This window comes from Nesoenas mayeri (genome assembly GCF_963082525.1).
Source record: "Nesoenas mayeri genome assembly, chromosome: 16".
Lineage (NCBI taxonomy): Eukaryota > Metazoa > Chordata > Aves > Columbiformes > Columbidae > Nesoenas > Nesoenas mayeri.
In genome coordinates this window covers 12,046,363-12,183,001 of record NC_137562.1, presented here as the reverse complement: position 1 = coordinate 12,183,001, position 136,639 = coordinate 12,046,363, and the positions used below count along the sequence as shown (strand labels likewise).

At 53.2% G+C, this 136,639-nt stretch overlaps 9 protein-coding genes across 14 annotated transcripts; 4 read left to right on the top strand and 5 right to left on the bottom strand.

Annotated features, from left to right (window-relative positions):
- Positions 1 to 1,145: 1,145 nt before the first annotated feature.
- On the bottom strand, positions 1,146 to 4,266 carry GHRH (growth hormone releasing hormone; the record flags this gene model as incomplete). Its single annotated transcript, XM_080354794.1, has 5 exons — positions 1,146 to 1,209; positions 1,548 to 1,685; positions 2,277 to 2,381; positions 3,264 to 3,392; positions 4,187 to 4,266. The coding sequence occupies 5 exons, from the start codon at positions 4,264 to 4,266 to the stop codon at positions 1,146 to 1,148; spliced, it is 516 nt and encodes a 171-aa protein (XP_080210920.1).
- Positions 4,267 to 12,662: 8,396 nt separating this feature from the next.
- MANBAL (mannosidase beta like) lies at positions 12,663 to 20,409 on the top strand. 3 transcript variants are annotated; one of them, XM_080354791.1, is made up of 5 exons: positions 12,663 to 12,712; positions 13,161 to 13,401; positions 16,744 to 16,822; positions 17,159 to 17,355; positions 19,882 to 20,409. In XM_080354791.1, exons 4-5 carry the CDS (start codon positions 17,206 to 17,208, stop codon positions 19,987 to 19,989), a joined length of 258 nt encoding a protein of 85 aa, XP_080210917.1. In that variant the 5' UTR covers positions 12,663 to 12,712; positions 13,161 to 13,401; positions 16,744 to 16,822; positions 17,159 to 17,205; the 3' UTR covers positions 19,990 to 20,409. The 3 variants fall into 3 exon arrangements, with proteins under 3 accessions (XP_080210917.1, XP_080210916.1, XP_080210918.1); XM_080354790.1 differs by lacking the exon at positions 12,663 to 12,712 and adding an exon at positions 12,764 to 12,865; XM_080354792.1 differs by lacking the exons at positions 12,663 to 12,712; positions 13,161 to 13,401 and adding an exon at positions 13,699 to 13,748.
- Positions 20,410 to 47,862: 27,453 nt separating this feature from the next.
- SRC (SRC proto-oncogene, non-receptor tyrosine kinase) lies at positions 47,863 to 56,561 on the top strand (the record flags this gene model as incomplete). The annotated part of the gene is made up of 11 exons (XM_080354564.1): positions 47,863 to 48,103; positions 48,293 to 48,392; positions 52,027 to 52,125; positions 52,776 to 52,879; positions 54,071 to 54,220; positions 54,457 to 54,612; positions 54,741 to 54,920; positions 54,998 to 55,074; positions 55,422 to 55,575; positions 55,790 to 55,921; positions 56,353 to 56,561. 11 exons carry the CDS (start codon positions 47,863 to 47,865, stop codon positions 56,559 to 56,561), a joined length of 1,602 nt encoding a protein of 533 aa, XP_080210690.1.
- A 7,174-nt stretch (positions 56,562 to 63,735) lies between these two features.
- BLCAP (BLCAP apoptosis inducing factor) lies at positions 63,736 to 71,859 on the bottom strand. Of its 3 annotated transcripts, none has more exons than XM_080354395.1 (2): positions 71,592 to 71,859; positions 63,736 to 65,411 (listed from the first exon to the last, which is right to left on the bottom strand). In XM_080354395.1, the coding sequence occupies exon 2, from the start codon at positions 65,301 to 65,303 to the stop codon at positions 65,040 to 65,042; it is 264 nt and encodes an 87-aa protein (XP_080210521.1). In that variant the 5' UTR covers positions 65,304 to 65,411; positions 71,592 to 71,859; the 3' UTR covers positions 63,736 to 65,039. The 3 variants fall into 3 exon arrangements, with proteins under 3 accessions (XP_080210521.1, XP_080210520.1, XP_080210519.1); XM_080354394.1 differs by having other exon boundaries at positions 63,736 to 65,383; positions 71,592 to 71,733; XM_080354393.1 differs by having other exon boundaries at positions 63,736 to 65,386; positions 71,592 to 71,731.
- A 2,732-nt stretch (positions 71,860 to 74,591) lies between these two features.
- PIGT (phosphatidylinositol glycan anchor biosynthesis class T) lies at positions 74,592 to 80,559 on the bottom strand. 2 transcript variants are annotated; one of them, XM_080354875.1, is made up of 12 exons: positions 80,383 to 80,559; positions 79,090 to 79,267; positions 78,125 to 78,252; positions 77,553 to 77,653; positions 77,306 to 77,392; positions 76,958 to 77,045; positions 76,772 to 76,869; positions 76,308 to 76,473; positions 76,014 to 76,214; positions 75,346 to 75,511; positions 75,128 to 75,211; positions 74,592 to 75,016 (listed from the first exon to the last, which is right to left on the bottom strand). In XM_080354875.1, exons 1-12 carry the CDS (start codon positions 80,552 to 80,554, stop codon positions 74,764 to 74,766), a joined length of 1,722 nt encoding a protein of 573 aa, XP_080211001.1. In that variant the 5' UTR covers positions 80,555 to 80,559; the 3' UTR covers positions 74,592 to 74,763. The 2 variants fall into 2 exon arrangements, with proteins under 2 accessions (XP_080211001.1, XP_080211002.1); XM_080354876.1 differs by lacking the exon at positions 80,383 to 80,559 and adding an exon at positions 80,051 to 80,175.
- A 1,680-nt stretch (positions 80,560 to 82,239) lies between these two features.
- Positions 82,240 to 88,447, bottom strand: DBNDD2 (dysbindin domain containing 2; the record flags this gene model as incomplete). Its single annotated transcript, XM_080354709.1, has 4 exons — positions 82,240 to 82,448; positions 83,141 to 83,269; positions 83,709 to 83,864; positions 88,405 to 88,447. 4 exons carry the CDS (start codon positions 88,445 to 88,447, stop codon positions 82,240 to 82,242), a joined length of 537 nt encoding a protein of 178 aa, XP_080210835.1.
- A 12,397-nt stretch (positions 88,448 to 100,844) lies between these two features.
- Positions 100,845 to 104,944, top strand: LOC308046662 (neuritin-like; the record flags this gene model as incomplete). Its single annotated transcript, XM_080354659.1, has 3 exons — positions 100,845 to 100,887; positions 101,353 to 101,500; positions 104,719 to 104,944. The coding sequence occupies 3 exons, from the start codon at positions 100,845 to 100,847 to the stop codon at positions 104,942 to 104,944; spliced, it is 417 nt and encodes a 138-aa protein (XP_080210785.1).
- A 3,439-nt stretch (positions 104,945 to 108,383) lies between these two features.
- Positions 108,384 to 111,500, bottom strand: SYS1 (SYS1 golgi trafficking protein). The gene is made up of 3 exons (XM_080354631.1): positions 111,337 to 111,500; positions 110,433 to 110,500; positions 108,384 to 109,870 (listed from the first exon to the last, which is right to left on the bottom strand). Exons 1-3 carry the CDS (start codon positions 111,496 to 111,498, stop codon positions 109,630 to 109,632), a joined length of 471 nt encoding a protein of 156 aa, XP_080210757.1. The 5' UTR covers positions 111,499 to 111,500; the 3' UTR covers positions 108,384 to 109,629.
- A 6,442-nt stretch (positions 111,501 to 117,942) lies between these two features.
- On the top strand, positions 117,943 to 135,587 carry SDC4 (syndecan 4). Its single transcript, XM_080354506.1, has 5 exons — positions 117,943 to 118,086; positions 131,807 to 131,948; positions 132,880 to 132,932; positions 133,172 to 133,355; positions 134,626 to 135,587. The coding sequence occupies exons 1-5, from the start codon at positions 118,009 to 118,011 to the stop codon at positions 134,775 to 134,777; spliced, it is 609 nt and encodes a 202-aa protein (XP_080210632.1). The 5' UTR covers positions 117,943 to 118,008; the 3' UTR covers positions 134,778 to 135,587.
- Positions 135,588 to 136,639: the final 1,052 nt, after the last annotated feature.

Here is a 136,639-nt window from a genome sequence, read left to right as displayed (position 1 = left end):
GTGTACTGGTTGTTTTCGTCTTTGTGTGTAAAGCAGCCTGAGGTTAAACCACTGAGGTATTTTATTTTTCTGATTCAGTGCACAGACCAGTATTTAGAGAGGGGAATTAAATTTTAAAGACTGAAGTAAATTAAGTAGTGCATCAGAACTGCATTCCTTTAAACAGATCTGAGGAGTGTATGCATCAGTTTCCAGCTGCTTTCATCGGGGAATGTCTTCATTGCTTTGAAGGGCTTACTGTACAGTGAGATCCATGAGCTCTGAATGACTCTAGATAGAAGCAGGAGGAAAATATAATTATGAGAAAAATTTGTTAGCACACAGAAGGTTTTTTTTCATTATTTGGAGGCTTTTTCTGACTGACCTTATTTGTGCAAAGGTAACCAAGTCAAGCATGGCAAGAGAGCTGCTGAAATGCTGTGTTCTCCCAGCTGGATCCATGGGCACGCTTTGGGTAAAGCTCTGATCTTCCCCCACCTCCCCAGCCCTGTTTTTGTTTATATGCACACAGGTCTCTTCACACCCCTTTATATTGTGGTGGTGAGGCCTGGACAGGCTGAATTTCTGTGGGACAGAAGACTAAGATGAGGGTGCTCCAAATAGGACAACTGACATTTGTACAAGTGAAGGTGTTCCCAAGGATGAACTGTCTGCTGGCTCTCAGTTCCCCAAGGTTTGCAACATTTAGAGCATATTTAAGTTCCAGGTAACTACTTTCAGGAGTGAGGGGTACAGAAAACAGTAACACTTCTTATCCTATTCAGTGCAGGGAAAAACTATAATGTCCCGGGGATCTAGAGGCAGGTTCTGCTCCTGCAGGAAGATTTTTTGTCTGCCTTAAGCCTAGCTTAACAGTGGGGCATGCAGTCTCCAGGTCACTTTTGGTTCCCAGACATCCACGTGCGGCTTCACAGCCCTCATGGCCTGTTTGTTCAGACTAACAAGATTTTAGGTACCCAAAAACTGATAGGGAGTGTTTGCCCCTTAAATTGCAGCAAGCACCCTTTTCATGGCCAGCAGTGGGAGTTAGCTTTGAAGGAGAGCCTTCAAACTGCTCAAGCAGTGCAGAAGCAATGTGTTATGGACAGAATTGAGCAGGGAATGGTACTCACCAGAGCATGGGGAGATGAAAACGGGGGAAGTATTTACATGAGCTTAGCCAGGGTGCTGGGAAAGCCTTCTAACCGACTGCTGTTGATGTCCTGAGGCCTGTGAAAGAAGAGAATAGGACCATGATGGCATAATGGGTTGAGAGAGAATTTCTTTTGCATTACTATTTTACTGAATTATGGGATTGAGAAGACAACAGAGTGATGTACTAGAGTGTGCGGTGTGGGCTGGCCCAGGACAGGCTGTTCTTTATCTGCACCTGCTTGCCCACGTAAGGGAGGGGCCAGGTTATGGGATCAGTTAAGAGCTTTATTCTTTCTCCAAGTGTACCTGCGAAATGATACTTAATCCAGCAGCTTCACATCTGGAATCCAGACAGCAATAAGGACCTTGTCTTATTCCTGCGGTGAGCAGATAATGAACTGATTCCCACCTACCTCTGATTGTGCAGGATGGCTCCCAGGAAGTCCCGCAGGACCATCTGTTGGTGGTAGCGGCTGTCCATCAGGATGCTGTCAGACTGGCGCCTTGTCAGGAATCCGTGTACCCCTTCTCCTGGGCTGCTCTCACTGCTTCTGTTACGTGATGATGAGAAATATCTTTGTTCCAGAGATGCTTTTTAGTCTCTTGCTCAAAGTTTGGCTGAGGCTGAGCCGCACAGTAAGGGAACCTGCTGGGTCTGAGCCAGGGCTATTCTGCTTAATTTCAGTAAGAAATTGGTCAGCTGTATTTGCTCCTGTGTTAAAAGAGGGATTGGAGCTGGCTTGCATCTGACTAGTTGGTCTTAGGTAGTGGCAGTTACTGATCTATGTAGCCAAAGCTACCAGGGTGGTAGTGTTTTTTGTGTTCAAACCAGGCTGGGGATAACTGTTTCCTACCAGTGAATGATAATTGCAACTATCATTTCCAAATATTATTGCTTGTCGACATTATGGTAGAGCACTCAGCTGATCTCGCACCTATAGCCTTGGAGGAAAGGATTAATTAGGCTGCTTAATGATAGATGTGATTAGGGGGACCCAAGACAAAGGGATGCAGGATGCTCTTTGGGATGTGGAACAGCAGGAGAGGTTGCTCCTGTTGCAGTGGAAGGCAGCTGTTTCTGCTACATGCTTGAAAGAAACTGCCCAGTTTAACAAGCAAAACACGCTGTGGCTGTGGCTTACCCGAGCCTCTTGCCGATGATGGTCTGCAAGAATTTGCGGGCAGAAATCTGGCCCAGGAATTTCCGGTAGTTGTCGGTGAATATGGCATCAGCATGACGCTCCATCCTAGGGGTGAAAGACAAGCACAAGGTGTGGGCTCTGAGCTAGCAGTGAACCTTCTAGGCGAGAAATGGGTGTTTCAGATGTCAAAATGCACCGAGGTGTAGCACTGCTGAGTTCAGGGACAGGTAACCGCAGCAAAAGCCTTTTGGTATTGGAATGTATGTGTTGGAGGGTAAAAGGATTTGAGGGAGCTCAGTCCTGACAAGGCAGCAGGCAAAATTAAATGTCTGTTAATCAGTATCCACACCAAAACAAGCAAGGTGAAGCACCTGCAAACCAAAGGTGAGGTCAGAGAACCAGTGGAAGAAGGAGGAGAACCACAGGCTGGGAGAGGGCAGAGCTGGGACATCCCTGTGCCCTGCAGCAGCACCGTCACCTCCTGGGAGGGCTGTGGCTGGGACAGCGTGGCAGGAGCCTTCAACAAGTCTCTAGCCCGTGGTTAGACCCAGGCTCCCGAAAACCCATGGATCAGCAAAGCACGAGCCACTTGGCTGGTCCAGCTGTTATAAGGATGAGTCCTCTGTGCTTCAGACAGAAATAACTGTCCTCCAGCCTTTGGCAGGGCTGGAAAGGAGAGGCTCTAACAACTGTACAGGTGGATTCCCAGAGCTCGGTGGGAGATTATGTTCCCTGCAGGAGCGCTGGGCCTGTGACCCTGTTAGTGTATCCCTGCTGCAGGGGGACAGCGGGATGTTGCCCTGGACATGGGTGGGAGCTGGCACAGTCCCAGCCTTCTGCTCCAGCTGCAGGGCTCAGCTGGGTTCTCTCCCTGGAGCCTGGACTTTGTGGTGCTGGTGGGACTGACCTGCTGGTCTGTTCCTGGGCTGAGGAAGATCATAACCAGCGTATTCTTGCTGCAGTGGGGCTGAGAGATGAGGTACAAACCTTTTCTCAGCGGGGTCTGTTAACAAACCCTCCTTGTCCTGTTCCTCCGAGGGGTTATGGCTCTGCGATGGGCTGCTGTGCTGGAGCTGGAAGTTCACGGCCTGGCCAGCAACGGGCCCTGGGCTGTACCTGACAGACAAACCCAAGGCCAAGTGTGAGATGTGCTCAGCTGCCAGTCAGGGATCAGTCCTCTTGACCGCTGCTGTGTCCATCCCCCTCTCATCAGGAATACAAGTGGTGTCTGTCACTCTCCCCAGCTAGAAACCACCCTGAAGCTATTTCAGCAAATATGATAGATAGAGCTGTCCCAAACACACTTCCCCCCGCTTCCCTGAGCTCCCAGCATCCTCAAGCAAAATTCCAGCAATACTGGTATCGTTATGCCATGGCTTTGGTACAAAGCTAAAGCATTTTCTATGGAACATTTCAAATCCATGGTTATAGAACCCAACGCTCAGTTTTATGCTTCCATTGATTTGTAGTGGTAGGAAGTAATATTACAGTTTCTAACAGTCAGCAAGGAAATCCTTGAAATATTAATAGGCATTGAGTTTGTGTACTACAGTATCTGCAGTTCTAGTTTCAATACAGGTGGCCTGCAGGCACAAATTTTAATCAGTGATGGAGCTGGAGGTGCTGGCTGCTCTGGAGATTGCCAGATTGCCCTTTATAGGACCCCGCATTCAACTCTAAAACCAACTGTTTAGGCTGAAATACTCCATGTCAGGTGCCTGCCTTGATTGGAAACCACCCTTAGCCTAGCAGTGTACCCCAAAAATTAAGCCAGGGTAAAGAAGAAGGCTTACCAGTGCACATACAGTTCATCTGGCTTTCAGAAGTGCTGGCAACCTTAATTTGGCACGTGTTTATTTTGCACAAGGTCAGAGATGAGGCAGCCTGGAAAAAAACACTGAGCAGCTTACCTGAGAGCTGGGTGGAGAGGAGAGGAGATGGAGCATGCGACTAAATGCAGGAACAGGACCAGGGTGGCCTTATCCAGCATCTTCCACCCTTTGGGGACACCTGGAATGCAGAGGAGTCTGAGTCAGCGGCAGCGAGATGCCCAGGGCCAGGAGGAGAGGCCAACCTTTGTGCTTTTGTTCCCCCTGCTCATTTATCGGCACAAAAGGACTGGAAACATGTCCCTGTGTTTGTGATTGTGGTGTCTTAATGTGAAGTCTTTGCTGGAGCATGTGATTCCTGGATGCGGTGGCTTATGTGACCCCTCAGGGAGCTGGTCCCTCCCTTGGGTCAGGAGGCAGGGCTGGTGGGCAGGGTTTTGCACTGTGGGAGCCCCTTATTGTGACCTGTCCCCGCACTGTGGTTGAAGGAGAGATTTTTAGGCTGGGCTGAGTCCCAGGGACCACTGCAGGGGCTGTAAATACTAGTGTGAGAGTGCTGCGATGCTGGGGAGCAGCAGTTATAATAGGTGAGCAAGAGTTGGGCACTGTGTGTCTGTCGTCTGACAGACAAACAGATGCTGTGGTGCTTCAGGGCTGGCTGAAGGGCCGCGAATGAGTCAGGACAGAGTCGTCTGAGGTTGCGCACCCTCGGAGCTGAACACGATGCTTTTGTCATTGAAAGCAAGGGACGGTGGGAAGGTATTTCAGTGAAGGCTCTTCCAGAGTTTTGATTGAAAGCGATTGATGTTTTGCTCAATAACGGTTCCTTAAGAATGTGGATAGAAATCTTTAAAAAATCAAGTTTCCCTGTCTTATTTTACACAATAAAAGAGCAGAAAGATGTTTGATCTCCATAAGATGAAAAAAAACACTTTAGAATTTTACCTTTTAAAAAAAAAAACAACCCACAAATTTCAAATGTATAACAATACATTCCTGCAAAAAGAGCAGTTTCTGAATGGAAGGATTTTGGTTGGACTACTGATTTCCCAAGGAAACTCCCCGGCAGTGGGTGTCACTGGTGGTGGCGGGGGAGCCTGTTCTGATGGGAACCCGATGGGTTTCTGCTTGGACAGAGCTGCCCGCTCTTCTGCAAGGGGGGAAGGCTCAGTGAGGGCTGGTGCTCCTGCAAACTGGGTCTAATCCTGATACCGTGGAAGTTAATAACAGAATCAATGGCGGTGTCAGAAGGGCATGGCCAGACATGGGCAAAGTGGTGCACTAAGAAATGGGGTTTCTTGCCACAAACTCGTTCTCAGCCCAGTCCCTGTTTCCACTCTGGCCCCTCAGAGAGCCAAGGAATCCTCAGGGGCAGCAAAGTGACTTTGGGAGAGACTTACAGGGCTCCTGGCTTTAGGACAAACTTCCTGCCTTGTGGGTTTGGGGTTTTTTTGTTGGGTTTGTTTTGGTGTGTGTTTGTTTGTTCATTTGAACCTGACAAAGCTTGCCTCTTCTGTGCCTCTCCCCCCTCAATGTCTCCAAGACAAATCCCAAACCAGATCTCTTTCTAGACAGAAGTGATCTAAAGGCTCTGCCAGGGGCTACCAGGAGACTGGCATCTATAGAAAGTGCCAATCATGAGATTTAATCAGTAACAGGAAAGCTGCTCTGTGACCAGAGAAGTGAAATATCAATGTAACTGAAAAGAAAACCTAGTCCAGTGTTGTGTGCTTCCCTTTTTTCCTCCTAGGATACAGCCCTGATCGCCACTTCCTTTCTGTATCTGGTTTCTCTTTGAATGCTGGGTTTTCTTCCAAAATCAATTTTTATCCCTTTGAGATTTTTTTTTCTTCTCTGCTATTAGTTTCTTTGCATTGGTTGGTTTTGGTTTTGTCTTCGTTTGTTGGGGTTTTTGCTTTGTTTTAGTTCCTGGCTTTGTCTGTTTTCCCCTGTCTTGCTCTGTCTTCTCTCCCTTCACTGCAGTCTGATTCTGGACTATTTCTGTCTCGCTTTTTCCCTTGGGAAGGAGCCTGAAATGAAAGCCCTACACCCCTTCCCCAAAGCATCTGATATTACAGAGGGGAAGCCGGGGGACTGAAGTGTCACCCTGCGTACAGGCAGCTTGATAGCTCTTGTCACCCTCAAAATTCTCCTGAGGTGAGGGACACCTTACTTTCCATTCTGGTAGCATGTGAAAAAAATGATTAATAAATAAATTCCCCTTAAGATGAAGAGCTTTTAGCACTGTTCCAGCAGATAAAGCGTAATAGCTTCATTCCATCCTGTGCAACGCTAACAGCAGCATTGTGACAATGACGGGAGAGACAAGGTAACCACCTCTTACTGTTTCTGAAACCTTAACCTGATCAGTCTTCAAAATACCTCTGTGTAGATGAAATGAAGCTTTTACTGTGCCTGTGGTTTTATAAAGTTCAGACTTTTATACTATGAAATGCTACGTTAGAAAAGCAGAAGTCCTTTGAAGTGCCTTACTCTGTAGCTGGCTTCACATTATCTGTAACACGCTGTTGCGTTTCTCCTCACACTTTGGTTTGGCTCGAACAGAGTTTTATTGATGGGCCAGTAAAATAGCATTCATTTTCCAGGGTAAAAGGAACTCTCATCAATACAGCAAAAGAGGAAAACTGTGCTACAGCTACTAAATGTCTAACACATTTTTACAAGGCTCATCTGTAGTAGTATTCTATTGATTTACACTTATCCTATAGCTCAATTATTTTTTCCTTCTATAACTTGTTACCCAAAAAAATCCTGTATGGTACAAACGATATTGTACCTGGCAAAGCTAATTTCTAAATAGATGAAATCGTTAAATGCACATGCGGAGACTCACCGTTCCCTTGGAGAATGAGCTCTTCCTAGATCGGCTCCTGCTCAGGTGTTTCCTTCCTCTGTTGTGAATAAAACTTCTCTAGGGCTGTTCCTGCGAGCCCCGCTGGGTGCGGGAGGACACTTGGCTCTGCCCCTGGCTCTCCTCTGGCTGCCAGGGAGGTGCATCTCCTCCTCCTTTTATACCTGTGCTCCCCTGGGAGTCCTGTGGGCTTCTGCACGTCACAGAATCAATTCTCCTCCTCAATTTCAAAAGCTGTGTTTAGCATCTTCTTTTTTGTGTATGGAAAGGGAGGTTGCAGGGAGAGGGTTATGCCTGTAGTCAAGAGTCGTTTGTGTGCTTTCTCTTTATCACTCAAAGAGTGAAGAGCAAATAATAATGACCATAATCTGGCAGAGCGAATGACAAATTTGCTTTGCAAGTTAAACTTCTCTTTCCCTCTGCGATTGCATTTTTTTCCTTCTACTCTACAATGAGTGAACCATTAATTCTTTCTCACGCTGTCTGCTTGGGAGGGTTTATCATTTTGCCACTTTTTCTTTCATTATCAGCCTTTTCTTCCTTGTCCTTCTGCTCCTTTGTTACTCACACCTGCTCACACTAGCAGGGCAGTTCGTGCTTTAGTCCCTCACAAACATCACAGCTCCACGTCAGGCACACAAAGCAGCTGGAGAGCCCCGCTCTGTTCATGTGCTCTGCATAAAGGCAAAGGGTCTTCCCTGGGGTGCTGTGTGCGCTGGCACCTGTCTGCATCCCTGAAACAAGGTTTCTGAAAGTCCCATTAAAAAGAACACATAGCCTTGGCGCCAAGAAGACCAGGACAGTTCAGAGGAGTTAAAAACGAGGTGCCAGCATGAGCTCCACCTGCCAGATTTTTAGTATTGAATTTACAATGCCCAGAATTGATGGGGACCCAGACATTTCTGTCCAAGGGCTTTGTGTGACTCGGTGCTGGGAAGAAGTTTCAGCAGGCGAGATGACTCATGTCTGCCTGCTACAGAAATACCTTCACCTCGAACCTGAGTGCTCGTCGTGGCTGTCGGTGGCAGCGATGGATTGGAGGGAAGGACACAGCAACTTGTGTGCTCGTGGGTGCCTGCGTGTGCAGGGCGTTGGAAGCGTTCAGCGTGGGTCTGACTCTCTGCTATTGCCCTTTTGCTTCTTGCTGAGATGAGAAGTCAGCACTGTGAGCAAAGCAGTGATGTCCTCCTTTCGAACCGTGGGTTCTTGGTAAGCAGTAACCCAACAGTCAGGAAGGCCTGAGTGAGCTGCGTGCGCCAGGTGTTCTGGTGTTAAATAACCACTGCTGTATATCCAGACAGATGTGCAGCAATGCGTATGGGCTGTCCCTGCTTTCAGTGCTCCGAGGGCTCATGTTCCCTTTGCTATCAAATCGGGACCAGGTGACTTCACAGAGAAATAATGAAAAAGGATTGAACAGACCAAAGCAGGAGCCTGAGCTGACCCTGAACTGAGCAGCTGACCAGGGGCCTTCTGCTGTAATCCAGAAACAGAGCAACAACATGAAGAGAAGCAAGAACTACTGCCTTCCTCCAGCTGTGAAAAGAAACAGTGCAAACCTGTTCATGGGGAGAGGAGCTGCCATGCAAACCAGGCAGGTATATCATGTGTATCATCTACTCCTGAACACCAGAGAAAGGGATTTCAGGGCAGTGCAGTGCAGGTTTTCCAAAACCTCTTTACTGGTGCACACAGCTGCAAACTGGAAAGGGATTTTTCTTTGCATTTTTGCAACAATCTGTTTGTATTCTGTCATGTGTAAGGCTGGTTGCACCAATTTTTCAGCATGACTTATTTTTCTTGCCCTCTCTTGGTGCTACGCTGGCTGAACAGGTGAATCAGACCATGTTGTTAGACCAGTCAGGAGCCAATGCTATTTCCAGGTATTATCCTATAGTGTGTTGAGCTAATTCTTTATCTGTCTGACTGCTGTAAGATACTGGGCAATCTCTCTCAAATCAAGGGGAATCAGTCTATAATTGACTTGTTTATAGCTGCCTGCTGCCCAGTTGGGATTAGGAGGGCTGTGATCCATGTTCATATCTCAAGTGAGCTGCTTTCAAAGCAGTCTGTATAAATCTCTGTCGTCCTGGGGGTTTCCCTGCGCTGCCTGCGTTGTGTTCCTGTCACGCACAGCTGGACCCAGCAAGACTCACACAACAACAAGCTCTCTTTATGACTTCAAATTAATTGCTAGAGGCAGCAGAAATGTCTAAAACCCTCCAGACTCAGCTTAGGAGTTCTGAAATAGCACAGATACAGCAGCTTTTCTGTCCCTGCGATTTCCTGTCCCTTCATATCTCCCCAGGACTTAGAAGGGGTTTTTGTGGAGCTCTTCCACCGGACTCTTGAGCTGTCACTCTGGCTATTGTGGCTGCTTCCCCCGCAACAGAAATGCCACGATCCCCACTGCTGCCTAGTCCCACCATGTCTGCTGACATCTCTGGAGAAAGATGCTGCAGACTGTGACAGGATCCAGTCTTGCTTGGAGCCAGTTTTGCATCCATCCGTGTTGCAGTGTGTATTTGAGCTGGTAACTATGGTCTTCACTCTGGTGGTCATTTTTGTCAGTGAGGTGGTCACGCAGATAGGGCTGGTGCCCCCTGCACAGGGGCTGCGGTTCGGTGGCATTCAAAGTCTGAGGGTACTAGATGCGTGACAGCATTCGTCATGGGAACTTCATTTTAGGGGTAGTATCAATAATAATTTGGCACAACAAATTACAAACTTGTTTTGCAAAATAAACAGTTTTTCTCTTTAGAATCTCTCTTGGTTTGTCCCTAGAACCTTCCCAGTTTCTCCCCTCCTCTCCTCCCTACCCCAGCTAGCGCTGTCAGCATCCTCAGGCTCCCAGAACATGAAGAATGTCACACTCAAATTACCTCCCACAGATTGTCGCTTCAGGTTAGCAGCACGCAGTGGATCACTGTCCATTTGCCCACTAAAGCCAAGCCTAGACCAGCGCAAGCCCTGTGGAGCCTACAGCCAGGTACGAGCTGCCAGAGGTACCTGCTGCAGCTCTAAGTGCCCGTTTCAGAGTGACATCCCCGCAGACCTCACCTCCCCAGCATCCCTGGGTGAAGCACATGCCCGCTCGTTCTCTTTCAGCACCAGTCCTTCGCTGACAAAGGACACAGTGCTAGAATCCTGCAGCAATTGCCCAGGTATTGATTTCCTCTTAGCTTTACCTCCTCCGGTCTCCATGCCATGCCTTAAAAAATTGCCTCTGTCTATTCCAGCTGCACAACATACAGCGTCAGATAAGCTGAGCGGCATGTGAAATGGTCCTGCTCACCTTGCGAGGTTGAAACTAATGACAACATAATGTAACTCATCAAATGGCAAAAAAACCTCATTCTGTGTTCTCAGCTATCAAAAGCTTTTCTGCACTCTTCTTAAATGCAGGTGGTGCATTTAATTCTCCAATCCTCCCTGCTCCTTGGCAGATGTGGTGGTGACAAACTTATGGCAAATGCCGTAATGCTAAATTAAACAAAATTGCCTAAGATTAGAAGTTTGTTTTTTTTTTTTTTGCTTAGGTTTGTCATCTTAGAAGTAGGATGGGACACATTTTGCTTTGAATGTCTTATTCCAAGTAGCAGAACTTAAGGCACGTTATAGGTTATCATCAATCATTTAATTACATTGTCCATTACTGATGCATACATGGTAACTTTCATTCCTGAGTTCTTTGCAAAAATGTGGAAGGCAAGCAAATAAAAATGAGATGAGAAAGACAAGATTTGGCCTGTGTTGCCAGTTTCTTCTAAGGTAGAAGCAGAGGATCCCAAACTTAAACCCAGCAGGTGGGGTGAGACTTGCCATTAGAAAATGATACAAGACTTGGTTTCTCCACCTTGGAAGGATAAAGTGCTGGGATTTGGATCTTCAGATCCTCCAGATTCAATTTTGAACATGAATAGATTTCCTGGCGAGAATTTTCCCTTGAGGAGTTCAGATTGGTAGGAAGCTGAAAACAATCATTTATCAAAATAATCTCAAGGAAGGCATCATTCTGGATGAGAGCAAAGTTTGCACTATGAGGATGAGTCTGAAGCAAGGGATCAGATTAAAATAGACAAAATAAATCAGTAATTCAAAATGTGCAAGAAGTGCTGTCAGAAGGGACTGTCTCATAGAGTTAAAAGCCTGCTTGAAAAGCCAACTTATTCTTCAAACATTAACGTATCACTGAGACTACAAGAGAACAAATGGCAGCAGCCTGCAGAAATGTCTGTCAGGAGGCCCCATGAGCTCCGTGGGCAGATCCGCTGCCAGCGCCCAGACCCATCTGGCTGTTTATCTCCCAGCAGAGCTGCTGGGGCTTTTCAGCGTCACCCAAGTGAACTGCCAAGAGTTTCAGCCAGGTGTCAGCATGGCGCACTCAGCTGGAGGCTTGGGAGTCATCGCTTCTTGAATTTACAGTTCTCTAAATACCACCTTCTTACTTTTCCAACCCAGGCAGACAGAGCTCGGATGCCAGCAGTGAATCTCAGTAATTAACGAGTTCGTCTTTGGTTTTAGCACTCGGCTTGGCTAGAGGTTACGCAGCATGTTACACCCAGAATCAATGATTATTGGAAGCACTGAGAGCTTCCTACTCTGGGAGGGAGAGGGCAGTGTAGGAAAAGGGTCTGCAAATGCCCACCCTCTGCTCAGAGGGCTCAGGTGATGACCCCAATGACACCCCTGTTTTCTGTGACTCCGTTTCCCCTCAGAATCCAAACACTGCTGTTACTGCTCACCTTGGAAAAGTGCTTTGAAAGCTTCTGATTAAAAACAGAGTTTGAATGAAGTATTTGAATGAGGAAGGTCACGTTTTCCATAAGGGCTGAGAAATGAAAGCACTTATTACTAATATTTTCCTGGCTGAATTATAATATACAACCTGAGGATCAGAAGACCTTGGTGCACAAGGGTATGGTACACATACGAAGAATGGTAATAAATAAGTCCCACTGCAAAAGACATGCAGGAAATACTACAATGCAAACCAAAGAAGAAATGTAGCAAGAATTAAAGAGGCTGAGGAGGGTTTGGATTTGGAGACAGACTTCCTGATTGAGCTCTGTCTCTACTTAGAATTGGGTGCTGACAAAACTGCCATTTCCACTTGTTGAACCCATTGTAGGTTTGAAACACACTCACATGTCGTAGGTGTTTGGGTTTGGTTTTTGTGGGTTTTTTTAGAAATAGCTTCCTTTTTTACTGTTTCGCAGGCAGCTGGAAGGGCCGGCGGGATGCTGCGGAAGGCAGCAGCCAGAGCGGGCTGATGGCACCACCTGCTTGCAGTTCATACCCAGGTGTCCCCAGGGCTTCGCTCTGACAGCGTCTGCTGGCCTCTGGGGGAACTGGCCGCCCCCCACCTGCCTATTTTACTGAGAATAAAAAGTAAAGCCATTTCTGTTGGGAGAGATGATGAGGAGGAGGAAGAAACCAGACAGTATTAGTTGCAATCTAAGTGTGTATTTTCTTACCCCTTTGCCTGCAAACTCCAGACTGGGAGGATCAGAGCCTGCGGCAGCAGCAGCACCGAGTTCAGTGCACTGGTAATACTGGGAAGAATTTAATCTGGCCGTTTAATCCACACTGATAGGATCTGTCCTGACATTTGCAAGAATTATTTCTCCCTCCTCAGTGTTTTGGTGTCCTAAATAGTCCATGTTTGGGAGCTGAAAGGGCAGAATTTGCTGCCTTTCCTGGGCTCTGGGTTTATCCAGCTTTCACTGCCCCTGGTGAGTGGCTCTTGTAATTATTTAAGAGTATTTTTTTTCTTAGGGTCTATGCTAAAGGAATTTCTTGATACAAGTGTCTCTGGCCTCTGCAACTCACAGCCATGTGCATTCTCCAGTTGTCCGTGAAGTCTTCTGCGGTAAAAAAGATGAAAGGTTTTTAATAAGTTGCTCAAAGCCTTTGAAATTGTTTTCATTAATACCCATTTAATTCAAATGCTTGGTAGCAGCCTAGAAAATCCTTTTATTACAAATGCCATACCTTACTTCCTTAGTAGATAAGTAGCTGATTACGTTTTCCCCAAAGTATTTAGACGGTCTGATAATAAAGCTCTGCAGCAAAACTAACCTGGTGCTGATATTTTAGTGTTGGGAAAAGGGCAAAACAAATCGGATTCTTTAAATACCACAAAAGAGCAAAACAAACCACAAGCCATTTTCCCCTTTGTAGGTCATCTTATCAAGACATCTCCATTTCAGAGCTGGATACTGAATCGGGACATTAAAAATAATAACAACAACAACAACAAAAATCCCCAGCAAGAGCAAAGCCAGATGTGTGCATCTTAATTGTTGCTGCCAGAGCACTTCAGGGGAGCCGATCAAACCCTCACAGATAAAGAGAAACCTGCCAGGACTGAAAGGCCACGCTATTGATGGCAGGGATTAAAATGCTCATACTGATTTAGGGGGTGAGTACATTAAACTTGAGGTGTAGAGGCCCGGGGGCTTCGCTGCCAGAGGGGCCGACACTGGCCTGGCCGTGGGGACCCACCGGAGGGTCGGCACCCACAGCCGGGCCGGGGCCCGCGGCAGCGTGAAGCCGAGTGGCCTCACGGGCCTTTCGGGAGGAGCCCGGCACCGGAGCTCTCCCGACACCGGAGCTCTCCCGACACCGGGGCTCTCCCGCCCATCTGGGCACACAGGCCCCAGGCCGCCCTTAGCAACGCGGCGCCCCGGGTGGTTGCTAGGGATGGGTGGGTGCATTTCCTGCCCGGCAGGAATCACTTCCGGGGCGGCAAGGCCTGGCTGAGGGGCGGTGAGCGGGCGGTGTGAGGGGGTTCGGGGGTCTGGGGTTTGGGGATGTGCTGGAGAGGGGCTGTCGGGAGCGGTGGCTGCAGCATCGCCCCGGCCCCCCGGGAAGCGGGTGGGAGAGCGGGGGGCGCCGGGGCCTGGCTGGCTCTGTGCCGCGGGCCGGGCCGCCCGGAGAAGGGAGGGGAACGCGGGGTGTCCCTGCTGGGGGTGCGCGGCTGGGACACCCGGGTGCCTTGGCCTCACGGGTGGGTTTGTTCCAGCGGTGCTATGCACCGGCTGGGCCCCCCGAAGCCAACGTGACCCGGCCGTTCTCCATCCCAACACCTACCGAGGCGTCTCAGAAATCCAGTGCCAGCTTTTGTTGCCTCATCCTTTGGTGGGAGTTTTCATGTTCTGCACCGAAGCTGTTGCTCTTTATTTCCACCCCAAGAGGAAGCTATCAAAGATTACTTAAGTTCTCCTATGGCTTAGTCCTACAGTAATTACTTATATAATGCTAGGTTTTGAAATGCCAGCTGGAACAACGAAAAGAAAGGTTTGAGGCTGTCCTGGCTCTATTGAGATGGCCCATTTGTGGCCACAGTTATTTATCCCAGGGCCGCATCCTGCGCCCATGGGAGCAGCTGCATCACCTACCAGTGGTGTCACTGAGCAGAGCGTGAGCCTGCAGCCCTGACAGCCCCTTGTTCTTTGGTACAGTTCTGGCTTTGCGAAGAGACCAAGTCCGTTTGCATGAGGGCAGCTTGTTGTGAAACCCTAATAGAGGCAAGACTGAATATTTTTAAATAGATAGCCAAAATAGACCAAATGAGTCAGCTGGAGTGGTGCGGAAGCTTCCTCTCGGGGTCTGAAATAGGAGTACTGCTCTTTAAATGCCATTTAATAACAACTACTTTTAAGTGTCGCCATCTTAATAGGTGAGGCCGTTTAGGAAAAAGGTTGTTGATACCAGTGGAGAAGAAGAGATATTGGCCAAGGAGGAGGTGGTGAAACTGTTTGCTTCTCAGTAACAGGGAGGAAGACTCCATTAGCACCCAGGGACCTGCTGGATTAGCTACAAGGCAAAGCGTGAGGAGGTTTTACTCTGGGTGAGAAAACTTGCTTTGTAGGTTTTGCATTCTGTGGGGAAGGTGTCAGATCTGACTCTGAGCCTTGGTTCCCCGCTGTTCAGCATTGGCCTCCTCATTTGCGTGAGGTGGGGCCTCGTATGTGCAGTTTTCAGCCTTTTGTTACACACAGGAGTTTTTTAAAACAGGAAGGACTGTTGTTAATATTAATTCATCTCCACTGATAGCCGGAATGGTCCGAGTGTGGGTTGCCTGCTGTGGCTACTGTCCAAGCAAGGACGCCCCACTATGACTAGTTGCAGCCTGATGTCAGGTCTTCTCTGAGTGTATTTCATGGGGTTGTGCTTAAAATTGTAGTGGCAGTGGCTGCCAGCCTGTGTGAGAGCTCTTGATGCTGGTCATGTCACCTGGGATTTGTTAGGACATTACTAATACCCGCAAGGGAGGTGAAATAGAAAGGGGAAAGGAGGGCAGACTTGTGGAAGATGAGGGTGCAAATTTTTTGTTGATATTGTATCAGATCCCTTTCCTGGTTTATTTTTGTGTGTTGTGGTTCAAGTGTGTGAGTCATGAGTATCGTTAGGAGTTTGTCCTGAGAAACCTCTGAGTGAGGAACGGAGCAACATCTGCTCTGCTTGAGGAAGGGGTCGGGCAAGAAGAACCTTTTCAAAAGATATCCCAATAAATAAAGTCGAGATAAAATGCAACTCAGGGGTGAAGTTTCCTACGATTCTGCTTCTTGCTTAGGAACTGCTGCCTTAGACTGGGGGAGAGGGCATTTTAAAGATTAAAAGCAGTTAGGGTTGAGCCATGTTTACACGTGCTTTGTTGACACTGGTTAATGTTCGGTGCGGCCTTTGTGTCTGCGGTGGGACGTGCTGAGCCTGAGTGGCCCAGCCTGTGTTCTGGCTTCAGGTACAGGTCCTTTGCAGCCCTTGCTTATTAAATTTTAATCAGAATTTGAAAAATTTTCTTTCACTGAAGTACAGACCTGGAAAGGACCGTGAGAGGTCATCTATTCTTATCTCCTGATTCAAAGGCAGGATTATACATACTCACACCCCATGCCAGGCAAACGCTTATCTGATGCGTTCCTCTGAATCACCAGGAACAGGGTTCCGCAGTCTCAGTGTTCCAGTCCGTGCAGCAGGGAATCTTTTTCCTGTCTTTTAAAATTCAAACTAAGACTCCATACTTCAGCTGAATTAAAACAAAATAATTGTTTATTGTAATTTATATACCACTCCTTTTAGTTTGTCCCCAAATGACATTTGCCTCTTAAGCAATGGCATTGTTGTGTTGATTCATTCTCAAATGTATCAGCTATAACTTTAGTCAAATTATACTCCAAGTTTACCATCTTTCTGAACTGGGTCACATCTGCAGATAGTAGAAATCTCCTCCTAGCCTGAGAAACACAAACGCTCCTGTGGAAATCATTTCTAGGAGGCAGATTACTACCATTCAGCTGATGCGTGCAGCGCAATCTCACAACCAAGCTTTAGCAATATACAGAATTATAAGTATCGATAAGCAGTGCAGATTCCGTAAGTACACACCAGGATCATATGGGTCAGGAAAACGGAGTAAGACAGAAATCACAGCTGAGTTCTGATGGCATCTCAGACTCATAGAATTTCCCTTCTGGGACTTTCTGTGGCGTACGCCTGCAATTGTGGCGGGAGAGTTCCCCTTGTTGTAGAAAGCCATTAGTCATTCAGAGAATTAATTGACGACTCCATTAGCAACAGATAAAGGAAGGAAGAAGGGATGGTATCGTGGCTGAGAAAGCAGCTTGGGACCTGGGAGATCAATATTTCACTCTGCCACAAACTACATGTGTGACTGCTGCAAGGTATATGAGGCTTCGTGTAACCAGCTGCTAAAACCATGCTTAACTTTAAACACAACTTATTCCTCTGTCTTCCACAGGTTTGCCTTCTGTGTGGTATATTTAAGTAGTAGTTGGTTTTGTGCACCATCTAAAACAACAAGGCTGTAACCACACAATGTAAGTAAAAATTAATAATAGTGATCTTGCATGCATGATTGATTTCAAGGAGAGTATATTCTTGGTTATTAAGATTTTCCCTTATTGTTTCATGAATATTGTTAATATTTTATTTGTATCGCCCTCACCTGCAGATGGACTAATACTAGCACTTGAGGACTATTGTCTTAGGCAGGTCGTAAAAGATAAACATCCAAATAAAATGCAGCTTTCACTTCCATCTTTGTTATTTGGTCTTCAGAAAACCTGCATGAGGGTAATTTGTCATTTTTTTTATATTGGAAAGTGTACCAGAAAGCATGATGCAAATAATTACTCTGTTTTCCCACCTTGCAGTAGCCAGTCTTCTTGAGAACATCAGAGAAAAAGGTTGTGCGCTCACCATGGCGACTGAGCTGGATTTCTCCCCACCTGAAATCCCTGAGCCCACATTCATGGAGAATGTGCTACGTTACGGACTGTTCTTTGGAGCCATTTTCCAGCTCATCTGTGTGCTAGCCATCATCCTGCCGGTTTCCAAGTCCCATAAGGCAGTAAGCAGCGCTCTTTAATATTGATATGGATGGGCAGAGTCAGAGAAAAAGATGGGAGGGAACTCTGAGTAGCTAATGGGGACGCAGTGGCCTGCCCTTGGGATCGATGACAGTTTCATTGTTAATTTTCTTTCCTTCTTCTAGCTTGCCCACCTCCAGCTTTTGTCTTGTGATTTATTCCCAGATTAGAAAGTCAGGAGAAAATACCCAAGCCAGCGTCTCTCTGAGTGTCCGCAAAAAAAGTTACCTGAAGTACTCGCAAAGGGTGCCAAATGGACATGCTTTTCCTGATTCCGTATTGTCATCTGACTGTTGATTTACTTTATTAATTGCCAGGCAGGATGTCCCCTTTGCAGGAACAGCCTTTGGGCTCTAGTTTGTTTGCGATTTTTGGAAACAAGATATAGGTGAAATTTCTAGGATATTCTAACACGAGGGGGGCAGTTTTCAGTACTGACTGTGCTTGCAAGTGGATGGTCCTTTGCTGCAGTTGGTGCAGGAGAAGGTTACAGTGAAAGGTCAAAGGGAGCTACAGGACTCTGATCCCTCTAGACAAGGCCACAGCAGGATGACCCGCATCTGCCTAGCTTTTTGATAAAAGAGCTGCACGCGCTTTGTAATGCCTGCGGTGCTGGGGACAGATGTTTCAGTGTTGGTGATCAGTCTGCAAGCTTGGAATTTTGATGCAGATTTTGTCCAGATGTGTATGGTGTATTTTCAGTAACAACTCGGATGGGAAGTTTTGTTTTCGGGCTGTCTTTATTGCTGTGTTTGCTCCCTCTTGTGCGGAGGAAGCGTGGAAATCTTCAGCCTACCTGGGGACAGGAATGCCTGAGGGTGAGGTACAGCGTGAAGGTTACAGTTCATGACCCAACTCTTTCACCTTTAACCGTTGGTGTGATGTGAAGTTGCGTTGATGTGCTGGATGAATGCTGCTGCCCTGGCTCGGGTGCACGCTCCCTCCTGCCGCATCTGCAGCTCCCAGCAGGGAGGTGAAGCAGGCGGCTGTCGGTCACGATGCGGTGCCATTGCAAGCCTTGCACCGTTACTCTGCAGCCACCAGCACCCGTCTGTCAGAGTCTGTGGCTTCCCCTGATAAATTTTTGAGAAATACTGAGTGGCCTGATTCTTGAAAGCTGTCAAGAGTGAGGCCTTTAGTTTGAAGTGGGAAACTGAAAACCAGGCCCCCAGTTAAAACCACAAAGCTCAGGGACCTGTTACTATTTAGGTTTGCAAGCATGCTTTGATGTTTGCATGCTCTACTTATTATTTTCTCCATATGCATATTGTTCTCTTGATTTACTGTCCATATGACTAAGTTACAAGACTGTAAACACCAGAGGCTGTCCTTCCAGATCTTGGGAATGATGCTTGAGTCTGGGTGGGATATCGAGGAGCTTCTCTGTCTTGGAGGCTTCAGGCTTTGAAGTCTGCCTTGGTTTGAACATTAGAAGGCAGCAGTGTTCACTTTACGGCAGCAGCACGCTACATCCGTGAGCAAGAGCTGCACTTTGCTCCATTTCTCCAGAGCCTGCCAGCTCCCTGTGCGCCGATTACAGCCTTTGGAAAGCCGGCCAAGTCTCCTGCCTTGGAAAGCCACACAGCTGTGAACCGTAATAGCCCAGTAACTTGCGAGACGTTTGAACCAAGCTCCCTGATTAAAAGGATGCTGTCAGATGCTCGCCTCCCCCTCCATTATGTAGAGTGCTGTCTTGGAAGCTTGAAACTCGCATGTCTTGCTCAGCCATTTTTTGTGTGTCCTTTTCCAGTTGGCATGCTCTGACTGATAGAAACCGAGATGCTAAAGCAATATTTATACTCGAATGCATTTAATGAAAGGAGGCAATCTGCATGTGTGCGCTTCCTCAGATGAGACTGGCGCTGTTCCCTTGTGTTTTTACAAGATAACTAGACTTTATTTCCCATGGCTGAAATATTATCTGTCATCTCCCCTGAAGGAAGCAAGCAGGATATCTCAGCATTCCCTGTTAGTCCAGGTGAAGAAAGCTTTGCCTGCAATTCCCTCCCTGGATTTTGGGCTCGGTTTAGAGGCTCCAAACTTTACATTCTTGCTACTGTTTTGGGGAATGTTTTTTGTCTTGCACATGATAATGATTAACACTTGGCAGAAATACTTGCTGAATGTTTCCACATACAGTGGTGATTATATGGTATCTTCTCCTTTTCCTAATTTGAACAGTTCCCATTTAGTGTTGATTTTCTTCTTGCCTTTAGAGTTGGTTTTGTTTTTCTTCTCCAAAGCCTGTTTTAGACACTCGAGCTTTTAACGGCTTCTCTGATAACAAGCTGTTTCTGTGCATAAACTCACACCACAAGGCATATGCGGAAGAAGCAGAGATGGTGCTGTGCAAGTCTCATTAAATGTAGACTCGGTTTGATATAGTTGTGTTCCAACAGAGATACTCAGCACTTGCTTCCCTTGGCTTATACTCAGATTCCCAAAGTGAGCTGTCAGCAAATTGTAAAAAAAAAAGTTACTGACTGTTTCTTAATTGATTCTTGTAGGACTCGGAGAGTTTTGAGCCTAAGAATTCAGAGACAGTGAAGAAGCCAAAGGCAACTGCTCCACAGATAAGCAAGAAACCCAAGAAGGAAACCAAAAAGAAACGATAAAGCCATGATGGATGAGCCTCGAAAGACAAAATAATCAGCCATAATCATGCTTCCTCAGACATGACATCAAAGGCACCTAACTATATTAAATGGTTTTCTGGCATTGCCATGCTTTACCTTTCGGGGACAAGGGAGAAGGAACTTAGAAGAGTGGAAGGGGTGGGGTTCCGCCATAGATTTCTTACAAGCAAAGAGGACTTCACATATTTAGGACTTCATTTGACATGATTAATGCATCAGTCACCATTAAAGTGGCTTTTGTCATTTCTGATGGGCAGAGAGGCCTGTTGTCCTAGCTCCTCCATGCTGCCAAGGATTTGTAGTAAAGCCCCTGTGGAAGGTGGAGCCTGGGTTTGCTACTTTGGATACCGGTTTGTGTTGTATTTTTTGAAGGCAGAAGGAGTAAATGGATCAAGGATACCACGCTACACAGCTTTGTATTCATCTCTGTTGTCATCTAGTCTGAAATACATAGCCGCTTCTTGTGGCTTAATAACAATGTCTTTGTCATATTCTTTAATTCTTTAGGTAATAACTCATCAGGTTCCAGGCTGCTGTAGATGAAAGCTTTCATTTCCCCAGCATCGCTACCTCTTTCTTACTCCCCACCCATGCACTTCTCCTTCCTGTTCCCACCCTTCAAAGCAGGTGCATTTCAGGGAATTGAGACTGCGGTGAGGACTGCAATGATGACAAGGGTTGGGGAACAATTTGCTTCTGGAAGGTGCAGAATTTAATGCCTGTGCTACTGGAGCGTTCTTGGAAAATTGGGAAGACTGCATGTTGTAGAAAAGCTGCTCTGAGGCGGGAGTCTGGGAGCGCTGCGTTGGTCATGTATCACACAGCCCTGCCTCGCTGTGCTGTTGATTAAACCCCCATTCAGCGAGCTGAGCCCAAACCTTGGGCTCCAGTTCAGCACTGCTGGGGTTTGTTGCGTTTGCAAACTCCCTCCCAGCCTCACCTGCTGTACTCTGCTGCATCTCTTGCTGAATTCTGCCCGAAGTTAAGTATGATCTCAGCCTAAGGAGATGTGGTATTTTAAGATCCAAGGGGTGGCAAGCTGGCTGTGCAGCCTGACTATATGGCAGGAGACATATACACTATGTTCCTTCAGGCTCTCCGGGCCTGGGGACAATCTAGTATTAGATTTAAATATGGCTAGACAGGACTGGAAAGAGATATAGGTGGTGATGTAGCCACAGAGTCTTTGTAGGGCAGCTGGAGCTTCCTGATGCCAGCTCACATCTTGGTTTGTTTGATCACGAATGAGTCAATGGGAGGAGAACCTGGTCTTTTAGGCGCACCCAGGGTTCAGAGCGGCTTTGAAGGAAAGGGTTCTCTGGCAGGGCTGCAAGTCTGTGATCCTTTTTGCATATACAGGCTCCCATCCTCAACTCAGAAACGCCTTGTGAGCCCAGATGCGGCAGCAGTCGTGCTGTGTGTTCTCTCACAGGAGCTGAACTGCACGTTTACAGGAACCATCAGTGTTGAGAACGGGCACGTTCTCTGCTCACTGCTGCTTTTGTTGGCGAGACAGGTAGATCCCAGTACTGGTTTGATTCTAAGCTCCCACTACTTCCCTGCTCCAGGCTCTCTGCTCCTCTTCACCAGAATGCAGGTCGTGCTGTGTAAAATCCAGCTTAGAGTTCTGCTTTAAATTCAGCTTTTTTTTTTTTGAGCTACAGAAAGGCAATACGGGGAGGACAGAACAAACCATGGGAGACACAGGCACTCTAAAGTTGCTTTGAGTTCTCAATACAAAGAAACATTACAAACATTTCCCACGCAAATAACAAAGAACAATATTGTGCCGTGAGTTTCCATTATGGACTGTGTTCCTGTCTGTGATCTGCAGGGACAAGAAAAGCATTGGAACTGCCCTGTGTAGGTAGAGCAGATCACTTCTTCCATTTTAATAAATGAGGATGGTGGTTGTTTCACTTAACAACTCTGCCTTTCTGCAGGTCACCTAAAGTGGGGGGTTGATGCTTTAACAGACTTGTAACTGTGGAAAGAGTAGCACACACATTACCTGGAATATAGAAGCGCTTCTACAGCTAAGAACCAGGTAGTGATGAGCACTGTGTGGTTGTTACCTAAACTAGCAGGCTACTACATCAACATCTACACCTAGCTATTTGCAGGCTGGCTTACTCATTGCTAAGTAGAAATCATGGATATTGGGGTTTGTTTTTGCTGGGGAGAAAAGGGATTATGATAGATTTCCCTGTCCTTAACAGCTTTATACCTATTTGAATGCTCTCATTAGCTCAATTTATAGTATGTTTTTAGGGATTACCATATCCCGTGTATTTTAGTTACTCCTGAAATGTGTAATAAAGACAATCAGAATCTCTTTGTTTAGCAAGAAATCTCTTTTTAAAGTCGTGCCACTTCTTTCCATGCATTCATTGTGAAAGCTGTCAGAACTCTCAGACTATAGGAACACAGAGACATAAATAACCTATTCATAAAAATGATCCATTAAGGGAAAGCATTTCAGATCCTTTAATCCGTGGGAAATTGGTTAGTTAATACTGTCAGACATATGGATCTATATTTGACTTGGAAGTAGCAAAGTTTCTCCCAGTACAGCTTCACCTTCCTGGAAGGAAGGAGGAAATGGTGCAATGATGAAATTAATTTACCTCTTATGAGAGATTTGGGCTCTGAGAACCCCATGAATGTAACAGTGATAAAGGCATCATTTGACAATAATACCAGCAGGGGATTAGATATGGATTCAGTAGGCTGATAATGGGGATTTTCAGTAGCCCCTCGGGGTATGGTTGCAGCTCAGGTTTACAGGGCTGGAGCGCAGAACTGTCTGGTGGCTCCTCTTGGCCGCGGTGGGACCAGCGTGGTAGCCAAAGCGTCTGTTGTTCCCTCACCAGAAAACCAAAAGGAGAGATGGGACTAGTGTGGTGACTCCTTTAATTGCCAAGCACTTTTCTCCAGGCTGTTTTGTAATTAACATCCCAAAGGGAGCTGGAGACCTCATTAAGTCGCTTTTATTGAAGGGGAGGTTTTCAAAGGTTTGTCTCCAGATACCAGGTAGGCAGCACCTTGGTGAGCAGCACCTTGCTCAGCCACCCAAGGCCCAGGCACTGGCCTGGGAGCTGGGCTTCCTCTGCTAATACATCTTCAGAAGTTCCTTTCCCTCAACAGGCCAAGCCTCAGCGCTGGAGAAACACAGCTGGCAGCTGAGAATTCCTTGTTTCATTTTCGATCGTGTTCAAGCAGCTCTGCACACTTGGCCACGCTCGTCTCGAGAGCCATCGCTGTCCCCTGAGCTGTCCCACGCTCACAGCGCTCCCTGCGCTCCTCCAGTGCGAGCGGCACAGTCCCTTGAGATGGCCTAATAGGTTGCTTGTGACTGGAGCTCCAGTTCACATAGTTCAATTAAATCCCTGTTAATCTTGTTCAGACCTGATTTACTTCCATTCTCATACACACGCTTTTTCTGCTTCAGAGAGATTCTGGTGAGGTTCCCTCCCAACAGGAACAGGAGAGCCTCAGGCCAGCTTTGAACATGACTGATGTTTGCAGAGCTGCCCCCTTGTCGAGTCAATAAACTGAGGTTATTTTGGAGCCTGTCATGAAGCATGTGAAAATACTCCTTCAGTGCCTGGGTTTCAGGGATGATCGGGGCTGGATGTGATGATGCTGGAGGAGAAAATCAGGAAGCTGTAGGAGGGGAGGACCTGCTCGGTGTCCCTGTTTCCCAGGGCGCTGCTGAACTGTTCCCTTGTGTGTGCGTGTTCATTTTTGGCCAGCCGAGAGCTGGGGTGCTGGACTCCTCTCTTGGGAGCCTCTCTTATACACTGATATTTTTTTCAGGCGGAAGTCATATTATTCACAGCCTGTGGCCTTCAGGGATCGAGATGACTGTATTGATTTCACTGTTTGTTTATTAATCTCATGAGGCATCAGAGACTGACTGCAGTGAGAAAATGGGATGATGAATGGAGTGTGCTGGAGTACAGAGCATGGCTGCTTGTTTGGTGATGAGGTTGATCGCCAGCTTTGGCACTGGGCTGGGATCTCACCCTCCTCCTCTTCCTCATCCAGCCAGAAGGACGTTTCACTTGGGGAGCATTCCCTTTCTCTCTGGCAAGAGACAAGGGCTGTAATCAATATTTGCATTTCTCCTTAAACTGGCAGTTACTGCAGGTCCAAGGTCCTGCTCTTCTCCTCTGGTAGTTTGTGGCTTTTGAGCCGTTGTTTGTGCGGCTGTTTCTGGCATTTGCTACCCAGGCCAGTGTGCAGGAGCTGGTCTAAATGTCTCTTGCTTGGGGCTGGCAATTGCAGGGCAATGAACCCTGCTTCCTGTCTCTGCCTTGAAAATCAGCTGATTTTCCCATTTCACGTTGTTTCTTCCTGATTTGTGGCTTTTCTGTCACTGTAATTCATCCCCATGTCCCTCTTGTTGCATTCACCCTGTAGACTCATGTCCATTGCAATACTTCTGTCCTTGCAGCCAAATTTTACCTGCTGGTGACAGACCGTGGGTATCTGCTGTTACAAGGACTGACACAAAGAAAGAACACATGGAGAAGCATCCAGGACGGAGAAAGGTGTCCCCTTGTCATCAGCCCCATTAGCAAGTTTCTCTTTGCTGAGGATTTTTTCAAGCAGCAGATGTAACTGCTGGGGAAGGACCGCTCTCCACCTTGAGCCCCAGGTATTCCAGGGAAGCTGTGCCACGCACATCAGTCTGCCCTTGAGGAGGTAAAATGATCAAACATTGTGCTTCCGAGCTCTTGCAATCAGCGTGAGCTACGCTGCAGTGCGTGCTTCACACCACCCGTTCGGATCCTGCTCCTGGCCAGCGCACGCAGGTTTGTCTTGCGCAATCCCCAGCCTCTCGCAGTGCTCCCTTCCCTCCTCTCAGCTCCCCTGGTTTCATTTAGTGCCCGCAGGCCCCGGTGTGACTTTGATGCTCCTTGCACTCGACTTTGCTGGAGGCAGGAGCACCAGGAAACCACAGTCCCACTGAGGACCACAGCGATGCAGAGCGGGTAGTTGGAGCAGAGAGGCTGACAGGTTCCTCCGTGGCTCGTGTCCAGCCTTTTTGGCTGGCAGGTACAAGGTAAACCTGCTTTAGATCACATCTGCTTTGATTTTTAAAACCACCTGTTGGCTGGTTGATGTGTCTTGTCGCACTCAAAGAGCTCGGCTCCCAAAGCAGGGTGCTGTGGGTGGAAGGGTTGAAGGGCTTTCACTTCTTCCTTTCTCCAGTGGTAAGCGAGGAACTGTGTCCTTAGTGTCCTGCTCTGCTGGAAGTCCTGTTTACATGCTGAACGCAGCATTCCTTATTTGTGAAACCTGTGCCTCGGGCTGTCCCCTTGTTTCTTGCCAAAGGGCTGCCCGAGCCTCTGAGGTGCCAACTCTGTAAGTGTTGAGTTGAGCCAGTCCCGGTTCATGGACCACACAAGGCATCAGCGCTGGCCCGAGCCGTCTCACAGCCTGTTCCTTCTGCTTTCCCTTTGGCTGCTGCTTCTGCAAAACCCGTCCCAGGCTTGTGAATTCACCTCGCCAAGAGCCAAAGTCCAGAGTACAACAGGGGCAGAGCCGCTCGCTGGGCTCGGGGAACCGGCTCCAGACGCTTCCTGCTGTTATTTGTGCCTCCGCTGCGGCAGCGTGGGCAGGAGCCGTGGGACTCGTGGGGCCGCGTCCCTCCGGCTCCCCATGGGCAGCTCTTGCACGTCGGTGTGTGCGGGGGGGCCCACGCTGCAGTGGAGCGGCTGGACCGTGACTGCTGGGGTCTGCACGGGAGAGGGTCCTGGCGGTTGTGGTCCCCACGGAGCGGCTCCTTGTGATGCTGCGGTGGCTGAAGCAGATGTCCCCAAGTGTCAGGCCTCTGCGGTGGAGGGAATCGTAGGGAAACCACTTTTTGAGAGAAGGGGAGAAACCGCAACCATTTCTGTTCCTTACCTCCCCCCTAATTTAGCTCACTTTAAACTAAGCATGAATCCAAACATCATATGGTTTAAATTTTTCGGATTCAGACTTTGGCCTCCTCAGCCCATCCCTCGCTCAAAGGACCAAGACGATTAAGGGGAAACACCCTTGTGTCGGCTCTGGGTGCCTGAGACTCCTCTGCTGTCGGGAACGCTGCAGCCCCAGGGCAGGGGCACCTGGATGTGGCTACCAGAGCTCTGTGCTAGCCGGCCATCCCTCTGCTGCTCCGTTAGCAAAGCGAGCCGGACCCAGGGCTCTAACCCTCATCTGGGTGAGTTCCCATGGACTTTTTTGAACAGCTCTTTTCTTTTGATACTAAGACTGGCCAAAAAGCAGAGTTTCCACCACTGAGAAATGCTAATGTTTTGTGTGCGGCTTTTCTGCTGAGCTGAGGCAAGAAGCAGAAACTGTCAGATTTTTGCCTGAATGAGCTATTCCAAGATACCTAATTCAGATTGTATCGAGACATTGTATTTTATCAGTCAGAAACCTGACGGGAAATGTTGTGGCTCTGTTGAACATGCAGATATTAATAATTTCCCCCCCCAGCTGTTGAACTCAGTGCCTCCTTATCAAACATTTGCACGTCACCCAGTCAGTGGTTTCCCTCTGTCCTTTCCCCGGGGGAATTTTGCAGTGACGCTTCCTGGCTGGGGCCACCTCGGCGCTGGGGTTAAGGGCCCCTTTGGCACAGCAGGTTGTCACCGCACTGAGGGACACGATGGGCCCTGAGCCCTCCTGGTGATTTCTTCACAGCCGCCCCTTTTTATCCCACAACCTGCGGGACGCTGGCATTTACCGCTCGGCTCCTGCAGCCCGGATGCTTAATGCGGAAGAGAATGTCCAGAATTAGCATTTCTAGCATGAAATATTGCCAAATGGCTTGTACTGCAGGAGTTATTCTGGTCAATCCTCCTTAGTAAATCAGCTCCTGAGCTTCTAACTGCAGCTTCTCTAACACGGTGCCGCTTGTTTGCCATCACACACTCACTATTTGCAAGGCTGTAAAGCTCAATGATCATAAAATCCCAGGGCAAGAGCCGCGGCTGCTTCTGCGTCTGTCCAGCATATCACACACAACCATTATATTATTAATAGTAATGATTCGTGCAAATATATTTGGAATTTGCAGTGAGCAAACTGCAGCTAGCCTCAGGAACAGAAGCCATCAGACAAAACTTATTCATGCTTGCCAAGGGAACGCTTAAAAATAAATCTGGCTGGAGATGAATAGATGTTTTGTTGTAAATCCACAGAGATTGCAGAGATCAGGACGCAGGTCAATGACTGGACCCAGAAGCACCCTCTTACCTGTCAGGGGGATTTCAGGAGCCTCATGGAGCAGTTTGATCTGCACACCTGGAGGGGGAAGGAGTCACGTACTTACTTACTCATGCCTGTAGTAACTCTCATTCTTCTTTTTCCTGATTAAACTTGTGTAAAGGTCAGCAAGAAAGCACAGGAATACCTGGGCACATCTTGATTTCTTGTTAGAATATAATTTCAAGATGTGCCATCATAACCGAGCCACCAGAAATATCCAGTGCTGCTTTTTTTATTATTATTTGAAAGTACCCAGTTTTTAGCTTCTGTTTCCTCTTCCCCTCCCTGGGGTGGGTTTTATCGGTGCTGTTTAAAAGTGGAGAAGAAGAGTCATCTGAAGAAAACAAGTTTCAGGGAAGAGACTGAAATCCCTACTTGGGTAAAGAAAGAATAATTGTGGATTAGACTGTTTAAAGATAAATACTTGGAGTGGGCAGGAGGGAAGGGAAAGCAGGCGGCTGGGGGTGTCTGTCAGGCTCAGGGCTTCCTGGCTGAGTCAGGGACACACTGAGGTTTTGCTGGGTTGCTTCAACTTAAATGGTCTTAAATCGCATTATCACCAGAGCTGCGTGTTTAATGTCAGAGTCCTGTGAGGGCACATTCCTGAATCTGAGCCCAAAAGATAAGAGACTAGTTTTAGAGAGTATCTATTTGCCATTTTAAATTTGCATGTTGGCATCTTCTTCAAATAAGATTATTTCGTGGACGTGGTCCAGCGTGTTAAAAGACACAGTGTCTTTGCTGTTTGCCTCCCAGCAACAGGCCAGCACAGCCGGAGATGAAAACTACGATTGTAGGGCAGCCCGTAGGAAAAGAGTTGATTGCAAAAGAGGAAAACAAAATACAAATATTTATAAGTCATAATTGCATCTTAGATTTGGGGCTGGATGCAGTAGAGGCTGAGTCACCCTCAGCGGCTCACCCGGGGCTGGGGCCGGGTCCTGCACCCCCAGGACGCTGTTCCCTCCGGCAGCGGCTCCTCACGTCTGCTCCGGGATCTCCTGGGATGGAGAGAGAGAGGGGACCGTCCCCATGTCCCTGTGCAGGCACTGGGGGAGAAGGTGTGCGGGACTCCAGGCATTGACATGCGCTACGGTATGACCAAAGTAATAACGTACGAGTGAGCAGAGCAGCCCCCTGGGGCTGCCCCACGCCGGTTAATTCCTTAATCCCACGTCAAACATTAAATGGAGGAATCCCACCCTACATATCCTCATGCCAGCCGGGTCGCGGAGGGGGTGGCTGTGAGTTAACACCCCCAAAAAGCCTCAGTTCTAAACCAGGCTGTGGTTTGATGCTCCGACAAGGAGCAAGTGGGGCTGCTACCCCCACCCCAGCCGCCCCACGGGTGCGCGGGGAGCCCGGCCGCCCTGTCCCAGCGCTGGGAGCCGAGCGGCAGGAGGGAAAGCAGGAGGGAAAGCATCAGCCCTGCCCGGCTGCAGGGACCTTATCAGTGGGTGGCTCCTCCCGGGGAAGGGCCCCTGCGATGTGCTGGCCAGGGCTGATGGATCGGTGCGTGCGTGACTCCTCGTTCCGGGTGACTCATGGATTCGCTGGCCCTCGCCAGTGTCATGGGAAATACTTTTTTAATAACTCAAAAGACCGAGGCGAGGGGGGCGGAGAGCTGGGAAACACAAAGGAAAACTCTCTGCCACATAGTTGTCTGAAACTTGTTAGCTTCCTAAGTTGTTCCTGAAGTGTCGGGTCTTGCTCAGACTAATGGGGTATTCAGAAATCCCTGCTGAGTGGCCGTAAGGGTTGGTTGGAGGGGTGGGCAGGGGATGATAGAGGTGGCTCTGGCTGTGGAAATACAGCCCACGGGTCACCGGAGCCGGCCAGCAGCCGAGCGCGCCTCATAAACCAGCTCAATGGGGTTTTAAGGAGCAGACTGCTTTGCCCCATTTCTTCCTAGAGGACACAGTGACAGGGAACACCTTGGTGGATCGCTGATGGGGAAGGTGGGAGGGCTGCCAGCGCCGCCGAGCTGGTCGGGCAGCCCCAACGGGCTCAGTGCAGGCATCGGGGCGGCTGAGCCCTGAGCCTGTGTGTGCGCCCTGGCACTGCTCTGTGCGGGGGACAGCTGGGCAATCCCCACCTCCCCCAGTGCTGGAAGGGGAAAGTGCTGAGGAGCAACAGGAGGGACGACTGGAACTGTCCCCGTGTGCCCACCTGCCCAAGCGGGACTCAGGGGAACCCTCACTTCAGCCAGCCCTGCGTGGGGTGACACTGCCAGCCAGAGCACCCCCGGAACACACACAGCTCCATTCTGCCCCATTTCGGAGGCTGACAGCAGCTGCAGGGGCAGCTGGGGGTGTATTAACCCAAAGATGGGGCAGATGCCCAATGGGACGTGGCCACCACCGCCTGTCAGTGCTGCCCACAAAGGGCTTCACAGCCACCTGGGGATCCCCAGGATGTGGTTTATCTTTCCCCACTTTTTTTCACTATACTTAAGTTTTGCCTCCTGACTTCAGAGATGGGGGAACAGGTATCGCAGCCCCCTGGGATGGCAAGGTGTCCATCCAGATTCAAGGGGAGAGCCTGACAAAATAGCATTTCGTGCTATTCACCACGTGTTAGAGCTGTTTAATAAAGCAACCCCCAAACCAGCCGGGTTTTAACCTCCTGAAAATCTGGTACCAGCTGCGGCTCCCAGGTAAACACAACAATGCAGCCCGCCGGGGCTCGGAGCGGGGGCGCGGGTGGGAGAACCCCACGGCCCCGGGGGTCGGGAGCCCGCCCAGCCCCTCACCCGCGGGGCCGCGCAGACACAGACGCTCACCGAGGAGCGAGGCCGCCGCTCCCACGCGTGTCCCCGGCGCGACCGGGCGGTTCCCTCCGCCGGGGGCCGGGGTGCGCCGGCAGAGCCCGCGGCGGGGGCGGCCCCTCGCCCGCTGCGCGCCCCGCGGAGCCCGGCGGCCCGGAGCCTTCTCTCTTAAAAAAAAACACACCGAGGGGAGGGGCTGCTCTTTTTCCCCCATCCGCCGTTTCCGGTTTGCTGCCATATTCCTCTTTTTTTTTCCCTCCCCGTGGGTTGCCCCCCCGCCCCGGAGAAGGGGTGAGCGGGGGCGGGCGAGCCAGCAGCGCGCCGGATCCGCGGCGCTGCGCGATGCTGCTGCCGGCGGCGCAGCCCTGAGCGCCCGGCTCGGCACGGCCCGGTGCGGACACCCAGCGCGGCGGCGGCGGCGGCGGCGGGGGGCGGCGGCCGCGCCCCCGGCGCGGAGACAAAGCCGGGGCCGAGCGCTGGAGGCGAGCGGAGGGGCCGGCTCCGCTGCGCGCACAGGCGGGAGGTGAGCGGGCGGCGGCGGGGGGCGGCTGTGGGGCCGGCGGGGCATGGCCGGGGTCCGCCCGTGGGGCCGGCGGGGGATGCGCGGGGTCCGCCCGTGGGGCTCGGTGGGATGCGGACAGCCGGGTGGGCTGGTTGTGGGGCCGGCGGGGGATGCTGGCAGTTTGGCAGGGAGGCTGTGGGTCCGGCCGGGGGTGCCCAGGCTCCGGAGGGGTAGCTGTGGGTCCGGCAGCGGAGGATGCCCGCAGTCCGGTGAGCTTGCTATGGGTCCCGACAGGATAGGATTCTTGCGGTTTGGCTACGGGTTTCCGTGGGGTGGCTATGGGTCCAGCAGCGGATGCACATGGTCTGGCGGGTCAGTTGTGGGTCTGGCTGAGGATGCCACTGCTCTAGCGAGGCAGCTCTGAGCCCAGCCGGGGATGCTGAGCGTCCAGCGGGGCGGCCATGGGGTCTGTCGGGGCGGCACCGCCTGCCTGCAACTCCCCTTTGTTGTGATCAGGGGCTGCGGGGGACCCCCGGGAGCGCAGGGTGGGGAGAGCCGGGCTGTATGTAGGCCAGGACATGAAATATTCATCGCCCCCCTGCTTTTATGTCTCTTGATCCGCTTCGCTTGTCATGTTTGCTCACCGGTAATTCTGGGGCTGGTGTCCAGCCCTGATGGGCCCGGAGAGCTGTGTCCAGCGGGCTCCTCGCTGGGGCTCTCCGGTCTGCTGGGGGGCTGCAGAGCCCCAGGTTGCTCAGTTAAAGGTTTTACCCAGCTGGGAAGTTCCCCTGTTGCAGCCTGGGCGATCCAGTCCCCATGTGTGGCTGTGAGTGGTGACACTGATGTGTCCCCACCATCCCCATCACAGTCCTTGGTACCACAGAAGAGCATTGTGTGTTTTGCCCTGAGCCACACTGGAGCTGGGGTGGGTTTTTATCCCTGCTCACTGCCTGGGGGGCTGTGCTGCATCCCAGTGCCGTTTGGGATGGGCAGGGGGACAGCCTGCAGGGATGGGCCCCACTGCACAGGGCTGTGTGTGCTGGGGATGGGGGCTGGACGGGGGGTGTCTCGCTGTGCTGACCCTGGCGCGCCCCTGTCTGGTGCTGAGCATCGAGCATCGTCTCAAGGAGCTGCGCAGCCTCCTGCAGGACCCGCTGGAAGTGAGTGGGGATCTGCCGCATCTCCACGCGTTTTGCTGGCCCCATGCAGCCCTTCCCTGCCCCAGCCGCTGCTGCTGCGGTGTGTCAGGGCTCAGCCTCCCAGATTTGGGGCCAGGAGGTGGCTGCAGTCCCAGTCCTGTCCTGGTCCCAGTGCTGTTGAGCAGCAGTGGGTCAGTAAAGGTCGTAGGTGACAGGGAGTGCTTCCCTGCCTGTGCTGCTGGCTCATTGTCCTCCTGGCTCCCCAGGAGTGATGCAAAGGAAGGAGCAGGGCAGCCGGGGAGCCCCCCAAGACAGGACCCACCGCCCCATGGCGTTAGGAGCCGGGGGCAGTGGAGGGTGCTGGGGGTTCCTGGGGCAAGCTCCTGCCTGGGGCTGGTGCTGCCCATGCGTGGGGACAGGAACGGGACAGCACGTACCCAGCAGGGCTGTATGCGAACTGAGCTGCGGGAAGGTGGCAACAAAAGACTTGGTTTTTCTTCCTCCAGCTCACCGGCTGGTGCTCCCCAGAGGAGGCGCCGTACGGCAGAGAGGAGCTGGGGGGCTTCGTCGCTCTCCTCTCAGCCGAGACACCCACTGCCAGCACTGACCGGAGTGCGGGTGGGAGAACCGAGTCATGACAAACCCTCCCAAGCTATTAATAGTGAGAAGCCAGGCTTGGAGACCCCACTCAGCACCCAGCAGCTCAACACTTGCCCAGGCCCCTGTGCTGCATGTGTTGGTCAAACAAGGGTGGGGGCTGGCAGGACTCTTGGGGACGGGGACGTGCAGGGGGACATCAGCAATCTTGCACTTTAAAGCAATATCCTTTTTTGTTATTTCCACTGTGGGGCTGCTCCCAACACCTTTGCAGCCAAAGAGGCTGATCTGGGTTGCCCAGTGCTAAGCCAGCTGTTCGGCACCATTCTGTGCCAGCTCAGGATCCGGCTCGTGGCAAAACCTTGTCCATTCGGTGTCTCTGAGATGAGGCTCCTGTGCTGGCTCCCCAGGAGCCCGTCTCTGTAATCATTAGCCAGGTAATGCTCGTTTGTCAGAGAAGGGCACCTTTGCCTGAAAGATCGAGGGTTGGTTCCCAGTTCCAAGCTTTGACCTGGGAGCGCGGGGCAGAGGCTCCTCCAGACACCTTGCCTTGGTGGCCCTGCCTGACGATTTTTTTGGAGACAGGATTATTTATGGGCTGGTGCAGCAGCAGCTAAGGGAAGTCCAATGTCCCCTGTCTCGATCGTTAGTGGCCTTGCAGTGCTCCCTGTGTGATGGAGATGGCCTAATGATAGCTCTGCCCTTTAATGACTTTGTGCCAGAGTGATGGAAAATCATGGAGGTACCGAGGGGAGGCAGAAAGGGACATCTAAACCCCTAGATGGGGAGTGGGGGGACAAGACGAGGAAAAGAGCTGCAGTTTGTGGTGACTGACCTCCTCTGCTGTGGAGGCAAGAGGCTCCTTTGCTGCCTTGGTGTCACGGAGGGGACAGCAGTGGTCCTGAGGCAGAGGTGGCATTTAGCAGCATGTGCAGCCCCCAGGAAGCAGCATCATTTTGCTGGGCTCACCAAGGTGAGGAGGGGATGGACCGTGTGGCTTCCGTGTCTCCAAAATCCCGTCTGCCTCTCCCTGCCGCTGGTGCCAGGATCATCACAGAGCGAAAACTGTTATCTAATGAGACCTGAAGGACGTGGCCTGTATGGTCTTGTTTTAATGACCAGCAGACAGCTTTAACGTTGAAAGAGAAAAGGTAGGAGTGAGCGAACAGTCTGCGCCTCCTCTCAATGTGTCTAAGGCGGGGAGGGGAACCCCAAGCATCACTTGGACACAGCGCTGTGCTCCTGGCATCACTGGGGGAAATTTGAAAGCCTATCTGAAGCGCTATTGTTTCCTGTACTGTCTATTTTGCAGCTCGGTTTCCAACTTGTTCCTTTATCTCTTGGAACAATTTCCCATCTGAGCTCACTTCCACAGCCCATCGCATCTCTCCCCGGAGCCCGCCTGGAGACACGTCCAGCCACATCCCATGAGAGGTCCCTTTAATCTGATGCCCCAAGAGCAGCTCAAACCTCTGGATGGAAATAACCATCCTCACGCGGCTGTTCCTGGGATGGGAGTGTGCGTTGTCGCTGTTTCCAGTCCAATCTCCTTCTCTTTTTGACCGCCCGTAGCTGCGGGTGGTGCGGACTGACTCTCCTGGGGTTCGCCTTTTGCTGAAGTTCCCACCCATCGGCAAAAAAATGTGCAGTGTGTCGCAGGGCTTTTTTAAAGTGGGCCTCAGAAAAATAGTAATGCCTCTGGTCCTTCATATTCTAAATTCACACTGAGCCATGAGATAGTCCAGTATATCATCTGCTTAAGACAGAAAAATATAATTAATTGACTGAGCGTGGCTGCGTTGGCGTGGGCTGCGGTCGGTGCTCGGGTGCACCCAGGGCCCCAACTTGGCCCCATGTTGGCACCGGCGACCTCGGCACGAGGCTGCGGCGGGACCGGTGCTGCTTTGCACATGCCTGCACACATGCATGCTTTGAAAATAAAGCCCTGAAACAGATTTCAGGAACAAATGTGGTTTGAACCTGGGCCAGGAACCAGGACCTGCAAATCTGCGTCTTGCACTGACTTCCCTTCGGGCTACGGATCTCCTGGCTGTGGAGCGGGAGGTGTTTGGGGGGGCTGGGGGCTGGCAGGATGGCCGGGGGGCATGGGCTGATGGGCAAAGGGGGGCTGGTTGCAGATTTTATTTGATTCGTTAAAGAAATCTGCCTGAGCTCCTTGGCTCCCGGTGGTCTCAGTGGAGATGCACCATCTGAAATACCTGGAGGCTGGTGTGCAGGATCGGTGGGCTCATCTGGAGGAATTTGGGGAACAGAACTGTGCGGGTGTTTAAGGCAAAAATATAAGAAATGGGACATATGTGTAGCGAGCCTGCCTTTGCCTCACAGCCGGGGAACCAGTGCAGGTTTGGGTGGCACGTCCAGCCTCACACCTCTGGGTCTCCATGCCAAGAGGGCACCAGGATGGCTTTGGGATCTGCAGCGAAGGGCTAGCAGGCTTTGCAGGGTCAGTGCCTCTGCCCACGCTTGACACAGGGACACCTGCTCTTCCTTCCCCCACACTGCAAGTCTTGGGACCAGCCCCGAGTTTCCCGGCCCTAGGTTTCCCAGCCCTGTCCTGCACTTGACCTGTTGTGGTCTGGCTCCTGTGCCCGTCAGGTTTCGGCTGGCCCCGTGCTTGCTGTGTTGGGGCTGGATGGACGGGGGAGATCCTGACTGCGTGCTGCAAAAATAGCTCCAATGCATCGTGGCTGCTCCCATCCTTCCTGACTGTGTCTGGCAATCTCAGCCACCAAAAAGCCTGGGTGATGAGGGCAAACACTCCCTGATGCATTGTTGCCTCCACCATAGGTGAGGCTGGCAAGTCCAGCCTGTCCCAAGCCACATGCCCCTTTCCCACACAGTGTCTCCCTTCCCACGCCATACCCTTGTTTGGGGGCAGCGTGACAGGGTTAGGTCGGTGCTAAATTGATCTTGGAAGCATCTCACTTTGGGTCACCCTTCAGGAGGAATTTGGGGTTGAAGGTGCAGCCCTGTGTCTGGATTTTACTGCCCCACCTTGCTTCCCTACCTGGTAAGAAGCCTTCTGTGCCTTAGTTTCCCCTGGGAGCACCTGGGAAGCTGCCATCAGAGGTTGGTGAGGCTTTACACCAAGTGTGTGCCTCAGTTTCCCCCTCTCCCACCCTTTCTTCACCAACTGCTCAACACTATGCACACATTGTGGGCAAAGCTCTTCTTTAGGCAGGGCAAATACAATCCGATTTCCATGAACTGCCACCACCTTCCTCACCCACTCACCCACAGCCTCTCAGATGGTGTTTTCAGGGTTTCCCTCCCCAGACCTGACTGGGCACCAACTTCCCTGGTTGAAACCAGCCCTTGTGGCTCGATGGTTTTGCGGTGCCGCTGGGCTGCAGCCGATGTGACAGCAGCAGCGGGGTCGGGCAGTGCCATCCTGGGCTCTGGGTGCTCCCAGAGCGGAAACATGTGCTGGGTCACTTCTGCAAAAAAACCCATGGCACAAAAAGGCTGTCAGAATCGCTCCCAGCATGGCTGGGGAGGGCTGGGGAAGCCTTGGCATGGCTGAGAGGAAGCTGCCGGTGAGCACCCCGCTGTGCCGGGCAGGGAGGGTGTTGTGGGACAAGGAAGGGTGTGTATGGAGCTGCAAAAGTCACCGTGACCAGGATGAGTTTCATGCTCCAGCATCACAGGTGGTTGAGTTTGTAAATATGTGAGGTAAAAAGCTCAGAGTGCTGGGGCTGGGCAAGGAGAGCAGCACATGCGGCTGGGAGCTGCCTGCCCCGCCGGCTGCCTGCACGCATGTGTAGCCCTGTGTGGGTGTGCACGCACGTGTGTGTACGTACACCGGTCTGAGCCCTTCTCCGTGCTTTGGGGATGGGGAGAGCTGTGGGTGGGCTGGGTGGGCTGTGCTGAAGCTGCCATGAGCCACAGGTGATGCAAAGCAGAGGAGATGCCCTTTATCTCTTTGTCCCTTCATCCCAGCCCCAGGGGCTCTGCTGAGGGTGGGGAGGGGGCAGCTCCAGCAGGATGGTTGTTTTGGGTCTGAAGAGCAGCACAGGTGAGGGCTGGAGAGGTGCCACGGGAGGGTGCAAGGTCCACGTGCAGCTCGTCCCACGCCGCTGGTGGATGTCAGTGGCTCAGGACCGGTCCCATCCATCTCGCCCATCTGCAGTAGCGGTGCAGGGCCGGAGGTGTGTGGAGCCTGGCTCTCCCCTCTGGGAGCGGCGGGGATAAAAGACACCAGCTCAGCGTTTTTCTTTGTTTTTCATCTGCTCGGGCCCTTTATAGCGAGTACCGTCTGGGGCTGCACCTCCTGGCCAGCTCCTCTCCTGGCAGCTCCGGTGGAGCCGCTGAGCATCCCCCTTGCCCCAGGAGCGGCTGGGGAATCCAACACAGCTTTTTTGGGTATGGAAATGCTGTCTGGGGCTGGCTGATCTTCTCCGTTTGCCCTTCACGACCCTCCCTGGTTGCTTCCTCTGGCGCATCCTGAGCGCGTTGCTTTGTTTTGGTGGTGCAGATGGGAGTGGCTGTGGGGACCAGCATCTCTGCGGGCTCTGCCGCCGGCGAAGTCCGGGCTCCCCGGACATGTCACAGCGTGGGATCTGACAGTGCTGAGACCAGACCCGCGGTCCCGGGCTGTGCCCAGTGCTGTGGGAGCTGCTCCCGGTCCCATCCGTGCCTGCGGAGGTGAATGCGGCAGTGGAACATGCGTTGCTGGAGGCTGATGCTGATCATCCAGCCCTGACCCACAGCCACTCGCTGCCCCCATAGCGTGGGTGTGTTTGGGCTGGTGACGCCATGGTTCCCTGGAGCACATGGCTTGTGTTGGGCAGATGCCACGAAGTCCCAAAGCAACCCAGGAAAATAAGCCGATAATCAGCATAAATTTGCTGCATGGGGTCCTGCTTATTCGTTTGAAACTGTTCAGGGATCTGCAAAGTGGGAAGTGTTGGAAATTGGTGATGGAAGACCCTTGGTCTCTGCTTGGCTTCTCCTTCATACCCTCCTGTTGCAGTGAACCCCGGCATGTGTCCTGCCAAGTCCTCATGGCCCCCGGCCCTGTGGGGTTTGTGTTGAGGGTGCAAATACCCTCTCTGCCTTTACCCATTTTTACCAGCAAGTGTTTCAGGTCCTGTTCTGCATTAGGAGAGTTGCTGGCAGGTTTCCTGCCATGGGGGTCCTGCGGGACCCCTTTGCAGGGCTGATGGGGCTGCAGCTCCAGCCCTGGAGGGCCAGTGGAGCCCCGGGGAGCTCCTCTCCTGGCTGGACTGGAAGGGCTGGTTTCTCTGAAAGTGGAAATGTTTCAGCAGTGACGCCAGCGTGACCAGGGGTGGCTGTAACTTGCTCAACTCCGGAGCTTTTCTGTCTCCTGTGTATTCCTTGCCCCCTTCATCCCCCTGCACTGGAGGTTTGCCACCTGCCTGCACTGCTGTCCTCGCCCGGGGGTGAAATTGCTGGGGTGCTCTCAGGTGCTGTGGGGTGCAGCAGCCCTCAAGCTGGGGCACGCGTGAGTGGCAGCACCGTTTTGGCTGGATCTGAGCCACCTGTGAGTCACATCAGCCTCTCACCGCCACCTGTCCCATCCCCCGGAGCCGGGCACGGGGCGGGCTGGGTGCTGCGCCACGGCCGTCCCCGGAGAGCACCGGGGCAGATGTCCCTGTCCAGAAAGCAGAAGCAAACTCCATTCCCTGCAGCCCGAGGCTGGCTGTGCTGGGAGAGGTGCTGCAGAAAGGGGAACAGAAACCCTCCCTCCTCCTACAGAGGCCAGCTTGTGTCACTATGTCTCTGTCACCCCCTCCAGTGCAGCCGGTCCCTCATGCTGGTGCTTTGCCTGGAGGAGGATGGGAATAGTGTTGCTGTGATGGGAAACTGGAGAATTAGGTGGCAGGCAGTGGGAGCTCATGGATGCCACGTGTGTGGGGGCTAGTATAAAAAGGCACATTTTGAGGGGCACTGAAGCCTCAGTGCTGAGCTAGAAGCCCGTTTTGGGGAAGCATCACCCCGTGGCTCCAGGCAGTCCTGGTGGCCAGGAGCTCCAGCTCCTAGTGCTGGCCCAGCTCGACATCGCTGCTTCCCTGCCCGACATCAGTGCTTCCCGGCCCTGCGGGCACTCTCACTCTTGGAAACATTTATGTTTTCTTCTCCTTCTGGACTTGGCAGGAGGAGAGCATTGCCCTCATCACCTTTCTGGGAGAAACCAGTTTCAGGTTAACGTAGGCCAAAGGCTTTGTGTGCCTTTGGAAAGCGTCTGCTGGAGCTGGTTGGGCAATTCCTGGCTTTGGCTGGTGTCCTGGTGGGGATGCTGGAAGCACAGGCTGAATCAGACTGGGAGGCATTGGTGGACATCCCTGCTCCCACCCAGAGCAGCGCCGGCGAGTTCAGGCTGCACAGAACCGGCCGGCTTCGAGCATCTCCTGCTGGAGATCCCACCACTTCTCCAGCCCCCGTTCCTGTGCTGGACCACTGTCATGGTGAAAAAGCTTATTTTTCCATCTGTAGTTGCCAGGTGCCCTTGCAGTGCAGAAAGGGAGGGGGGATGCATGCTGGCTGGGAGGTGAGGTGCTCCCCTCTCCCCGTGGCTCCCCTTTCCTCTGTGTGTGCAAGAAGCACACTGGGGCTGGGGTTGCTGGATCCGTGTGCTTGTTCTCTGCCTGTCCCAAAGCGCTCATGCATGGGTAACGGGACAGCAGGGGATCCAGGAGCCTTCCATTGACCTTTGTTTCCTCACTGCCCCCAAACTCTTCCTAGTAGTGCCCTGAACACAGGAAGGTCTCCTTTGGACCAGGGCATGGGGCTGGTGGAGCTGTAGGATCCCTGATTTTTGGGGTGGCTTTGTTACTGCCCAGGAGTGATGAGGCACTGCTGGCAGCCCGTGCTCTGTCGGTGCAGCAGCTGTTCCCCTACAGCCCTTGGCAAGGTGTGTCAGGAGCTCCCAAAGGCGGCTGCCAGCTCCCTCCAGAGCCCTCCGCACTGCTCAGTGATGTGCATTAAAAACCCACTGCAGCTTTGGGTGTGCGAAGCTCCCAGGGAGCTGGTACACAGGGCCGTGGGCGAGCACCGCGGTGGGTCAGTTCCCAGGTCTGCTCTGGTGTGGTGGTGGGGATGTGACACAGTGTGGCCATGGCCACCTTCCCTTCTTACATCCCTCAGGGGAGAAAAAGACTTAAAAGAGTGATTTGCAGCTCGGCACCAGCAAACACAACTTGCCGCACGTACCGCTCGCTCCAGGCAGCTGGTTGCGTTATTTGGGGAGATAAGGCTTGCCAAGTTTTTCTTGCCAGCCTTAAGCGAGATGGTGCTGGAGGGGCACCCAGTGTCGGGCTTCCCCTGCCCTCCCCAGCTTTGGGGTGCTGTGGGGGGCAGTGGGGGAAACACAGCTGTGTGCAGCTGCTGCTGTTGGCAGAGCCACTGCCCATCATCCCAGCGAGCCAAAAACTGCCTGTCGAGGGGCTGGTGTCACAATGGTGGGGAGAGCTTGAACTCCCTGCATGGCTCCCTGAGTGTGTGCTTGGTGCTTCCCAGTTTCTTGGCCAGATAAACATCCAGAAGTTGCTTTTGAGCTTGTCAGGGGTTTGTTTTGGTCTTTTAAACTCCCTGTTTTGACACATCTTTTTGGAGACATTGTGCATCACTCTTGGCTGTGACTCTCTCCCATGCTTAGCGGGGGGGTGAATTTGGATGTTTGATTTAATTATCCTTTCCCTTTTCGTGACCCACTGGCCTCTGCTAGCTTGGGCTGTGGAGCTTTAATTAAGATGGTTTTAAATTTAATGGGAGTTGACAGGGTCGGATGGGAGGGGCTGGGACTTACATATGTGGGGAGTGTGTAGCTGGGCCCCCACACATCATCCGTGCTGCCCTCCCCTCTCCACTAGTGATTCCTTCCATCTGGGAGAGTTTTCCGTCAGCTGGAGGGAGCCAGGGGAGGGCTGGGGTGCCTTAATTCAGGTGCCTTCAACATGCAGTCGCTGAGTGAAGTGGGGGTCCTTGTTGGGCATTTGAGGCACCCACCCATGGAAGTGGCTTCCCTGGTCCCCATGATGGAGCTGAGAGATCAAGTGAGCATCTCCACATCTCTCCGTGTTTTAGGAATCAGTGCAGCAGGGCTGGTCCCAGCCTGGTGGAGACATCCCTCGGTGTTCCCACTCTTGTACTGAGCAGAGCCCAATGGCACGGGACAGGGGACAGGAATCGCTTTTTCTGCGGGGGACGTGTTGAGCTGCGGTATTTGGATGGCAGGAGGGGACAGTGGGCTGAGTGGGGCAGCGAGCCTTTCCCCAGAGCACCAGGGACTGCACTGCCATTTGCTGCCCCCCACCCACGGTGTTTGCAACAGGAAAAAGCAAAACCTCAGTAGCATCTCCTGGGACTAAGGAGGAAGCTGCTGTGCGAGTGTGTCCGGGGCCGTGTTCCCTACCAAAATGCGGAGAGGGAGCAGGGGGTGATGATGCAGGGAGGGGGACGGTGAGATGCCCTTTAGCTCTTGCATGGCTCAAGCCTGGGGTCTCTGTTTTTAGTGACACACCTCGTAGGTGGCTTCTGTTTGTCCTGTTCCACCCTGGCCGTCCCTACTCCCCAGCCCTCGTCATGCTGGCAGGGGGCTGGTTGTGTGCAGAGGATGGAGCAGGTTGGGGTGGGTTTGGGATCCCTGGTGCCTGCTCCTGTGGGCTGCGCGGCTGCTCTGTCTCGCCCGCCGTCCTGCTCGCTTCATTTTTCAGTCTGGCGTGAGACAGGTGCCGTTATTCATCTCGCCGGGGCTTTGCCAGCCGGGGATGCGGTTCGGCTCGCTCCGGCAGCGGGTGGGTGCTGGTGCCCCGGCTCCTCGGCAGCCCCAAGGACGGAGCCTGTTTTGTCGGAGACGTCCCCATCCCCAAGGCTTGATGTCTGGTGTTGGGCCCCAGCCTGTCGCGGCATTTCCCAAGGTTTCTGCCTCTGCCTGGCAGAAGCAGCCGTACCGCTGTGTTTTGTCTGCTCCCAATCAGTGTCTTTTGTTAGTGTCTTTGAAAAGAAGATAAGATCGCTTCCCGCTCGCCGCCAGCCCCGCTATCAGCCTGGTCGTGCCATGGCCATTGTATCCTTGAGCAATCCCAGTGCAGCAGAAAGCAGCCAGAGCGGGTCTTGCTGGAGAGCAGCGATTGCCTTCACTATTGCCTTTGTGAGAGCATCTCTTCCATGGGGAGGTAGGGCAGAGGATGGAGCCTTTTCCTGCATCCCAACTTGCCAGTTAATTTTGGGGTGAGGGGACAATCCCTGGGGTCACGGGTGCCGGAGGAGCGGGATGCTGGGCAGGCCAGGCGGCATTTCCTCCCAGCAGGGGAGGATGGGGCCGCCACTGTCTCGTGTGCCGTGATCTGATGCGAGCTGAGTTGTGCAGCTGAGTGTGCTTCATTTTTAATTGCTTTTGGAGAGGGCAGGCTGGGGGTGGCCTCTGCTGCGCTCTCTCCTCGCTGCGGCCCCTGCCCCGGGCAGGGTGCGTGCCTGGGTGCAGCCCTGGCACCCTCCCCTGTGGCTGCAGCTCAGCCCAGCTGCTGCCTGGGGGCTTTTGGGGGGGCTTGGGGCGGCAGGAAGACCCTGAACGCAGAACCCAGCAGCACATGGGGATGGCAGTGCTGTGGGGAGCAGCCACTTCCAGCCACCAAACACCCAAATCTGGGTACACAAGGACTGAGAGTGCATCCATCCGCCGAGCAGCCGAGCAGGGACCTGTCCCTTCCCCTTTGGAGGACGTTGCACCTCGCCACCCTGGCACATGGCTGACACCAGGCTAAGGGGTATTTGGGTTTCTCTGGTGGCATTTTTAGTCCTGTTTTGTCTAAACATGTCCATGGCTTCGCAGCGTGTGTCCGGGAGCCCTGGTGACACAGTGTGCCTGGGCAGCGAGGACACAAGGGACCACGTGTGTACGCGTCGCAGCCTTATTTGTATGTGCTGCAGCCTGGAGTTGAGACTGCAGCTTCCCCCACCTTCCATTCTGCTGTGCAATTATTGCCAGTGAATATTAGTCAAGTACAAATTACAAACCATTCAGAGTCTTAAAGAGCTGTCAATCAGCTGCTGCTTATTATCCTAATCAAATGCACTCAAAATAGTGGCAGAACTTACTAGCAGGGAGAAAAGGAGGCCACCAAAATAAACCTGTGATGTGCCACGTCCTCTGTGTGCCATCCACCGCCCCAGGCGCCCACCCAGCGAGAGGGACCCGGGTCGGCTACCCGGCATCGTGGTGACCCTGCGGAGGTTTGCTCAGTGATTTCCAACCATCACGCTGCAGCATTTGCAACGTAACCAGCCTGGTGTGTGTGTGCCGTGGGGCTGTGTGCCGTGATCCAGGGAACGCACAGGCTGAACAGGTCGGGTTGGGGCGGCTGGGGTGGGGAGGCTGCAATGGCAGCCAGCGATGCTGGGGGAACAGCAGCTTGTTCTCCTTTGCTGCCGTCTCAGTGGGAGCCGCCTCCTCGCCGTGGCTGAAGGCTCTTGTGTAAAGGCAGGAGGCTGTGGCTGGTCTCATTTTCAGGCTTGCTCCCAGCAGGGTTAGATGGCAGCCCTGCAAAAACCTGCCTGTGGCCGATCCCCGTCCATCTCTTCCCCCTCGGTGAGATGTGAACCCTGGGCTCCAGCTGGGACAGGAGCCCCTTGGGATGCTTCTCAGGGCTGGGATGCTGGGGGTGCTGCGGGGGCTGAATCCCCTCTGTGCCAGGCAAGCCAGAGCTCCCCAGGAGCAGCTAAAACTTCAGCCCAGCACAGGGTGAGCAGGGCTGGCTGGAGAGAGGTTTCTCTTTTGGCATGAGAGGTGGGAGAAGGGGCAGCTCCTGCAAGATGTGGGGGCTGGAATGGGGTGGCAGAGCCAGGCAAGGTGGCTGCCCTGGCTCTGCGGGACCCTGCCCTGCCCTGTGCCACTGCTGCTGACAGGTGTCCCCCCATCACACACACTTGCAGCAGGAAACTGTCTGTTTTCAAAAATTGGGCCAAAATGTGCTTTTCTGGCTGAGTCAGAGCTTGAGCAGCTCCCAGACCTTGTGTGTGGTTCATGCCATAGCATCTGTCTGTGCTGCTGGGGGTGGAGAAGGCGACTCATCTCTGGGAAAAAGGTCCCCAGTCGGTGACCGACCCTCCCTGCCACCAGTCTCAGCTGTCTGGAGACAGCGTGGCGGGACTGGGAACACTGGTGTGTCCAGAGGAACTGGCTTCACTTCTCCCCCAAAAGGTCCCTCAGCGGGCCAGGGGTGCCTGCGCTCCCCTCTCGCCCCGGGACATCGCTTGGGGCAACTCCAGCCGCCTCCTCTCCCATCCTCGGATGGGTTTGATGAAGTGGAGCAGAGAATTGTCCCCTCTTCACACATGAGAGATCAGAGCAGGCGGGTGTGAGCTGCTGGCGGGATGGCGAGGAGGAGGAGGAGGAAGGCAGCAGCAGCCCTGGGCACCAGACCGTGGTGTGGGGGGGAAAGGGTGATGGGGTGCGGGGACTGCTGGGTGCTGACGTCCCCTCTGTCTCGCAGGCTGCGGCAGGAGCTGAGCTGACTTCACCGGTGTCCCCTCCCCACCCCGCGGCGAGGCTGTAGCTGGAAAGCGCTGGTAAGGGATCTCTGATGGCCTGGGGAGGGGGGACCAGGCTACTTGGTGAATGAACCCACTCAGGAGAAGGGAAACTCTCCCGACTCCATGGTGGACTCAGATATGGGGTACTGGGTGCTCTGCAACACTTGGATTTGGTCCTTGAGCATCCATGGGTGGGTAGGGAGCTGGGTGCAAGGGCAAAAGGCAGAGCCCCCGCTTTGTCCTTCCCACCCCCTGTTGCTCCCCATGGGGACAGAGCTGAGGTCTCACAACTCAGCACCACAGTGATTTGCAATTTGCTATCAGCACTGACCCCCCCACCAGAGCGGAAACCAGGGGAGTTCCTGCAGGCTGCGACGTGCCCGGGGTGCTAATCCCCGCTGCAGGAAAGCTGCCTCCATCCGTCCGCCGCCTCGTAGCAGTCAGAGGTGAATGCCGGGAGTGCTGGCCACGCTCCAGCCCACCATGCCAGCCTGGGGAGGGGAAGCCCTGCCGAAAGCTGAGGCACCGGCTGGGACAGGGAGCGATGCTGAGCCACCCCATCCCAGCACAGCAAAAAGCACAGGAGCACGGAAATATCCTGCCGGGCATCGGCTGTGCTGCCCTGGCTGGATTCTGGGGCTCAGAGCGTGGCTGTAGCCTGTTACATGTAGAAACCCTGTGCGTTAGACATAAGTACAGCATAGCTGCTGGCAGCAGGGAAATCTGCCTCACATCTCCCAGTGATGCTGCTGGGATGTGCTGGGGGTGCCCCTCAGTTCCGAGGGGGTTTTGTCACTAGCTCTGCTGCAGGGGGGTCTCTCCTGGTGCGCGGCCCCTCTTCCCTGGGGACCTGAGTGCACAGCACATTCCTGCTGTCATTAATAACTCCTCTGCTGGGCTCTTGCACAACCCCCTGCTCCTCCAGGGAATTTGCACCCTTTCCTCGCTGGCTGCCCAGGGAGAGATGTGGTAATGGTCACGTTGGCTGTTACCTGGGACTTGGAGTGGGGATGGTGCGAGGCTGCCAGTGCCTCTGGGCACGTTTTGGGGTTGCCAACTGAAGTTTTGCACAAGCCAAATTGAAACTGGTACATGCAGGTGTTTAGGTGCAAAGCTGTTTGCAACAGGAGAGCACAGAGCAGGGCTCGCTGCTCTGCAGCTGCTTCCCCAGAGGACCATGGGCTTGTGCCTCCTCCTCCTTCACTCCCATCTTTGGCTGCCGCAGCCAGAGCCCCAAGTGACCCAGGGACCAGTGCAGACCCAAGCAAAGTCCTTGCTGAGGAGGGTTAGTACCCAGGCTTGAGCTTGTGATACATTTTGGAGAGCTCTCCCTTCCCGCAAACATGACACAGGGAGTGATGAACTCGTGGTCCCTGGCTGGGACATACCTGGGGGATGCAAGTCCTATGCCTGTGGGCTAACGGGTGTGAAGGCGAGGACATCCCGCTGCTTTGGGGCCATTGGGGAGGTGCCCGGGGGGATCCCATCTCCCCTTTCTGGCCCTGCTCCTGGCTAATCTCCAGGCATTTTGCCTGTTCTACACTCTGATTTTTCTCAGTGCACTGATAGATCAGTTGCTGACCCAGGCTGGCAGCCCCACAGGGTGTGCTCAGGGGACACTTGTGTCCCCAAAATGCTGCTAAATCAACACCCCCCCCCAGCTGGGTGTTTTCCTGCCTGGGGAAGTGCTGCTTCCAGGGGAAACTCTGAGCGGCCGCCCCTTGCTCACGGCCGCGTGGACAGTCACAAGCTGTGCGGTCACAGCCCCCCCGTGTCCCCGCTTTCCTGCCCCTGCTGCCGCTGCCACCCAGGAGCACCAGTGGTGCCAGAACCCCGGCAGAGGTGAGCAGGGGGCTGGCCGGGGGACAGGGAGGTTTGCTTTCCTTAGCAGAGGGGGCTTTTTCTTGTAATTTCTAAGGTCATGCTTCCTGTTCTTTCCTTCCCACAGTTCTGCTTTAGCATTTTCTGCAGCAGGGTTTTAAAAGCGCATTTATTTACAGGACAGATCCCTTCCCCTCCACCGTGGGCTCTGCCTCTGGGTTGTTGTCAGTGACAGTTTGCAAGTGCACAGATTATATTTGACCTTCCTTTGCTCCGGGGCCCCTGAAGCCCAGCACAGATATGCGTGGGACGAGTCCCATGGCAGATAGAGGCTTTGGTCCCTCCTCGTCACCAGCACATGTAGGAGGCAGGACGGCTCCACTCCCCGCTGGAGTGGTTACCATAGCCATACCCAGCCCCAAAAAATCGGTTTATTCCAATTCCCAAACACTGGCAGGGGCTGATCCTGCTGGCACACTTGCAGCTGAAGCAAACCTGCCAGGAAGTGAGGCAGGGGATGCTGTTCTGCAATTTGAGAGCTGGAAAACGGTAGATGGAAGTTTGGTCTTTTGGGAAATAAGCCATGATCATCAAGCAAAGCCCTTGCTATTGGGAGGGGAGCAGATCTTGTGCTAGGCACCCCTGAATGTCCCTGCGGCAGAAGAAGGGGGCTCTGCCGCTCAGGTGCTGGGGCTGTGCAAGCTGCTGGAGCTGCCCCATGACTCTTGTCCTGCTCGTGGGGGCTGGATTAGGAAAGTGATTTACTGGGTGAAGCTGAACCCTCAGCAAAGCCTCATGGGTGGCTGCATCCAGATCCCCCTCCGGTCCACACCGCACAGGCAGCGACTGCCTCCCCTGCTCCTTCCCTGCTTGATTTTATTAGAGATATTCTCCTCCCCACTTGTCTCCACCGCCCTTTTCCCTCCTGCCACGCGTGATCTAGCCTAAATATTTCCTTCCATAGCTTCAGGACACTGCTGAATATCCTGCCATCTTTGGAGACTGCGAATAATTCCCTCCCTTCATTTATATCATTACCTTGAAGGTATTTATAGAGCATGATCTTGAGTGGAAAGGAAGGCACGACTATATATATAAAGCTGAGATCCCTTGGTCTTTAGCTGCTAACTGCCTGGAACAGCTCTTGATGTAAACTTTTATCCCATTTGTTGCACATTTTGGACTTCACAGGAACATCCTCAGCATTTTAATCCCCATCCTGAGCAAGGAGAGTGATGCAGCTATGGGTTCTCCAAATCTCTGACGCTGAAGTAATCCCAACTCATGGATATTTGTCTGGGTTTTGTCTTCTCCTGTCCATGCCCTGGTAGAAACCCTCATGTAAGAGGAAAAGTGGCTGTATGGGGTGCTGAGCTACATGCGACGGCACGTGCCTGGCCCTGGGTCACCCACCCAGGCACTTCGCATCCTCACTCCCAGGCTGATCCTGCATCCCCCCGCTCCCAAAACATGCCCTAGCAGCTGCGGTCCCGGCGTTCTGCTGGCTGCTGCAGCGAGGTGGGATGCGGCTCGGCGTTAATGAGGGACAATGCTGTCCCAGGGCAAGGGCAGGATGGCCAGACTTTGCAGCAGCTGATGCTTGAACAGACTCCAGAGGTTGTTTTGTTTCCTGGTGGGCAGGCGTCTGTTGCACAAGCCCTGGGCAGCATAATAATAATAGCAATAATAATAAATGAGCACAGAATCATAGAAGCCTTTTGGTTGAAAGAGACCCTCAAGATCATCAAGTCCAACTGTTAACCCAAAACTGGCACTAAACCATGTCCCTAAGAACCTCATCTATGCATCTTTTAAACCCCTCCAGGGATGGTGACTCTACTGCTTCCCTGGGCAGCCTGTTCCAATGCTTGACAGCCTTTTCCATGAAGAAACTTTTCCTAATATCCAATGTAAACCTCCCCTGGTGCAACTTGAGGCTGTTTCCTCTTGTCCTATCACTCGTTCCTTGGGAGAAGAGACCAACCTCCCCCTAGCTCCAACCTTCTTTCAGGCAGTTCAGAGATCAGGAGGTCTCCCCTCAGCTCCTGTTCTCCAGGCTGAACCCCCCAGGTCCCTCAGATGCTCCCATCACACTTGTGCTCCAGACCCTTCACCAGCTCCGTTGACCTTCTCTGAACTCTCTCCAGCACCTCAATGTCTTAATAATGATGATAATAATAATAATGAAAATAATAATAATAAAAGAAGTCCTGTGCACATGTGTCTTTCTCCTCCAGCCTGGGACCATGGGGAGCAGCAAGAGCAAGCCCAAAGACGCCAGCCAGCGCCGGCGCAGCCTGGAGCCCACCGACAACACCCACCACGGGGGGTACCCGGCCTCGCAGACACCCAGCAAGGCGGCCGCTCCCGACACCCACCGCACCCCCAGCCGCTCCTTCGGGACCATGGCTGCTGAGTCCAAGCTCTTTGGAGGCTTCAACACCTCCGACACAGTCACCTCGCCGCAGCGTGCTGGGGCACTAGCTGGTCGGTGTGGGCTGGGGCTCAGTGGGGTGTGGGAGGGTCTTGGTTGGATGTTTGTGGCTTTGGTTCCAGCTTTTTCTGATGATGGTGGGGTCTCCTGCTTTTGAGGGACTCGGTCTTATCAGCCGGTGGGAGAGTGTGGGGAGAGGAGGGTCCCACGGCTCTGCCCATCCTGAGCGGTCTCTGTTGCAGGTGGCGTCACCACCTTCGTGGCCCTCTATGACTACGAGTCCCGGACTGAAACAGACTTGTCCTTCAAGAAAGGAGAGCGCCTACAAATCGTCAACAACACGTGAGTGTCCCCGTCCCTGCAGCCAAGCCCAGGTGGGTGAGCTGCCACCTTTGTCCACCCCTAAATCCAGCCCCAGCAGGACCAGCTCTACCTGGGGATGGGTGCTCATAGAGGAATGTGACAAAACTCGCAGCGACATGTCTGAGGGCATCAGCCCTGGAGGCAATGATTTGCCTGCTTCCACGTCCTGCTGGCCCTGCTGCTGGTCACTGTTGCCTTGCAGCCTTGTCACCAAGCCACCTCCTTGCTGGCCAGTCCATGTCCCCGCTGGTCCCCTGTCCCCATCAGTGCTCAGCTCCCTCTTGTTTGCCTGGACATGTCTCCTCAGTTTCATGGGTGCTCTCTCCTGTGCTTGCACGGTGTCTCTGATCTCACCTTCTCTCTTGACTCTTTTTTCTCTCCTCTGTGCCACGCTGTCGTTTAGGAGAAAAGTGGACGTCAGGTGTGTATCACAGATTGTTAATATTATTATTGTTAATGATCTTAAATGATGAAAGCCCATCTGGTGCCCATATTAGGTTGGGTGAAGCAGGGCTGGGAGAAGCTGGTTGCCCAATGGTTTAGTGGTTGGTTTGGTTTGTCCTGCCTGAGCGATCGGGGCGGAGCAGGGAGCCCCTTCCCATGCTGGGACTGCTCCATCCCGAGCTGTGTCTGCACCCAGGAGCTCTGGACCTGTCCCGCTCTCCTCGTCTGCACCCACACCCCTCTACAGTCCGTTTTCACCTGGCTCTCTGCTCCCTCCTGCCCTTTCTTTTGCATTTATTTTTGCATTTTTAAAGTTTATTTTTTGTGAGTGGCTCAGGGGACTCAAGCACTTCTTTAGGGGTCTGCCTCCCACTTGTTTGCTCTCTACCCCGGCCGTAGCAGCATACCCATCACCAAAGTGACCTGCCACAAGATGTGCTGGGCCCATCACTTGCCACGTGGAGCAGGGCAGCGGCACAAGCTGGAAGATGCTCCTAAATGTGATCCCTTATTGAACCCACGTGTGTTCTGTCCTGGCATGCACGGTCTGCAGCGTCCTTTGGCTGCACTGCTGGTGGCCTGGCGGGCAGGGCTGCTGTCCCCAGCGCTGCCATGGGGTCCCCAGGCTCTGCAGCTCCCACTGGCCCCTCCGCTGCTGCCTTCCAGCCTGGGCACCCCAACAGCTTTGCGAAGTCAAAGGGTGGGAAGATGGGAGAACATCCTGGAGGTGATATTCTGCTGCAATGGTTGAGCAGTGTTGCACAAGCATGTTTTCAATCTGATCCTTGCTCTCCTTGTTCCAACACTGTTTATTAATGGTGATTCATTTAATCCATGAAGTGCAGGATGTGCAGGGCTTCAACGCTGCAGGAAGAGCCTGAATTTGGGGGGCTTGGTGCTTCTTGTTTTCACAGCCTCAGCAGTGTGCTAGCCCCAGGCTTGGGTTCTGGTTTGGGCTGTTATGAAGTGAGCTCTGCCTGCTGGGGGCCAGACTGGGCCCATATTTAAGGTTTTTTCATTATGCCTTATATCACTTCTGGGGTTTCCATACTTTTATATTGGTGCTGTTTGTGAAAGGCTGTGTCAGAGAGAAGGGTCAATCAGGGCATGCCCAGAGATGTTCGGATGGTCCGGGAGCAGCTCGGGCTGCCGCGCTGTGGGGACAGCAGAAGGCAGGCGTGCCATGTCCCATGTCCCCCTCCTCTGGGCTCCCCCAGGGCACAGCACCTGGGGACTGTGGGGAGGGGGCTTGGGCTCAGCCTGGAAAGGGCTGATGGGCCCTGGGCACAACAGCAGCTTTGCAGGGCAGCTGTGGGTTTCAGCTGCTCTGCCAGGGCTGGGGTAACACAGGGCGAGAGGACAAGCCTCTGCATCCCTCAGCTCCTCCTGCATCCCAGCAATGCCCAGGCTGTCTGCGGTGACCCTCGGCCTCCCGGAGGGGCCAAATCCATCCACCCCAGTGCAGAAGGGCTCCCGTGGTACCATTTCCAGTGGGAGGAGGTCTCCTGCCAGCCGGCCAGCAGCCAGCAGGGATGTGGTAGGGTATTTTGGGTAAGATTGTGTAGGGAACTGTTGAAATGCTTTGTTTTGATGATGATTATTATTATTTATTTTTTTCCCCACTGGGGCATTTTTGGAATAGTTTGTTTTTGCTGAATTCCCAGCTTGCAGCCTTGCAGCTTGAGCTGGAACAAAGCCACAAGTCAAAAGCTGGGCATTTCTCAAGCAGACATTTACCCCGATCCCGTGGGAAAGGAGCCCAACCAGCCTCCTGTCCCCTTCGGAGCCACCCCAGTAAAGGTGACTGGGGCAGCGGCTCTGGCTGGGGAGCCCAAGCGACCTGCCACAAGATGTACTGGGGCCAGGAGAAGTTAAACTATGGGCTGGGACTGCTGCAAGGCTGGGGATGGGCTCTGGGCAGCATCAGAACCCAGGTCTTGGGGTGGGGGGAGATGTCTGGAGGGTCCCCACTTTCCCTGGCATTGGTGTGGTGAGCCAGAGGCTGTGTCCGTCTCCTCCCAGCTGCTTCTAGGCATCACTGGGACAAGCAAAAGTCACAAGTTGTTGGTGTGTCAGGAGTGAGGATGGAGGTTTACACATCTGCAGGGGTCAGGGACAGGTCTGGATGTGGTCTGAGGAGTCTTGCAGTGGTGACTGAGGTTATTAAGGTTGTTCTGTAAAGTGCTTGTGGAGGTCATCCTGCCAAGTTCTTGCATCCTTGCGAAGCCATTCCCACGGATCTGCACTTTTCCTGTAGCCTCATCTCCCCCGTGGTCAGGATAAATGAGGTGACTCTGTCTTTGATGGGTGGGAAGATGTGGGTGGTGGGAGGAAGCCCCGCTGTCCGTAGGGAAGGGGAAGCTGCCTCCCGCCGTCCTCTTGTTCTTCGCTGTTTGTTGTCCTTTCCTGCCCTGTCCTGTGCCGGAGCCTGCGGGGAGGAGGACAGAGCAGCGAGAAGGCTCCTGGGGACATGCTTGGGGTCACCATACTCAGGGCAGGAGGGACAGCAGGTCAGCCCTGGGATTGTGGGGGCTCAAGCAAGGCAGAGCTGTGCTGGGGCCATGGGCCAGCACTGTGGGGGTGTGTGGCTTGTTTGGGGGGCTAGGGGGAAGCTCAGGGGTTGTGGCCAGGCAGGGTGCCCATCCCAGGGCTTCCAGGGATGTACCCAGGCTGGATGGAGCTCACCACATCCAGCCTGGCATCGCCGCAGGGCAGGTCTCATCCCACCCTGCCAAAATCTCAGGGCTTTCTGCAGCCTGTTTAACAAATGCCATCTCTTGGGTTTTCCTGGTGCTTTTTTAAATTGCTGCCATCATTCTGTCGCTTTTCCCTGTTTCTCCCCGCTCCCCTGTTGCTCCCCGCTGCCTTGGATCCCAAATGCCACTCAACCTCCAGCCAGACCCTGTTCACATTCATTTGGCTCCAGTGGTACTTTGCCTCACTGGCTGCCGTGCCCAATTTAACTTTAAAGCATCCTGTATGCAGATGGGTGGCCGATACCCTAGGCTGGCCCACAGGGCAGGAGCCCTCCTGGCTGGGGTCTGGCTCGGAGCTGGGGGGCTGCACCCCTTCCCGGTGGGCTCACCCCCCGGCCCCAGCGCTGCGGGCAGGAGAGGGGCTGGCTGGGTGGTCCTGGCTTCACACTGAGTGTGTTTTGGTTCTCTTGCAGGGAAGGTGACTGGTGGCTGGCTCATTCCCTCACTACAGGACAGACGGGCTACATCCCCAGTAACTATGTCGCGCCCTCAGACTCCATCCAGGCTGAAGAGTAATTGCCATCTTTGAGACAGTTTAAAGACAAGCGATAGCAAAAGCACCCTGAGCGCTCCCCACCTCCCCCTGCCCAGCTCCTGGGCAAAACCTGGAAGCATTCTGGGTTTTTCCCCTTTCTTTAAGGCCTGTGAAGCGGGGAGGTGCAGCATGCGCGCGTGGTGGAGGGATGAGTGGTGGTGGAGCCAGGGCCGTGGTGGAACTGAAGCTTTTGGTCTAGTTTTCACTCTTCTGCATGGACACACATCCATGCATGAAGATGCTGCTGGTGACCATCACACAGGGAGAGCAGGAAGGGGCAAAACTGACCAGAAGTCCCAGAGCAGGAGGTGCTAGCCACATCCCCACAGCCTGTCCCCAGCCAGCAGTATGGCATCCCCCCAACAAGAGCTCGAGGGGCTTCAGGGGTCCCCAGAGCCCCTTGTTTGGGGAGGTTTTGGAGTGAAGGCATTTTGTGGTCTGTGGCGCAGGGTTGCTCCTCGGGCGATGCTCAGTTCATGCTGTACAGGGGCACTGCGCACCCCGGGGTGCCCAAGCCTGGAGGTGTAGTCTGTGGTCTCCAAGATCTGCAGCGGGGTGCCAGGGCTCACCGGACAATGGAGGGGGGCGGTGAGTGCAGGGTGCTGAGTGGGCATCTTGCTCTTGCAGGTGGTATTTTGGGAAGATCACTCGCCGGGAGTCTGAGCGGCTGCTGCTCAACCCCGAAAACCCCCGAGGGACCTTCCTGGTCCGGGAGAGTGAGACCACGAAAGGTGAGTGGGGCTGGGGGGAGCCAGCCGGGAGGACCCCCGCCGGGGCTGGGGGAACATCTGTGAGGGGGTCTCTTCACTCTGCACAGTCCTGGTACCCCCAGCTTAGGTGCACAGGGAGAGAGAAGAACAGAATCATACCTTGTAGCCAGGAGCTGATGTTGGGGTCACTGAGCGATGTCCCTCAGCACGGACAGTCCCTTGGGGTCTCCTCTGCCAGTCCCAGGGAGCAGGTGCTGATGCACCCGTTAAATCACCGGTGACATTTCTATCCCGAACATGCTGTGACACCACTGAGCCCACAGGGCTGGGGGGACACGGGCACATCTCTCCCACTGCTGCCTGCCCATCAGTTGCCCTTCAGAGAGATGGTTCAGCTCATGGCAGGGTGGGAGCTTGTGTACCCCCAGCTCCGGCCGGACCACCGGACAGGATGCTCTATTTTCTGATTTTGTTCTTTTGGATGATTTTGGTTTTTCCTAGTCCTTACATAGTGGCAAAATCCTGAACATGTGCTTCCTGGGCAAACAGGCAAAGGCAGTAATGAATTTTTAGGTACTTCTTTCAAGTCTAACAACTCTTTATACTTGTTTTGTGCCTCCCGAAAGTGCAAGTTGTGATCTTCGCGGTTTGGCTGCCTGAGGCTGCTGTTTCTTACCTGGAAACATGGTTTAGTTTGGCTCCAAATACACCTTTGGGAAAAGCTCCTTGATGTTTCTTTCTGTTTTGATGCCTTGAATTTGTCAGTATTTATTTTATTCCGGTAGAAACATTTCACTCAAGCAGCAGCAGCAATCTTCCCTTTCGTTATTTGAGGCCCAGGTGTTGCTCTCGTGTGGGCAGAGCAGAGATGGGCATCCAAAGCGCTGCCCATGGTGGGGTCTGTGGAGGGGGGAGTTGGGCCCCCCAGCCCCTTGGCTCCTCTCCGAGATGCCAAGACACTGGGGTTGTGGGTCAGCAGCTGCCCCCGCCCATCCAGTCCGCTCTGCTCCTTCAGAATCCCCCCTTTGCTGGATTTATGTTTGTCCCTGGGGGCTGAAGGGGATCATGCCCCTCATTAGCACTTTCCCAGTCCCACGGGGATGCTGACGTGGCTCTTGGCTGCCCAGTCCTTCCCCCCCATACCCTTCCCCACCCCATGCGGAGCACCCATCTGTGGTGCATCTCCCCCCAACTCCTCGGTCCTGCCCGCAGGTGCCTACTGCCTCTCCGTCTCCGACTTCGACAACGCCAAAGGGCTCAATGTGAAGCACTACAAGATCCGCAAGCTGGACAACGGCGGCTTCTACATCACCTCCCGCACCCAGTTCAACAGCCTGCAGCAGCTGGTGGCCTATTACTCCAGTGGGTGGCCCTTTGGGGGCTGGGTGACACCCTGGGTGCTGCTGGGAAGCCAGCATGTGGCTGGGAGTCCCCGAACCATTTGGGGGGGACCCTGGTGAAAAGCTGGTTGGGTTGTAGGGAGGAGGGTGAGGGTTTGGGTATGGGTCCCTGAGGTGTTTTGCAGGGAAGATGTGGGGTGAAGCATCACGTGCCTAAATGCCCGCGTGTCACCCTGGTGTTGTCCCCTCCTGTGCTAGAACACGCCGATGGCTTGTGCCACCGTCTCACCAATGTCTGTCCCACGTCCAAGCCCCAGACCCAAGGCCTGGCCAAGGACGCCTGGGAGATCCCCCGGGAATCGCTGCGGCTGGAGGTCAAGCTGGGGCAGGGCTGCTTCGGAGAGGTGTGGATGGGTAAGGATCGCTCCCGCTGTCCCCTCCGTGTCACCACCTGCACCCTCTACCCAGACACATGGGTGGGGGGAGCAGGCGAGGGACACAGCCCCATAGACGTGTCCTGAGCCGGGTATCCTGTGCTGCAGGGACCTGGAATGGCACCACGCGGGTGGCGATCAAGACGCTGAAGCCTGGCACCATGTCCCCGGAGGCCTTCCTGCAGGAGGCCCAGGTCATGAAGAAGCTCCGGCATGAGAAGCTGGTTCAGCTTTACGCTGTGGTTTCAGAGGAGCCCATTTATATCGTTACTGAGTACATGAGCAAGGGTGAGCGCAGGAGGGATGCCAGGGGTGGTCAAGGGGCTCTGCTCCTCCGATTGCCATGACCATGGTCTTCCTCGCAGGGAGCCTCCTGGATTTCCTGAAGGGCGAGATGGGCAAGTACCTGCGGCTGCCCCAGCTCGTGGATATGGCGGCTCAGGTGGGTTTGTGCGTCCCTGGGCCTCCTGCATCCCCATCCGAGTGCGCCGGCTGCCCCAGCACCTCCCTGGGCTGTTGTAGCTGTTGGGTTGCAGGCGCCACCATCCCGCTGTGTGCTCAGCATGGAGCTGGGTTGCAGTCAGGGACCGTAATTTCCCCATTCCTGTTGCTGCTGCTCTCCTTGGCCAGCAAACCTGTGTCTGCCTGGTGTTTCTTGAGCAACCGGCTGCTCCCATACCCCAAGTTGGGTTCCACTGTGGAGCTGTTCCTGTCAGCGGTGCTGGGTGCTCCCCAGGGACCCTCATGTCACCCCACCAGCCTCAGTGCCGCGTGTCCTGGTCCCCACAGATCGCATCTGGTATGGCCTACGTGGAGAGGATGAACTACGTCCACCGGGACCTCCGGGCAGCCAACATCCTTGTGGGGGAGAACCTGGTGTGCAAGGTGGCTGACTTCGGCTTGGCACGCCTCATCGAGGACAACGAGTACACGGCTCGGCAAGGTGTGTCCCCAGGGCTGCTGGCACCGTGCTCAGGCGGGGACAACCACAACAATGGTCCCTCCAAAGTCCCCAGGAGTGTGTGTTGCATCTTGAGGCAGCACATGGCTGCGTGGGGATCCTGGGGACACTCACAGCCCCTGGGGACACGTGCAGCCGCTGTGTTCTCAGGCACCGCGGGGCCAGGAGCAGCCCCTCACCCTGTGTCTCCATCCAGGTGCCAAGTTCCCCATCAAGTGGACAGCCCCCGAAGCTGCTCTGTACGGCAGGTTTACCATCAAGTCGGACGTCTGGTCCTTTGGCATCCTCTTGACCGAGCTGACCACCAAGGGCAGAGTGCCATACCCAGGTGAGGGCCGGTGCCCACCGGCAAAAACCCATTGTGGTGCCCTGGCACCATCTGCCTGTGCCCAGCCCCTGCCCCCGGCACTTCGTGGCCCCCAGAGCCATCTTTGCAGAGGAGCAAACTGCTCCAAGTTTCTCCTGGGACGTGGGCAGGGAGGGCGGGCTTGGGGCAGGGACTCCTGCCCAGGTTGGATCCTGTCCTGCTGGGGTACAGTGCACAGAGCCTGCCCGGGGTGCAGAGTCACAGCCCCTCTGTCCCTGAGCAAGGTGACAGGGACAAGTGCTGTTGGGCTGGGGGGATCCCTCCCTGGATCACCACAGTTGCCTGTAAGGCTCGTCCCAGTGGGATGCCTTTGGTGTCCTGTCTGGGAAGGGTACAGTGCAGGATCTGGCCTGGCTCTCCCTCACTGCCACGTCTCCTCTGGCCGCACACAGGGATGGTGAACCGGGAGGTGCTGGACCAGGTGGAGCGGGGGTACCGCATGCCCTGCCCCCCCGAGTGCCCCGAGTCTCTGCACGACCTCATGTGCCAGTGCTGGCGGAAGGACCCGGAGGAGCGACCTACATTCGAGTACCTGCAGGCTTTCCTGGAGGACTACTTCACCTCGACAGAGCCCCAGTACCAGCCCGGCGAGAACCTATAGACCCGGAGCTCCTCCTGGCACCAGGGACGTTGCCGTCCTCGCCGCAGGGCGCCGAGGGCTGGCCTCCCCACCTGGGGGCCGGTTTTTGTGGAGCGGCCCCAGAGCAGGATGGGGCATCGCCTCCGGATGCGGCCAGGGGAGGTGCTGAGTCCCCCTGCCGCTCATTAAGACTTCTGGCCCATGTTTAACCAAGTGGTGCCATCCCGCTGGCGAGAGGAGCCTGCGGGTGCTGGCGGCTCAGGAGGGCGAGCGGAGCATCTCCTGCTGAGAGACTTGGCTTTTGGGAGAACTTTTCCACCCCCCCCGGCAGCTCTGGGGTGAGCCCAGAGGAACTGGGGGACAGCACCCTCCACCTGGGACATGTGGCCCTGGCCTCCTGCACCCCCTTTCTAAATCAGCACAATTTTCCCTGCCCCTTCACCCTCCCTGCCATTTCCCCCTTGGCTCTGGTTCTCCCAAAGACACTGGCAGAGACCTTTTGCCCCAGGGAAGGCGCAAGCCCTGGCTGGTTCGGATGGGGAGATGTGCCAGGGCAGTGATGCCAGCGTGGGGTGGCAGCGGGACGCTGGTGGTCCCCTTTCCTGGGGCATCCCTGCAGCCATACCATAGCAGGGCTCTGCGGCTGAGCCATGCTAGCGGGCACCAGGGCGTGAAATGTGGGTGTTCGTGGCTCCGGTGACCATCACCATCCCGTGGGAGCACCTGGGTGCACATTCAAGTCTTCCAGCTGTGTCTGTCCCCCCAAGAGACCTGTCTCGTCTCTCCTGGGAGCAGCACGGGGGATGCTGGCAGAGCCCTTGCCTTGCCCTGCCCGTGGCAGCCCCACCGCCCCGGCTGCGCTTTGAGCCACCAAGCGCTCCTGGTCTTCCAGCCGGTCCCCTGGGAGGTTCCCCGGAGCCCCCCAGCAGGTGCACCACAACCCCCCAGCCACCCTCCCCATTCCAGTGCCAGCTCTCCCACCAGCAGAGTCCCCTGAGCTGGCCCTGTCACCAAATCCAGTGCCACCACAGGGTTTGGGTGCATGGCACAGGTGGTTTTTCAAGGTGTGGGACTGTTTGGGGGGAAAGATTCATTTTTCACGGATGCTTTTGTCCACCAGGTACATTTTTAGCTGCATTCCCCTCACCCCTTGTGTCTTGGCTGCTGGGCTGTGATGCCCGCAGCATCCCCAGCCACAGGCTGTCAGTGTGCAGGAGAGTCCCGGGATGCGCTGTGCCACCCGGGAGACATCTGCATCCTCATCTCCCCGCTCGCTCCCAAGCCCTCAGCCACGTTTTGGCATTGAGTGTCTGTCTGTCCCCACGGGGCTGAACCCCTGGACCCCTGCACTCTCCCACCCAGCACCTGCTTTGTACATAGCCCCGGAGCAGCCCCCACCCTCCCAGACATTGACTTAGTTGCATGTGTTGTTTTTTCCCCTCCTGGGGCTGTACACAGCTGGAAACCATTCACCACGGTGGCTCACGAGGTTGTGCTCCCTCACCTCTTGGGTCCCAGACACCCTCGCTCAGAAAGACCTGGGGGCTCTTTGGATGCTCTCCTGGACCAGGGGGTGTGGTGGGCGCTGGAGGGTGGGGGTGCTGTGGGGCCAGGGTGCTGGTACACACCACCAGGAAGGACTCGGAGAAGGGGAGCCAATGGCTTCGCCCACCTCTCGCTCCCCAGGCAGTGGGTTTTCTTTGCCTCCTCATGGCTTGTGGGATGGGGTTTCCCTCCAGCACAGCCTCCTTGCAGGCAGCAGACCCAAACCACCTCTTGCCAGCCCCCACCGTGGTGCTGGTGTCGCATGAAAGGCGGGTGGGAGCCAAGTGTGGGCAGGGGGGCAGCCAAAACCACCTTCCCTCCCCAAAACCAACACCCCCCCGGTGCAGGGCCTGGGCATGCCGCTGCCTCCCGCAGCTCCCCGGCCACTTATTTATGAACCAAGTACTCACTTGGTTGGTTGGTGACACCTTTTTAATGAGTAAAACCTTCAAAATCAGCTTGAATAGGCTCTTTAGCAAAACAGAGAGATCTTCTATTTTCTGGCTTGGAGAACGGCGACTGGTTTGATGGATTATTTTTTTTTCTACATCATTTGGGGACTCGGAGCTTTTCCTCCCCTCCTTCGTAGCAGATTTACTGTACCTGCATTTCTGCGTTTGGGCAGGGACTCTCCAAACCTAGATGTCCTGGGTCTTTCCATGTCTGCATCCCTGGGACGGGTGGATGCTGCGTCCCCATCGGCACTGCCAGAGAAGTCCTGTCCCGGTCTGAGGGGTGGCCTGTGCCATAGTTCTGCCTAAATCCCCATCCCCAGGAGAAACCTCTTAAAGCTGTAATGTGCGGAAGCCAGATTTGATCTGAAAGCTGGGAAGAGGGGGCAGGAGCACACGTTCAGGTTTGCCCTTTGGTTGTCTGCAGCACATACAGGGTCTTGCACCAGCGCAGCGGGACGGGAACGGGCTTGACCTGGCGGTTCCATTTTCTGGCTCTTTTTGGCAAGCGGCAGAGCAGGAACACACCCTCGGCGCAAGGAACACCCCCGGCTGGCTTAATTCCCTGTGGCTTTTGGCAAGCTCTGCTGAAGGAGACGTGCTGGGGACATTTCAGGGCAGAGGGCAGTGAAGTGATCCCGGAGGAACCTCCCTGCACGGGGCTGTGTGTCTGCGTGTCCGTGTGTCCATCCGTGTTTCTGTGCAGCGGTTTTTGTAGGATCCAGCATCTCCAGAGTCACCGCTGCAGCGGGATCGAGAGCCTCCCCTCCATCGCCATTGTTGTCTGCCAATTTCTGTTTTTAAGCCAATAAACTCCAGAGGGGAACCCCCACCTAAGGGTGCTCTTTGGCATCCCAGGGTCTATATTGCCCTACAAGTTATTCTCCTCTGCCATTATCATTTTTTAAACAGTGTTTTGTACGATCTCCAACTGACTATGCAGAGAACATGTGGATCTGTGTCTCTCTTCCCAGCTCCCCTCTCCCCACCTGCCTTTTTCAGTGTCTAAGTAAAATATTTAGCTTTTTTTTTTCTTTTTTTTTTTTGGATAATAATAAAACTTCGGGGGGAAAAAAATGTAAAAAGGTCCAGCTTTGTGGGTGGTGGGCGGTGGAGATGCTTTGAGACTATTGTTGATGTAAATACTTTGCTATTTGATAACTAAATACAAACAGACCTCACAGAAAAAGAAGTGTACTTATGTATGAGAGGACTCAACACTGTTACAGGAGCTGGTGGTCCCTGGGCGGTGTATGATGCCCATGGGTGGCTCCTGGTGCTTCAGAGGCTCTTCTGGACGATGCTGCCTCTGTCACTGCGTCCCAGCCTCTGCGTGCGAGAACACGCAGGTCCCTATCACACACAGGGAGCACTGGCCCTCTTAGGGCTGTGAGTGACACGGTGACCCTGGTGTGCACATCAACCCGGCCAAAGCCGGGAGACCTGACTGCCAACCTCCACCAGCTGGGCTGGTGGGGATAGGATGAGGACAGCCCTCCCGCTTCAGCAGAATCTGCTTCATCAGCAACTACAAGAAGCAGGCCTGCTTCGTTAGGATAATTTGTGTTGATTGGGGTCCCTCACTTGGTGGTTAAGTAATTGATATATAGAACAGTGATGGGGGAGTAGGCCATCTGAAAGCAGGGTGGCTGATGATGATGAATCTCCATTGCTACCACCATCATGGTCTAGGGAGGGCTTTGGTGCCCTGAGCCCCCAGGTCTGGCTGCTCCCACCTCCTCCTCAGGTGGGTAAGTGACTCAGTTCTATCACCTTCAATGTTTCATGCTTTATGTTTTGCTTTTCTGTGGAGTAATTAAGTGACTGAGGGCAGAGGTTTGCTGGGCTGGGTGTGAGGTGGGAATTGCTGCCAGGGTCCCCTTGGGCCAGAGGGAGCCCCTGCCAGGTGTCCCAGCCTGAGCCAGGCAGATGCTCCTGGGGATTGCACCACATGTCTCCTTTAAGGATTTAATCTTGTTGTTTGCTTCATGCTCGTCTTTCACCCTGTAAATCCAGGAGAGGATTTGGGTGTCAGGGTGGGGGTGGTGGCTGCCCCCACAGTGGGGCTGGGGAGGAGGTTCGGGGTCCTATGCTGGGCAGTCTGTGCTGGCAATGGGGTTCTAAAATGGCAAGAAGGAGTTGTTGTTTGGCTTTGGAGGAAGCGAAGGGGATGTTCACCCTTCACTTTCCCCAATGCACGTCGGGACTTGGCTCTTGATCCAGGCTTCTGGAAGATAAACCCTTGTGAGTACATGAGTGGCAGTCATGAAGTGAGGATCCCCCGGAGCAAATCCTGGGCTGTGCTGTGGGTCTGGGGTCTCTCCCCATAGCCCAGACCCAGCAGAAGGGCTCTTGGGTGAACAGGAGGCTACTGGCATGTGTTGAGTCAGAGGACAGAGCTTGTCTCTGTCCCCTGCAGACTCAGCCACCCAGATCTCTTGCCTCAGCAGCAGGTCTGGGTGGCACCTGAGCCATCTGTCCTCCCTTGCCCTGCTACCTGAGGATTTGTCTTTGCTCGGGGGAGTAGCAAAACCTTCTTGCCAGGGGTTAATCTCCAGGCTCTGGGGGAAGAACTAAAGCCCTTACCTGATGTGTAGTTGACCTCCCATGGTTGCTGAAGGCAGGAAACCACCCTGGGGCAAGGAGCAAGAGACAGGCAAGACCAAAGGACAGTGGCAGGCTCTCTGTGGTGCTGAGTTATGTTCATGGATTCCTTGGCTCAGGGGTTTGGCTGGACCAGCATGAGTGGATGAGGTTGGAGGCCATGGCAGCCTGGAGCTTTGAGCAGCAGGGCTGCACCCTGGACTTTGCTGCCTCTCTGATCTGGCCGGTGGGCGCTCCTCAGCGGGATCAACCTCCCTCTGCCGTCTGCTTCTGTGTTAATAAGCTGTGTTTTCTCAGGGTAAGCGGGGAGAGCGTCAGGGCAGGAGGCACTAATCACCCAGCAAGATCTGGGGGTGGAAGCTGGGAGGGTGGGCTGGTGGTCGTGGTGGCCCCAGACTGCTGGTTCCCCACCTGCACCCCAAGCCGTGCTAAGGAGCTCGACAGCCAAACATCAGCCCTGAAATGAGATGTGCTGATGTGGCTGCCTGGCAGATCCAGGGTTCAAAAAGCCACATCAGCCTGGTGGTCACAGGAAACCTTCTCCACAGGAAGCCTTGCAGTGTCCCAGCTGCTTGTCTTGGGGATGCTGCCTCTCCCTGGCGAGCGGTGAGGAGGGGAGTGAGAAGCCCCCAGAGCCCAGGGATTGCCTGAGCTGAGCTGTCTCTCTGTTTCTAGGGATCTGAGCCTTGCTTTGCTTTTTGTCTTGTCTTTTCCTGACCCTGCTGTGTCACTGATCTGTTATGTGACCTAGAAAATGATCTCTCCTTCAAATGGAAAGACAAAAGAACAACTTCAGGCTCCTGCTCCCTGTATCTAGGGAGCACCAGGCAGATGGACACTTTATATTAACAACACTGCAGGGTGATGAGACTCGGTCTGTGCCAAAGTGCTTGCGGGCAGTGTCCAGGCTGGACAGGACCTGGCACAACACAGTGTTTGTGTTTTAAACCCTGCTGCTTTCAGTCACTACTGTAGTGCCTGCCCACTGGTGTGGTCCCCAGGCAGAGATCCCTTGGTGTCCTCAGGACACTGGGAACAGTCACCCCCCCTGCTCTTCTGGCAGAGAAGCTCCTTGAGACCAAAGCAAAAGGCCTGAGAGCGCAGGTGCTGTGTCTGTGTGGGCTCAGGCCACTCCACAATGCACAAGCAGGGCAGATGTGACAATGCTTTTCCAAAGCCGTCGGGTTTGACCTGTTCTGCAGTCACAAGCTGGTTTTTCATGGTCCCTTTACAGAGGACAAGCATTAGCATGGGATGTGAGACCTGGTTGGGTTCCTCGCTCTGCCTGAGGCTTTCTGTCTGACCATGATAAAGTTGCTTTAATTTTCTATCTTTAAAATGAAGATGCTATCTCAGTGCCCTGAAGAGGGTAAGGCAGTGTGCTGGGGAGGGCCGCGTGCATATCAAAGAGTGCTCTTTATCTGTATTTGGGAGGGCTGCAAAAATAAGGTTTCTTGCCCATCAGTCTGCTGACATCTCCCCTGTCACTACACCGGCAGCCTCCCTCTTTTGAAGTGCTTTTTGCTCCAAGTTGGGTCTCGCAGGAGGGGAAGCCTGCAGCGGCGGCTCCAACCCCACGTACAAAGCCAGGGCTTGTCCTCATCCAAGGGACTGTCTGGCGTTGTGGCGAGGATTTATTTAAATGGCTGTAAGGTGCGACTTGGCTAGTAAGCAACAAAAGCGTACTCTTAAAAGAACTAATGGAATCAGCTTAAGTAAATTTACACTTAAAAGCTGCTCAGAGTGCAGACACGTCTTGCCACAGGTTGCAGATGACATGCCCTCTCCTTCTATTTGTTGTTTATGCTGTGGCTGGTATCACAGCTACTGGGATTTCCCTCGGCCTGACAGGTGACAGAGCTGTCATATCTATTCCTGGTGATGTGGCACACGCTTTTTTTTGAACACGTAAACATTGATATGCCCTGAACGTCTTCCAACTTGGACTTGGTCTTCGGGGCTTGGAGCATGGGTAGAGGAGGCCAGTTTCAGCGCCAGCAGCACAGCTCCTGCACCCTTGAACTCTGCTCCTGGGTGCAGTCAGACCCAGCAGTCCTGTATCTGGCTGTGTGTCCCACTTCTCCCCTGGTCCTGCAAGAGGTTGTGGCTGATGCTGGGGAAGGGCTGGCACAACCAACTGTCCCCCGCCAGCTCGGGGCAGTGGGGTTGCAGCCTGGTCCCTGGACAGGTCGGGCAGACGTGGTGTGGGACAGGCAGATAACACTTTTACTGCCGATGTTGGGGATTAGCGGCTTTCGGGACACCGCTCTGTGGTTTCATTTCGTAAACAGCAAGGAAAGGGCGGGGGAATCTGTCACATAAGTGCAGAGATACAACCAGAAACCACCTCCTGTGCTGTAAGATGTGTCTGTTTAGGAATCATCAGTATGGTTCCTGGTCTGCTCATGGCCGGATTAAACAGTTAACAAGAAGAGTCAATACTGGGAGCTACAGAGCAAACAGGCTCTGCCTCTTGCTGGAGACTCTCTGGGGTTACTGTGCTGGGAACAGAACAATACAGAGACACATGATCGCTGGGCTCGGGCACCCACAATGAGCAGCCAATGCATCATACTGGGCAGGAGGCCATAGACCAAAGTTTATAAAGCTTTATTAAACATTTTGAACAGCTGTGCAATGAACAAACAATACTCTGGAAGTTTCACAACCTCATAGCTCCAACTTCCTGGGGACAGCAACAGCCACTTCTGCTGCTCTCCACTACCAGACTGAAGTAAAGACAAGCAGATGGCAAAGGGGAGGGAAGCCTTTGAAGTTGAGACAGTGTTTTGTGTTAACCTCTAGCAAACAAACCCCTGGCCCAGGTTGGGCTCCCCAAGAGCTGTGGCTGCAGTGTAATGCGTGGAGCTCTGCACAGCTGTGGCTGTAGGACTGATCCCCCACCTCCCGGGCTTCTTGACACCCCCTGCCAGGGGAGCTGGAGATCCCAGGCACCCCTCGAGCCTCTCTCGTTCTCCAGTCAGTAGCACCAGCACCTTCGGTCACCCCCGGCCCAAAAACACTATCACAGAAAATGGCTGAAGCATTTAGGGCTTCCAGCCATGCCTCCACCTCAGGACCCTCTCCTGCCCTGCCCACACCCGGCCTTTTGGGCTAGCGTGAGATTTGTAGGGTGAGGTTCACAACCCCACATCTTGCAGCATACTGGTTCTTCATCCCAACAGTCAACACCTTGAGAAACGCTGAAAATCTAGGAGGGGAAGAGACAGTCTCCACTACTTGTGAGGCTTTATAAAAGCAGCAGCATAACTGAGGCTTTCAGGCTGTAATCTTGGAGTGGAAGTCGTTCAGAAAGCACTTCGGCAGTGCACGCATCTCTTTGGCAGGCTGAGCAGGAGGAGGTGACTCAACCGCCTCTGGCTCCAGCAGCTTTTGGCCAAGTGCATCTGTGAGCCGCTGAGCTTGCCCTTGATCAGCAAGGCGGGAAGGCTGGCTCCCCACGATGAGAAAGATGGAGAGAATCTTGTAGCTACTCGAGCAGAATCAGTGGGCCCAGAGCCCTGAGTTAGACCAGCGTGGCCTAATGCAGACAAGTGAGCGACACACAACTCCACCACCGCGCGACAGCTGGGCAGGGGCCAGCAGCTCGGTCCTCCACCATTTCTGTTAGGAGGGCTGGTGTCTGTTCCCGGTGATACGGGAAGGAGAAAAAAAGATTTCTGCTTCCAAAAAAGCAGGTGGTGCTGCCAGAGTTCACACAGTAAACAAGTCGAATTTCACAGGCAGTGGGAGGAATTTACCACTCCAGTTCACACACAGTTACAGGAAACAGGCTGGTTTTACTCAGTCACATGCCTAACATTCCCTCCCTCCTCCCTAGCCCGCCCCCTTTTTAAAAGCCAAACAAGCCCTCAGCAGTCCAGAAGATTATCCTTTTCTAGGTGCCCACTATACTGGGATCGTGAGCTGACTCTGGCAACTGGGATCCTGTGCAGTGATACAAGAAGCAGTTCCCCCAGCAGCTGTAGCAGATGAGGAACAGAGCTGCCAGGAAGACCAAGGCACAAATCGTGCAAGGCTTCCGTTCCAGGAGGAAACTCAGCAGGTAGAAGCCCATGAACATGGAGTGGCTGAACCACAGCGCTGGGTTGAGGGGCTTGGGTATGAGCAGGACGGGCAGCAGCCACTGCAGGCAGTACATGGCGGCTGCTGGCTGGGGCCTGGTGGCAGCAGCGATCAGATGGGATCCAGAACAGGTTCCAGCAGCTCCTTGGGTGGGCTCTTCTGTAGAGAGGGGTAAAATGTCAGACTGTTAGAGAAACACAGAAAAAAAAAAATCAACAGACCTTCTTATACAGCTTCATCTACTCTCAAGCACTGTGGACTGATGCTTGAACTCCTAATGCTAAATTCCGGTGTGTCCCAGAGCTGGTGGAAAGGTTCCTGCATTCTGAACCACCCAGCTAGGGACAGGATTATCTCTTGCTGGTATAGAAGTGTATCCCTTGTGTGCTCTGTTTCTGTTAGTCTGGGTAAAAGCCTGAGTTGAGACCCTTTTCTTGAATGCAGTGCAGAAATAGAAAGGTAGAGTGGGAAATGGAACAGTAAACAAACTGCTGCAACCTTCCCTACACACAGATTTATCTAAGACCATCCAAAGACTTGAGTGCTGGTATAAAGCAATGCAACAGAGGGGTAAACTATGAGGCACTACAAAGAAGTGTGAGGGCAAGAGTTGTTTCGGAAGCATTAAGCGCACAAACTGCTTCCTCCCCAGGCACTAGACACATTATAAAGCCTTTCAGTGGGACAGCATAAAATTCAAGCTGTACACGTAGCTACCCAGGAATGCCCCAACAGTGTCCAGGCTGCAAAACAAAGGGGAGGGCAGTCTCTGCTTATGGGATTCATAATCCTTGCCAATCAGCTAAAGTCAGATAAGACAAAGTATGTTAATAGATCAAAGAGGGAACAGTCTCAAAATGGCAATTTTCATAAGTGCTCTCAACACAGGATTTCCTCACTTGGATTATTATAAAACCCTGTGAAAACAGTGAGCTTTAAGGGCTTCTCTAACCAGAGAAAGCAGCACACTGCAAGCTCAGAAAACACGCTTCTACCTTTAGCAACCGCATCAACTACACCAAGCATATGGGGCTTTTTCTTTCTAAGCAGTACAAACATCCTCATCCAAGAATTTCAGATGGTTTTTCAAAACAATAAATGCCTTATAGGAGTTTTTACAGAGCCAGAACTGTTAAAAGGGGGCAGAAGAATGGAGTTTAGCAGTCTGGGGTGGCAACAGCAGGTCATGCTAGAAGACAGAAGTATTGTTGGGAGCCTGGTCAGAGCGGCTTCTTGCAGCAATCCTGTTACCTGAAAATACTCAACCGAGTAGCGCTCTGTCAGAAGGATGGAGGGCTGAGCAGAGGCTGTCAGGATTACACTGGGGGTGGGAAGGTTAGTAGGATGAAAGAGTGAGAAGGTAAACAAACAGCACATTCCGCTGACTCCTGTTGGCAGGAGAAAGGATTTCCTGGAGAAGGGAGAGTGAGGGACTGCAGAGAAAAGCCAAGAGAAAACCACACATGGTTCTCTTCCAAAAAAACGACTGAGGTCAGACTTGTCTTACAGCTCTGTGAGCTTGTGGGTACCAACCGGCTCTGTCAGAAGCAGGGAGCGTGCTGCTGTGCCCTGCGCTGAGCAGCACGATCTGCTTTAATGCTGGAGAGAATGCAAGCCAAGATCTCCACCAGAGCAAAGAGATCAAGAGTATTTGGGGAAAGTCTGTTGTGCTGGCGCTCCTGCAAGAGAGTGGTCTCCAGCAGAGAGGGCAGCTGGGGTTCAATTAGTAAAACTAAGCTGCAGTTAGGCAGCCAAAGAATAAGGAAGAAGTTATTCTATGTCGCAATGTGCATAAAGTCAAGTGAAAGGAATAAAACTCCTGATGTTAGTACTGTTTTATGCAGCTCATTCGAATTTTTAAGAGCAAGTCTAGTCCCAAGCCTGCTTTGCCCATCTATAAACTGCAAATAAGGATTACTTATTTCATAACAAAACATGCTGCCTGCTAGCCTTTGTGAATCAGTTGGATGTTTCTGGAGTAAAAGTACTGCAGAAGTAGCAGATGATATGTGTTGTTTTTTTTTTTCCAAGTGGTAGAATAGCGATAAAAGATTTAACAACAAAGATTTGAACAGAAAGGTAATTAAACCCCACCACCCAACTCTTTAGTCCAGACTGCACTGAATACAACAACTTTGTACCAAATAGATGCAGCCACCCTAATCCTCCTGAAATGCTTCTTCCTTGAAGTTTCCCACAGTCTTTCTCTCCCAAGCTCCACGCAGTACAAATCACTGCAAACACATCATGTCCTGCTTGTGTGAGATCCAGCCCTAAAGTCACATCAGCTCGACTTCTGCAGCTGGACATGTGCTGCAGTCTTTGGGTCACTTGTTCTTGAAGCTTTAGCTTAAAATGTCTACAGACAATTGCTTTGGGCTTTCTGTCGCTAAAGAAACAGATAAAAACCAATCTAAGATGATGGGTCTGTCAGAAGAGCACAAGGCTGGAACCAAGCTCTAGAATCTTTCAGGACTAATGTTATCTATCTCTTGGCTTAAATTAGACTGTGTGTTGCTATTGAGCCTTTGGCCCCCAACTTTACAACTGACAACAGTTATAGGGTATCATTCTAATTAATGATCTATCTACATTTCACTCCACAATCTGGCCTCGTCACCACAGCAAACACTTAAACCATAATGCTCTGAACATCAAGTTGATTCTAAGTGTGTAAGCATTATCTAAACACCTCTTACAAACACAAATCCATCTTGGAACAAGTTTGCCATTTTTAAATATAGGTATTTCCTGCAAGAGCCAGTTGCTTAAAGGAATCAATGCAACCACCCTGCAGAAAAAAGAACCATTTAATAGTGCTTATTTTAACTACAAAGTCTCAATGACAATGCCCTTCAACCAGCAGACCTCTTGGACTTGCAGCAAGTGCAGATGCTCAGTCAGTCTTGTATCTGTAGTCAGTTTGCTCATGTTTTCTTGTGCCCCTTTGCTATCCACTAACTAAAGGCTGAAAACCTTTTGTCTGCTGTATCCCACAGCTGATCCCAGATAAAGTACCTATGACTTGGGACTTCTGCAGCTCTGTCTTCCTCAAGGGACCTTCCACTAGTGATATATGTACTTGGCCTTAGCTTTTCATTGGAGATTCCTTTATACAGCTGGCAATAAGTCCAAGTGCTCTTTCCATGCTACCAAGCCAAAAGAAACAGCATCTCCTGCTATCAACTCTACTGAGCAGGGAACAGGGACTCGCCTTGGTGCCCAGGACAGGCAGTCCCTTCTCAAAGCCACAACAGTATTCAGTTTTGCTAGATTCTCAAGCAAGGTGAAACCTGCAAACAAGACATTCCCACTTTGTTTTCTTTGTCCCCTCCTCGAGATCCAAGCTACAGATTACCGCATCCCAGGGCAAACAACAACCTGTCACCCAACAGTACTTCTGCCAGCTCCCAGTTTCACAACTGCATCCTGCTTTTCCTCAACCAGTTGCTCTTGTTCTCCCGTGCCTGACTCATCTCCTTCCCCAGCCAGCCTGCTGTCCTGCCACCCTGCAGGACATGCTCCTGCTCCAGTCATCTGACTTGGCAGCCACTCGTGTTTACCAGATGTTCCTTTTCCCCGCACCACTGCTGCCTCCTCTCGCTCCTCTTCAGCTCGTGGAGCTGCTTGAACTCGCTTCAGCCCCCTCGTCAGCAGCGAGCAGGCGATGCTCCCACTCCTCTCCCCGCAGTCAGCACTGCACAGCTCCATCTGATCTCCCTGTGCTGCCAGAACCACCTCCCTGCCAGTTCCTGCAGGCAGAGGAGCAGTCCAGAGAGGTTCCCTGCACACCTCCTAAGCACAAGCACTCCACATGCTCATTAATTGGCTTCCATTGTGTTCACAGCCCTTCCTTCTGTCATCTTCCAAAACTATTCAAAACCAGCAGGTCCCACTGGTGTGTGTTTGCTGAGAGGACTTTCAAATCCCAGCGTGAGGGTAGTGTCACACCTTTACAGCCAGAAACAAAACTTTAACTGTGACAAGTCAAAAGACAAGCACAGCTCAAGTCTGTAGTGCTTTGCAATGGATCAGTTACATTTTAGAATAAATCCATCTGAGTCAGCAAGCTGTTCCTTGATGTTCTACAAGCCAGTTCAGCAATTAAGAGGCTGAGAGGTGTTCCTACACTGTAGGCTTTATACATGGCTTTATCAGTATGCTGACACCAAGTCCGTACCTTTCTCAAGAATGTCTTAATTCCTTAACAGCCCATTCACCCTGACAGGGGAGAATAATCAGCCAGCTTTCACTAATCACTTAAAAGGTAAGCTTGTTCAGACCTTACTAAGGCAGCTATTAAGCCAGTACTGTCCACAAGGAACTTCCTCAGCAGATGCTACAGAAACAGTCACTTAAAGGTATGCAATAAAAGGTAAAGTAATGCTTTTATTGGGAGGTGGTGGTGCCAATCTCCCCTTTTCCCAGAAACTGAAGTTTCTTCTTGGGTATGAATAACCATGTTGTCTAGATAAAAATCTCTCAAGTTGCACAGTGCACATAAACTTAAGAGATCTCAGGGACTTGCACTGAGTTTCTTACCTATAAGGTTCACCTGTAGTAGAGTTTGCATAAAATCGTGTAGATCAAAAACCCTGTCACAGCCACGGAACTTGAACTGCTGTGTGTGAGCAGTGCTTCATGATGCCAGCGTGGGTTCAAAATTGCCTCTCAAGTACCACGTAGCACCCAAAACAGCTGCTAAAAATTATAATATCCAAAGCACGGCGGGGGGAAGAAGTGAAAGAGCTATCAAGCGAGGAATTAATGAGTTTGAGTTCAGCTAAGAAAGCAACAGCAGACCAGCTTTTTAGATGCCAACCCTTTCTCTGAAAAAAAACCAAGAACCATAACTGTTCAACTTTTAAGGCCTATTTGCAATATCAGGGTTTTTTTGGCCTTGCCGTTACTTTTTCAAAGCTTTATCTGCTGCTATGACTCAGCTGGAAGAAGCGAGTCTTCAATTTTTGGCAAAGGCCTTGCCTCAGTCTTTGGTAAGTTTGTGCCTTGAACACTTGATGCAGGCTCAGCAATGGTGCAATATAATTGCGAACAGTTTCCAGAAGAGCCACAAATCCTTGACTAACCAAGCCTTGGGGTTACTAAGTGTTCTGATTTCTCAAGCTAGAGACAAACCAAAACAATTAATTTCATGAAGAGCAGAGGCTCTCTGTTGAGCCACTTGTTTCATCACTTCCATAGCTGCTCTCCAAGCTTCATTACTGACTTGGGGATTAATTAGCCTGTGTCCAGAGATAGTGCAGTTCATGTACAGCAACAGGGTGAGTAAACCTCCACCTGTGAGCAGGACAGCAGCAGAATGATCTGTGTTTCTCTGCATAGTAAATCACAGGAGCAGAACCTTAAGTCAGCTCTGTGGTGGGAAGAAATGTCAACATCAACAGTTGTCATCTGATGTATTGCTACTTTTGTTTGTACTTATTTATTAATTCTCAGTGCTCTTCATTCCTGCCCTCTGCCTTTGTTTAACTGACAAAGATGATGAATTCCAGGCCCACTTCGAGTTCCCTGAAAAACATAATTACTTTTAGTTTTGTTTTGGATCATTTCTCTACTTTTTGTGCCTTCAACAGGCTTCAGCACTCTGAATGCAGCCTGATAAAGGCCAGTTTTCTGCGTGCCAGGTAAAGAGCAGCAAAGATGAAGTATTGGTGGGGGGCTCTGAGGAGTTGTGACACACAGGTTGGAAGGGCAGAGGTTACCCCACTGTGACAGTATTTGCAAGATCAGTACAGGGGTAATGAAGTGTAGGAGTTTGGTGTGCTGCAGACTGCATTTGAGAGCTTTGTTTTCATCTTCTCTTGCACTTGCGTGTTCAGGATGTAACGAGCAATGTTTGTACAGCAGAACAGCTGCAAAGCGAGGTGAGGAGCTGGCTCAGCGTGCCCGGGGGGTCGCGGGGCAGAGAGCACCGGGAGCGCTGTGCTCTCCGCAGACTAAAGGATGTCAGGGTTGTGCTGCTGTGGGGAGTAACGGGCCAGGGTTTGCTTTGGGAAGGTGCACGGTGACCTGCGAGACGTGCCTGACCCTGAGGCTGGAGGTACAGAGGGGAGGAAAAGGAGCTTTTTGGGTAAAGCAGACGCTGCTGTTTCCATCTCAGGTTGGTGATAACCTATGTTACGGTGCTCCCGGTGGGCTGGACCTGGCTCCCTGTGACCGCTGCACCGGGACCCGCCCCGAGCGCTTCCTCCGGCCCCCGAACCCCCCGAACCGTCACTCCCGGCGGGGCCGCCCGTGCCCGCCCGCAGCGCCCAGGCCGCGCCTCGGTGCCTCCGCTCCCCCCGCCGCCGGCCCGCAGGCAGGCTGGGCCCCGGCCCGCTCCGCGCCCGCGGCCCGTACTCACGGCGCGGTGCCGCCGCCTCACGCCGCCATCCCGGGGCCGCCTCCGCCGCGGGCTCGTCCGCGCCCCGAGGAGCGAAGGATCAGCCGCGCTCGGACCGGCCGCGGGGCCGCCCCCGCCTGCGCGCCCCGACAGGGCGCCGCCGCCCGCCAGGACCCCGCCGCGCCTGCCCGCCGCCCGCCTGTCCCGGGCACGGCCCGGCCCGGCCCCGCCGCGCAGCAGCTCCGCCGCGGGGCTGCGCTCCGGTGGCGGCGGCCGGGCTGAGGGGAGCGGGGCAAAACGCCCGTCTGTCAGGCGGCGCCGCGGGCAGCCCCGCACGGCGGGCACTGCGCCTGCGCGGCGGGGAGGTGGCGCGCCTGCGCCCGGTGGTGTTTCGAGCGTTTGAAAAATTAGTTCATTATTATTTTTACTATTTTAAGTGCCGTTTGCGCACTGCTCATGCTGCCCGCCAGCCGCTTTGGCACGGCGCTGCACGGGAGGTGCTCGCACGCCGTTGCAGGCGGTTCGCACAGATGTTTGCAGCTGTCCGGGCGCTGTTCGCCTGCGGTGCGCGCACGTCGCGGGGCGCTGCGCTGTTCGCATGCAGCTTGCACGACTTTCTGCAGGGCTGCCTGCTTTTTGCGTGCTTTACATGTGGTTGCATGCTCTTTGCAGGCTTTTCTTTGCATGCGGTTGGCGCGTATCCTTGCACAGCGTTCGCGCTGTTCACACACGGTGTTCGCACTGTGTGACACGTTGAGTCTGTGCTTTCTTGCGTTCCATTGCGTTCTGTTTCTGGGCTTGCTTGCACGCTGCTCCCTTGTCACCCACGGCAGTGCACTTGTGTTGCTGACTGAGCCCTGTGGAGCCCCAAGGGGCCCCGTTTTTCGGTGCTGCAGTGGGGTGTGCAGCTGCAGCCCTGTGCACCATTCTTTGTGCAGTCCCTGGTGCTGCCTCTCACGCTTAGAGCAGAGGTGCTGCCATGGCCTCTCCCCTTAAACACTTTAATGTCGCTTGCTGGCAGCAAAGCCCGGGCTGCTGCAAGTGCTCCAGCCCCTCTCTCTGCAGATACCTGTCAGCAGGTGACCAGTGCCCAGCTCCAGTGGGGTTCCTAAAGAGGCCATATAGGGAAGGCAGAGAAATAGTCTAGAGAGGAAAAAAAACCCTCAAACATTAAGATTTTGGGATTTCCCAGCTGTTTAAAAACCATCCAGCCATGGCTGCAGGGCCACCCACATTTCCCACAGGGTTTTCCGCTTGGCTGGCCCATGTATTTGATGTTTGTGGTAAGAGTGACTCCCTCAATGGCCAGGCAGGTGTGAATCCAGCCCGGGATGGTTTCCCTCCTGCTCTGCCATTGTTCTGGGCTGAACTCTTTGCGGGCTGTTTAAATTCCTGGTTCATGGCACTGTGCAGGAATAGCTTTTGGCTGGTGGCAGCTCCAGCTGGTCTCAGGCTGCCCTCGTCATGCTCAGCACAGGGACCTTTTTCCCTGCACAAGTGACAGTCGGGTTTGCAGTGGTGCTGCGTTACTTGCACTATTTTGGGCTGGTTTGGCTTGTGGCACCAGCTGCACCCATGGGTGCTGGCCTGGGGGTCTCTGCTGGACCCCACCGAACGCCTGCAGCATGGAGGCTTTGCTAGGGGGACATGGCTGCTCTGAGCTGCTCCAGCACATGCTGATGGCTGCAGAATTTATCCTGGACCCAACCTGAACCAACTTGAGGTCTCCAAATCCTTTTGCAAGCTGGAATGTGGACCATTACACCTGAGACTCCTGGGTGCCTCCCCCTGTCCCTGCGCAGCTCTGGGAGCTGCACACTCGCTCGGGTTTTGTTTGGCTGCAGTTCTGGCTTTCTGTAAATTCCGTCTTAAACTTGAAGGCTGGCTGGCGGAGCTGCAGCAGCAGTCCTGTGGCTCTGAGCAGCCTGAGCTCCCAGCCCTGTGGCGTCCTTCTCCGCAAGCAGGGATAGAGCGATTGTCCCAAACTCACGTATTAATATTTCAGCAGCTCTGCAGGCTGCGTGGAGCCATCCAGTGGAGTGGATGGGGAAGGGAAAGGTAATCCCAGGCCAGCAGGAACAGACCGCTCTGTGCAGGGCAGGGGGCAACATGGTTTTTATGGCCTTTCTGCTAAAGCAGAAACTTTTAGAGGACCTCTGGCTGTGCTTTGCTTTGATTCTGGGGAATATTTCTTCTACTGATTTCCTTGTGCTTTGTTTAGCTGCTTGTAGGCTTGTCTGTTCCTATCACAAAAGCCACAGCCAAGATGGTCATACCCATGAAAAGAGCAACCCTCCCACATCCTCTCACTGCTCCCCATGAACAGCAGCAAGGTGGTACCTTGTATTTAATGAAAATAACTGAGGATCGCAGGGTGCTGGTGTTCCTGCACTCTGGACTCAGGGAAGGCTGAGGCTGTTGCCCACCAGCAGAGCCCAGCTGGGCGCAGCTCTGCACTTGGGGTCTGCTGAGCCCAGAGGCTCCCGAAGCTTTGGGGACAGCGTGGGCACAGGGGAGCTGTGGCGCAGAGATGCAGAAATGACACTGAGGAGGATCTTGTGCTGCAGCAGAGGGGTGAGCACGTGGAGGGGTTTCAAAATGCTGCAAATAGAAGGTGTGAGGAAGAGAAACTTTTGCCCGAGAAAGGAAATAACCCCTTTCTGTGGCTGAGGGGACAGACCTGCAATTAATTTGCAAACTGGTTCAAATGTGAAGTGTGGCAGGAGGGAGCTGTGAAAGGTGGCAGTCGTGGAAGATGAGATGGTGGAACAGATGAGCCCATCTCTTTGCTGCAGATCACACCCCTTCCCATCTCTGCATCTCCTCCCAGCTGACTCAGGCAGCATCCCAGAGACTTGGCAGCTCAGAGCCTTACAGGGTCAACTCTGCCTGTGGGGTCAAGGTAAAACCAACCAGGAGCAGCACAAATGTACAAAACAGCTTGTTTACTTCCAGCATCGTTCCCAGCACATAAGTTACCCCTCTCACAAACAGAAGTCTTACACCTTTCCCAACCCCACAGCAGTGCAGTTCAGTAGTCAATGGACTTAGAGCCGTTGCCCATCTTAACGATAGAAGCAACGTCTCAGCTTTTTGGATCCTGAAGAGAGATCCAGGCAGCAAAACACAGCAAGCTGCTTCCAGCAAAGACAAGAGGCAGCAGCGCTCTGCTCTCTGGCTGCCCTAGTTTCTCTCAGAGTGGGGGCACCCCCCTGAGTTTGCGGATGATGTTGGCCAGCCGCTTGGCCAGCCCACCCCGGCTCGGCTCTTCCACGTGGAACGTTCTGGTCAGCAGGTTGTAGAAGGAGCCGTAGCAGACGGCCACCACGGTGCAGGTCAGGCAGATGACGTTATAGGGCATGCTGAAGTCTGGTGTCGGCAAGTTGACCAGCAGCGGCTCTGTGTACAGGCGCACAAAATAGCTGGAGCCGTCAGAGGAAGGAAATCTGGAGAGCAGAAGCAGAAAAAGGAGCGTCAGCCCGCACAGGACCGCTGCTTCGTGCTCACCAGGATGATGGCTGCGGGACGGCCCTGCTTCCCAGCGCTGGGACACTCACAGCGAGGTGAAGAGAGGGTTCTGCTCCACATCCACGTCCTTCATTGCAATGACGCTGGGCACCAGGGCACTGAGCACAGATGAACTAAGGAGACAAAGAACAAAGCATCAGTCCTGCCAGCAAAGAGACGACAAGAATTCTTCCCATCCCTAGAGACCTGGGCAGCAAGTCCTACACGAGGTCCAGAAGGGGACAAGGAGCTGAGGTCATGCTGTTACCTGACGTAAAAGCCGTGATTGGGGTCAGGTGGGTACTCTGTCCACTTCAGTAAGGCCCTCTCAAACTGGATTGTGATCTTGGTGACAGAGTTGGCTGGCAGCTGGATCAGCATTTCCAAGAGGTGAGGCCGTCTCCGGTCCTGGGCTGGCTGGTAGTGGATGTAACCTAACCCCAAAGACATGTGTCAGTGGCACCGGGAGGACCTTGTCTAATCTCATGTTGCCTGGACATCTCCCAGGGGGTGGGTGGTTTCCACAGTCCTAGGAGAGGACAAGTGAAGGATCTTCTGGGCAAGTGAAGATGCACAGGTAGTAAAAACCATGTCTTAAAGCTAAATCTGCCTGGTCTTAAGAGCTGATGACCTATGAAAGTCAGGTGTTCGTATAGACAGGTACAAATGCAAAATAAGACTCAGTCATGAGTTTTAAATTGAGCCTCCTTTACTACAAAAATCAATGCACTTTAGTTTAGACCCTTGTTGGATTGTGAAACACTGTTCATGTGCCTCTCATTACTGAAGGCTAGGAAAACATCCTAAAATATTTTGTTTCCCAGTTTGGTTTTGCAGTGATCACTGGAGTCTGAGGGAGGGACTAATCCATCTCTGGAATTTGCTGCTTGTGCCAAGAGAACCGTCTGGCATGTGCTCCCAGGAGGGTTTACTTACTTGGCTTGTTTTCCTTGCCCTTGGTGATGATAGTCAGAGTGTGCACGTAGAGCCGCAGATACCAGGGTACAGTCTCCAGCAGGACGACGGGGAAAGCCCGGTAGGGGTGGGTGTTGTAGACGAGAGTGCTGATCTCCCCGGTCTGCAGCCCGTATCCACTCACGTAGCGGTGAGCGTGGAGTATGGGGGTGGGCAGTTCCGCTGTGGGAGAGAGAAAAGGACCCAGGAATGGGGGGCGATGCCAGTTGAGTTTTAGGCCTGGAGCCCTGGGCAGGTGAAGTTCTGGTCACTCACAGCTCTCTTGGGGCCGCTTCCACTTCAGCTGCACATTGAGGCTGCGGGATGTATTGAAGAGTGAGGGGCTCAGCAGGTCATAGACAGCGTAGGTTCTCTTGTCTCCCTGGACAACAGCTTCAAGTACAGATGTTGGAGCGGGGGTCACTTCCAGTAACTCCTTTTCCTGAGAAAGCAAATGGACCATGCAAGGAAAAGTGCCCCTTGAAGTAACTGGCAGTGCTGGGCAAAGCTCCTCCAGCTGGCCCTGAGCTTTCCCACCCAACAGCCAGCTCAGCACCTTTAGTAAACACCACCATGCTCATCCTCGCATCCCTGCTCAGAGGAAGGAAAGCCCCTCCCGTTGTTAGCCTCAGAGGGCTCCAGGGGGGCTCGGCCACACAAGGGGTGGAGGTGAGGGTGTTTCAGAGCCAAAGTGGCTGAACTGAGGGAGCAGGGAGTGTCCTCTGGTCTGTGAGCGTTACCTTGTTCTTAGGGGAGATGTCAACGTAGACTTTGCTCTCTGATGCCAGAGGACACGCATCAGTAAGTGTGCGAGAGAACATCTTAAAGAGGGACCAGTCTGCGGGAAGCAAAGTCAGCGTCAGGCAGAGTGAAGTGCCGCAGGCTGGGGGCACACAAGGAGCACAGCACGGTGCTTCCGGGCTCACCTTTCTTTCCTTGGCCGCTGGAAAACGTGTCAAAGACCACAGTGAGGGTCTGTCTGAGCTCCCAGGACACAGCCAGGCAGGAGGCATCCTGGACAGGAGAGAGAGGCAGCTCTGATCACACCTTCTGGAGGGACAGGACACCAGGAGAGAGCTGGAACTCCACCATGACTGCAGGAATCCCTTCAGGATGCCAGTGGGACCAGAGAAGCAGGACAACAGCTGTGTTAGACACAGCGAACCCACCGCAGGGGAGGTGGGCAAACCAGTGTGTCACCTTGCAGAGTCACAAGAAGGTGCTGTATTTTCTCTTGGGATGTTAAAATAGGGAGCCCTGAGCATCACACTTACCCTGCAGACAGGGCGGATGTGCACGGCCTGCGAGTGGTAGCTGCTGTGGAACAAGCGCTCAGCCTTCAGCAGCACAGCGAGCCCAGCCTGTGGGGAGAGAGAAGGAGAAATTCAGCACCAGGTCTGTTCTCTGCTCCCACTGAGAAAAAGGCCCTGACGAGACTTCGCAGCACACGCTCCCATGTTGCTGCCGGGATACACGGCTCCATCAGGAGCGGCCCAACAAAGCTGCAGGACTCGCTGTTACCTTTGAGCCACACGGGAGCAGTTTCTTCCAAGGAGTAAGGTTCTCTGTGCAGACGACCTCGCGGGGCAGGACGGCATATCGCAGGAGATGGTGATCTGACCCTGGGCAGGGAGGTGAAGGGTCACCAAGCTGGTACTGCTACAGGCATGAGAGAAGCAGACCTGTTCCACCCCCCAGCCCACCTCTCAATATGGCCAAAATGCCACGAGCTCGATCAGGAATAGATCACGTTCTGTTCAGAGTGATTTGGAATGAATAGGTAAGGTATATTCTAGCAGACTTTTTTCTTGAGTGCCTTAAATCCTCTAGTATTTGCTGTATCGTAAAATACTTTTCAGAGAGATGGACACAAGGGCCTGGGAGCATCTGCTACGTACTGCTTGTGGCCTTCCTCTGTTCAAACCCAAACCTCATTCATATGGAGAGGAAATGCTTCCAAGAGGAGGTTAACAGTCCCTGTTGTACACACCCAGAACCTGAGCCCAGGCTCCCTGCAGCGGCACGGGGCAGAGCTAGAGCTGGAGACAAGAGCGAGAGGGCAGAGCTGGCAGCCGAGCGCAGGCCAGGCTCACCGTTGGCTAAGCCCAGGGGTCTGAAGGACGCCGTTGGAGTGACCGTGTTGGTCGAGTCAATGAAGTTCAGAGAAGCACAGAAGATTCCCGAGAGGATGTTACTCAGTTCTTTCCAGGCTTTGTCAACACTGTGTGAGAACAGACACCAGTGATTACTTGGCAGCTTAAATCCTCAGGACAACAAGAGTTAAGTCAGTAACATTTAATAAACACACCGGGGTGACCACACTGCCTTTCAGAAGCTGCAAGGAACGTGCAGGCACAGGCTGCTGGTCATGGACTTTCCTGCTCTCTTGGTATTTATTCTAACACATGAGATCTGGGAGACATTCAGCAGAGGGGCAGCCCCTCGCTGGCAGAGCTTCACACAGCCAGGGAGCCAGCGGTGGGTGCACCTGGGATGAGGGAGAGAGGCTGGGTGGGCTGGGAGCACATGGGCCGTGATGTGCAGTGTATGGGGAAGGGGCTGTGAGACCTAAAGCAGCAGCTTGGTGCAGCTCTGAAGGCTCACCTGACCAGCAGACCTGCAACGGGCAGGGAGGAGAGAGCTCTGTGAGCACACACAGAGCTGCGGTGGCTCAAACAGGGGCTGTGTGCTCAGGGAGATTGTGACAGGGACTGGGTGGGAGTCAGTGGAAATGAGTCACAGATGAGAGGTCAAGATATAACCCCGTTGTATCAGCGCAGCGAGGGGTTTGTCATCACAGAGCCCATAAGGGAATTGCTTGTTCCTTTAGTGAATAAGGGTTTGTCCTCAGCACCACGTCCTGCCCTGTGCACTAAGCGGGGCTATGTTCTGCTTTTCCTTAGAGCAGCTCTTGGGGGTTGCAAACTCTTTAATCCAGCAGACATTTTCCAATGCAGGAGGCCCCTGCACACCACACATGGTGGCTGCCTCCTGTGAGCATGGAAACAGCTCCCAGAGAGAGGACCCCGGGAGACAGACCCGTGTCTGAGGTACCTACTCGGTGACGGTGGGCTGGAACCAGACCCAGAGCTCAGCGCCGGCAGGTGCTTGCAGGGGCGGCTGCCCCCAGGTCCGGGTGCGCCAGAAGCCCTGGGTGAGGGCGAGGTGCAGCTCCCGCACGCCCAGTGCCGCCACCAGCCGCCCCAGCGCCTTCGGGAAGAGCCTGTAGTGAGAGACTGCAGGTGGTGTTAGCCCCTGCCCTGCCTGTCCCCTCTGCCCCTGCCTGTCCCCTCCATGTCACACCAGGGCCTGGCCGCATGTGACGTCATTCCCTGGGGCTGCCCCTGCTTGCATCACCACACTGAGCCCCCTCGTGTGATGTCACCGCAGCCCCCATGGCCTCGCCCTGTTGTCATCACCACTTAGAATGAATCCTGTCTGCAACTGCTTACCCAAAGATAAGTAAATCCTTCCAGTTTTAGGTCAGCCTGACAAAGATAAGGGTGACCTGCAGAACACCCAATCAGAGAGGGTGACCTTGCAGCTTTGGACATTTTGAAGCCCACACAATTAGCTGCATCTTGCTTTAACGCATATCTCAAGACTGTTGGATAAAGTGTCCTTTAGCTGAATGTTGATCATTACATGCTAAAATGATTATGTAATGCAATTTGCAAATGTGTAACCAACTGGCTCCTTAGGTTTTACTGTAGCGATAAGATTTTTGTATAGAATGGCTGCTACTTTTCTTTCTGGTGTGCTGGCTTTATTCCAGCATTCAGACTTGTGCAACTCTGTGCTAAACAATAGAGAATCATTGAATCATTTCAGCTGGAAGATCAAGATCATTGAGCCCAGCCATAATCTAACTCAGGCACTAACCCATGTCCCTAAGAACCTCAACTAAACGCCTTTTGAACCCCTCCAGGGATGGTGACTCCACCGCTTCCCTGGGCAGCCTGTTCCAGTGCCCGACAACCCTTTCAATGAATATTTTTGTCCTGATATCCCATCTGAACCTTCTCTGGCGCAACCTGATGACATTTCCTCCCATCCTGTCACCCGCTCCCTGGGAGCAGAGCCCGACCCCCCAGCTCCAACCTCCGCTCAGGCAGCTGCAGAGCGATCGCAACTCCCCTCAGCCGCCTCCTCACCCTCTGTGTGCTAAATCTGCTCATGTGTGTGCACACCCGGTAAAGAACCCTGCGTTTGGGACAACAGCCCTGCCCTGACGTCACTCGCCCCGCTGACGTCATGCCCTACCACACAACGTCATCACCCCGCTAGAGAGCTCCGCCCCCTGCCCCAGCCAATCGCGGCCCGCCTTGCGCCCGGCCCCGCCCCGCCCTACCGGCGCCCCGCTGCAGGTCGGCGTCCCATCGCGTCCGGAACTGGAAGGTGGCGGCCACGTCTCCGGCGGGCAGCGGGCTCAGCAGCAGCTCCTCCCGCAGCGCGTCCCGGCCCGCGTCCGCCCGCCCGGGCCCCGCCGCCAGCAGCACCAGCAGCGCCGCCGCCGCCAGCATCCCGCCGCCCCACCGACCACTTCCGCTTCCGGTCTCGCCGGCCAATGGCAGCCGCTTCCGGGGTTGCCATGGAGACGTGACGCCGCAGCCCCGGCCCGGCGGGTTTTCCTCCCGCAGGGGGTGCGGGCCGGCCGAGGAGCTGCTGCCAGGAGCGGGCTCGGAGCCTGGCGCCTGCCCCGCTCCAGGGAGGGAGCCTGCCCGGCTGTGCCTGCGCCCGGCAGCCGCCTGGGAGCGAGGGTGACCATGTCGTGGGACACTCTCCGAGGGCTCCCTCCTCCCGGCTTTCAGAACTGGGGAGGCTCTTGTGCGGACCGAGCTTGGCTGGTTCACCGCGAGGTTTCGGCGTGCCCGAGGGCTCCACACGGACTGTGCCTGTCGCTGGGGTGGTTTGCTCTTCTCAGGCCTTGCCGCTGCTGGCTGCTGCCCCTCTCCCCTTGGTGTCTCCTTTCCGCAGGGCAGTGTCTATCTGTGGGTGCAGAGCACCCCGCTTCCACTGGCCACCAGCCCAGGGCCACCCCAGGAGGACACAAACTGCAGCGCTGGGGTGGACAGACCCGTGGAGCTCACAACACCTCCCACTCTGGTCAGTGGCTCACGGATAACTGGGTCACTCCAGCCAGTCTCACGAAGGGTTGGCTGATGCAGGAGGAGGTGCAGCAGGGTCTGGACCCCCCCGGGAAACAGCTGAGATGCAGAGTGTTCCCTGGCTCCTGCCGCTTATTTGCCAGGCTCCTTTCCTTGTTGGGAAGTGCTGACGCAGCCCAAGCAGGGACAGCGCTTTCCTGGCCTCCAGCCACTGATAGTCGCCTAAGTACCCGGTTGGCTTTGTGCCTGACTCTTTTCACCCTATCCTGCAGGGAGCAAGTGTAGTGTACTGCAAAGTGGCTTCATTTTGATGGCTCTACCTTTGCTCCTCTAAAGCAGCCTCCAGCTGCCATCGTGCTGTACTGGGGGAGCCACAGCTGCTGGTGCTGCATGTGCTAATGTTCTCCACTCAGCCAGTTTCCATGGGAAATCTCCCTAGATATTTGTGGTGAGTAGTTACAGCCCTGCTTGTGTCCGTACTGGAGCCACTGGCTCTCTCCCAGAGGTAGCATCTGCTACACCAACAGCCGCGCTTCTCCCCGAGCTCCGTGCTGTCTGATCCCACTCTGGATGCAGGACCCGTCCCCGTGCTGGAGCTGGGTTTCATTTGCTCCTGCGCTGTGCCCTTAGCACACAGACTTTGCACCGCTCCCCCTCCTGCAGCCCCCACCAAACCCTCACCCCCAGCGCTGTTTTCTCCCAATAACACACATGCCCACTGCTTGTTTAGACTGGAGTGTTATTTCTCTGTATCGTTAAATGCTTGTCTGGACAGGACTCTTGTCAGTAGGATGGGGGAGCTGGGATCCCAAGGGGTGCCTTTCTGGGAATGATGAGGCTGTGGAATGCTGAGCATTTCAGGGGAGTGAAGCAGGGAGTGTTAGCAGCAAAGCCTGAAGAGTTAATTTTGGGAGCCTACAATACCCCTTTCGTTCTCCCTTGGCTGCCAGGAAAACCTGCGGAGGAAGAGGAAAGGAAAACCCCCTCTCCCCTCCAGCAGGGCAGCAGTCCAGGATGGGGTTTACTGGGTGCCAGCAGCTTTCCTTCCTCAGGCTGGCAGGTCCATACGGAGGAGGCTGGGAGCAGGGCAGAGCTGGCTGCTAGCTTCTTGCCACCTGCTTTTTGGGACTGTCCTCCTGCAGGTCCTCCTCATCCGACTGCACCACAGGGGTCTCAGCCCCCTCCTCGCTGGTGTCCAGGCTGTTCGGATCCGTGGAAACGGAGGACGTGGAGGAAATGCGTGACTTGCTCTCCGCTGTGTTGGGCACTTTCAGGGTGATTTCCTCTGGGTGCTGGCTGGCATCTGCCCCTGGAGGAGAGCGTGGTAAGAGAAAGAAAAAGGCTTCTGGAGGTTTATTGCTTTCCTGGCTGTTCCCCACCTCACACCACACATTCCTTCCCCGTTCTTGGCAGCGGAGCCTTCTCTGTTTCATGTGAAACACGGCTTGCAGCCATGCTGCATGAGGCCAATGGCTGCAGCAGGCAAGGAGACGTTTGGCTCGGCCTTGGTGAAACACTACAGCGCGTGTGCATGGGGAGGAAGGTGCTGGCACTCTGGGCTTTCCCTGTGGGACCCAAGCCCAGCTCCCTGGGGTCTGGCTGGGCAGTGGAGGGGTCCCGCAGCCTTCCTGCTCAGTACAGTGAGCTCTGCAGTGTGATGGGGACCTGGGAAATCGTGACAAGACATCAGCTGCTCTAGAGGAGTTTCAGGACAAGAGAATTAGCCCCACAGACTCTGTAAAGTGCCTGGGTTTCACCTTCGTCCTCTGTGCAAGGTATTTGCAGGGTATGAACCTCTGGGCTGTGGAGGGGGATACTGGCATGGACCAGCCGAGGGTGAGGTCCCTCCAGCCTCAGAGGCCTCAGCACCAAGCGTCTCTCTTTGTACACGGGTGTGTGGATCTGCACGCAGGGTGGCCAGGGCTGAGGAACAAGTCAGAGTGGGCACTAGGGACAGGGAGGGCTCCCAGCCTGGCCAGCAAATGCTCATACTGTACGTACCTGGCCCAGCAACGCTGCTTTCCTCTGTCCCACAGCCCAGAAACACATCCTGGTCTGACAGGTCTATCATGTCCATCTGCTCCAGCATGTCCACGTTCACCTCCATGGAGGAAATGCTGCCTAAGGGTGCTGCAGAGACAGAGGCCAGTGAGAAGGTGAGTGCTGGTGCAGGCAAAGGGCACTGGGAGCCCTGTGCAGGCAGCACCCCGAGGAGGGAACCAGCCTTGCCATGGCGAACTGAATTCTACTGACTGGTAAGAGGCCCCCAGGAAAATGATGTTTCCCTAAAACATCCTTCTGGAAGCCCCCGCTGTTTCACTGCAGGCCTTGTCCCTGTTTTGATGACCCTGTCTGAAGCCGGTGACTCTGCAGGGTGCCAGCCTGGGTACCCGTGTGCAGTGACTTCGGTTAAGTGATGTGAGTAACGCACAGCACACCCACATGCAGCATGTGTGGTCCTGTCTCAGCGCAGGACATGCATGTCCTTTAGACTGGGGATGTCCCACTGACCCTCATGACATTGTTCCCTGAACACCCCCAGCCCCGTGCTGGTGCCCGCAGCACTTACGTCTCCGATGCTCTATCTGCAGGTGAGACATAGGGAAGAAGTAATCCACGTCATGCTGGAAAACCTCTTCAAAGAACTTCTGCCGGTCCCGTAGTTTCAGCTGCTGCTGCTGCATCTGCTCTGCATCCAGGCCCCGCTGAGGCTGCTCCATGTCAGCTGGGGAGAAAGGCGAGGGGGTCAGACCAGGCATGGCTGTCTGAGCTCTTCTGCCTGTCCTAGCTCACGCGGTACAGCCGTGCTTTACCAGCACACAATAACTGAGTCACTGTGAACAGACGTTACATGCCGTAATGGCAGCATCACTTGTTGTGCTGGAGCCTCAGATCTCACTTCTGAGGCACAGGACAGTGAGGACCTGGGAGCTCATATGCTATGGTTGTGACTGCTGAACTGAATTATCAAGGAGGGAAAGGGTGTTATGAGATCAGCCATGGTTTGCACATGTTCAAGTTTCAGTTTCCTTGCTATAAAACAGAGGGCTGTCTGTGGACGCTAACAAGTAGGGGAAACTCCCAGGGACAAGAACTGGTGTTAGTGCTCCGGGCTTTCTGGGCTCAGTGATGCGTAAGGAATAAGAGGCACCAGCAACCCTGTCACCCCTGCACACGTGCACCCCTGTGGCCACCGGCGCTATAAATACAGCCGCACCCACGCTGGCAGGCTCCCCCGTTCACCTCCTGCGCTCACACAGCCAGCTTGGCTTCTGCCTGCACAAACATTTTCATTCCTATCATTCCTCCTGCAGTTCAGCGCCGGTGCCTCTGTCCCCAGCCCGCATGGAGGGAGTGATGAGAGCCCTCAGCCTGGTGCTGAAGGAGCTTGTTGCATCCCTGGGCCTGGTACCTCCCTTTCGGGTTGGGTACCCACACCTGCAAGGACCCAAATGGCACAGAGGGGCCACGGCTGTTGGCCCCGGCTGTTTCCAAGCTGGTGTTTGACCTCAGCCATTCCATATTTCCTCTCTTCTTGCCCTTGGCCCAACCAGCACAAGGAAAATGTGATTACTGGAGCAGGCAGCGCAGTAACCACGGAAACCAAACAAACATCCTCTGCTCTGCCTGAGCGAGGCCCAAATCCTCTGCTCCTCCAGGCTGGGGAGGAGGGAACAGAGCAGCAGCATCCCTACCCTGTCTGGCAGGAGTGGGGGCAAGGACAGCAGGGGGTCTGGTGTCACCAGTATGTACCAGTTTAGGGCCCAAACAGGGTGGGCCTGGTGAGATGTCCTGGAGATCGATGTCACATCTTCCTGAGAGCCCTTCTAGGGCTCCTCTGCACCCCGCTTCTGGGGGATCCTTCAGCTAAACCCCATCGTCTGCGGGCACCTGCCCCAGGAAGCCAGGTTGTGCCTGCAGCACAACGTGGGGATGCACCGTGACTCAGGGCCAGTCACCCTGCACTATCTGGAAGAGGCTCTGGTCCTTTTCTGGCTGCTCAGCGTCTTCCTGCGATGCCCACGGCGGTGATCCTGACTGCCTGAAGGGACCTCAGTCTTGTTATGTCTGACCTGAGCACCGGGCGCCTGCTCTGGTGCAGAGGCTTGGCGTGCTGAGCAGCGGCCGCACCGTGCCAGTGAAGCTTTCCTCGCAAAGCTGAGCAGTGGCTGCAGCTCTGTGCCGCTGGGGTAAGGTAAAAACCTCCTGCCTCCCCTGTGCTTGCTGCAAAAGAGAACAGAGCCAGGGACAAAGAGCGGGTGACTGGGGCGCTGATTATGGAGCTGGCTCTGTTTCAGCAGCTGGAGCAAGCCCTGTGCTGTCTGTCCCAGGCAGAGCTCTTCCCCCAGCCCAGCTGTGCCAAATCCACAGCAAAGTGCTGCGGTTCGCTACGCCAAGGAGAGGCCATCAGGCTCCAGCCATAGGGAGGCTGGGGTCAAGACAGAGGATGCGCTCGCTCCCAGATTTGGGATGACAGACCGGCTTTCCCTGTGGCATCTTGCCAAAGGGACCCAAGTATGGAGGTAAGGATGAGAGTCTCTAAATCCTTCTGCAGTGCAAAGATAAAATAAACCTTGAGCATGGCCGATGTGTGCTGTTAATGCACGTGACCGATACTTGCGGTAAGGGTGCTTGTGGCAGCATTCCTGTGGGCGCTGGGATTTCTCTTGCAGGAGAAATTAGCAGGACCTGTTCATGAACTTGTTTTCGAGCTCTCGCTGGGGACTGAGGCACGAGCACTGAGATCCCATTATGTACAGAATGCCGGCAGCAGGAGATGGCAGCTGGGCTGTTCTCGACCCTGCCTGACCCGTGACCGCGGTGAGAGCCGGGGACAGAGCCTTCCCCCCCTCCCGGGGCTCTTCCGGGCCCTGGGGGGAGCGAGCAGCCCTGCTAGTGTAGCTGCCTCTCAGCAACCCTCCCGGGGGACATAAAGGAGAGCGGCGTTCCCTGGCGCGGCCCTTCCCCATGTGACGGCCGGTCACACACTCCCCGGCTGTCAGCCGCGGGGATTGTCTCATCCGGTTGGCATGTTCCCACCGCGGGACACGTTTGCACACACAATGCGGCCCCTGTGCACCGTGGGGGATCTGTCGGTACCTGCTGGTGGCCTGGCTTTTATTACTATTGTCATGGTTATTACTACAGCCCACTCAGCCAAGGGGCCGAAGCCTTATCAGCATTCAGAGCCAGGCTCTTCCCCGCTGGCTGGCACGGAGTGCCCCGCTGCCTTCAAATCCTTCCGGCTCTCATGCCTTGTTAGCCAGCGCAGCTTGCAGAGGAATGGGGGCCAAACGCTGCTGCAGAGCTTGGGCGGGCAGGATCCGCCCCCAGGAGATGCAGGCAGGGATTTCCTTCTCACCTGCTTCCCAGGCAGCTGCCCACGGGTGGGCTCTGGGTAAGGACACTGGCCCTGCTGGTCCCTCTGTCCTGCCAGGGCACACTGAGGAGCCAGCCCCACATGGTGTGGGCTTTATGGCCACCCGCGGTGGGGTGAGCCGTGGGAGGGCTGGCTGCGAAGTAAACCACTGTCAGCCCTCCCATCCACACCCTCGCTGAAGCGGTCCAGGAGAGGAGCAACTCTTGGGGTGCAGTTAGCACGGGGTGAGGGCCAGATGGGCTTGAGGGTGCTGGGAGCACCAGCTCAGGGTGTTCTCTGACCCAGCATCTGGGCCAGGAGCAGAGCATGGTTCAATTATCTGGCTGTGTTTCCACTGGGAGGGGAAGTGTTTTTCATTCCTCCTTGGCCCGCAGGATCCCAGTACAACCCCCATTCTGTCTCTGTGAATAGGAGGGGTGTATCTGGGGGTGGGAGAAGGCTTGTTAGTGAAGGCACAAGACCAAGAGAGGATGGGCACAGCCTTTTCTTGAGGCCATGGCCCTGGAATACCTTGCAGAGATTTCAAGAGATTTAAAGAAAAAAAACATTTGGGCTGTGGCAAAGGACAGGGGACGACAGGGAAGTGAACAGTTTAATCGAGGGGTGACTCCAAGCACGGCCCAGTTCCCTGGTGAATGAAAGAGCTGGGGCCGGCTGGCCCAGCCAGATTTTGCCTTTCTCCCTGCGCTTTCCCAGAGCCTGATCCCCTCACCCTGCTCCTCCAAGAGAGGCCCAGGACACCCCACCACTCCCCAGTTCGCTGTCTGTGCCTTGTGTTCCCGGTGCTGCAAAGAAATGAGGCGGGGGAAGATGCAGCTCCGCAGCTGCCACAGCATCTTCCAGGAGACCCTGCAGAGATCACAAGCCTTTCCCTGTCACCCTGCCCCAGCCAGACCACTGTGGGACAAGGGTCAGTCCCAAGGGTTTTCAGCTCCTTTAGCCTTGGGAGAAGCAGCTGGTGTGGAAAGCAGGGAATGCCCTGGAGAATCATGTAGAGTCAGGCTGTGCAGAGACAGGGTGCCTGGACACACCGGCCGCCTGAGTGCGAATTCCCCACATGGTCTTTTCTCAATTGGCACGTCTGACCTCGTCTTGCAGCACAGCAAAAAATAACCATGACCCTGGTGAGAGGAAATGCGCTAGGAGAGTGTGAGGGAGGCAGTGGTTTTGGCTGGGAAAAGCACCGGGGGAGGAACTAGAGAGGGAGGACATGGCACCTTGTAACCCTTCTCTGGTGCCGCGGTTTCAGCGCCTGCACTCCTCCGAGCCATCTCCAAATCCCCTGCGTCTCAGCACTAAAAATATCCCTGCCGCCCAGCGCTCCTTCCCCAGCAGAGGCTGTGTCATAAGACCCTGCTATTTACAGGGCCCTGCTTTCATTCCCTCAGAAAGAAGCGTGAGGACAAGAAAGGCAGGAGGGCAGCACGGTGTGCCAGACCCAGGGCCAGATCCGTGGCAGGTCATCCCCCTCCAAGTCCCCTGTCACCCCGGTCACCGCTCACTGATGTGTTTGCTCTGCTCAGTCTCCTCTTTCCCGTGGGTGCGGGGAAATCCGCACCTCCCAGGGAGCTTCAGGGCTCCGATGGACACCAGTGCCACGCCGCGACAAGCCCAACAGGTCCCCGAGCTCAGCCGCTTCCCAGGCAGGTGCCACCCCCACACCGAGCATCCTCATCCCCTGCTCGGAGCTTCCCGGGCTGCCCGGGGAGCGGTGCCGGCGCAGCAGGTTGGTGCAGCGGAGGCGTCCGGGGTGGAAGTGAGGGGATGGCTGCTTTGCCAGGGGCATCGGGTGGGTGTTTCGGGGGGTATGCGGACAGCCCGAGCCCCCAGCCGGTGCGGTGCCCCGCTCCCCTCCCGCCGAGCGCACCCCGCGGCCGGCACTTACCGGGCAGCCGCCGGCTGCGGCTCTGCGCCCCGGGCCCCGACATGCAGCTGCTGTCACCGGCTCGGGATGGGATGGGGCCGGGCCGGGCCGGGCTCAGCGCGGGGCCGCCGCCCCCCCCGCCGCCGGCCGCCGCTCGCCCATGCCGTGCGCTGCGGGGCGGTGCTCGGCGCGGCGCGGGGCGGTGCCAGCGACACCGGCCCCGGGGCATCGCGGCGGCGGCGCCTACCGGCTGCTGGCCCCCGGGGCACCGGCCCGGGGCTGTGGGAGTGCTGCGGAGGGGGCTTTGCTCCCTAGGAAGGGTCCCCATGCAGGGTGCGTGGCTCCCGTGGGGAACAGGGTCCCCGTGCATGGTTCTCGGTCCTCACGGAGGGTCTCTGCGTTCCGGGACACACTGAAAGTCCCCATGCAGGGTCCCTGGTCCCCAGGAAGGGTCCCTGCAGAGAGTCCCCCCGCGAGCCATCCCAGGCAGAGCTCTGTGCCCGCAGTGCCTGGCTGCAGGTGCGGCAGGAGCTCTGCCACGCGTGGCAGGCGTGGGCAGGGTTCCCTGTGCCTGGCCAGGGAGCACAATTACAATTCACGCTTTGTTTTTTTTTTTTTGCTTTTTTTCTCTAAATGCTCAGCTTACACGACCACACAGGAGAGACGACAGCATGCTGTGTGGATGGGCCATGGGCTCCCTTCTCAGCTCACCCCCTGTCTTCCAAGACCCCGATCCCCCAGCAGAACCCACTCTGGAGTGTTTTCTCCCACGTTCAGCCCTGCACAGCGGGGCTGCTCCTTGGCAGAGAAGTGGACTTGGCTGTTCGCCTCCTTCCTGTATCTCAGCAGGGTGAGTCAGTGCCTCGCTGTGCCCTGCGCCAGCTCTGCCCGCAGCCTGGTCACTGCCCAGCCGGGATCGGGGGGGAACCACTCAGCCCTTTTACTCTGGCTGAAAGGGAGTTTCCAGTGTCTGTGGCATGTCCCGCCTGCTCCATTCTCAGTGTGTTTGTCTCGCTGGATGATTAAAGATAACTGGGTATATTGTTTGTGTCCCAGCTCTGTTTTGGCTACTGTTGCTTTGCTGTCCCCCCCAAGCCTCCTGGGAGCTCCTGCTGCCAAAAACCAGCTTTGTGCTGGGAACCTTATGCGTGCACTCTGTGCACTTGCCCATAGCTGCTGGTTCCATCTCACACGGTGATTATGAGGGATGAACTTTGTCCACATGAATGTTTGTCGGTATTCAAAATGCACCCTCAGTCCTGCTTGATGGTTTCCACCTGACCGTGGGATGCTGGCACTGTGGCTGGGTGCTGGAAGGCTGAGAGAGCCAGGCTGGTGTAGCAAGATGGGGGTCACATTCTCTGAGGAGCCGCAGGAGCAAATCTCTGCTGGTTGCCTGCCAGCTCTGGCTTGCTCACAGCTCGGTGTGGTCTGGCACAGCCTCTGGGCACTATCATCAGTTCACCACCATCCCTGCTGCCCCCCTGCCTGCCCTGCCCTGCCAGTGGGGAGCCAAGGAGGCAGAGCCCAGGAATTAGCTCAGGTCTCTGCTACGTGACATGTCTGTGTTGACTGGCACTGGTTACTACTGCGAAGTGTGGAGACTGTTTCTGTCTCGCAGAGCACCCCAAGTTCCCTAGGGTTCACTGCAGCCCCAGTCCCCGCTGTGGGGACAGCATGTGTGGGTGCTGCCTGCACAGACTGACGCACCCAAGCCCCCCGCTGCTGTGGCCCCTCCACCCTGCCTTGCTGGGAAGGGGTTGGAAAAGCAGTGATATCATCGGCACGGAGCCTGACTCATCTCGGCTCTTCAGCACAAGCCGTGCCGCTCAGCGGCGCACCCTTTTTATTCCAATTAAACTAACACAGGCAAGCCAGCTCCACAGAGTGATTTTTTTGCTCATGGCCAAGCATGCCTCTCCCTGGCCAAAAGGTGAGAGGGGACAGAGGTGACACTGGAGTCAGTGGAGAGTCTCCACTTCTGGTAGGGAGCCCTAAGAATAAGCCTTGCTAGGTACCTGCAGGGTCTGCCGCAGCATTGCTGCCTCCCTTGTGCCTCTGGCACAGGCTGGCAACACCATCCTGTGTCAACAGCCCTCGCCCTAACTGCAAATGCCCAGGTCCTTGGGCAGTGTCCCCTGGAGATGCGGGTCACAAGCCCAGATAGGAATGACACCTCTTCTCTCCACAACACAGAGTTCAGCTCCTGCCAGAAGTCCCCAGGGGAGCCAGCATCAAAGTGCACCCCTCACCAGGAGAAAATGTAACATGACTTGTTCCTCCTGCCCTTCCCACTCAGGTTTCTTCGTCCATCAGAGGTTTGGGAGGTGAGTCAGGCAGCTGCGGGGTAAGGATGGAGCTGGGGAGGAGTCGGCTGTGAAGGGAAAGGAACCAGCGCCAGGCAGGTGAATCACTTGCTGGTGAAAATAGATCTTGTTCTCTAGGAGGCGTGCGTGGATGGGGCTGGGAGTGAGCTGCAGCTGATCAGTAGATTGTGGAGGCAAGAAAAAGCCAAAGCAAGGCTGTTTTCCCAGTAAAGGAGGTGATACATTGCAAGGGAGCAGCCTGCAGCAGGCAAGGCTCCAGTGACTGGCTGTCCTGTGGCTGCCTTAAAAGGGGTGATTTTTAGCCCGGGACAGCAGAGAGACAGAAAAGCCATAAACACCCTCAAAGGAACGTGGCTACTGAGTAATGAGTGTCTCTGCTGGGCCGGGGAGCTGAGGCGGGGGGAGCCGAGCTGTGTTGAGGTGCCGCCTGGCGAGGGTCCACAGCATCGCTTCGTGCCAAGAGCTGGCTGGCTTGGTCGTGTCCTGCCCCAAGGGAATGGAGCCCAGTCCCTGTGTTGCTGGTAGAGGCTCCTGCCAAGAACCAAGTGTGTTGTGTCCCCACGTCCTCGGGCTCCACACCATGCAGACATCCCCAACAGCCAGCTGCTGGCATGGGAGCTGGTAGAGCTGGGAGGGGAGGGGGGGTCAGGGGTGCTGAGAACCCCATCCCACAGGTCTGTTGGGCTGGCCAGGGCAAGACCGATGCACTTTTCTGCATGGCTTTTTTCTTAGGATATACTACCTCGTACTGGGGGCTACAGATCTGGCTGCTGGGGTCTTGGTTGTGGGAATGGCGGAGAAGATGGATGAAGAGACAAAGATAGAGGAGGAGATGGAGGTGAATCTGGAGATGGAGGAGGAGATGGACATCTAGTTGAAGAAGGAAATGGAGAGGGACCCACCAGTAGCAGGACAGGCACATGCTCCCCATCTTCTGCCTGCAGTGACAGGGGGGTCGCATGTCACCAGACTGGGACTGGGGTGGGTGGCCACACTGCAGGGACACAGCGCTCGGTCCCCTCATCCTGGCGGCACAACCACCACCACCGCACTGCCCTGTGCTTTTTTGGGGGCGAGTGTGGAGTTTCCAAGGGTTGTAGTCTATTGTGTTGTTTTCCTGTAAATAGATTTATTTATATTTTTTTCAGAAGCAGCCTCTCTGTCTCAGGATTGCATTTGTTTTGGGCACATGTGGCGCTCGCAGAGTTGTGGTTTCCGCTTGCTCTGGATTCCCGGGGCTGGAGGCAGCTGGAGGGGCTGGCACGGCCGCCTGAGTGCAGGGGGTCCCTGTGCGCTCGTTAGCCGCGGCCCCGCCCCTTCCTTAATTAGCCGCTGCTAAACCTGCTCATTAGGGGCAGCAGGGGGCTGGAGTCCTGGCGGGTGTTTGGGATGGGCCCCTTCCTTGGTGGCTTCTGGAGTGTCCGGGCAGGGGGCGTTGCGGGACTCCCTCCCCTCCTCCCTGGGTCGCTGCTAGTCTGCTTTCTGGCATTTCCCCTGTGCCGGGCGCTGCTCCCTGAACTCTCCTGCACTCCTGGATCCCGCCAGTCCGTGCACACTCAGATGCGCTTCCCACATTACTCCGTTTGCACACAGATGCGGTGAGTTCCCTCCATCCAGCTGCTGCTCGGCTCCAGGCGGAGTTTGCACCGCCAGCCCTCAGCAATAGCTCCAGCCTCCAGGACTCGTTCTGTGACCCTCTTGCCCACCCCGAGCTGGGACAAGTGAGGCTGATGGGACCTGACCTCCCAGGGGAGGGGTGAGGAGAGGCTGTGGCCGCTTCCCACAGCCCTGGGAGGGGGATGGAGCCCAGTGTCACAGGGAGGTCCGGGCTGCTGCAGAGGTTTGCTGGGCACCGAGTTCCTCATCTGAGCTGTCCCCCACCAGGTTGCTGTCAGGACTGGGGAAGCTGCCGGCTGGCAGAAGTGACCGGGCTGGAACTGAACGGAGGCACAAGGCAGCATCAGCATAAGAGGAGATCCTCATTGGAAAACATCACTGTGCGTGGTGTTGACTGTTCACTCTGCTGCTGCTCAGGTTTTTGGCTAACCTAACTCATGCCAAGGCCCGACGTGTGCTGAGAGCAGTGCGGTAGGTCAGAGGCAGAGCTCCAGGTGGGTAGAAGTGGCAAGAGCAGCTACAGGGCTATGATGCAGCATTATCGCCTGGAAGTTGCTGCCTCCTGCAGGCAGCACCTTTGTCTGGCAGTTTCGTCAAAATCTGCTAACTTACTGAAATGCTATAGAGCAAATCTCTGAGCTAGAGGGTGTAAAACATGAGCTTTCCCAAAAAGCTTTTGACGCGGCTGTAGCAGCAGCCGGACTGCTCAGGCTTTTGTGCTTCCCAATGCGATACAGGGGATGCCCGCACTGTGAAGGAGGAGGAAGGATGAGCCCTTTCCCTGTTGGCTGGGTAGATATTTATCTTTTTGCTTGTAGGTGCACAAATTAAGAGTTCTGAGTTAAGAAACTTTAAGACTGGAGTCATGAATAAGTGAGTTCACATGATTAGTCTGGGAAAAGGGAGATTGAGTCTCTCTTTGTGTGTTTGTTGTATTTCTGCCCTTGCCCATGTTCCAGCTGCAACTGCCGGTGTCCATTGATGAGCACAACGCAGCACTTCTCACCTGCTCCCAGCACCTCAGTCCCATCTTTCCTCTCTAACTTATTTTGCGTTAAGAAGAACTTGAAGATGAAACCTGCACTGCTGGAGGTACAGCCTCCACTGCCTGGAGTCCCCAGTGCAGTCTGTCCCTCAATGAAACCTGCGCTGGAAGGGACCTGGCCAGGCACTGGAGCTCCCATGTCACAGAGATGTGATGTCCAAGCCTATGTTCCAGCTGCAGCTGCTGGTGTCCATTGACAAGCACAATGCAGCCTGTCTCTTCTGCTCCTGGTGCCTCAGGTGTGCGACTCAGCCCTTCTCGCCTGCTCCCAGTGCCTCAATGCAGTCTTGCTACTGCTGCTGTGTTCCCATTGTGAAGGTCCAGAGGAAGAGGACACCTGCACTGCTGGAGGTACAGCCCACACTGCCCGCTTGTCCTACTAGTCCAGCCCTTATATCCTCTTCCCCATGACTTTGCCCATACCTCCCAACCCTTCTCACCTGTTCCCACCAACCCAGTCCCAACCCTCTATTCTCTTTTTTCATTATGAAAGACCTGAACAAGAGGAAGACTGCACTGCTGGAGGTACAGCCCCCACTGCCCGGGCAGGCTGGAGCAGGCACCGTGAGGATGGTGTGGGATGGGGAGCTCACTCCGGGGTGTTCGGGGGACTGGGAGCTCGACTCGTCCTCTCCACCCACCCCTGCAAGGCCAGGGGGTGGGAGAAGCCCTTCTGGGCTGCTTGTCCCCTGCTGAAATTGAGCATCCCTGCCTGGGGGGACACGTCCCCATGGGAGCCCAGGGCACCCCGGGCTCGTACCAGAGGGATGCTCGGCGGGAGCAGCTGGTGCTGCCCAGAGCCTGAGCTGGAGGAAGAAATGGAGGTGGATATAGAGACAGAGGAAGAAATGGAGGTGGATGGGTAGTTGAAGATCGGATTGAAGATGGAAGTACCAGCAGCCAGATATGAACGTGCTCCCCAGCCATTGCCTGCAGCCAGTGTAATGATGTTGTGGGGCAGGGTGGGTGGGTTAGACATTAGCAGAGGGAGTTTTGTGGTTTGTTGTATTTAATTGGGGCTTTTTTTTTTTTTTTTTTGTAAATAGGTGTTTGTGGTTTTGTTGTGGTTTTTTCTTTTTTCTTTCTTTCTGTAAATATATGTATTTAAGTTTTTATCAGACCTGAGCTCTCTGTCTTTTTCTTGTATTTGCCAGGACAACCCAGCCCTACCTGTGGACCAATGCACTTTTCTGCTTGGCTTTTCATTTGGGATACACCACACTGTGTTGTGGGCTGCATATCTGGCTGCTGGGTTTGTAGGACAAGACATGGAAAAGATGGAAGTGGATATGAAGATTGAAGAGGAGATGGAAGAGGATGTGAAGGTGAAGAGGGAGAAGGACATGGAGGTGGACATCTAGTTGAAGATGGAAATGGAGAGGGAGCCACCAGCAGCAGGACAGGCACATGCTTCCCATCTTCTGCCTGCAGTGACAGGGGGTCTCCTGTCGTCAGGCTGGGGCTTCACACTGGCGGCAGAGTCCCACTGTCCACCGTGTTTCCCAGGGATACGACAGATCTAATGCCTATCAGGACCAACTCCAACCCAAAGCAGCTCCTGCTGAGCCAGCTCAGGAACACGCAACTCTGCTCACTGAGGAGCTGCTCATCAGGCAAAGGGCTGGTCCTCTGTCTTTTCTTCTAGGGCTGGTGGCCCAGGAGCTCCTCAGTCTCCAGGCAGCTCCTGCTGGGGACATGCCCAGGGGCCCCATTGCCCCATAGCTCTCCCTGGGCAGTGAGAGGGGTTGGGGTGCTGAGAACCCTGTCCCACAGGTCCCCTAAGCTGCCCAGGGCAGGACTAACGCACTTTCCTGCTTGGCTTTTCACTTGAGATACATGACCTTGTGCTGGGGGCTGTGGAGTTGGCACCTGGGGTGAAAGAAGGAAACATGGAAGAGAAGATGGGCATAGAGTTGAAGATGGAAAAACAGATGGAGGTTAATGTGATATTGGATGAAGAGATGGAGGTGGATATAGAGATTGACGAGGTGATGGAGGTAGATGGGTAGTTGAAGATGGGATTAGAGATAAACGTACCAGCAGCTGAACTTGAACATGCTCCCCAGCCACTGCCTGCAGCTGGTGTAATGATGTTGTGGGGTTTGGTGGGTGGGTTATACATTAGAGAGGAGTTTTGTGGTTTGTTGTATTTAGTTGTTTCTCTGTAAATAGTTTTGTTTCTTTGATTGTTTGTTTTGTTAAATATGTTTTTTTCAGACCTGAGCTCTCTGTCATTTTCTTGTATTTGCCGAGTTGTGGTTTCTACTCGTTCTGGGTTCCTGGGGCTGGAGGTGGCTGGGGGGGCTGGGACAGCTGCCCAGGGAACAAGGGGTCCCTGTGCACAGAGGGATCCCCCTTGCAGAGCTCATGGCACTGGGCACCAGTGGGGTTGGTTCATGGGCTGCTGGAGAGTGGTGTCCCCAACTGCAAAGCTGTCACCAGCAACGAGTGAACCATGAGAACCTTGGGAGTGGCTTGTGCTGGGACCAGGGAGAAGGTTTTGCAGCTGTAGGTGCTGCTGTTTAAAGCTCTGAACCTGCACATGCTCAGGGCTTTTGAGCTGTTCCCCACCAGGCTGGTGTCAGGACTGGGGTTGCTCCCAGCTTACACTTTTGCAGCTGTTTCCCCCTCCCAGGGGCAGAACTGGCATTTGGGCTTGTTACACGTTAACCCATTCACCATCACCTTGGAGATATTTAGCAGCATAAACATGATCCTCTGTCAGCTTCTCTTCTCCGGGCCAAGCAGACCTAGTTCTTTCAGTCTTTCCTCTTAAAAAAAGAAGCTCCAGACCCCCTATCGTCTTTGTGTCTCTCCACTGGACTCTCTCCAGTAATTCCTTGTCCTTTGTAAACTGGAGAGCCCAGAGCTGGACATACAACTCCTGATGCGGCCTCATCGGGGTAGATCAGAGGGGGAAGATAACCCTCCTTGACCTGCTGGTCACACTCCCTAATGCTCCTCAGGAGACCCTTGGCCTTCTTGCCCACAAAGGCACATTGCTGCCTCATGTTCAACCTGTTGTCCACCAGCGTGGGAGAAGAAACCAACACCCTCCCTGCTACAACCTCCTTTCAGACAGTAGTAGAGAGTGAGAAGGTCTCCCCTCAGCTCCTGTTCTCCAGGCCACATGTCCCAGCCCATGTCCCTCAGCTGCTCCCATCACACTTGTGCTTCAGCCCTTCCCCAGCTCCGTTCCCTTCTCTGAACTCTCTCCAGCACCTCAAGGGCTTTTTTGTCTTGTGAGGCCCAAAACTGAACCCAGAATTCAAGGTGTAGCCTCCCTAGTGCCTGATACAGGGGAAAGATCACCTCCCTGCTCCTGCTGGCCCCACTATTCCTGATACAGCCAGGATGCTGTTGGCCTTTTTGGCCACCTGGGCATGCACTGGCTCTCTGTTCACCAACACCCCCAGGTCCTTTTCCACCAGGCACTTTCCAGCTGCTCTTCCCTGAGCCTGTAGTGCTGCCTGGGGTTGTTGTGACCCGAGTGCAGGAGCCAGCCCTTGGCCTTGTGAAACCTCAGACAACTGGACTCAGCCCAACAGTCCAGCCGGTCCAGATCCCTCTGGAGAGCCTCCTACCCCCCAGAAGATCAACACTGCCAACCAACTTCGTGTCCTCTGCAGACTTACTGAGGGTGCACTCAGTCCCTCATCCAGATAATTGATAAAGATATTAAAGATATTTTTAGGACAAGCTCCAGCAGCATGCCTCTCCTTGTTGGCTCCTCTACCACATGTGTCAAAAAGTTATCATCAGTGCTGCCCATGAACCTCCTGCACTGTGTGTGCTGAGCTGTGATGTCTCCCCAGCAGATATCAGGGTGCCTGAGGTGCCCCATGACAACCAGGGCCCGTGGCCATGAGGATCCTTCCAGCTCTTTAGAGGCCTCATCGGCTTCTCTTCCTGTAGGAAACACCCACAACACCTCAGGCACATTAGCCTGGCCCTTCATTTTTACCCATAAGCTCTTGACTTGTTTTTCATCCCCCCAGGCAAAGTTTGATACATTTGAGTTGCTCTCTGTCCTGAAGCACAGCTCCTCCACCGCCCTTGCTGGCCTGTCTTTCCAAATAAGTACAGAGCCTTCCATGACAGTGTTCCAGTTGTGTGAGCTGTGACACTGTGCCTCTGTAATCGCAAAGAGATCATGGCTGTGTGACCGCACACAGATCTCTCATTGTTCCTGTTTGTTCCCCATGCTGCGTGCGCTGGTGCATAGACATTTTAGAGAAGGAATTGAGTGTGTGGGTTTCCCGTGAGGGGTGCAGGAGGATCCACCGCAGCCATACACACCCTGGAGGTGGTTGGCCTTCTGGTCCTCATCTTGGGAGGCAGCTCAGGAACATTTGCCGCTGCTCTGGTTGGCCTGGCTTATTGCTCAGTTGGATGTGGTGCTGTGAACGTTGCCACTTTGGACACTGTCCCCAAGCCCTTCAGTTGAAAGCCCACCTCACGAAGTTGGCCAGCCTGTTGCCAAACATTCCCTTGCCTCTTCTAGACAGGTGGATCCCATCCCTCCCTAGCTGGTTATAGTCATCAATGTCCCATTGTCATAGCAGCCAAGACCCTTAGGATGCCACCAGACACAAAGCCAGGAGTTTATGTGCATTATGCATCTATTTCTGGCTGTGCCTGTTCCTTCAACTGGTAGAAGGGAGGAGAAGATGACTTGGGCACCAGATTTATTCACTTGTACCCCCAAGGCTTTATAGTCTTCCTTGATAGTACCCAGGCTGGTGCTTGCAGTGCCATTTATGCCCACATGGAAGAATGACTGTGCTGTACAGAGGCAGAGCAAGATTAGGGCCTGGAAAAGGATGTCCATGAACACTGAGGTAAACTTCAGCTACTGCAGGAACCAACTAAAGAAAAACCTTTCTGAGGGGTGAGGATGGCTGCTGGGCGTGATGGGATGGCTGTGAAGGACCACTCATCCATACATCCATACATCTGTACATCCATAACCACCATTGAGGGGGGGTCATCCCCATCCCTGCTGCGCAGCCAACACCTCAGTGCCCGTGTCACCAAGGTGTGATGTCACAGCCCGTGTTCCATCTGCAGCGCTGGTGCCCGGCGACAGCCACAACTCAGCAGTTCCCCCGAGCGATCAACACGGCCTGTCGTGTCTCCTCTGCTCCCAGTTCTTCCCGCTTGCACTGCTACTCCAGCCCTTGTATCTTCTTTCCCGTGCCTTTGCCCATACCTCCCAACCCTTCTCACCTGTTCCTACCAACCCAGTCCAACCCTCTATTCTCACTCCTTTTTCATTATGAAGGACCTGAAAAAAAGGAAGACTGCACTGCTGGAGGTACAGCCCCCACTGCCCGGGCAGGCTGGAGCAGGCACCGCAGGGATGGCGTGGGGTGGGGACCCCGCTCTGGGGTGTTTGGGGGACTGGGAGCTCGACTCATCCTCTCCACCCACCCCTGCAAGGCCACGGGCTGGGAGAAGCCCTTCTGGGCTGCTTGTCCCCTGCTGAAATTGAGCATCCCTGCCTAGGGGGACACGTCCCCATGGGAGCCCAGGGCACCCCGGGCTCGTACCAGAGGGATGCTCGGCGGGAGCAGCTGGTGCTGCCCAGAGCCTGAGCCCGTGCCTCCTCTGCCCCTTTCCAGGCTGGAGCCAGGGCAGCCCAGCCCTGCCCAGGGAGCAGTGCAGAGATGGAAAACCGCCAGCACAAGGTAAGGAGCTAAAGGGCTCTGAGGCAGGTGTGGGGCCGGGGTCTGTGCCTGGGACCCCCCACAGGGCAGGGACATGGCAGCTCACACCTACCCTCTGTGCTTCCACAGATCTGTAAGAACAAAATGCTGCAGAAGACACCAAAGTGCACAAAGCACAGGATCATCTCGCTACAGGTGCCAGCCCGTGGGTGCCGGTGGCCCAGGAGCTGCCCAAACTCCAGGCAGCTCCTGCTGGGGATGTGCCCAGGCGACCCAACACCCCACAGCTCTCCCTGGGCAGTGAGAGGGGTCAGGGGTGCTGAGACCCCTGTCCTACAGCTCTGCTGGGCTGCCCAGGGCAGGACCAATGCAATTTCTGCTTGGCTTTTGCCTTAGGATACACCACACTGTGCACAGCACTGGGTTATTCAAGGAAAGATTGAGAAGATGGAGGTGGATTTGACAGATGAGGAAAACATGGAAGTGGACGAGAAGGTGGTCATCGAAGAAGAAATGGAAGTAGATGAAGAGGGTGATGAAGAAATGGAAGTAGATGAAGAGGTTGACGAAGAAATGGAAGTAGATGAAGAGGGTGATGAAGAAATGGAAGTGGACGGCTAGCTGATACGTTGTTGACGGGTTTAGTGGGGTGGGTTAGACTGTAGAAGAGGGAGTTTTGTAGTTTGTTATATTTAGTGTGTTGATTGTATTTAGTTTGTAGTATTTCGGGGTTTTTTTTCTGTTAATAGTTTGTTGTAATTCAGTTTTTTCTGCAAATATATTTATTCATGTTTTTTTCAGACCTGAGCTCTCTGTCATTTTCTTGTATTTGCCAAATTGTGTTTTCTGCTCGCTCTGGGATCCTGGGGCTGGAGGTGGCTGGGGGGGCTGGGACGACTGCCCTGGGGACAAGGGGTCCCTGTGCACAGAGGGATCCCACTTGCAGAGCTCGTGGCACTGGGCACCAGTGGGGTTGGCTCATGGGCTGCTGGAGAGTGGTGTCCCCAACAGCCAAGCTGTCACCAGCAACGAGTGAGCTCTGACGTGACCAAGCCCCGCATGGATACCATCCAAGCAGCCAGGAGACCTCTGGACGGAAAGTGTGAGGACTCACTGGGAAGAGCCAGGATTAGGCTGTAACAATGCAAAATTCTGAGTAATCCCCTGAAGGTCATGAGAGCCTTGGGAATGGTTGGTGCCAGGACTGAGGGAGAAGGTTTGGGAGCTGTAGGTGCTGATGTTTAAGGCTTTGAACTACACACACCCAGGGCTTTGCTTCACGTCCTTTGTTGCTTTCCCGTGTGCTGTGCCAAGAAACTAAACTCGACGCAAAGCCATGTGTGCCGTGCCCGTGTTCCTGCTGCTGGCAGTGGCCTCAGCCCCTGCTCCCCACCGGGGTGACACACGCAGAGTGGGCAGCGCAGCCTGCAGGGGAATGGCGCGGCGCTGTTGGGAGTGGTGCTGGTGAATGGGTACCATGGGGCTCGGGGGTGCCCGGTCCCTGAGGTGCAGGGTGTGTGGATCCGTGGGTGCTGGCACAGAATCCCGAGGGGATGTGATGCCGGGAGGTCCAGAGCTGGAGGATCCAGGAGCCGCGGGGCGCGATGGGGCCGGGTTGCGGGGACGTGGCGGCTGCGGGCGCTCGTTAGCGCGGCCCCGCCCCCTTCCTAATTAGCCCCGGTCAGAGCCGCTCATTAGCGGTTGCGGGGTCGAGTGTTCTCCCTGCGAGGGCGGGCGGGGAGCGCGGCCGGACATGGGAGTACGGGCAGCGGCAGCAGCAGGTGTGGCGGAGCCGGCGGCGGGATGGGGCAGCGCTGGTGCCCGGCCGTGCTGCTCCTCACCCTGGGTAAGGCTGCTGGAGTGGGACTGAGGTGCTCGGCATGGGGCTTGGGGTGCCCGTGGTGGGGAGGGGCCGCTTCCCCGGTGGCCCCTTGGGTGGGTGTCTGGGCGGGGGGTGATGCGGGATCTCCTCCCTCCTCGCTGGATCGGTGCCCCGTGTCTCCCTGGTGTGTCCCGGCTGGAGGTACTCAGCTGGCCGTGTCCCCCGCCTGTCCCTGCCGGGGGTGCTGGTGCTGGGTCCGGGTGGGCAGCTGGGGCAGGCTGGGAGCGGGCACCCTGACTGCCCCCCCATCGGCTCCCGGCACTGGCAAGGGCTGCACCGGGGCTGTTGTGCTCCCTAAGACGGAGCTCACTGTGCCCCGGTGGCACGGGCGCTGTGACAGCGCAGGGTACTCGGGTCACCCCGCGAATGAGGTGGGCTCTGTCCACCAAAGGTCGGGGTGCTCATACCGCCCCCCTCGGTGGCTGGCAGGGCACCTGGCCGGGCTGCTGGCATCGGGCACCGCCTGTCACAGCGTTTACCAAGACTTATCGGACTGCATCCTCAAGCTGGGGGAAAACATGGCCACGTACGAGGAGGCAGATGGCATTGAGCTACAGAGCTTGCACCATGTCTGCGGGTGAGTACAGCCCCGTGCCAGGACCCCCTGCATGTCCCAGCCTGTGGGGCTGCTCCCTGAATTAGGGAGGGTTTGCGGCTTATCTGTTCTGCATGGCCAGTGTGTTTTTTGACATTTCCCCTGGACCGGGTGCTGCTCTCTGAACTCTTCTGTTCTTTTGGATCCCACCAGTTTGTGCACACACAGGTGCACTCCCTACCTTACTTCAATTTCAGACAGACATGGCGAGCTCCCTCTATCCATCTGCTGCTCGGCTCCAGCTGGAGTTTGCACCCCCAACCCTTAGCAATAGCTCTAGACCCCAGGACTCATCCTGTGACCCCGCTGGCTGCCCACAGTCGGGAGAAGTGGGGCTGATGGGTCCTGATCCCTTTTGTCCCCCAGGAGAGGCTGAGGGAGCAGCTTGCACCCGACCCGGAGTTGGATCCTGCTGACCAAACTGGACTTTTACTCTCCCTGCTGAGACCTTTCCTCTTTCTGGCTTGAATTTGCCCCACCACTGTTTTTTTGTGAGTTTGTAGTGAGTGCCCCAAGATGATGGTGTGGGAGGGATGCTAACTTTGTCGTAACTGTAGTAATAATAGTAGAAGAGTTGGGTAATGAGGGGTGCTGTTGGACAGCTTTGAGGAAAGCAAACGAGCAGAAGCGGCAAGGTATTGGGGGGCAAGTGAAGGGTGGAAATAAAATGTTTGCAGAGATAAATGGAGGCAGTTCTGTGTCCCCAGCAGTGAGTTGTGGGGAGTTAAAAAGAGTTATAAGGAAATGCAGACAGCAATTAAGGGAAAACCTGGGTGCCTTGGAGGAGTGGAAAGCTGCCAGGGAAGGCAGAGGGCCGAGTGCCCTGTGGGTCAGGTTTTCTGAGCTGCTGAAAACCACCCCATGGGCTGGGAGGGGAAGGCATTGCCCTTGGTGGTGTGGGGCAGGCTCTGAGACCTGCTCTTGGTGCCAGCACAGCTGGCTGACATCTGGCAGTCAGTGGAGGCAGGTTGGGCTCTTGGTGAGCCAGGACGAGGAGCTGGTACCGCTGCCAAGACAGGTGGAGGGTCCTCCAGCCTGCCCCAGCACAAATAGGTAACTTTGGTTGTTGTCAGAAGTGGAAAACACTTCAACAAAACTACTTTGCTCAAAGAGAATGGAAAACTAACTACTCGCCATTAAAAAAAGAAAATATATATATGTATATATATATTTCGTCCATGCATTCCCCTGCCAGCAGACATGCTGGTGAGAGGTTGGCTGTGACCTGCTCTTTCTCTTCTACTTTTTCCATAGGACAGCCTAGCTCAGGATGCAAATCCTCTCTGGGGTGTGATGAAGGCTGGGTTGGAATGGGAATGGCTCTGCTTTAGGCTGTAATATTAATACATACTTCTTTTGAACATGCGGCTGCTTGGTATTGGAAAACAACCGAGCACGCAGCCCAGCATGTGCTGTGCTTGACTGCCGGAGGAGAGGCTCTGCTGCTGAAATTCACATCAAACCTGCGAGAGATTTTTTTTCCCAGGCTCTGGGGCACAAACCATCACAGAACAGGTCCTGCGATGTTCCCTGCTGGACCCTGCAGGCGCTGCTGCACCTCTAGCTGGGCTTGCTGGGGCTCAGAAAAAGTTGATTTCCTAGCTTCCTGCCAGGAAATACTTCTGGATTATTTGCATGTAATCCTCAGCCTTCTCTGCTGCTGTCCGCTTTCCTGGTGCGTTGTTCCGCTCTCCAGGAGAGCGGGTGAGGGATGGATGCAGAGCTGGGGCTGGCGTGTGGTGGCTCTGCATGCGCGGTGCTGCTGCGGGTCTTGGTGCAGCCCGCCTGGCTGAGCAGATGGAGGCTGTGAAGGATGAAACACTGTGAATTGCCATCCAGGCTGAAAGCAGAACCAGGCAGGAGCTGTCATCCCCCTCTCATTTCCCCCAGCCTTACTTTGCCCAAAGACACAGGCCTGGTTTAACCCTCACCTAGCAGAGCTGCCTCCTGCTGCTGCTGCAGCTTGGGAGTGAGCGCAGGAGGTTACCTGGGTTGGCACCAGCTTTTCTCATTATCTTGGGACATTTATTCTGCCACAGTGATTCAGTTTAATGAACTCCCTCACAGCTGGTGTTCTGATGTAAGCCCTGGTAGGAAAACCAAGTAAGTAGAGCACTCAGGTCCATGTGTCTGCACAAGGTGGTGTCTCCAGCATAGGGCACTTGGGAAAAACCGAGCAGCCCTTTTCCCATGTGCAGGGTCCCAGCTTGGCCGGGCTGCATCTTCTTCATGTCCTCTAGGCACTCCCCAGCTTGCTGGTGCGTGATGGCCTGGAGGTGGTGCCCAGCCCCAGCTGACATGGGCAGCAAAGCTGAGCTGGAGGGGAGGGCAGGAGGGTGCTCGGGGTGCAGGTTGCTGGGTGCTGTGGGCTGGCAGAGGCTGGTCCCTGCCTTGCTCCAGCGCTGGGTGCCAGGACATTTATTGCTCCAAAGAATCTGCAATATGAAATGCTTGTGTGAAGTTATTTTCAGGTAAAGGAATTCTCTTTGAAAGAAGTCATGGGGGGAAGGTTAGCAGCAAGCATGGTGGAGAGTCCTATCTGTCCCTTGGGGAAGGTTTTGTTTTGGAGAGGAGCCATTTCCAGAGGAGAGGATGGCCCACGGCATTTGCTGAGACTTTTGGGCTCCTGGTGTTTCATTTTGTGGGTTTGTACCTACAAAATGGGGACCTCACCTGTGAATTCAGCTGCATCAGGATTTATGGACACACTGGTGTGCATGCAGCAACGTGCTGGGCTGCGGGTGCCCTCCCCATTGCAGCAGCTACAGCAGCCTTGGGGGAGTCTAATGCCTCGCTGTCCTCAGATACTCAACAGCCAAAGGAAAATCAGGCAGGGATGCCCATTCTGTCCTCCAAGGTGGAGGGACACAGCCCAGCCTGGTACCTGCTGTTCTAGTCCCCAGGCAGCTGGAGTCTCCTCTCCCTGCTCAGCTTGGCACCTGTGGGCAGAGCCACTTTGGTTCTTCACCAGAGGTAAGAAAGCAGCTTGAGGAGGGGGATGAAGCCTTGGCAGGCTGGATACCACTCTGGCTCAATGCAGTGTGGGGTCATTCCATCTGGCACTGGCCACAGCGTGTGTTTGGAGTTTTAGCCGAGATGCTCTGGGAGATGAGGGAGGGGATGATAAAATACCGTGGGTAGGCTCAGGGCAGCAAGGGACGGATGGGGGGACTGATGGGTGGTGTCTCCCCCGGCTGCAGGTACTGGGATGAGTTCCACACGTGTGCCCTGACGGCGCTCAGGGAGTGCCAGAAGGAAGCAGCGGCAGTCTGGGAGATGCTGAGAAGGGAATCTCGAAAACTGAAATTTCAAGGCAGCTTGTTTGACCTCTGCAGCCCCAGCATGGCCCAAAGCTTTGCCTGCACCCACATTCCCAATGTTTCCATCCTCGGCATCCCCCTCATCATTACTTGGCTGAACTTATAAACTGCAGCTCTGTAAGTATCACAGCTAAGGTGGTGGCAGCACGTGTCGTGGCATCTTTCCGATTATTTTTACGAACCTTTGGGGGAATACACTTTGTGGCGCTCAGCGAACACTTGGCTCCATCCTGCACCTATGAGATGTGGAAGAGTTTGGCACAGCTCCTGGGTTTTGCTGTTTCCCTGTAATTTGGGATGACACCTGTCCCCTCCTCCCTCAAGGCACTGACATGGATCTGGCTGACTGCAGAATTTGGGAACTTGTAGATACGGGGCAGAGGATATGGGGAAAAATGATAAATTGGTTGTGAACACTGAATACTTTTGCTTTCTTCTGCGGCAAGGAAACCTGTTTACTTTGCTGACACTTCCCACCAGATCAACTCTCCAGATTTTTGATTTGGGCACTGAAAAGAAGATGGACATTTTTACCACAGATCTGTGAGGTGCAGAGGCTGGTGTATTTCCTGTCAAAGGCGGAAAGGAGTCCTTATCACCCTGTCCTGGTCTTTTTCCTTTGAGGACATGGTGAAACCTGTGCTGAAGAATAATCACAAGTGCATGACTTCTCTTGTACACATCTGGATTCCTACGTAACCCCTGTGTAATGTGTAAAACCCTTCTCTAATGAAATAGAATATTTGGGGGGAGAGGGACTGTCAGGTTAGCAGGACAAAAGGATTTATAGCAACTGTTTGGCTTTAAAGCTTTCTCCAAATGTACCTGTAAGTAGCTCTGTGGCTGGCAGAGTGTAACTCCAGAGTATTAAAGTTTGTTGTAGAGTCTACAACATGGTAGAAGCTATTTGTCCTGCCTCCTGTTTGATAGTAGTCTCATCTCCTTTGTGGCTCAAAGTGTTGTTAGTTTTGGAGCTTCAGTACAAGCATGAAAGTATTTGCAATGGAGAGGTGCTTGCCCATGATTTCTGGCTATGTTAGAAAAACACAGTAATTTTATCAAGCAGTACAGGGCAGTTCAGTGTTTTAAGAATGCTGATGAAGCCCTGTGCCCTGCCTGGCTGCACGGGGCCACGGGAGCTATAACCAGCTGGGTATTTTGCCAAACCTGAAAATGTGCTTTCCAGTGTTAGCAGGGGCTGTGGGGCTCTGCAAGCTCCAGAGATCCTACTGGATACACTAAAGATGTGTGGGCAAGCTTCTCATGCAGCAAAGGATCTTTTTACTGATGGTGGTGTTGGGCTTTTTCATGATGGGTTGTTTTGCTCTGCTTTGGCTTTCACATGTTCTTTCTCTTACTGTCCCTATCACTTGACACTCTGCTCCTGCAGCAGCAGGAGGGAACCAATAAATTGAGGCAAAATCCACAAAGTAAGTCAGAGGAGCAGCTGGTGTTCAGATGGCACACCAGTGCGAGGCACCTGGGCTTTGTACAGACACCAGAGCCGTCACTTCTGTACTTGGCATTGTGGGCACAAAGCCTTGTGGTGAGTAAAGGGTGAACCTGGAGGGAACCGCTCCGCTGCTTTGGTTTTTCTTCTTCTGCTCCAACAGCAGCATTTGCTGTTTGATCCAGTTCCCCCTTCCCTGTTACCTCTTTTCCTGCCTGTGGTGCATAGCTGGGGAAAGCTGAAGCAGGTGGGTCCTGTGTACAACCAAGGCTGGAGTCTTTCTGCTTCCAAATCCTGTACCTGCTCTTTGTTTAGAACAGGTGTTTAATGCCTTTAGGAAAACAAATAAGCACAGTCCCCTCAACCTGACAACCCTTAGTTTCTCTCTGGATTTGGAAACTTCCTCTCTGTTAAAATTTTCTACTTTTAAAAGCTTTGAGGAAGGGGAATGTGTCAGCGGAGATCTCCAAGAAGTCTTCTTTTTGTGGAGATATGAATACAAATGGTTAGCTGATGCTGCCCAGTCTCTGAGAAGAGCAGGTGTTGGGGCATATCTTCCCTGGAAGCAAATCACCCAACTATTGCACACAAGAAACCAAAGATTCATTAAGAAATTAAGACCATCTGCCACTATTCTGGTATGGAACAGCGGATTTTTTTAAAGCCAAAGGTGCTCCTAAATCTGACTGGAAGCACGTAAGTGAAAATTAGGTCTCACAGCATGGGAGTGATGAGCTTCAGAGGCTCCCTCCTCAATCAGTGTTTCATTTTTAGCAGAACTTCCCCTATGACTAGGACAATTACAGCTGATTTAATTAAAAAATATACAGGTTCAGTCCTCAAAGTCAGCAGACTTTCAGAAAGCATTTCTAATCCTTCAGCACAGTTCATGCTGGTGCAGTGCAGCTTGTTGGGTGTCCCACAGATTGTGTTAAATCCACATTTGTCCAGGGTTCTTTCTGTTGCCTTGTTCTGAGGGTCTCCAGACACAGAACTGCACCCAGACTTTACCACCCCAAAGGAAGGCTGCTGAAGTGGTTACAGATATCTCAGGTATTCAGAGCATAAGGAGGTAAGTGTTCCTTGATTCTAAGTTTTCATCCCTTTTCTTACAGGGGAACATAGGTAGCACCTTTTTAATATGGTCTCACCGCAGCTCTGGGATCAGCTATCCACCCTCCTTTAAGAAATGGGACAATGTGGCTTTGTTTCTGCTGTCTCATAGTCAGCTTAGTCTTCCAGCTCACACTTAAGACCACCCCTGAAGAACACGGGAGTTCACACTGTGCTTCGGTGTGGTATTAAGCCTTGAATTAAACCTGCAAATATTCCCTGTGTGGGACTGGGATGTTTTTTCTCAATAATGGCAACAAAAAGCAGAAGAGGACAAAATGACCCTGGAAGAGTCTTAAAATAGGAGTGACACTAAGCCAGGGTTTGTCGTTCCCAAGGCAGTGTATGCTGACTCCTGATCACAATCACAGCATGCTTGCTGCTCTCTTCCGAAGGAGATACTGGCACCTACTGGATCATCGGTTTATATCTAGGCTGAAGTGACTGGAAGTGACTTCCTTATACATGAGGAACAAGCAGATTTTGAGGGATGAACCATCCTGCTGGCTGCAGGGCAGAGTTGCAGGGGCAGCCTTAGGAAGCGACCTCAGGGTTGCTCTCCAGCAACCACTGGTTCCTGCCCAGAAAAAACTGGAGTGAACTCTTCCCTCTGAAAGAGCGCTGCTGTTCAAAACTGTGCTTAAAGGGGTTTGGGTCAGGAAGAGGTCCTGGCAAAACCTCAGAATATAAAAAGGTCTGTCTAAACAAACGTAACTGGCAATCCTCCTGTGGCAGAGCTGCCAGGTATGTAAAACATCAGGATGTTATCCTGCCTCGATGCATTGTACCTGAATATGAGAGCAGGAATTGAAATACAACTTCCCTGATAACAAAAGTAAAAAGAGCAGCTTTGAATTGTTTATCAACTTCTGCATCTCAAATCATCCCACAACTTTTTGACAAACTGAATTAACAAATAATTTTTGCAAATTAACACAAATATTAACATACAAGGGAAAGTTATTGCAGCAAGATGGTGCACAGGAAAAAAATCTGCCTTTAGAACTGGCTTTGCCCTTGTTTGGGATGGCACAAACGGGATGTCCCTCAGCAGAAACCAGGCAGGACACAGGTTGCTTGCTTGGGCTGAGGGATCTGGAAGAACCACCTGGTTTTATCCCCTCAGCAGTCTGGTGCTGTCCCTGCCTGCCCACGGCCGATGTTCACTCGATGTGCTTCTAAATAAAGATCCTGTTATTCTGAGCAACAAGTAGAGTCTCAGAACAAACACCTCCTCTCCCAGACCAGATCTGTTTCTAGACTTCAGAAGGCGCAGACAAGCGTGCAGAGCAGCGTGGCTCCAGGACACCTTTGCAGACTTCCCCGAAACAGCTCCAGCTTCAAGCTGAACACACGGAGAACCTGGTTTGCTGAGACTCCTGAAGCAAGGATGACACTCGCTGGCTTCCCAAGACCATACTCACTGATGCCTTCATTTCACAGCAGAGGTATGAAATATTTATTGTAGGAAATGTTATGTGCCCCAGACAGTGGGCATCTTACAGCCCCGTGTTTTTCCCTGGCTGAATCCTTCTGTTGCCGTAACACAGGCACTTGTGGTATTTCCTGAAGTGCTCAGCTTCCCTGGAGAACAATAACATGCTCAGAGCAACAGAATAGTTTTATTATTACAAAAGATTTCTTCAGCAAACTGCTGTCTGACATCTCAATGTATTAAACATGGAAAGAGCAAACAAACCCACCTAACATTACAGGTTATTTAGTGTCTCAGCTGGTGATTCAGGTAAGTACAACTATTTTCTTCCCATCCTTTTACTCTCTTGACTTCCAACCAAAGCCCAAAACAAGTTACAGATGGGAAGCAGCAGCTCCCAGCCCCACTGCTCATTGTGCCAGCTCCCACCAGAGGATTTGACCACTGCATTACCCACACAGGGCACTCCCACCTTTCTTAAATTCCAGATGCTCCTCACGCATCAAGTTTTGCTACTTGGCTTTTAACAGTCTCATGAGCGAAGAGTTTTTAAGAGCACACTCGCCGTACAGTCATATTAAATGCTTTGTGTTAACAAAATAAACATCTGCTCATCCCCCGTTGTTGGCTGATGCCAGAGGAGATGCTCACACTCATGCAGTCACCAAGGTCCAAAAACCAAACAAAAAGTCTGAACAGACCTGCTGTGCTTCTTCAATGATGATTCTCGGGCATTAGATGCGCTTGTGCTGAGAACAATGACGTAACGCAGCATGTTGTTGCCAGAGCGAGTCTATACATTGGATTTGGGGGCAGAATTGAGGGGGATTTCTCTGAGTTCTATCCTCATGCAGAGGTACTCCCCGATCGCAGCCATCAGGGCGGTGCACACGATGTGCACCAGCCACCATGTCAGGGTGGAGGGAAAGTGCGAGTTATAAATCCAGCAGCCCAGGAGGTGGAAGAAATGAACGGTCACTGTGAAGTCCAGGCACTGCTTTCCCCGGCGGATGAAGTACAGCAAGCCCAGCGCACTGCAAAACACAGATTAATAAACAAACTCTGCTGTGACCACGGACAAGGGGATATAGCAAAAGCTACTAGGAGTTGTTGCTGCTAATTATTTATCTGTTTTAAAACTTCTTATATGTTTTAAAGATAGGTTGTTTCTGACCTTGCTCCCAGCCACTGCAGCAAGGATTAAGCGCTTACAGCTTTTTCATCATCTGATGGCAGGGAAATGAGCTTTTAGTTTAAAAATTCCTGCCTGGATCTCTGCACAATCTCCCCCAGTAATCTTTGCCCAGTGGCAGGGTCAAAATACATTCTTGTTTATAGAGCAGTGTTTGCTGAGATCCGTTAATTCTAACTTCCAGTAAAATCTCTCACAAAAGCAAATCTCTTTCCCGGCTGAGAAACTGAGGCAGTGACAGGACACGACTGAACCAGGATTTAGCAGTTCCCTCAGCAAACACACTCAACCAGGCACAAGGCTTTCAGATGTTTTGAGAGAGGCAGCAGGTCATGCTGAATTCTTTTAAAGTTTAATATTAAGACAGGATAAGATGCGGGTGTTCCAGCTAGTTGCTGACTTACCAGGTGAGCGCGTTGAGGACGAAAGCCATCATGGAGAGCCTCCCCGGTGGGGTTGAAAAGCCTAAAATCTACACAGGACTATTAGTAGGAAACCACGGCACAAATCACAGCCCACAGCACGTAACCTGCTCCCGCGGCCCAGACGCATAGCCCTGCGCTGTGATCTGTGAGAGGAGCCTGGGCAGCTATGGCAGTCCTGCTAAGAGGCCTGTCCCTCTGCCCGGGGGTACCTATTGAAGGGGGACAGGTCTGTTTCTATACTGTAAACAGGGTGGGGGGCTGTCTCCATTCTGGGGCTATGAGGGGAGTTGTCTTTATACAGGGTGTACCTACACAAGGTGTCTGTTTCTACTCTAGGGGGGTGACGCCTATACAGCGAGGTGCTGCCTCAATACCGGGGGCACCCCCCATTCAAAGGGAGGGGTCTGCCTCCATACTGGGGCTCTGTATATCGGGGGGCAGCCCCCAGACTGGGGGAGATCTGCCTCTATACCGGTGTGCTATACCGGTGGGGGCTGTCCCTGACCCCCAGAAATACCTGCACAAGGAGTGGGAGCTGTCCCTGACCCCCAGGAATGCCTGCACAAGGAGCGGGGGCTGTCCCTGACCCCCAGGAATGCCTGCACAAGGAGTGGGGGCTGTCCCTGACCCCCAAGAATGCCTGCACAAGGAGCGGGGGCTGTCCCTGACCCCCAGAAATACCTGCACAAGGAGTGGGGGCTGTCCCTGACCCCCAGGAATGCCTGCACAAGGAGTGGGGGCTGTCCCTGACCCCCAGGAATGCCTGCACAAGGAGTGGGGGCTGTCCCTGACCCCCAGGAATGCCTGCACAAGGAGCGGGGCCTGTCCCCACAAGGGGACCCCCGAGCGAGGCCCCCCCGCCCCAGGGCCCTGCGCCCCTCACCTCGTCGCTGAACACCTGGTGGAGGGAGGGCCCGGTCGTGCCCAGCGTACCGAGGAGAGCGAGCCAGAGCCCGAGCGAGCTGTAGTACCCGGCCTGCAGCAGCACCATCTGCGCCACGATCAGCGCCGGGTCCCACACGTAGCTGCGGAACTGCGCCGCCATCGCCCGCCCGCCGCAGCGCGCCGGAAGCGGCCGGCGGTGCGCCGGCGCCACAGCGCCCCCTAGCGCGGCGGAGGGCGGGTCGCTGCCTCAGCGGGACCAAGCGGGGCTGACCGCTGACCCTGACCCTGACCCCCGGCATGGCGGCGGCACCGGGTCACCGCGCAGGGGTGCTGCTGCCTTCCCCGCTGCCGGGAGGTGAGGGCTCGGACCCGGGGAGCGGAGCCCGCCGGTTCATGCGGCCCGGCTCGGGCCCGGCGCGTCTGGCCGGGAGCGCAGAGCGGGAGGAAAGCGGGCTCAGCGCGATTTTGGTTTGTTATATGGGGGAAATTTATTGTTAAGGAATTACTGGAGAGGGTCCGGTGGAGAGACACAAAGATGACGAGGGATCTGGAGCTTGTTTCTCATGAGGAAAAGCTGGGAGAGCTGGGTCTGTTTAGCCGGCAGAAGAGAAGCTGAGAGGGGGTCTGTTTATGCTGCTAAATATCTCCAGGGTGGGTGTCAGAGGATGGGCCAGACTCTGTTCAGTGGTGCCCAATGACAGGACGAGGGGCAACGGGCACAGACTGACACACAGGAGGAGAAACTTCTTTCCTGTGAGGTGCCAGAGCCTGGAACAGGCTGCCCAGAGAGGCTGTGGAGTCTCCTCCTCTGGGGACATTCAAACCCGCCTGGACACGACCCTGTGTGCCCTGCTCTGGTGACCCTGCTCTAGCAGGTGAGTTGGACTGGATGATCTCCAGAGGTCCCTTCCAACCCCAGCCCTCCTGTGATTCAGTTGGCAGGTTTCAGCCTGGCACTGCCAGCCCAGCCATCCGCACCCACCTCCTGCTCGTGCTGCCATGCTTTGGGCTCTCCCCATCTCCCGCATGGTGCCCATCTGGGTTTGTGTCAAGGGATTTGATAATCTGGCTGAGCAGCCCTTGCTAAAATGACACAGATACCAAACATACAAGAAATGTTTGTCCTGGGATATTTCCTTTCATCTCTAGGCCAATTCCCATGGGCGCTCAGACTGTTGGTACCTGCTGCCCAGCTGTGCTCATTTTAGCTTCAGGCCGTGGGGCATCAGGGTGTTGTTTTGAGTCCTGGGATGCCCTGGCAGCTCCTTTCTGTTACAAGGCTGACCGTGCGTCCAGCTTGGCTTCTTTGGGGAGGTTTCTTCTGGTTCATGGGGGTTTCTTCTTTTTAAGCCCCATGAGATGGCCAGGCGCCAGAGTCCCTCGTGCTCTGCTGTACCTGCTCTGTGACCTGCTCTCAACCGCCAGAGCTTGTTTCAGTGGCCTCAATGAGCTGTCCTGCTTGCTCGGCTTCAGATATGAGAGTGCCTGCTATCTGAATACTGAAATCCCCAAGGCTGTGTGGGATGATGGGGCATTTTGGAGATAAGCTTCCCAGGGCATGGACAGGGGAATTGCCACAGAGCTCTTGTCACCTGGAAAAAGAGATGAGGAGGGCAAAAGGGAAACCCAGCTTTTATGGGAGGTGGTCGACTCACATCACTCGTGGGTGTGCAATATTTCTGGCAATGGGAACTCAGATTATGATCTCTGACATTCTCTCATGACGTTTTTTCCATGTCCCCATATGGGAAGTTCCCTGTGCAGCTTGGCTACGTGATTTCCCTCCCTCGTTCTGTGGATGTCACTGTGCCGAGGCAGGTTTGACACATTTTCCTCCCTGTTCTTGGACTTGTCGCTCCTAGAAAGGATTGTGCAAGGCAGAGGCGGTGGCCGTGGGCCACCACTGCTGAGTTATGACTTGGGCTTTCAGAGAATTTCTCATTGCAGAAGCTCACCAGCCTCAGCCAGTGCAGAAACAAACACGGGAAAATCCCGCCTGTATCAGGGCTGCCCGCTGCCAGCACATTGCTGAGCATAAGCTGCAAAATTCAGCACTTCCTCTGTTAACTCTTGGTAGAAATTGGTTTCCTTTCCTGAAATCTGCTGCGCTTGGCTCTCTGAGACATGCAAGCCACCACTTAGATAATTTTTACTCCCTCTTTTCCTTTACAAGCTTTATAGGACTGACTTTCATTTGCCAGAAAAATTGTAGTCACAGCCGACTAAAGCTCCAAGCTAGTGTAAGGCAGGACCGTTGGTATAATTGCTGGGTGCCTTTCCACAGCCAAAGTCATCAACAACAATATTTCTGGTTTATGCAATAGTTCCTGGGATCACAAGTTAGGAGCTGGTGATTTGGGAGGCACCGACTCGAGTTCATTCCAGATTGGAGGCTCCTTCCTGCCTGGTCGTTGCTGAAGGTGGGAGTTGGGTCTCCCTCCCACCTTGGGCTGCTCCCTCCCCAGATGGACACAGAGAAGTGCCGTGGCACAAAGACATTTGTGTTGCAAGTCAGCTGCCATGAATTCATTTCCTGGCTGACTTTGTGATGGTGTGTTACACAGTCACGTCTGTTCGTCTGTGCTCCAAAATCCAGCTCTCCCTCCTCTCCAGGCTGCTCCAGCTTAGGGGACCATGTCCTTCTCCTGGAAGAGGGGGTGTTCTCCCCATGGGGAGCCTGGCCCCACACCCTTGCTTTGTGGGAAAGAGTTAAAGTGGAGCTGGAAGGCAAATATTTTTGGGGAAATAAGCGACATTTTCAAGTTTCCTTTTCTTCCTCTTTAGTTCAAACAAAACTCAGCTGCGGCGGAAAGATGCATTAAAGGGAAAAGGATGTTGAAACACAGAGATCACGCTTTCTAGGGAGCCATACTAGGTGCTGTTCACCTGGCTTCTGGTTAGACTGTCCTTTTTTAACCAGCTGTTTTGTGTGTGACACCGCCGTGTCATGCAGAGCACAGGTGGAAGAAGAACTGGCCATTTGCCCAGGATAGAGCAGACGCCCTGAGAGTGTACCTGGATGACATTGAGCTGTCATGGTCACTTCTTTACCAGCAGTATGGGGTAAGAACGCCCTATTTAGCCAGGGATTCTTTCCATGGGAAATGGCTGTATAGGCTGGTATTGTTTTTCCTCCCCGGGAATCATTGCCTAAACCAGGAAGCTGTTTATTTAGGTGATCCATATTTTACCAGCTGATGTACAAAGGGCAGTGCTATGTGAACTGACCCTTGCTGGGGTTCATTTCCTTCTTGCAGGTAGGATTTGTGCCACACTGACCTTTGCTGAAGGGACAGTCAGGCTGAGGTTACACACTTCCAGAATAACTTGGCCTTAAGTAGCTCAAAATGTGGGAAGAGAGTTTTCATTTGCTCCCGTTCTCTACCCACACTGTGTGCAGGTGTGTTTTTCCAAAGAGCTCAGTGTACTGAGTGGACATGGGGAGTTTTTTAAAACTCTATTTAAGGTTTCTTTGTGCTTGAGAATCCTAATCTAGGCTTGTTTTAAAATCTACCTGTAGGGACTGTGCTGAGTGTGGCTGAAAAACTCTCTTCTTGGCCAGTGCAGTATCTAGAATTGTCTAAAGGGCTCTGCCTGTGGCCTTCTCAGGATTAACTTGACATTCCTTTACGTGTCATGTAAAAATGTGTTTTTTCCCTTACTCTCCCAATGCATTGTGTTTGGATGCTCCATTCCACTTCCAGCATGTTTGTGTTGTGTATTGGGAACTAGCAGGAGTTTATTTTCAACACAAGGGTTAGCTAAATGCTTACTATTGAACACTGCATTAGGAACAATGGTGGCCAGGCTACCTTATTTCTCTGCCAACTGTAATTTTTAGATGGAGAAGGGAACTGGCACACCTTGAATGTTAAAATTCATCACCCAGAACAAATGCGTGGCTCAACGTGTGTTCTATTCTTCTTCCGCTTCTCTTATTTATAGTGAGGTTTCAGGAAAGTACATTTCAGTTGTCCATTTTTTCTTGCTGGGCCCATTTGTCCTGTCGCTCTCAGTGAGTGTCATATACCCATGATTTTTCTGCATTATTTCAGAGATAGGAGAATGCCAGTGTTTTGAGAGGGGGCATTTGAAGGGCAAAGTGAAGCAGGCTATTTTATGTTATGGATTTACAGAACCATACTATGATTTATGTGGCTGCATTTCCTCTGATGTGAATGCTTCTGAGATACAGTCGCAGAATGCGTGTGTGTCATGGAGGTGGATCTACACGATGCACTTTGAAATGTCATCGGTAAAGTTACATTCATTTGTTCTCAAGGCTGGAAAATACATTAAGGTTGAGTTGGATTTTCTCTTCTGTTTCTAGAAGGCCAAGATTTCTACCAGTTTACGTGCAGGACTGTGCGTGCAGGTGTGACTTTGATGGATGATGTACATGGTCCCTGAACCAGGTAGGCAAACTGGCTCCTCTCTGTTCTGTCGAGGCAGGACTTCTCTGGGAGGGAAAACAGTGTCCTGTGTTGTGCAGGGGACTTTTTGGCAGAGGGAGTGTGTGCTGAGGGTACAACAACCAGGAGGAGCACGGTGTATTGTGCTTGTTCGAAGAGGAAGTTCACAGGAGGTTCGCAGTGTTTGTAGCCACAATACAGGCAGCTGGTTTTGAAAGCATCTTTGTGTGGCTGCTTTACCTGGAAGGAGGTGTAGAGGGGTCATGGCCACACGCACACAAATGCAGGTGCTGTTTAGAGGGTTGGGGAGGTGTGGAGTGCTGGCCACCTCCTGCTGTCCCCTGCCTGCCGGACTTTCTCATGGTATGGGCCAGTTTTTGCACATTTGACTCAGCCCATGTGCTCTTGTTCCTCTCCACCTTCTGCTGCCAGCTCTGCTGGGTGCCTGGAGCTGGAAACTCACTGGAGCTGGGCTCTCTGGCCGCACCAGGAGCAGCTTTCATCAGCTCCATGATGAAGTGAGGGTAATGAGGAAGGGCAGCGACCCAGCCCACAGTGCTGATCCCTCCCTCGTGTCCTTGGTGGCCTTGGGTGCTGAGGTGAGCTGGAGGGTTGGTGATACATCCCTGTCCTGAGCACAGCGGTTCAGGTGCCACAGGAAACCCCACCACAGCCTCCTCCAGACTAGTTCCTACCCTCACGTGGATATATGCTGTCTTTAAATCTTATTTTATTTTTTAAAACTCTGAGCAGTGCTCCTTGTCACTTTATATTATGCCAACTGGCTCCACAGCCAGTTCAGCACAGTGGTGCCAAGAGATTCTCCTGCCAGCGGTCATGTGTGCAGGCATGGTCCTAACAAACGTTGAGGAGACCTCATGGGCTCAGCTCACATCGTCTGTACCTACTTATTCCCAAAGGAACAGGCAGTTGGGATGGCTGCTTCACCTTAGGGATGTTTTTGGTTTGAGGGTTAGCATGTAAAGGTAGGACAGGGGGAAGGCTACAAGTTCATTTAGGATGGCTTTGTAGTGTTGGAATGGGCTGAGAAACAGATCTCACAGAGTTTGCATCTGTACCTGGCAGGTGGGATCGTGGCACACATGCTTTGTAGCCTCTGCATAGCTTCCCCGTTAAGAAAATACTTTATTCTCTACAAAATAGATCCCAAGTGCAAACTAATACAAAGCAGGGACTGACACAGAGGGTGTACCAGTCTGGCAGTTCAGGTGCACCTCGGGTTGTTACGGGGCTGAAATGGATGCTTTCCGGCAAATTCTCATGTTCAGGCAAAGTTATTAGTGAGACAAGAAACAGTGAAATAGTTAAACTATGCTGTTGGGTTTTTTCCCTTCTTTATCTGTGTGGGTTTTTTTCGCTTGCTGCTTACAGAGAAAAAAGACGGAGCAGTTTCATTTTCCGTCTCCAACAAGAACCCTGTGATGTAACACCCCACCGGATAACCGCAGCGATGACATGCTGCGAGTTGATCTCGGTTTTCTGTAAACGTAAGACTGTCACTTGTGGAATGTTGTGAAAATGGATACTGTGGGCCTGCTTTCCCCTTTCCCTTCGCCCCCTTTCCTTTCGCTCCCTTTACCTTTCCCTTTTTCCCTTTCCATTTTCACCTTCCTTTTCCATTTATCCCCCCTTTCCTTTTTCCTTTGTCCCCCTTTCCATTTATCCCCCCTTTCCCTTTATCTCCCCCTTTCCCTTTATCTCCCCCTTTCCTTTTATCTCCTTTCCCTTTCTATTTCTCCCTCCCCTTTCTACCTTCCTTTTCCTTTCAATTTCTCTCCTTTCCATTCCCTCCCCTTTCCCTTTCCATTTCTCCCTCTACTTTCCCTTTCTCCCCTCCCCCTTTCCTTTTTCCTTTTCCCTTTCCCCCTCCCTTTCCCTCCTTTCCAACCCCTCAGGTCAGTGCCCGTGGCCCTGCAGAGCGGGTCCCGCACCGCACAGCCCGACCCGGCTGCCCCGGGTTTCAGCCCGCCCGTGTCCCCAGCCCCTGTGTCCGCCGCCCGGGGATGCGGCTGCCGGTGCGGGGCAGCTCGCAGCCCCCCGGGCATCCCGGAGCGGGCGGGGCCGCGGGCATTCCCGGGGGCGGGCGGCAACCACGCTCCGCCCCGCGGGGCTGCGCCGCTGCTATAAGCGCCGCAGCGGCGGCGGGGCTGGGCAGATTTGCCTGCGCCAGCCCGTGAGTTGCCCGGTCGGAGCCTCTTCGCCCAGCACAGCACAGCACAGCCCAGCTCGGTTCGGCCATGCCGCTGTCCCGCGTCCCGCCCGTGCTCCGCGCCGCCCTGCTGCTCGGCCTCCTCCTGCCCGCCGCCGCCGAGTCGGTGAGTCCCTAGGACGGGAGAGGGTCCCCTGCCTGCGTGCCCCGGTAGCAGGGAAGGGTGCTCCCAGGGCTGGGTGACCCGGCTGCTGCCCACTGTGCTGGACGTGCACTTGTGGTGGGTCCCGCTTGCTAGTGACCTGAGAGCTAAAGCCACTGCTGCCTTCCCCGGGATCTGTCCCCCACCGTTTGTCCTTCTCCAGGGAAGGAGGGACAAAATGGGTTAATGGGAATATGTCCATTCCCGTTCTTTTCTGCGGTTCCCCTGCCTGGCTTGCACGCTGCTTCCTCTGTTTGATGGCAAAGCAGCGTTGTCCTGGCCCAGTGTGCCCCATGTGGACCGCTCACCCTGTCACTACCCACCCCAGTGGTTGTGCCACCCGTCACATGTCCCCTTCCCACTAAGCATTTGTGAAGCTGGTCTTTCTCTTCTGTAATCAGGAATTAGAGCTGTACAGGGTACAAGGGTACATGATAGAAATGAACTGCTCTCCATTGCAGCTTTGATCTTCAGCTGCTGGTCATAGACTTAATTCCTTGAATCCCTCATTTATAGGAATGTGTGGTGGGTCAGGTGTGTGCAGTGCATTACAGTGCTTTCCAGCCTTACCTGGGTTTGGTTGTGCTGGTACCTGTTGTCTTTATGTGTATCAAACCTTCCTCACTTCCACATAGGACTGAAAACTGATGCACTACCACAGAGGGTTTAAGAGTCTCTTAAACATATAAGGAGGTGAAACAGTTTGGATGCATCAAGCCGGGCACGTGTGGGATCTCTGTGGCGAAGCAGAAATTTCAGGATTTTGCCTTCCCTGCTGTTTGTTTGTGTGTGTGTGTCCATCTTGCTGATAGCGCAGTCAGGGCAGATTCCTCTGCTAGTCTGAAAGAGCTGCTGAGATTAAGATAACTGCAGGAGATCAGGGGTTCTCAGAGGTGGGTTTAATCATCCACATTGCTTCCTTCTGGACTGAAGGCTGGGTGGGCAGATCAGAACTGATAAGACTCTGCTGCTTGGTTGCTCTCAAACAGGGACACGGGGTTGGGGGTTGCTGCTTGTAGAGTAGGAAACTCCCACAGAGAGCATCTGTAGTAATTGTCAGCTACTCTCTGCTAAGATCGACCAGCCCAAATCCACTTTACTCTAATCTGGTGTCTTTATCCCTGCTATTAAGCACGTGAATCGCTCATTTGAGAACTGGCCCAAACTAGTAGGGCAAACCTTTGGGGCAGACAGCATCTGGTAGTTGCATTGACCATGTTTGGTATGAAATGCAACTTGGTGTCCCTGGGGAATTGAGTGGTCTGCAAGCATCGGATTTCTGCAAAGACAACAAATTTTGCACAGATGTATTCTGTAAATCCTTATGTAGAACTTGGACGAAGTATTTGTCCATGTATTTTAAGCTACCTAAGATAGAGTGTATGCTTGAGAAGTAACACTGCCCTACTATAAAGCCTTATCCAAACAAATTGTTTGGGTTACAGGCTGCTGGGGAGGAGAGGAGGATGACACACTGTTTGGGAGAGTTCTGCTGGCGCTCCTCCCATATTATTTTTTTTTAAAATAGCACTGCCAAAACGTGCAGGGCTGCACAGCATGTGGCTCTTAGTTTTTTCTGTGCGGGCAGAGTGAAGACAGGTAGCTGTTTCTTAACAAGACAAGGATTGTATTTCTTGCGCTTATGTAAGAGCGTGGCTTTTGAGAGTGATTCGGTGCTTGAATATTTCCCCAAGCTTGTACAAACAGAAATGCCTTGGCTCCTTTCCCCTTGCATGGCTTTCTGGTGTAGATGGGATTTCTCCACATGAAGCAATCTTGGATGTGTAAGAGGGTGGGGAATATTACCGAAGTGCTGAAGCGTGACGTCGGTGCTGAGGCTGTGGGTGGGTTGTGTTACGGCAGCTCGCTGTGAGAACATCACGTATTTCCCGTGGGGAGGTTGGAGCTGAAGCCTGACGTCTCCTGGTGCTCCCCGGCCCTCTCTGGTTGAGAGCTTCAGAAAGCAAAGGCTGTGCGGGCAGGGCGCTCCCCTTTGCTCGTCCTGTCTGAGGATGGGGGTCTTGCAGAAGGTGCTTTAGGGGCCAGCAGCTGGGGATGGGCGGAAAGCCACCAGTGCCACCCAGACATGGGATCAGTGGAGCTAATGGAGGACACAAGGTCTGCCTTGCTTGGGCAGAGTAGCATCGTTGAGCAATCCCTGTACTTTTGGCATGTAAAAGTGCCCCTGGCAGCGCGAGGGAGAAGCAAGGGACGTCCCCTGCAGCAGCGGTGTCTGCCTGCTGCAGGCTGGGGCTGCTCCCATGTCTGAGCCGCGGGAGGGCTCCGAGTGCCCTGAGCCCTGCAGGCCTGTCCCAGTGCTGATGGGCTCCAAGCTTGTTGCAGCTGCCCTACTTTCCTGCCTTGAAGTAGGCAGAAAAAGTCTCTGTACAGCACCATGTTGTGTGTGTGTGTCCAGCAGTGTGGACAAGCAGAAATCCAACCCAAGACGCTGCTGGCAGAGGATTGATTACTCAAGGAGAGGGGGGGAGGCTTCATGCTGTTTGTGGGCTCTGTTTGCTGGTTTAAAGCAATCACGCTTGGAGGCCTCCTGATTGGCAAAGCTGCTGTCTTGTTGATGATAGCTGTGTTTGGAAAGTAGTACAGCATTATTAATGTTAAAACCGGTTTGGCTTGTCCTGCTGCCATTGATCCCCGAGGCCTGTTCTTTCTGCTCTTTGCCCAGTTTCTCATCTGTCCCTCCCAATCAAATCAAGACATTGCTATCTGCACATTTTACGTTTTTACCTTCTGACTTGGAAAACTCACCGGGCAGCTGAATGTGTAGAGTAAATCCTGGCTTTGCTTTGGCTTCCCTAAAAGACAGAGCAGCAAAATGATGAAGTCTTAAGGTGATGTCCCTTAGTCCTCAAGGGAAGGAGCTCATGACTTCTGGCAGCTGAACCTAGAGCTGGCTGTTGGGGTGAAACGCATGTAATGTATAGAAAGAAATAGCTTCTCTAGAACCTTGTACCTTGTGGAACTGCATGCATAGCTCAGGGGGTGGGAGTTCAGGGGTCTTTCTGCAGCCCAGCACCTTGTCCCTACGAGAGGTGGAAATACCCTGGGGGTGGGAGCAGTCGCCCTCCTGTGCTTGGGGCACAGTCCTGCCAGCTCTCATGCTGGAGAGCACTTTCTCGTGGTTCAGAGTTTTCCAAGCAGCTTACACAAGAGGCAAATCGGGACCTGAAATTGGGACTTTTAAGAGTCATGGTACAGAGACTCATTCACTCTAGGAAGTCAAGGCCAACACGATTGCTTCTTGCTGCCCCTGCTGTTGTTGCCTCCCAAGTCCTTGGCACTTGAGGTCCTGCAAAGGCCTGTACCCAGTCCAACAACAGTGAAAATGTTTTTTCCCGTGTCTTCCCCTCTCCCCTCCAAGCTTCTGTTAATGGCTTTACTGTTGCCTCGAGGTGTCAGAATGGTTGGAGTGAGGAGGCCATTTGCTGCTGTCAAATGCCTGAAGTGGAGCCTAGTGTGACCTTTCCCTGGTTTTCCTGTGGTGTGGGTTACTGCCTTCTTGGTACACCCCTGTCCCACTTCCACCGCAAGCTGGAAGCAGCTAACTTGACTTTCAGAGTGCTGATGGAGGAGGGAGCCTGGCTGGCTGCTGGGCATACAGACCAGCACAGCTCCCGCAGCTGCTTTCCCCTTCCCTCCAGCTCCTGGTGCTGGTAAACGCGCCATTGAAAATGTGCTGGATGCTTGAATCCTCTTGGCTGGCTGTAAGTTAACACTGGGTTGTGTTCCACTTAGTGTGTGTTAAGTCGTTCACACTTAGATGATGGATTGATGGGATTTGTCTTTAAAAGCTTTTTTTTTTCTTAATTTGGTGATAGTGACTATACCAACAAGAGAAGCGTGGTAATGTGGTTCTGCTGTCTGCAATGTAAGTGACTTAAATTGACTCCTAAGATAACTTGATTAAGTTATTGTGGCTTGCAGTCCCACAGAACTCCCCAGCTATCACTTTGGCTAGACAAAGAGGAGCGTCCATCCTTTAAAACACTTGCTTTTAACATTTGTCCTCTCCAGGCTGCTCTTAGATCTTTGCACCTTCATTCTCGCCCTCTACTTCATACGGCTTGTTCCCTTATACCATGTAACAGCAGTGGGGTTGTGCTGCTTTTGCAGCCTCAAACCAGCAGACAATGTCATTGAAGCAGTGTGAAACCAGTGGGGACAAACCCTGTGCAGATGTATGGCTGTTTGAGTATCAGTGGAATGCAAACACTTCAGATTAAGGATTCAGATGATTTGCACTAGAATGAGACTCTTGTGATGAGACTGGGCTTGGTGGTTCTGAATAGACAGGGCAGCGTAGCTAAAGAGTTTAACTTGTAATAAGCTTCTGCTCTGGGGGGGCTATAAAAGATCCTACGTTAATGAGCTGTTAGGGCTGCACTTGTAGATTTGTTCAGGCTATTTTTTTGTCTTTGAGCGTGCTCCTGAATGGTTGTCCAGGGACTGCTGCTGCCTCTGCCCAGCTCTGCCGTGTGTCACCGTCAGCCCCGGCTCACAGCAGTCATGCTCTGACTCAGGGTTTCTGGCACTTTCCTGGCCTCGCAGCTCCAAGGGATTCTGCTGTCACCCTCTGAGTAACGTCCCTGGCCCCTTACCCAAAGTGATGACTCAGACTTCCGACGTGCTGCAGCATAGAGGTGGATCTCATGGGGTTAGAAAAGGGGTGGCAAGCAAAACTAATGCTATTTGGCAGACGGTCTGCGGTGCCCTGGACACTGGCTGCCTTCGCTGTTGCCTCTCATCTAATGTGCCTCAGGTTGTGGCTACGGTGGGCAAAAAGCTATCATCGGGCTCTGACATATGATTGCAGCCTGTGGCTGAGCTGGCGTTGGCAAAGGCGTATCAGAAAACGGCCTTGTCTTGAGCAGCCACCAGCTTGCTCTGGCAGCTCCGTGGTTGTTGTGTTTTCAGACATATACAGCTGGAAATGAAAGTTGCACAGGGGAGAGAGGAAAGCGGCATTATTATCTACAATGAGTGAAAGCGTTCAAAGCGAGCTGAAGGAGCGGAAAGTCTCAAAAGACGGGGTTAAATACTTAATCCTGAGCCTGGAGAAAATGTCAGCGTAGGAGGGGAAAACACGCAAGATGTAGCTGCGTCCCTCTCAGTTTCTGAAGGCTGGCTGACATGAAAAATATACTTGTAAAATTTGCTGGAAATATACACTCTTGTCAGTTTTATCCTTAAATCCTTTGAGGCTGGGATGACTCTTATAAAATGCCAAGTGGCTCTTGTTAGACAAATTATTGGGATGCTTAAAAATCAAAGTAGTTAATTAAAATCTCAAGAGAGACACTCCTTGGGGTGGGAAGGAGACTGGGAGACCTGTAGCACTGTTACCCAAGCGGACAGCATCATGTTAAGCAAAAACAAGGTTTCTTTTTGCTTAAGCAAATTGCATTTTGTCAGGGAAAGCAAAGCCCGCCATGGGAAGGCTTTCTCTCTTCTGATGCTGCTCTGCCTTAGCTGCTGAAGGGGAAAAGGTGTCTCCACCACAGTACAGCTGAAACTCTGCTGCTGTCTGCCGTAAAACTGGAATAGGGTGGTGGCCTTGCCCTGTTTACGGTGCTGCCTCCTGCCCTTCAGCTGCCTTTACAGTCCAACTATAGCAATAAAAATAAGTGCTAACGTGCATTAGTGGCTGGGAAAGTGCCTGCCTGGACTCGCACCCAGATGGCTGGTATGGCCCAGTAGCCACAAGTCCAGGTGGCTGGAAGGAGGGTGCCTGGTGTGATGGGGTGCTGCTGTGCACCCATGGGTGGGGGGACGGATCCTGGCTAGAGTGGTGCCAGGAGTGTGGCAGAAACTTCTTGTGTGGGCTGATGTCCCCCTTTAAAAACAGAGAAGCGGTCTCTCCCCCAGATGGAAATATAGTCCTTGCTGATGTCAGGAGCCTTTCCTTTGGAAGACTCTGTTCCTCCGTGAGATAAATATTTATTACAACTCCACAGTGTGCAGTGGAGCAGACTCTGGAGCCAGGATCTTGCAGGAGACTGTTTATGTGCGGGCTGTTCTTGGCGCTAATTTGAAATTTCCTGAGGCTGAGCGTAAGGAGCTGGTCCTGCGCATTGGTTGCTGAACAACTTGCTAGTCCAGCTGAGCGTAGGCTTTGCAAAGCCAGGGAAGGAGTGACCAAAACAAGAGCCTGGTCCCTCTGCTCCTGGCTGTGACAGTGAGGGTGCCGAGATGTTATCAGGGAGGGCTGGGAAACTACTGCTGGTGGCTCATCCCCGCCTTGCAGAGGGGAGGAAGCCCGGTTGGGACTCCAGAGCTCTCCAAGAGAGGAAAATGCTCCCAGGAGCGACAGGTTTCCCAAAGTACAGCTGCGTTATTCCTAATAGCACACAGGCTGTGGCTGCTGCTCTCTGGGCCCAAGCCAAGGCAACCTCTGCATAAGTCGGGAATGTCTCTATTAAAAAACAAAACACCCCTCCGCACCAAAACCCCAGCCTCTGCTGCTGGAGCTAACTAGGAAATTCCCTGCTGTTGAAATGTTTGTTTGTCGAAATGCTTACACGGATATCGCCTGATAGTGGAGTGGCATGGATACTCCCTCTCAAGTGCTTTCATGCTGATAACTTCCTCTGCTACAATTTTTTGCTGGTAGCTTTGCCAAATGAGCAAAACTCTAAATAGCATAACTGTGCTGGCAGAGCTCAGCTGCCTGGGCTAAGCCTAAATCTTTGGGCTACTGCTTCTGATTAGATTAAAATGGATTGTAGGAGGGGAAGCGTTTGTAGGGTGCAGCATTGGGAATCTTGACTGTACAAACAAGCTGAGATTAGCTGCATGGTGAGGAAAGGCACCCTTTGAAGCTGGGTGTCTGTCTGGCTTGATTTTTGCGAACACTCAGGCATGAGGTAGCATAAAGATCCCAAAAACGCATGTCATGTGTTTCTTGCCAAGGGGAAATTCCACTTTTGTGCGTGTCCAGGGAAATATTGGGGTGTAGCTGTATTCTAGGAAAGGGCAGTGAGGACAGGCCTCTCCCTGGTGTGTGGGGAAATGTGATAGATGAAATATCCCAACTATCAGCAGGAGAAATCATCCTTGATGGAAAAGCTGCTTGCTGGAGCCTTTATATCCTCTTTTGTTTTCTTCCACAGACAAGGATGCAGTAGGAGCCTCTTGGTATAGAACAGGGTAACTCAGGGTGAGCTGTGAGCCAGAAAACTTAATTCCTTTTTAACCCTGAATAGATTTCTCCGACTTTTTAATTGAGCCCTGGGCAGTGAAGTGTGTGAATACCTATGATCAGGTTTGTAAATACTATAAAAAAAAATATAATCTCTTTATGAACTAGGTGTGTATCACTGCCTGTGATCACAGGAGTCTTTCAGGGGCATGAAATGGCTCTGCTGTAATTGTTTTTCTCCTGAGTCACATGAGAGCTCCTGCTTTCCCCTCCTGAATCTTATCTTTATTTGCTTCAGGGCAAGTGATTGACACACAGCCATCTGCAACTGCCTGCTGAGCTTTATCTGCGAGCTAGAGGGGGATGCAGTCATCTCCTTTCCGTCTTGGTCTCGGTAGGTCTCAGGAGCTGGGCACTGAGTATTTAGGGCAACTGTTTTGCCACCGTTGCAGTAAACAGATCCCAGCATGTGCCTGTTTGGCAAAGGGCTCAATCTTTATGGCTTTGCTCTTGGTTGATAATCAGGCAAGTGTAGTTAAACAAGAATTCATTCCTTTGTAATCTCTGCGGCCTCCTGCTCGCTTCTACGGCGTGGCCTGGAAGGCACACACGTGCAGTGTGGTCTGGAGAGAGCGGGCTGTGTGTAAGCAAATGCACGTGAGTTAAAAGGTAGATGAGGTTTGACTTTGTAAGAGCAGGAAAGCCTATTTTCAGCAAGCAGAGCCCAGGAGGATTCATCCCTGCTGCAGAGAAGGCACTCGTGACAGCGAGTTGCTCTCCAGAGCTCGGGATTACGGTGTCATTGTCACAGGGATTATGCCTCTGCTGCCGCATGAGCCCCCAGGAGAGCTGCTTGGGACGGCACAGCTTAAAGAATCGCACGGGGTGAGCGGGGCTGACCTGGGCTGGGGCAGCGCTGGGCGCGCGTTCCTGCGCCTGCCCCGTCCGAGCGCGCAGCCCCGGTTCTGTGGCCACGGGGAGATGGGTACCTGGTTGGACAGGCACTGGGGATGCTGTTCCTAAGTCACCTTGAATGAGTGACACTTTTACCAGCTGAGCAGTTCATCAGCCTACAGGTTGCTCTTGCTCTGTCTTATTAAGCAAGACCCTGCTCCTTGCATGTGTTACCGAGCACAATTACAAAAAATAAGTGGGGTTTTTTTCCCTCTTTGAAAAGAGGCATGAAGAGATAGCATGCCATGACTGGTCCCGGGGTAGTGGAGATGTGGTGCTCTCCTGCTGCCAGCCAGGAGCCGCCTGCAAGCCCTGGTTTGTGCTTCTGTCTCCGATTCCCACTTAGTCCTCAGAGGTGTTACCAGTGTACCTTTGCAGCTCACGGTGATGGGAAAGTCACCTGTACAGTGGCTGTCAGAGAGGAGACAGGCAAGACTGACCTTGTTCAAAGCCACTGTGCCTGTGGCCCTGCTCTGGGACTGCTTGGAAGGTGTTGAGCAAAGGTACAGTGGTGTTTAACCATGTCTGAAAGCCTCAGGGTGAGCCTGTTGTGCAACTTAACACACACATGTGGCTGGATGAAAGCTGATTAACTGCTGTCCCTTGGCACAGAGGCCAAAGCGGACGGGTGTGCTGGGAATTATGTGGAACAGACTGACCAGGAAAGGGAGTTAAGATGTTGCCCTCTGGGCATGGGCATGAGGAGTTAGCACAAGTGGATGTGTTACCATGGCTGATGTGTTGAAGGGGTTAGGTGTGACCTAGATTGAAATATCGATATTTGCTTTACTGTCAGGACAAAAGTGAGTTTTGTATTTTGCGTTTTTTTTCCCCCTCCATGGAGCTGGAGCTTGGTGGGAGTAAGGGGTGATTTGGGGGAGGCATAGACCCTTGCCTTCCTAGTCTGGCAGGAACTGCCTCTGCCGGAAGCTCATGTCACTTCTAATAACTTTATTTTAAGGGTTATTAAGAAGGGAAGACAGAGCTGTCTGTGCCTGTTACCTTGCTCTGTGCCTCTTCCTTTGGAGGTCAGCTCTGTTTGTTGGGCTCACCCCATTCCCAGCACTGCTGGCTCCTCCACTCTCCTGGTTTTGGGGGGCTGATGTTTTCAAGGGGGTGAGCTCAGCTTCTAATCCCTGCTCCTTTGCACACTCTGCATGAGCTTTAGAACCTTTCTGGCTTGTGTGCTCCTGCAAGAGCTCAGTGGAAGTGAACTGTCTGGAAATCCCCTCTCTGGGGCTTGGTTTACAGAGCTTTGCATCCTTGCACTGGAAAGGCCCCATTGGATTCAGTACTCTCTGGCCTGTGATGCAGGGCAGTGCAAGGGCTGGGCTGGTGGCTTTGCAAGAATGATCTCTCTATAACCAGGCTCTGAGGCTGGGCCATGCAGACAGCTGCTCGTGTTGACCAGGAGCCTTTTCTTGTTAAATTGGTCTGGATGTGCATTGTGGTGGCATAAGGTGACATCTGCCCATGACAGCACAGGTCTGGGAAAGATGTTTTGTGTAACACTGCTCACAAGTTGATCCATATAATTGTCCCCTAGTGCAGAGTCCCTGACAAAACCACCAGGAGCCGCTTGGGTCTCTCTGGCCCTGCAGGCTACAAAGAGTTAACAGGTCTGCACCTCTGCCCCCTCTTGTGCTACCTCCCAGGCTGGCCCTGCTCCATGTGCCTTTGTCTAGGGGAGGTTGACTTTCACCTTGCTCCTGTTTACTCCTGGTTGTGTGTACACAGTGCTGGGGAGGGAGCGCAGGAGCCAGCGCTGGGTCTCCGCGCCAAAGTTATAAACTTGATAAAGAGCTCCCTGCGCTTTGGATGCCCGAGTCTCTGCAGGTCTGAGTCCCTTTGCAGCTTGCTGGCTCTGACCCTTCAAAGCAGCTTTAATGAACTCCAGTGCGTTTGATCAGAGACAAGGACCAGCCATAAAAGCCAGTTCGACGTCTGGAAAACTTTGTCTCTGCCTCAAAACATCATTCGGGGTTTTTTTTTTTAAAGGGTTTGCAAAGGTTGTGGTGAGGACGTGTGGGCTGGGGCAGGCAAGCTGCCTGGGTTTGTTATTTCCCAGAACTAGCCAGCGGCTGGGGAAATTCACACGTTTGACATAAACTTTGATTGCTGCCTCAACAGATAGATGTTCTTGCTCTGAGAGAAGCTGGTTGTAGGCTGGGGCTGTAAGTGAAGGTCCCGGGAGCACAAAATGGAGCAGGGTGTGCTAGGGATGGAGCACAGCAAGGCTGCAAGCCCAGCCTGGGGTGCCAAGGCTGTAATTCCTGTGCCTGAGCTGAGCAAACAGTGTCTGGCTTCAGCCAGTAGTGCAGCCTGTCTCGGGCTCAAACATGAGACCTCTGTGCCCAGCTTTTCCAGGAATGACGCTCATAGTTCACGTGCCTGACGTGCTGGTTGTCTGACGGGGAATAAACTCTTTTTTGCCACTGGCAGGCAGCAAAAGCTGCTGCTCTCTGGCAGGCTGGTTAATCCCCCTTGGTGCTTACTGGGGATAAAGCTGCTTAACATGAGGGAGAAATGCTGGAACTAGACCCCCATAGAAGAGGTTGATTTCTGTACAGACCGCTCCTGGAGAGGAGCATATTAATAGTAAGGCTTCACTTCAGCTGCTGGGGCGAGGTGGGGCCGTGCAGCCGCTCAGTCCGACGCTCCCAGCAAGTCCCTGGCCCAGCTCCAGTGGTGGAAACAGGTGGTGGAAAGCAGCTCCCAGCAGCGCCGGTGCAGAAGGTGTTAAGCTGAATGTGGCCAGAGACAACTTGGCAGGGTCTAGCCCTGTCCTGTGGCAGGCTCCCGGCTTTTTCCTCTCGGCTGCAGCCTGCCAGTGAGAGGAAGCACGGGCACCTTCTTCATCCTTCTGGAAAGGGATGTACTTTTTCAGCATTTATCCAGGAATATATTTATGTAGCGCTTGGGAAGCCCACAGCCCTTGCCTTTAAATGTGTGCAAGTGCCTGTGTGCCCTCTCGCAGGTGTGTATGTGAGGAATGTGCCTACTCCAGACCTGCTCTGTGAGCACAGCTCTCCCGTATTAACTCTTAGCAGGCTGCCTGTGCTCCGGCTCCCAGAAGAGCCTGACCTCTAGGAGAGCATGTCTTGAAAGCTGGAGGTGCCCAGCAGCCCTCTGACTTCCCTGGCAGATCAATCTGTAAAATGAGCCTTGCTGCCCACAAGAAGAGTTTCCTGCACCATTTGAGAAGTTCTTGTGGCTTCCAGGAACTTCCCTGTCCTTGCTTCAGAGGATGATGAAAAGTGACTTCAGGGAACGCTCCCATGTAATCTTATTTACGCTTGTGAGTCAGTGATTTCCGTGTTAGGTCCTCTGGGTTGTAAACACTGTCTGTCCTGATTTAAATACGGTCTTCTGATAGCCAAACCTGGTGCGTTCCACAGCACGTACCAGTCATGGTGGCTGTCTGCCACCACTTTGCTCATGGCTGGGCTGATCTGATAAGGCCAGCCTGCTGTCCAGCCACTCAGTGGCCTAAATGCGGGTTTTCTTGAGCCGGCCTCGTTAGGACATTAGCTGGCCGTGATTCATAACAAGGTAGGACGTGAGCTGGCAGAGGGGTGCGGCGCAGTGCCCTGGCCAACACGATCTGCCCTGGCACAGCAGCCGGTTTTGCAGATCTGCAGCGAATGTGCTCCTCAGCCCGCGACAATGGGAATTGGGTTCTTCCTGCCTGGGACAAAATGGCCAGGAGCTCTCATGGGAACAGTACTGCCTGCTGGCAGCGGCTTCCATTGCAGGTCGGACTTTGGCTGGGTTTCACATACCTTGAAATGAATTTGCCTTGCAGTGAGTGATCTGTAACATTAGGAATGCCCGGTTCCAGGCCGGGAGAGGGATTTCTTCCCAGCTGGCCTTCCTCCCTATCCCCATCACCTCGTGCCAGGCTGGGCAGAGTGGAGACAGGGGGTCTGGAGGAGAGCTGGCCGCAGCCCTTCGTGCCCTCCGGGCTGTTCACTTGGTTATCCTCCAACAGAGTCACTGAGGAAACCAAAGATTACTCAAGAAGCTGATGAAAAGCACATCTAGTAGCCACTGCTCCTTATGCAAAATGAGAAACATCTTGTCCTGACCACAAGGCCTTGTTTCTGGCAAAACCAGCAGGCTCATGGGCAGGGAGGTCTGGGCTGGGAGCAGGGCTGTGGGCAGAGGAAGCTGACACATGGCTTGTGGCTCATTGTTGGCCTTGGCTTGTGCGATCGATAGCGGATGTCATTTGTCAGGTGTTTTGCTGGCTGTGGGATGGGCCAGGTGTGGCCAGGTGAGGAGGAAGGTGATCCCAGCTGTTCAGGGTCTCCCACTGCCCTGAGGAAGCAGCAAGTGCCGGGGTGATGCCACCCAGCTCTGACTGTCCCCACTGGTCTCTGCTCTTCTCCCCCTGTGAGACTGTGGCTTGTGGTAAATCTGTACTTTCAGAAGAGCCCTTGAATGTGCAGGATTGTGAAGTAAAGGAATGTTTTAAAAGTGCTCTCTGGGGTAGATAAACCTTCAGAAAGGCCTTCCAGTCTTTTTGTGTGGACAGCATGAAAAAACATTGGCAGCTTAGCCCCTGGCTATGGGACCCACCCATCTGCATTGTGCTGTAGGGAAAGAGGTCGAGTCCCCCACCATGGCCATGACTTCATGGAAGCATCTGGAGCTGCTGGAATCTGTGGGCTGGTGTTGAGCAAACCCAGAGCTCATACCTGCAGTACCCACACCGGGGCTGGCCCCAGGGCTCTGGCAAGGAGAAATAGTTCTGGGGAAGTTGCAGAACATCAGTGAGGGCAGGAGGTTTGTGCTTGTGGCTCCTTGAAGGTCCAAGTGCAAATGAGCTCTGGTCTGTGAATTGCCACTGCGGCCAAACAGCTGGTTCTCTGGAAGGTTCTCCTGCTCTCCCTAACGTGTCTGTAGCTGCAGTCATCGGGCTTCGGAATCCGGGACTTCATTTTACAGACTTGTTTGTTTACTCACATTTTAAAAGGTGAGGCAGGGGAAGCTCTTCCTTCAGGCAAGTCATTACTGATAGCGAGTGCTCTTGAACGTCACACTATATTGCACTGCTATTCAGCTGAACTGACAGACCAGATTTTAACCCTTGGGTGATGAAATAGGTTCCCAATACAAGATGCAATGAATTGTCTTGGTGTGAGGCTGCAGTGCTATGCAAAAAACTGACCTAAAGGTGCCAGGCTTTTTCCTCTGGGAATAGCAAGTCCTTCCAAATCCTTCCTTATAAAAGCTGAAGGTATTGTTTTTCCAAATGTTTTTGCTACAAACTCCTGACCAAGATCCTGTTGTATTATTTTCACCATGTGGGTTAAAGTGAACCTCCTGAATCTATAGCCCTCAGGAAATTCCCCTCCCAGGCTGGCTCTCACTTCTGTTCTGAGAAATTTTAGGGGAATTCAGCTATTTCCAGCTTGATGAAGATAATGCTTTTGGTGGAGAGGAAGTTCAGCATTTAATGTTCTTCTGATGGAAGTGATGTGCTCAGCACAGGCTCTGAGCTCCTGACCTTTTGTGAAATGCTTCTGAAGAGTTGCCTGATACTTAACACTTCTCCACCCCTCTTCTCAGGTGAGAGAAACTGAGACCATGGACGCCCGATGGCTTGATTACCCTGCCTCCGGAGACTTGCCAGATGATGAAGACATTGGCGGATTCAGGCCTCACTTAACTTCCGATGGGTCAGAAATAGATGATGCATCAGGGTCTGGAGGTAAGTGGGGAAGGAGGGCAATGCATCTCCATCAATCGATGCTGTGAAATTTTTTCCAGCACCGGCAGTCATGAGTGATGGTTTAAGTGCACATTCAGAGCTCCAGAGGGAACTGCAGTGTCAGGTGGAGATGAGAAAGCCCTATGAATCGTAGGCACCCACAGATGAGAACAGTGAAAGTGGTTGTACTGTGATGTTGAATCACTTGGGGAGGACAAATGGAGCCCAGCCAAGCTTGTCTTACTGTAAGTGAAAAGGCATGGCACCGGCTGGATCTCCTTCCTGTTGAACTCCAAAGAACTTCTGAAAAAAATAAAAATAAAAAAATAATCTATTGTTGAGGCAGTGTTACAAGGCTAAAAGTGCCTCAGCTGAAGCCAAACAAGGTAAAGGACTAACTGGTGTTCACGTGAATTCTGTGACATGCAAAGCTCCCTGCCCAAACCAGTTTCTGTAGCTCAGTGTCCCCTTTATGTGAACATTCATTCTCTAAAAGGGAAGAACAAGTGCTGAAATTGGTGCCTGACATGTTTGGGCAGATCTGGTAACGATCTGGTTGGTGAACCATCCTCTAGGGATGGGTGTTGAGCATTGCCCTCCATTGGCATTACCTTCACAAGCTATAGCAGACCTGCTCTGCAGGGCAACACCCGATCAGCTGCAGCAGGGGCCCATGGATCCAGCTGCAGATCCCTCCCGTGGGAGAGGTGTCGGTGTGAAGATTACATCTCATGGTCTTGTGCAATCAAAGCCATTAAGTGGTGAAAGTACTAGTCAATTGCAGTTAGCAGAGAACAAGAGTCCTAGTTAGTCTGCAGTTGCTGCTGTTGCAGGAAGTGTCTGAATTCTGGAAAAATGGCATATAATGAGAGGAAAAAATAGTGTCCTGTCCTGTTTTTAAATGTTATTTATTTCCTCTCCCTCTCTGCAGACTTCTCAGACTCTGAAGATGCTGTGTATCTGACTACCGTGGATACTCCTCTGGTAGGTATTGGCTGTGCATGTTTTAAGCAGCACGTAGCTACTCTGGTCTGTCTGTGGCACTTTCTGAATACCCTTTCCCCTCAAGACGTGGCGTCAAGATGAGTCTGCCTTCATGAGCAGGAACAGCACACTCGTAATGCACTAAGCAAACTTTCTTTTCCCTGCACACCCTCCTGTTTTCAATTGTTGATAGTCTGGGTGCTGCTTACTGATGGGTGTGGTGTGTCTATATTCTGTAGATATCTGACAACTATATCCCTGGAGATACTGAGAGAAAGATTGAAGGTGAGAAGAAAAACACACTGGTGGACAACGAAATAATTCCAGACAAAGCTGCACCTGTTGAAGAGGACGTGTCCAACAAGATCTCCATGGCAAGCACAGCCAACAGCAGCATCTTTGAAAGAACAGAAGTCCTTACAGGTAATATTCCACCTTGTCCTGAGAAATCATTAATACTGTAAATCAAAAAGGCTTCTCTTGTTCCCTGTTTCTCTGGGGAGCAGTTTCTGCTGACAAAGGGAGCGACATGTGTTACCTCTGTGACTACCTGTAGCACGGTCGCTTCTGCCTTCTAGTCCTTGACCAGAAGAGGAGGAGGCTACTGCCGTGTTTTTGGGGTAAAGAGCTTGTTTTTGAGCCTGCCAGCTGACTGTTGGCCTAAGTGGCACATGACTCATGTGGCAGCTGCTCTGCACCCAGATACTACCCTAGTGAGAGGCATATCTAGCCATACATCAATGACGCCGTAGACTTTCATATCAAATTAAGACATTTTTCTTCTAACCTCTGCCCAAGTCCTGCCTTTCCTGAGCCTTGCCAGGAGCCAGCCAGTTCTTCTGAGGGATTTGAACACCTGCTCAACTGGTGTGAATCTAAGCACCTCTGTCTAGAGCAGAACCCAGCGAGTGGCTTCCCCCCAGCACACGAACAGGTCTGTCTCAGGGCACACTTCATCATGCCCTTGACCTGATGGTGTGAGTACAAACCTCAGCACATCTTGCTGCTCCACAGTTGTCTGTCCAGCTGGAGGAGTGACTGGAAGGGTGTATTGCAAAGCCACCTCACAAAGAAACTGATTTAGTGCAATGAGCAGGTGTTACTGCAAAGGATAAACTTCACTGAGGGCTTGTGGCCATCCTTGGTGTGAGAAGAGAGAAAATCTTGGTGGGGTTTTTTGTGGGGTTTTTTTTCATTGTTAGGGTGTTTTTTGGAGGGAGGTGGTGGTGGTAGTGGGATGTTGCTGTCTAACTGAAATACAGTCCCCAGAGTGTGCTCATGCAGGCAGTTAACAAAGCATTCAAATCAGAGCTGGACCATTTTCCTGGTGTTGACACTGTTTGTGTATTGTGGTGGGGTGGTTTTGGTTTTTTCTTTGTTTTGTTTTGCTTTGTCTTCCTGCAAGGAGGATGTCTTTTTATCAAAACTTTTCTTCCTCTAAGCTGGAATACTAACACAATCTGGTTAATGTGGAACATGCGATTATTCTATGGTTGGATGAAAAGCAATTTCTGGCCTTTTCCAATAACATCTGTTGCTGACAGTGCCAGCACATCCAGTGACAGGCACAAGGACAGTGCTGGCTCTGGGGGCACTTCTGGGGCTGATACTCTTGAAGCAGGTTTTGAGATGTAGCTGATGCTTTGAAGTTGTCCAGGAGTTTAAACTTAATCCATTTTCTTTCCCCTCCCAGCTCTCATTGCCGGAGGGGCAGTGGGCCTCTTGTTTGCTGTCTTCCTGATTCTCCTCCTAGTCTATCGCATGAAGAAAAAGGATGAAGGCAGTTACGACCTTGGGAAGAAACCCATCTACAAGAAAGCCCCTACAAATGAGTTCTATGCTTAAAGCTCAGCAGCACCTTGTGCCCATCAAGGGACAAACAGACTGTATGGAAACACTGTGCCCTCGGATGAGATGTGCTGAGCAAATGCTCTTTTTGAATTGAATTTCAAAGCGACTTTTGAGAGAAAACAAACTTCCTACGTGACCCTTCCCATCTTGCACACTAACAAGGGCCCAATGAAATACAAAGAGTCTGAAAAAAAACCACCAAAACAAACCCAAACCTCAGTGTATTTTTCTTCTAAAGCTAGTGTAAAAATAATAAAGATGCCAAATTTTCTGCTTGGTTTTATAGAGGGTATGTAAACACAAAACAGACTGTATGGAGGCAAACACCATGTGTTTGCATCCTGTGTGCTGTGCTCAGATTGGCTGCTTCTATAGAAGATGGCTTTTTTTATAAACCTCGCTAATAGATGTCTTGCAGCGGGCTGGTGATGTGAAGCATTTTTGTGGAGAACTATTTATGAATCTCTTACACTACAGATGATAATGTTGCCTTATCAGGGAGTAAAAGGGCCCATAGGGGCTCGAAATCCCTGAATGCCATAAAGGGCCTATGGGAATGGCTTCCCCAGGAGATTTCTGTCTCTTCCTGTCGGCCCCAGGCAAGGGTCATTAATCCATGAAATCAGGACAGCCAGTTTTGTTTGGCTATGACAACACCCTTTCCTTGCCTTCAGTCTCTTACCTTTTTTTTTTTAAAGATTGCTTGTAGGATTTTTTAAATAACAAAATTATAAAGAAAATAGCCTGATGTTTATATAAAGTTTGTAGAAATTGTTTTGAAATAAAAAAAAATTACTTTTTTAATTTCCTCAGATTTATTTTTTCAATCCCTTTGTGTTTCCTTTGGCTGGGCATTTCTCTAGAGATGTTGTTTTGTATGATTCATGTTCTGAACCGAAGCAGTTAGCTACAGTGTTTTACAGGTTTCTTTTAGTTCTATAGCAGCTACTGTAGAGGGTAAAGATATTTATGGTTTTCCCATAACTTTTTTAGTGTTTGATTTTTTTTTTTTTTAATAGAATTATTTATAGTTTCTGAAATGGCTGTTCTCATTTGGTAACTTTATATCCTTTTTATGTAAAACACTAATATAATGAGTCTCTGTGAAAACTATTTAAGCTTTATTCTGTGAATTTTAATTATAAATTCAAGGCAATAACTTCTAGGATTAATCTGTATGCAAAATTGGATTCATAATATAATTGCGGTAGGGAAAAGACAAGAGTATTTCTAGCCTGTAATATATTATAATCAGTCCTATAGAGCTATATATTATATATTTTACTAAGAAATATACAGTTAAGAGTGAAAAGGCTGGAGTTAATTCTTTGGCAGCCTTATTGTGTGTGAGAGGCTTGATCTCGTGTTCGCTGCTGTTCGTCCAACATCTCGTCTGGAGCACAGACGGTGTGTGCAGAGCCTGGGGCTCCGTCGCTGAGTCCTGGCTGTGCCTGGAAGCAGGTCTGGGTGCAGGATGGGCCAGGTTTGGTCCTCTGGGGTGGAGCAGAGCTCCCCATCGCTGTTCTGGGGCGGGTTTTTGAGGCAAGTGTTGGGTGTTTGCAGTATGGAGAAGGTACCGCTCTGTTTTGGGGGCTGGCTGTGCTGTGGGGTCAGGACCCTGGCAGAGGCTGGCTGGGGGCTGCAAGTGCCGCAGACTGGGAGCACTGGGCTTGCACAGCCAGCTAGTGCGGAACCTGCGGTGCGTCTTTCTTCATATATCATGTACGTAGCTGCTACCCCTACTGAGAGCCAGAGCAGTTCCCCCAGCACTCCCAGAGCAGAGGATGACGCGTGTCCGATGCCTCTGTTCCAGGGTGGTGGTACAGAACTGCTTCGTGCAAGTCATGTCCTACTGC

Bases quoted from the DNA above. Each gene is read 5' to 3' on its own strand.
- PIGT (XM_080354875.1), bottom strand. From the start codon at position 80,554: ATGCTGGCGGCGGCGGCGCTGCTGGTGCTGCTGGCGGCGGGGCCCGGG. The intron at 79,268-80,382 runs GTAGGGCGGGGC...CACCACCTGCAG, and splicing joins CGACCTGCAGCGGGGCGCCG to TCTCTCACTACAGGCTCTTC. The intron at 78,253-79,089 runs GTAGGTACCTCA...GTTCTCACACAG, and splicing joins TTCCAGCCCACCGTCACCGA to TGTTGACAAAGCCTGGAAAG.
- SYS1 (XM_080354631.1), bottom strand. From the start codon at position 111,498: ATGGCGGCGCAGTTCCGCAGCTACGTGTGGGACCCGGCGCTGATCGTG. The intron at 110,501-111,336 runs GTGAGGGGCGCA...AGTCCTGTGTAG, and splicing joins ACCAGGTGTTCAGCGACGAG to ATTTTAGGCTTTTCAACCCC. The intron at 109,871-110,432 runs GTAAGTCAGCAA...TGTGTTTTGCAG, and splicing joins GTCCTCAACGCGCTCACCTG to TGCGCTGGGCTTGCTGTACT.
- MANBAL (XM_080354791.1), top strand. From the start codon at position 17,206: ATGGCGACTGAGCTGGATTTCTCCCCACCTGAAATCCCTGAGCCCACA. The intron at 17,356-19,881 runs GTAAGCAGCGCT...TGATTCTTGTAG, and splicing joins TTTCCAAGTCCCATAAGGCA to GACTCGGAGAGTTTTGAGCC.
- SDC4 (XM_080354506.1), top strand. From the start codon at position 118,009: ATGCCGCTGTCCCGCGTCCCGCCCGTGCTCCGCGCCGCCCTGCTGCTC. The intron at 131,949-132,879 runs GTAAGTGGGGAA...CCCTCTCTGCAG, and splicing joins TGATGCATCAGGGTCTGGAG to ACTTCTCAGACTCTGAAGAT. The intron at 132,933-133,171 runs GTAGGTATTGGC...TATATTCTGTAG, and splicing joins CTACCGTGGATACTCCTCTG to ATATCTGACAACTATATCCC.
- BLCAP (XM_080354395.1), bottom strand. From the start codon at position 65,303: ATGTACTGCCTGCAGTGGCTGCTGCCCGTCCTGCTCATACCCAAGCCC.